The sequence below is a fragment of the Thunnus maccoyii genome, chromosome 11 (genome assembly GCF_910596095.1).
Source record: "Thunnus maccoyii chromosome 11, fThuMac1.1, whole genome shotgun sequence".
Lineage (NCBI taxonomy): Eukaryota > Metazoa > Chordata > Actinopteri > Scombriformes > Scombridae > Thunnus > Thunnus maccoyii.
The window spans coordinates 33619835-33761101 of NC_056543.1; the positions used below are offsets into that span (position 1 = coordinate 33619835).

Here is a 141267-nt window from a genome sequence, read left to right on the forward strand (position 1 = left end):
TGCTAAATACTGAAACTCATTCACTCACTCACTGAAATTCATCAAATGATGAAAACTTAAAAGTTTCAGTATTTAGCATTATCAAGGTGCTGTTTGATGCTGTTTCCATGGGGCATGCTGACTGATTGCGCCACAAAGACCTGTACACTTAAACCACTCTTGTTGTGATCATCAAAAAAACATTGTGAAATGTTTTAGTGAAAATCTTTATAAAATCAGTGTTTTTGTATGATTTTGGGCTAGATGTGATTAAAGACGACTAATTTCTGCACCATGACAGTGGAAGCCCTTTTTCTGGTGGGATGATTCCAAAACACTCTTTTTAAGGGACAAGAAGTGGGAAACAGGCAGAAGTGAAAGAAAAAGGTAATTTTCTGTATATCTTGGAACTCTTCATGGACTCAGTGTTTTTCTGTGATTCTGGGCTAGGTCTGAGAAACCACTAATTTTATCACCATGAAAGTGGGAAGCTGTTTTACTAAGGAGTACCTCTCAGAACAGTGTTTTTATAAAAGAAACAGAAATGACGTCAAAATGTTTTTGTCTGAAACTGTTCACAGAACCGTTGTTTCTGTATACCTCTGGGCTAGATCTGATCAGAAAACACTAATTTTTCCACCATGGAAAGGTGTTTTGCTAAGGAGAACCTCTCAGAAACTGTTTTTATAAAAGAAACAGTGGGAAAAGGACAGAAGTGAGGACAAAATGTTTTTATCTATTTATACTGATTCTTTTTATAAAGTCTGTGCTTTTCTATGATTCTGGGCTAGATCTGATGAGAAACCACTAATCTTTCCACCATGAAAGTGGAAAGGTGTTTTGTGAAGGCAATGCCCCTAAAACACTGCTTTTCCGGAAGAAACAGTGGAAAAAAGGACAGAAGTAAAGCCAAAAGGTTTTTGTCTGTCCATACTGAAACTCTATAGAATCAGTGTTTCTCTATGATTCTGGGATAGATCTGATGACAAACCACTAATTTAATCATCATGAAAGTGGAAATGAGTTTTGCTGAGGCCATGATCCTAAAACACTGCTTTTACAGAAGAAACAGTGGGAAAAGGACAGAAGTGAAGACAAATTGTTTTTTACCTGTCTTTACTGAAACTCTTCATATAATCATTATTTCTCTGTAATTATGGGCTAGGTCTGATCAGAAAACACACATTTTTCCACCATGAAAGTGGAAATGTGTGTCCTCTGACTTTTCCTCCAGAACACCAGAAGGTCAAAGTTTTCTCTTGTTCAGTGAATAATCTCAAAATCTACTCTATAAATTTACTAAATGTCAACTGTAATTTGTGTTTAGTGCTAATTAGCATATGTTAGCATGCTAACATCAAAATAAGATGATGGACGTGTTAAATATTACACTTGCCAAACATTAGCATGGTGCTACCATGCACCAACTACTCCTCCTTTGTCAAGTCTTGATTTAATTTGCTCTATTAATTGCAGGGTAGCAGTTTCAGTGGAATGATTTGTTCTAAGGCCAAATATCATACAATGTAGACCAAAATTGCTTGTATTAAGAAATGTTGTCAGTTGTTTAATGACAACTTTCTCAGCAACCTCTGAGAGTAGCATGCTGGCGTTAGCGTTTTGTTTAGCCTCCGGAGCCTCCTTCTTCCTGTTTAAGTGAACTATCAAGTAAAAAACACAATACCCAAGAAAATGTGAACAAATCAATTTATTTCAGTTCAAAGGTGAAATCATCTCCTGATGAAAAAGTTATTTTTTATTTTCTAGGTGAAAGAATACATACATCAAATGAAGTCAGACAGAAAGACAGACAGTGGTATTAAATATAAAACAAAGTTAAACCCTCCCAAACACAACAAACTGACAGTAGCAGGGCTGGCTCCAAATCACTCTATTCAATCAGGTCAAAATAAGCTACAGACATTTCTAGATCTTTTGTATAATCACTCAGGAGAAATAGTTCAAATGTGGTCCTGTAAATGTAAATGTATAACTGTCATCCTGAGAATACAGTCATATCCAAGCAATTAAGAAGTGACCACAAATACTCAAATGAAATGCAATTTTTGTGAACAATTGAACTAACTGAGGTGAGAGTGAGCTGCCATCAGCCTTGCTGAACCCTGGCAGCAAGAGAAACCATGATACTAGTCTAGTTTAAACACCAATGTCCTTGGAAAAATCTTTATAAAATATTTTAACAGTGCAGTAAGCCACTCTGTCATGACTATATCTACCTCATCAGATTTGAGACAACAGGTACTACTGACTACCATCAGTGCTCATACTGACACAATCTCACATTTGTCACCTTCACTAAATGGAGCAGACCTAAAGGAACAGTTTGACATTTTAGGAAATACCCCTATCTTCCTTCTTTGGTGTGTTAGATGAAAGAACTGATACCACTATCATGCCTGTATGGTAAATATGAAGCTACAGCTAGCAGTTGGTTAACTTGGCTTAGTATAAATACTGGGAATCGGATGCCTAACTGACTGCCTGGTAACCTCACAATGATGACAAAACTCCAGGAAATCACAGTGCCTGAACAAGTAATTCAGCACAAATCTCCCCATAAACCCATGTGCTTTTCAGTTCATGTATGGATTAAACAATAAGATATACTGTAATGTGAGAATTAGTGAGTTGCAGGTGCTGGAGTTGGATTTTCTTACATTTGAACAGAGCTAGGTTATCTGTTTTCCCTGTTTCTAGTCTGTATGCTAAGCTACGTGAGAGTGGTATAAATGTTCTCATCTAACTCTCAGCAAGAAAGTGAATTACCATATTTCCCAAAATGTCAAACTATTTATTTAACATGTTCACATTGGAAGCAACAGAAAGAGCTGTATATGTGATACATCTGATACTGTTAATAACCTTTCAGCCAAATGACTTCAAGTGTGAACATCCTATTGTTTGGGGGTCCAAAAAAGAAAACTTAAGTTAATTTTCCTCCATTAGAGACACAACAACTAAGTGTAAAAAAAAGATAGAAAATGAACTTAGTTTTCTGACCTTGTGCATGTGAACACTGGGTTCATATCTGCTGTAATTATTGTATGTGATACCAATGTACCACCAGTAGCACTAGTGCATTCCCAACTTCTGCTGCTGAAATCAAGAGCTTGCTATCAAAATAATGATGGTAGTAGTGACATCTAGTGGCAGCAGAGGATATTTGGAGAGATGGCAAACATGAAAGCAGTGGATAAGAAACCAGTGAAAGAGAACAATGTACAGTATAATGTGCTAACCAAAGTGTTCCTGTGGAGTTATTTCATAGTGATTGTTAATTGGATTAATATATTTCCAATGCAAGCCCAATATGGGTAAATTCAAAGCAAAGTTTTTTTTTTCTTTTGTAAAAATATTCTCACACACGCACAGACTTACTAACTCACTGACTCAAAAATAAAACAGCAACTTGCTCTACTTTGCAATTTTATTTTCAGCAAAGCTGCCAGTCACAACTGAAGTCTGAGGAAAAATACTATTTAAAAAATCATGGCAAGTGGAAGGTCATGTTTGACTTTTTGCTTAGTGCTGCTCCCCCTCAGTTACTAAGCCTGTGAAGCTTTCCTTTCCAACAAGACACAGACTGTATGCTGTTTACAGAGGTGGAAGATTTAGCATCAACATTCTTACTCATTTTTAATCAATGGGTTGATTAATTGATTTGATTTCAGACAGATGTACACAAAAGCAGTTTATCATTTCCAGCCAGGAATTGATTTTGCTGAAAGGACAACTGTCGGTAGCGGTTTTTAATCATCAAAATGATTAAAATGATGTTTGTTGTATAAATTGGTTGGGGGAAAAAAAACCTATCTGGTTAACTTGCTTTAAACTGATAGTGGTATCCTTTTAAATCTTGTAAAAGGGGAGCATTTGATGGCTTCATGCATGATATCCAGCTAACAGATTGAGGCTAAAATTAACAGGTCCCAGACTAAAAATCAGCATCCTCAGATCAGACTGGTATTTTGTTCAAACTTAACCCTGTTTGGCTGCTACGCTTTGCATCTTTAAAGGTATACTGTGTAGGATTTGTTGGTTGCCATTTGTAAACACAACATTAAAAGTTCGACCCTCCTCCCCGTCTCAACGACACTAGCAGAGCACTCTCTCTCTGCACCCTCTCTGCTTTGCGTGTGTGTGTGTGTTTGTGTGTGTAGCTCAGCCCCACCCCTGGTCAAACAGACACAGACAGAGAGCAGAGTAGAGAGACAGAGAAGCAAAACATCCCAATCTTCACTCCATTAGCCCCCGTCAAAGTGGACAAAGTGCATGTGGTTTGCATTCATTGTGATTATTATGTAGGCTACAATGTGAAATTTCTGCAGTGGTGTTCATGATGTAGCAGTGCTGCTGCACCGCTGTTGAAAGCATTTAGGGGAAACAATGAAGCACATACAAAAACACAGTGATGTAACCCGGTCCACGTCCCGACCTCACCCTGTGAGCTGTTATTGGCTGAGGGCCAGACACCCACTGCCCAAAGATTGATGCCCAAAAATGTCCCGAACACAGCAAAATAACAAGAAAATATAGGCAGAGTCCCTGCAGATTAATGCACCACCACACTTCTACTGGGTCATAAGTGACGATTGAGAGGGATTACTTCTGTATGAGTCCATACATTGTTTTTTTAGGAAAATCCTACACAGTATGCTGTTAACATTAAAGGAGAAAAAGCTTTTAGGATGAGGACTAACTGATGTGCTTTAAAAATGTAACTGCATCTCAGGTAACATTGGCTGGGGCTGCTTGAGTGTAAACTTCCCCAAATTCGATTAAGTGTAGGACAGAGCTGCTAACATTAGCCTAAACTCTGATAGCATCCAGAACCGGCTTCCACACAGTGAGCAAATACTATACAGTAGATGTGTTAGCTGTGAATGGCTTTTTTAACCTGTAACCCCACAAACTAATGTAGTTTGCTAATGAAATGGTCTTGGCTGTGGAAATAAGATTCAGTTTCTGCTATTTAGCTGAACATGCTAAAGATTGCAACTTATCCTGAGAACAGACCAACACACTGTTTAATCCATTCCTTATTATACTCTTGTATTTGTAATTTTGGAAGGCTAATAAAGGGGAAAAAACTAAACTCTTTCTTCTCTTACTACAGGCCAGCTGTGCCTAGTTATGGTTACTAACTAAGCTATGATTGGACAATCACTGTTTGGGGGAGGGGTTTCGCGAACGGTTGATTCTGCAAGGTAAATTATAATCTCATCACTTGCATTGATTTTCAAACCAAACATTATCTGAATAAAAACCAAACACTGCAAAACCCTACCTTGATTGTGTTGAAATGAGCTGGGCACACACTTAAAGAAAACACTAAAAAAAGAAACCAGCATCCCAAAGTAGCGCAGTAATGACTCTTAAGTGATGATTTTCTATTAAACTAAATCATCTGAGAAGTTCAAACCTTCCACCCCCACACACAGCAGGAAGGGAAAATATATAAGGGTAAATATATTACTGTAACACTTCTTATACCATAGCAAACTAAACCATCTTTATCAAAAAATAGAGACCCGAATGCAGCTGATCAGCCATTTCCCATTCCACTTATTACTGACTGTTCAATGTTCAAATTTCATATTGCTGCATCATTGCTGTCTGTCTCGTAGATGATCACATATGATCAAATATGGAAATCGACAACACAATTCATCTCATCACTCCAACATGGCCATCCTTTCACCAGGATGAAGACTTGAAGGCCATCATGTACCCACAATTCTCTGGTTCATTATCTCATTTGTATTTATGACTATTTTATCCACCTTGCCACTCAACTTAGCCAGGATGGTAGTTTGTTTTTTGTTTTCATGGTATATTTTTTATTATTTAAACTTTCATTTGCAAAATCATTTCATCCATGTTCTGCTTTTTCTTGTTTTGTTAATACTGTGTGAGTCCAGATCAATGTCCTTTCTAAACCCAAGGGGGCCCACTTAAGGAGTTTCACAATTCACTGTTCTTTATAAATTCTTTTAGAAGACAGTGTTGCTGATTCAGGGCAGACTAGTAATGACAGAAGTTGAAAAATGACTTGAATGTATCAGCAGTTCTGGACGTACAAGGCAACAAGCACCCACAGCTCATTAATCATTTTAAGTTTAAACAAAAAAAAGTGCAAATTTAATATCAGGCCAAGCTCTACCAGCACTCATGCAGACAAAAGCCTCTTATGTCATACACTATTAACAAAAAGATTTTCAATGTTTTGACCCATGAAGTATTGACGGTCACTGTGGTAGAGGAACAGTTTGACATTTTGGGACCTATTCTTGCTGAGAATTAGATGACAAGATTGATACCACTCTCATGTATGAATGCTAAATATGAAATTACATGCTAATGCATGAGCTTTAAAAGTTCCGGTAGGTGGAATCTGTTACTTTTGGGTAGAGCCAGGTTAGCTATTTCCAGTCTTTATGCTAATCTAAGCTAACAGGCTGCTGGCTGTAGATTAATATTTAACACATAGTAATGCAAGTGGTATCAATCCTCTCATCTAACTCTTAGCAAGAAAGCAAAAAATGCATTTCCCAAAATGTGGAACTATTGCCTAAACTTAAGACTTGAGTAAGCATTAAAAAGAATACTTGAGCTATGATGATTTGTTCTGACCAGTGAGCTTCTCTTTTGGCACAAACACAACTTGGCAGGTAAAAACAAAATCATTATTAAAAATTTTACCAGTACCATTATCTGCCATTCAACAGTGAATACAGTGAAATTCTCTCAAATCCATCCTCAACGGCCATTTTACCCTGAATTTTCCTTTCTATTCTCTACAACAGACCAGATCAGTTCCTCAGAGTTTGACCTCTAGGCATCAGTGTTGCCGTTCTCCTCTGGCTGAAGCTGCTCCTTCTCAGTGCAGTCTTCTTGTGGGGGGCGGACCCGTTTAAAGAAACCCAACTGAAAGAGAAGAGAAGAAGAAGGGAGGGAATGATAATTACTATTACATTTAGTGCTGGAGCTGATGCAGTTAGCCTGACCAACCTGTAAACATTTTAAAGGATACTCCAGCAATTTCATGTTTCACATCCATAAAGTTTGGGGAATGGTGAGAGGCAGATTTTAAAAAAGATCAAGATATCTTGACCTTTATTGGCGGGGGGGACATGCATGCGCTAAGGAAAACTCGGTAGAGAGTCAGCAGCCATACCTTTCTCCGTTCTCTGTTTAGCGTTGTTAGGGTAGGCTCCCATGGTTGCTAACTTTGGGGCTAACCCCCTTCACTTTTCAGGCAGTTGGGGAAACAGACAAGACTTTTCTTGGTCTTGAAAGGCTGCAGCGTTTATTAACTGATACACTGTAGCCTGTACTGTACATTTACTGCCAGATTGACAACTTAATGGTAACATTTTCCTCTGTTCTGCTCACATTCACTGTCACTTTTCCGCTGCTCATTTTCTCCACTCGCTCAACCACACACTTGCTACACACGCACTGCCCTATTCATTAAAAGAGCTACACTACAAGAGTTTCCCAGACAACAACAAAGAGGTTGACTCATGTTTCCGAACAGCACTGCACAGAGGCCTGGGATGCATGGGAAATAAAGGTCCAGATAGGGAACACTGGTGTTCTATTTGATGTGTGATTGTTATTCTACGATTGTTAAATCCTGTTTATAGAAGGAAACTTCTTTACTTAAGTGAAATGTTGAAAAGTGGATTATTACAGGTGAAATGTGTATATTTCCACAGAGCTTAATTTCAGTTTTATTTTGCTCAACGGCATTTCTCTTTTTCATTAATTCCTTCCATCCAAATCAAACACCAGTCATCAACAGTAAATACTTAGAACAACAGGATGACTGTTTTAAATGTAGACTTTGTTTTTTAATTCGTCGGCTCTAATTTTCCTAATCTTCATGGTCTTGAGTTGTGGTTAAAAGATGGAGTTTAAAGGACTGGTGCGTAGGATTTAATGGCACCTAGCGGTGAGTTTGCAGATTGCAACCAACTAATTACCCTTCGCTCTCCACCTCCCCTCCAAGTGTGTAGGAGAACCTACGGTGGCCACGAAACTAAAAACGAAAAACACAAAAGGCCCTCCTCTAGAGCCAGTGTTTGGTTTGTCTGTTCTGGGCTACTGTCAAAACATGGCGGTGCAACATGGCGTCCTCCGTGGAAGAGGACCTGCTCCCTTTGTAGATATAAAGAGCTCATTCTAAGGTAACAAAAATGGAACAATTCTTATTTTCACACTAATTATACACTAATTAAGACATATTCATGAATATTATATAACGTTTCTGTCAGGTCCGTTCTGCTAGATGCCACTAAATTCTATACACTGTAACTTTAAAAGAAAGAAATGAAAAACAACCTTAAAAACTTCAGTTTAACAAACAGTAACACCAAGATGGAAACTGTAAATCTGTGTAAATCTCATTCTTCTCAGGTGTCAGTGTTTGTTCCTCACCTTATACATGATGAAGATGAGCAGTGCCAGCAGCAGCAGTCCTGCCAGTACAGCCAGAGCCACCACCCAGCCTGGTACTGGCTGGGGAATCTCTACCACCCACATCACTGATACACTCACCTGCAACACAAAAACACTTTTTACCCAGAGTGACTTGCAATAACAGAAGTTAATAAGTCCTTATATCATTTTCATGAAAAAACAACATGCTATACATTTATCATGCAACTTTTTATGAATGATCTTTAAATAACCAACTGGACTTCTGGCTAAACAAGCAGTTTCAAAGAAGAGCAGGATTAGAGCCAAAAATAATCAGTTATTAAAATGGGGGCAGAGTTAAGTATCACCAGGAAAAGACTAGCAACGAAGGCAGGCTTCATATTATGAAGCCTGTCACTGTTATGTAAGTCTTGCATGCTAGCTCTAGTCAGTCACAATGGTTATTTGAGGTTCTTTCCATTTTCTCTGTACTCGACTGTTATGGACAGAATTTCATTCAATAAAGAGCTACTGAAGAGGGAAAAGCTTGCCTAGCTAGTTAGCAGACTCCCTAGCTCTGTTGGAACAGTTACTGAAGAGGGGGGGAAAAAAGCTCTGCAAACTCAATAGTTTGGTTGCTCATGGCACAATAGGTTCAGACAATTTACTTAATAGACATAGTTGTACCAATAACTCCCAACTCTTAATGTTTGCAAACCATTCCTCTGTTGTGAAGCATGTAATACTCCCACAAAGGAAGGTAAATAATGTCACAACACAACAACGACAACAGATTCCACCATTTTGGATTATCCAGCTCTCCGTTCTCTCAAAGGTCGGTTCTGTCAGCACAGCTACACAGTATATATGTTATGTAATAACTTATATGCTGTGAAAAATGCGTGTAAAATCCATGGTTGACACTCAATATCTTGTAGTGGCAACATGTGGTTTGTCCAAGTGGTGTTGCTGTCTAGCTGTCCAAGATGGCCGATCAGCTTGCGCATGCACAACTCAAATCAATGGTTGATCCTGTAGTGAATCCTGTAGTGACACAGCTTGGGCACGGTGTGATGTTGTAGGTTAAAGTTCAAAATTGTAGGGCTGTAGTCAACCAAATAAATAAAGTCAACTGAAATTGTACGTAATTTTCAACTAATCGATTAGTCGTGGGGGCAGGGGGATTAAAAATTTTTGGATGGTACAGGACAGAGTGAACTCAGCAGCCACACATTTCTCCGCTCTCAATTTCTCTGTTTAGCATCTTCAGGTTAGGCTAACCTATTGTTGCTAAATTTGGAGCTAACCCCCTTCACTTTTCCAGCAGTTGGGGAAACAACAGACGTGACTTTTCTTGGTCTTGAGAAGCTGCAGCATTTATTAACTGTTACACTGTAGTCTGTACTGTACATTTACTGCCGGACTGACAACTTACTGCTAACCTTTTCCTCTGCTCCGCTCACATTCACCATCACTTTTCTGCCGCTTGCTCTTTCCCACCTGCTTTGCAGACATATTACGCAATGCCGTATTCCTTAACAGAGTTACACAACCAATAGTTTCCCAGGCAACAACACAGAGATTAACTCAGGTATCGGAACAGCGCTGTGCAGCGAATGGATATTTGGTGTTATTTTTGGCAACAAAAAAATTTTTTTGGCCTGGCGGGCGTTCTCGTTGTTATAATTATAGGAGAAACACTGATTCGGTAAACGTTCCGTACATTCAGTAAACGCTGAGTACAGTTAGACATAGCAGTCTCCATTAGGTGGGCAAGTTCAAAGTTGTGAAAACAACAGCGGTGTTTGAATACACAAACCACCCCCCCTCTGTTAGTCTGTCCCTCCCGCCGCAGGAAATAATGGATTAATCCTGGAAGGCTATTGATGTAGCACTTTTCTCCTTTTGTAAGTAACACTGCGATTATTCGACCAATGAGAATTTGGGAGCATATCGACCAACTAATCGACCAGGAGACTACAGCCTTACAAAATTGAACAGTGAAGTTGCATTGAGTTCAAAGCTGAAGTCAATGCAAGAATTTACTTCGCCCTTGTGAGCAAATCCACTGATTGCAGCAATTTCGCTGAAATTAATTGATGTTGGCATGAAATTTTGCAGTTTGAATGCTGGTGTGACCGGGCTTTTATCATTCTGTGGCACCGCCCACTAAGGTTTAATTTAACCAATGAAATCTCTCCTGGCTCCAGAGTAGTGTGGCTTCATAAAATGTTTCTATAAATTAAACTCCAAACACTAATGAGCTTCATTTCACACACCATCAATATTAGAACCAACTTATGTTAGGATGGCGAATCATAGCCACTCTGGCACAAAATCAAAAACGATTAAGAGACATATTGTAGACAGATATAATTTGGCTGTAGAAAGGCACATCGCACTCAGACAATACTGGAATTGTGCTTTTTCTACTGCATGCCGATGACTCATATTTGCATTTGTGTGCGTGTGTGTGTATGTGTGTCTTACAGTAGTGCTATTGGATGGCAGCTCCGACTTCAGGTTCTTGTACGGCATCTCTATGACGCTGAAGGAGGCCGTAGATCGAACGACATATGAACGATTCTGATTCTCAGCCTGAAAAGAAAAAAGCAGTCACTCATCTATCATTCAGCCACATTAGGCTCCATGATACAGATCCACCCAATGAGGGCAAATCATGTCCAAAAATATCCAAACAGGCCTAGAAACTAAAGAGCGTTCCATGAAAAGACAGTAGCCACTGTAAATGTAGCTTCTACCAAATATGTTAATGGGGATGATTTAACAAGACAGTGATGGTTAGCAGTTGCTGTGGTTAGCAGAGCGGACATGAATCAGAACATTAAAGTAACCAGATTGATTTGGACAGTTGATCGGAGCAGTTATGTTTATGGTGAGTATGTTGTTTGACAAAGGCTTTTATATACAGTAGATCTACTACATATGGGACGACAGAATAACATCTATAACCGATGTTGTACACATTCATGAAACTTATAGGAATGCTCACTGCTTGATTTTAGGTTGAATGTGCTGAAGAGTGATATCCGAAGAAGCTAAATCAATCACTTTATTTTCTTTCCAACAGTGATGTCGAGTGGGGTGGCTGTGGCTCAGGAGGTAGAGCAGGTCATCCACTAATCGGAGGATCGGCGGTTCGATTCCTGGCTCGTCCACTCCGCATGTCGATGTGTCCTTGGGCAAGATACTTAACCCCAAATTGCTCCTGATGGCTGTGCCATCAGTGTGTGAATGTGTGTGAATGATTAGATTTTCTCTGATAGGCAGATTGGGACCTTGCATGGTAGCCCCTGTACCCAATGTGTGAATGTGGTTTGTATTGTAAAAGCGCTGTGAGTGGTTGGAAGACCAGAAAGGCGCTATACAAGTACAGTCCATTTACCATGATGTCACAGGGTCCTGGAGTACAACTGTACATCACTGCAGCAAGGTGACAAGTTAAAGCACTGGATGTCAGCAAAAACACAATTTTCCTCTCTATTTTAGTCACTCTTTTAATTGATTTCCACAGCCCTGACTGCTGACTTAACATTAACCGTTGTTTCCATACTGAATGATTCCAAGTAGGCCTGATTCTTTTCACTACTGATTAATCTGCAGATTATTTCCTCGATTAGTTGATTAGTCATTTGGTGTGCTAAAAGTTTTTTTCAAACAGTTCAAACGCCAAAGATATTCAGTTTACAGTAATGTAAGACAAAGACTTAATTTTCTGTTGATTGTCTTATTGATGAATTGACTCATTGTGCGGCTCCAATTCCAAATATGAAACATTTCTTTGTGTTGTTTACAACATTTACTCTTTATGATGAATGTATTTTTAATATATAGCATTATTTTCAGAGTTAATACACCACAGTACTTTAAAATGTATTCAGCATCCTGTTAAAAACAATCTTAACTGGTAGGATCGATCATTATCAGGAAACAGGGAACAGATCCAAAGTCTGTTGTGCAAATGAACTATTTGAAGCAAATTTTAAAACCCAACAGCATGAGATAGTCAATGTGCGAAGTACATGTGTGAAGACTTCTTTACTTTGAACATCAATTTGATTGTTTTTTCATAATTTAGCTTCATCATGATACAGGTATATATTGACAGTTGAAGAATAAAGTTGTGATTCTGAATTCAAAAATAATGTATTTACCCTGAGGAAGTTGTTAACAGCCAATCTGGAGTAGATGAAGAGGATGGCATTCTTCCTTCTCTCCAGACGACCAACCTGACATTTCAGCCGCAGACACTCTGCCGTGGTGCAGTCCTACACACAGAGACACACACACCATTATTCATATAGAAAATAGTCAGTAGCATAGAGTTGCCTTACAGAGTGCGAATTTCCACTTAATTAACAATAGTCAGTTGTAATTAAATAACTGCAAATTTCATTTCCTGTCATCTCTCAACTGTTGCCTTTATTGGAAAAAGTACAGCAAAATTAGTAAGAAGCTCAGCCATTGTGATTGACTAGTATAAGTAGTGATTAACCATGATGATTAATTTGGCTGTCATTTTTTGGTGCGACCTGGCCTTTAGTCAGTCCCTTCTCATCAAAGTCAAAAAACTGACGATATGGTGAATTTTAGTACTTGCTGTTTTTATAACAGTACATATGCATACAGACCTGCTGCTTGAAAATATGTGAACCCTAAAGAGACAGTCAGTATTTTTATAAAAAATATGAAAAAAATGTAAATGTTACTCTATACCCCAATTCATAATACTGACATTCTAAATAACGGAAAACAGAAAAATGACATATTGTCATTGTTTATTTGACAAAAGTGGTTGCTCACAAAACCTCAGATTTCATGGGTGTAAAAATATGTGTATCCTTTCAGTTAATGTGGTATTGCCCCTCCTTTCACTGCAATAACCTCAACCAAAGGGTTTTTTTTAGGGACTAATCAGTCTCTCACATCCGCTTTAGGGGATTTTTGCCAACTCTTCCTTGCAGAACGCAGCCAGTCGAGTGAGGCTGAATGGACGTCTGGCATGAAATGCCTGCTTCAGGTCCCGCTACAGCATTTCAATTGGATTGAGGTCTGGACTTTGACAGGGCCACTCCTGACATACTAATCTTCTTCTTCAGCCATTCCTTGGTCGTTTTGCTGGAATGCTTTGGATCATTATCATGTTGCATGATCGATTTTTGACCAAGCTTTAACTTTAAAACAGACGACTTGAGGTTATGTTCCAGGATTTTACAATATTAATCAGAATTCATGATTCTCTGGACTATGTGGAGTTGTCCAGCTCCTGTGGACGAAAAGCAGGGCCAGATCTTAACGTTCCCATTGGCATGCTTCACTGTTGGGTTGTTTTGGTGGTATGCAGTTATGACTTTTCACCAAACATGGTGGTTTTGGTTGTGACCAAAGAGTTCAATTTTGGACTCATCTGACCACAGAATGGACATCCAGATAGCGTCAGGTTTCTCCAAGTGCTCTCTGGCAAAGTTGAGACGGGCAGCTTTGTTCGTTTTTTGAGAGCTGAGGCTTCTTCCAGGCAACCCTCCAATGCAAGTCATGTTGACTGAGTTTTCTTCTTATTGTGGAAGCATGCACATGGATCCTAGATACTGCAAAAGAGGTCTGGGTCAGCTTTTACCTGAATTATCATTTTTCTTGCGGCTCTTGCAGATATTTTAGGTCGTCCACTTCTAGGCAAAGTTGCAGTCATTTTCAGTGCTCTCCATTTGTAGACGGTCTGCGTCATGGCAGACTATGAGATGTAAATTCATCTCACGGTCTACTAGATGAATTTACAGCATTTCCTAGACAAATGTGATGTCACTACCCTCTTCCTGAGTTCCTCTGAGATTTCTTTTCATCTTGGCATGATTGACCTGTAAGGGTTCACTTTGGTAATACTAAACTGACCTGGTTTGATCTCTATTTCAGTATATGGGACCAATAAACATACACCTGTCATTTCATATAACAAATACTGGTTCTGATTAAATAAAGAAATAACGCTAAAACAATAGAAAACTCCATATTGCTCAAGAGGTTAACATACTTTGAAACAGCCTGTACACCTACAGTGTTGATACTTTTGAAAATAATATAATTCTAGATCAAGTTTCTAATAAATTAAACTGTCCTACAATAAATACACACAGCAGCTACTGAGAATGAAATGTCACATATGAATTAAACCTCCAGGTTTGTATGTGTGTGTGTGTGTGTGTGTGTGTGTGTGTGTGTGTGTGTGTGTGTGTGTGTGTGTATGTATACCAGAGTTTGCAGGTCGTTCTGTGTCTCTCTTGACTCCAGGTCTCTCTTGCGGACATGGTTTCGGTTTCTTCCCTCAGTCTCTCTCTCTCTGGGTGGCACACTGCTGGTGTTCTTTGCTGAGGACAGTGGATTCTGACACACACACACACACACACACACACACACACACACACACACACACACACACACAGTTTACTATGCAATTGGTGCTGAGAATGGGACTGTGTAAAATTATATAGGTTGAAGGATTTCCAGTCATATTAAAATTATTACTCTAAAAGGCACATTATGCAGGATTTGTTGTTTGGTGTTTGTAAACACACAGCATTCAAAGTTGGCCCCAGCTCACCGGCTCACCCAGCGAGCGAGCAAGCGACACAGAGAGAGATTAACGGTGGTTGAATGAGCTAGAGATTGAATGAAGAAAGCAAGTGGCGCTGGCAAGAACAAAGCTGTGAATCAGGTAAATAAAACGTTACTGCTGATTGTTTCACAGCAGTTATGTTTTAAAGCACAAATACACACGCCCACACCTCGGCACACCACGGCACAACCTTGTGGGAAGGTGCTGCATTACCAGATTTGGTGTGAATGCACAGCTTCATCCTGTCCACTGTGGCCGCTCTGCTCTGCATGTGTGTGTGTCAGTCAAACAGACACACTGACAGCAGAGGAGCAGCACACAGCAGCACTCTGCATACAGCAGAGGAGAGACGGAAGCACATAAAAACACAGTGATGTAACCTGGTCACTATGCTACGAGTTCCGACCACACACCCTGTGCACTCTTATTGGCTGGGGCCTACACACCCACTACCCAAGGAATGATGCCCAGAAATGTCCTGAACTAAAATAATAAGGTAGTTAGAAAGTACAGGCAGGGGGTAGGGTCCCTGCAGATAAATACACTGTCACATATTTCATAAGTCGTAAGTGATGATTGAGAGGGATTGTTTTTTAGGAAAATCCTACATAGTGTGCCTTTAAGTTTGATTTAAAGGGGACCTGTTATGCTTTTCCTTATTTGCAGTCATATATATATATATATATATATATATATATATATACATATACACATATATAATGTTACAATGATATTAAACGTGGCTTAAGTGTCAAATAATGAGGTATATGTGTATAGAAGTAATCCCTGTGAGCAAAAAGCACCGGCTTCAAACTGCTTCCACGTACAGCACGCATGTTGTTCACTGCTCCACTCCGCTAACATTATGGCATTTTTACATTGTTATGGGGTTAGTCACACTAAGCCATGACTGGCGCACTGTGACTGTTTTTCCATTACACAGCAGGGCAAAGTAACTGAGCAGTTTATCTGTTGTTATCAGTTTATCTGGTCATCTGCAGCGCAGCTCTTCATCAAACATCATCATCACTGTGACTGTATCTACTTGTTCTCTTCCTCTATTCCTGCATTATTTTTGACTGATCCGCTCAACAAATGGCTCCAAATATCTCTAAATCTTGTTGTATAGAACTGTTTTTATTAAAGAATAGCACCACTAACAAAGCTCTGCTAATTCAGTGGTGAACACATTTCATTTCCTATCGATTCTTCAAAATAAAAACCTCCTGTTATTTAGTCATTTAAGAGCTTTTAATATGAAGCAGTAAAGCATGAAATATTGTGTTTTCATTGGCAGTAACTTAAATGATACCAATAAGTGCCGCCCCTAGCTAGGCGTCCTGAAGCTGGATAATCAGAACTGAGTGGGCTCATCGGGAGGGGGGTCTTAAAGAGACAGGAGCTAAGACTCACTGTTAGAAACAGAGGCTGAACTAAGGGTCAGTAGGTAAAAGGATCAGTGTAAGATAAATAAGGAGTGTAAGATAAATGTGGAGTGTAAGATAAATAAGGAGTTTTTTGAACATGAAGCATGCAAAGCTACTCTAGTGGAGCCTCAGAATAATAATATAGAGCTGGAAATGAGCATAATAGGTCCTCTTTAAAACACAGAAATGTGGATAATCATAAAATTGCGTTTTTTCAAATTATTCTTCAGCGTATGTATTAGAACAGTAGAACAACGATTCCCCTTAAAATGACGCTATCTTTGAGGTGCCAGCCAAACAGAATCACCTGATTCGTCAGAGAGGTTACAGGGTGTGTATGGCCGTGTCTACAGGGCTAACCTGCTGTTATTACTGCCTGATAATTCCCCTGGACTGTCATCGTGTTTGACTCCATTATGTATAACAAGTACAAGCCTATAATTAATACTATTTGAATTACTGACAAATCCAGAGATATGGGCTGCACGCCGCTCTGCACTCTCATATAGTGATGGAGCCTCCATCCTACATGTCTTTTGCATTAAGATAGTTAAACTGCCAGCAGTTTTTGTTTACGTAGTTTGTGCTCCGCTTCATTCACAGTTATTCTAAAAATATTTTGCCACAAAGCTTACTGGCCAACTGCCATTTTAGCTTGACAAATAACTGTGAGAAACTGCAACAGCTTAAAAATTGATCCAGTCCTATTACCATAAAATCAGCTTGTTATGGTCAGAGTGTAAATATGACAATTGCCTGGCAGCATTACTGAGGTTTGGAGAATCATCTTCAGCATGTAAACACACAGACACACATGGATACACAAGCAAAGGTGATAAAAACTTCAAGTTCCCACAGATGTTTTCCCTGGACACAGAAGCAAATTCTGACAAAAATTCCCAGAAATTACCTGGACATGTATGTGCATTCTATTGTGTGTGCTTGCTTTTGTGTATTCTCACCGAGACGTTGAGCGGGTTGATCTCCATGTCGGTGGTGCAGTTGATGGGTCCCTCAGTCTCGTAGCTGGTGATGTAGAGCAGAGAGCCATTCTTGAACTGGTATGGCCATTCCACCTCCAGGGCTGCCTTACTGAAGGTACTGGGCCCACTGTTTAGGAGCTGAGAGGAGGCAAAAATGCCAGGATTTTAAATTATTGCTTCAAAGAACAATGTGCTCAGCCAATACTGCAGAGCTGAAACCATCAGTCCATGAATCGGATATTCGCTACACTGAAAATTAATGTGAAACTTTTTTCATAATTTATCGATTTGATGATATTGATCATTAGAGCAATTTTTTAAAAACAGAAATGGCAAATTAGCATCTTAAACATGAATATTCTATTTATCTTGGTCTTCTATGATAGTAAATTAAATAAACTTAGCACAAAAAGTAAGGAAATTTGTGTTTGGTAGATTATTTCTTTGTTGTAACAATGCTTCCTGGTAATCTTATGGTAAATCTTATGCTGTTAGAAAGCCTGTTTATTTCCCTTTTAAATGATGTCACATTTGTAAAGAACATGCATTTGAGTACGTGGGTTGCGCCCATGAAAAATTTGCCAAATCTTCTCTGCCAATGCCAAACAGCTTATTTTGCCTGTGAGCATGAGCCCTGCTACAGTGGTCAGTAGGTGTCTGCTTAGAGAATCGGCATGCCACGTTTGTACCATCTCCAAAGTGAAGGCCAAGTTCCATATAACGGGGGATGTCAGAGACAGGCTGCGAAGTGAGCGTCCCAAGAAGACAACACCCTAAGAACACCGTTTCCTCACCCTGTCAGGACTTAGGTACCGTAGGCTGTCTTCTACAGATTTGAAGTCAAGGTTTGCAGTACGATATGGCCGACGGCTCACTGCCCAGACAATCCGGAACAGACTGCACACAGCCAATCTCCAGTCTAGGGCTGCAAGGAGGCCTATCATGCCTGCCCTTCAGCATAAGGCCTGTTTGCACTGGTGTCAGAAACAAATGCAATGGAACCTGAACATGTGGAGGAACGTTATGTTCAGCGATGAGTCCAGATTCTGCCTACGGCAGTTGGATCATAGGGTCAAAGTGTGGAGAAGATGCGGAGAATGCTATGCTGATTGCTGCACCGACAGAGTAACATCTTTTGGTGGAGGCAGTGTGATGGTGTGGGGCAGCATCTCCCTCGCTGGAAAAACGAAACTTGTCATCATAGGAGGCGATCTCAATGCAGAGATATCGAGATGAGATTCTGCAACCAGTGGCAATCCCATATCTCCACAGTCTGGGACTGAACTCTATCCTCCAAGATGACAACGCTCGCCCCCAGAGCGGGGTTTATCAGAGACTACCTCCAGAATTTGGGAGTGGAGCGGATGGAATGGCCTGCCAGCAGTCCTGACCTCAACCCCATTGAACACTTGTGGGATCAGCTTTGGCGTGCTGTTCGTGCCAGAGTGACCAACACAACCACCTTGGCTGACTTGCGACAACTGCTGGATGCCATCCTACAGCAGTGTGTGACCAGGCTGGTGACCAGCATGAGGAGGAGGTGCCAGGCTGTTGTGGCTGTGTATGGTTCTTCCACACGCTACTGAGGCTCCTGTTTGTTAATGAATACATTTTTAAATGGCCAATATGTCTTGTTTCTTCAAACTTCATTCATCCAATCCACCAAACACCAAACACCAAACAAGAGTCAATGACAGAATAAGCTGTTTGGCATTGGCAGAGAAGATTTTCATGGACGCAACCCACATACTCAGCTCTGCTGCTCATCCCACAAATGCATGTTCCTTACAAATGTGGCACCATTTAAAAGGGAAATAAACAGGCTTTCCAACAGTATAAGATTTATTGCCAAGAAGCATTGTTACGACAAAGAAATAATCTACCAAACACAAATTTCCTTACTTTTTGTGCTAAGTGTATTTGTGAGTTTTGGATTGCTGGTTAGACAAAACAAGACATTTGAAGATGTTATCCTGGGCTCTGGAAACTTCTGATGAGCGTTTTTCATGCTTTGCTGACGTTTTACAGACTAAACAATTAGCAAATAATGATCAATCAAGAACATAATGTTTAATTGCAACCCTACAAATACTGCTTTCTCATTGGTCTATTAAGACCCTTTCAGATATTATGTACATGTGATTGCATGTCTGATTAATCATCTGCTTCACTTTCACATGAGTGTCAAGGTTGCAATCTAATGAAGCCTGACCTTGAACATTTCTAGAACACTTTAAACATGGAACAGGTCAAACTGAATGTTATGAGATTAATGTAAAGATCACAGCAGCACAAGCATATCAAATATGCATCTTGTTTTGGCTTCAGAGGTCACTGTAATAAATGAATCACTCATCTCTTGCACAAAGGAAATAAAATCTGTTTAATGAACCTCAAGACACTCTGAACAAGCATTTTTTGGCTCTTCAGTAGAAGCTTGTATGATGAAAAACATTAAAAACAGGCTAAAAAAATTCATCACTGATGCAGTCTGCTAAACATCTGAGAACACTCTACCTCCTTCATATGTTATTTTCCAACTCAGTTGTTCTCCCTCAGTGACACCTCTTCCTCTCACACACACCAGCTGGCAAATATCACCTAGCATTGTGGTTCCTTCCATAAATGTCTAAATAAAGCTGTAACCAACACTGATGTAAAAGACACCTACCTGAATGGCAAAAATCTGTCACTAACATAATTAATGTATTCCATGTGTGAAAAGGGCTTTATTTCTTCCTCTTTGCAAAACACTTAAGGTTTCACAGATTGGCTAAAAAAGGCTTGACAGCGGCTGTACTAAGGAGTGCCATCACTCATTTGGAGGGAAATAATTTGAAAGAGAACCAGATTGGAAGCCTTTGAAAGGATGCAACTCAAACACCTGGTACAACCTGGACTCATTCTTAAAGTACAACAACTTTAAGAATGAGTCATTATTCTAGAACATGCGCTTCAACAAGCAGCAACAAAGTCTGGTAGCTCTCAATTTTTACTAAATTTTACTTATTTTTGTTGTCAACTCTCTGCCCAACAAAAGTGATGAGCTGGAGATACTGGTGAAGAAACAAAGTATACCAGGAGTGCAGCCTCATGTGTTTTACTGAAACCTGGTTGAATCAAAACATCTCCTGACTCCTGTGTGGAACTACCTGGCTTCACTCTCATACAGAAGGACAGAGACACTAATAGTGGAAAGAAGAAAGGAGGAGGACTGGCTTTATTTGTGAATCAGAGATGGTGTAATCCTTTGCATATTACTGTCAAGGAGAAGATGTGCTGTCCAGATATTGAATTATTGGCAGTTGGTATGAGACCATACTATGTACCAAGAGAATTCAGTCATATCATAAAACTTGTGTACATTCCTCCCAAGGCAACTGCTGAAGTTCCATGTGAAGTTCTCCATGAAACTGTTGCCAGGATATAGACTAAACATCCTGAGGCACTTGTATTAATATCTGGAGATTTCAACCATGTGAAACTGTCTTCCCACCTGACTGGATTTACAGTTTGTTAATTGTCCTACATTGGACATTGAAGTGGTGCACACCTACAAATATCTAGGGGTCCTTGTGAATGACAAGCTGGACTGGTCCCCTAACACCGACACCCTCTACAGGAAGGGGGCAGAGCCACCTGTTCTTCCTGCGGACACTGAGGTCCTTTGATGACTGTGTGGAAATGATGACCATGTTCTACCACACGGTGGTGGCCAGTGCACTTTTTTTTGCTGCAGTGTGCTGGGGAGGCAGCCTTACAGACAAAAACACCAAGCGATTAGACAAGGTGGTCAAAAAAGTGGGCTCAGTGCTGGGCAGGAGATTGGACCCGCTAAGATCTGTGGTGGAGAGACACACACTGAACAAACTGAAAGCTATAATGGACAATAGAAGACACCCTCTCCACTGCCTCCTGGAGCAGCAGAGGAATAGCTGCAGCAGTTGGCTCCTCTCACTGTGCTGCAGAATGGAGCGATTCAGGAGATCCTTCGTCCCCACAGCAACAAGACTGTTCAATGCCTCCTGAATTGACTGGATAGTTTTGTTTTTTTTTGTTTTTATATTTTGATGAGCTCTTGACAATTTTAATTTCCGTCCTGGAATCAATAAAGTAATATCTATCTATCCATCTATCTATCTATCTATCTATCTATATTTTCTCCTCAGCGTGCTCTGCTTAAGGGGTTCTCAACCTTTTCTAACTTAAGGCCCAAGTTCTTTCTGAAGACATCCTTCCCAAATAAATGAAAAAAAACAAAACAAAACCAAAACATGACAAAAAAACTGGGCTGTAAATATGTGTTATGCCACTGTCGGCTGTAAAGACCAAAATAAATATTCTGCTTACCCTCAGTGAGACACTTGGGCTTGCCTCTGGGAAATAATGATATAAAGTTGTGGTGGGATGGGTGAGAGGGTGACATGCAGAGTAGCATTCCAAATTGCTTTCAGTTTGTTCCTTGACTTTGATTTTGTGACAGTCACAATGGAAAACCATGACTCACATAAATAGGTAGTGGTGAAAGGTAACAGAAATTTGATTGCCTGTTTTGACAGAGAGGAATACTGACTGGCAGCCAGTATCCAGAATGAAGCAAGGTCAACTTGTGTTAGCTGAGGCTTCAGACTGCTGTCTACTGATCATTTCATTTTCCAACACAGTGGACAGAGCCATGTCTTCTGAGAAAGCTAGCTAGTTAACAGTGGTAAAACATGTTTGTCTCTACCTAATGATGTGTTGTGATTGGTGTGATTGGATATTCAAACATAACTGGTCATTGAAATTATGCATTTTAGTTTGATGTTTTTCATGTGTGTGAATTCTTGAGCACATTTAGATATAAAAATAACTAGCTTTGTAAATTACCAAAAAAATGTTTTAACCATTTGGCAGTACCACTGCCTCCATGGCCTACTAGATGGTGCTTCTGAGGCCCACCTGTGGGCTGTGGCCCACTGGTTGAGAATGGCTGCTCTACATCACTGATATCTTATGTCTGTCTGGAGGTTTGTGACACATAAGGCCTAAACACGCTCGAAGCGTCTGATGCGCGTTTTGAATTACACCCATTGTTTTCAATGGCCGAACACGCACTAGAAGCGTTATGACGCGCGTCAAACTGCCTTGACTGCCTACTCCGACCTTTTTTCGATTTTTGGAGCGTCAAATGAGGACCCAGCGCCCAAAGCTGTTTTCTCTGCAGCCGAAAAAGAGAGAGATAGCGCAAGTCAGCTGAGCACTGGCGAGCAAGAGAGAGAGAGACAGCACGGCAGTGGTCGAGCAAGGAGAGCGAGTGGTAGTGAGAACAAAACCTCTGAATGAGAGAAATAAAACGCCATATTCTGATTATTTCATGGCAGTCATGTTTTAACGCACAAATAAATAACCATCAAACAGTCAACAAATGATTTACTGTGGACATTGTCGCTCTTAGTTTCAGTTTCATTGCCACTGCATTTCTCCTTTTCATTCATTCATTACATCCAACTAGCGGTTAATTCAAGGACAAAATGAAAAATTTGTGTTGGTTCTGTGGTGTTGGGATTTCAAATCTGACGCTTGCAGTGCGCCATAGGAGCATCAATTGACACGCGTCAATTATCGCTTCCAGTGCATTTAGGCCTATACTGTCATCATTAATTTGAACCAATGGCTGTCCTTATTCGATTTTGTGGCTGTGCAGTTCATTTGTTCACCATTCTGTGTGGCCTTAGAGTTACACAGAATGGTGTAACTCTAAGGCCACACCAGTTTTTAAAGTCCCTAAAACTGTGTTTTGCTTATTGTTGCTTCACTGTGATCTTTGTTCATCACTGTGCAGAATGACGTTTCTCTGTGCTCACCTTAAAATTCAGTTTAAGACGCATACATACGAGCAGAATCTGTGACATCACAACTAATTTGGAGCCAATCATGGTCCTGTATACATCTTACACAAGTGTGATGTGGAAACTTGAAGGCTCCAGTGCACATACACTGAGAACCCTAATACTGTATATATTAATTTATATAGTACATATGTGTGTGTGTGTGTGTGTGTGTGTGTGTGTGTGTGTGTACCTCATAGACATGCACTATTTGTGGTCCGATGTCGTCTCCCACCACAGGAGGTTCTTTAGGTTTCCAGTTGGCAATGGGCAGCAGCACCTGACCAGGAGATGACGTCCTGGGAAGAGTGCAAACACACACACCCACATTTTTAAGGTATAAGTTGCAGCCATAGAGATACAGATCGTATACAGTTGTGTTTTCCAAACAAAAAGATATAGAAGTACAGTATGGATTCATTTACAGGATCACAGTCACAGTTTGTATTCCCACAACTAGTCAGCAGATGAGAAAGTAGTCTCTGTTCTCAGTTAAGCGCCATTTCTTCATCACTACCTAAACCTACAATAACTGTTTTTTTGGCCACTTAGTTGGACTTCAAACGAATAGCAAGCTATACTGTATGTGTATGTATTTGTGTATGTGTAGAGCTGAAACAAGCCATTAATCGTTACTAATTGATTGATCAATTCATCAAAAATTAATCAGCAACTGCTTTAATAATTGTTTAATCATTTAATATTTTAAGCATTTAATTAGTTTTGGCTCCGACTGCTAAAATGTGGATATTTACTGATTTTCTGTGACAGTAAATTCAACGTCTTTGGTTTTGGACTGTTGGTCAACTTTGGGAAATTGTGATGGGGATTTCTCCCTATTTTCTTGCATTTTATAGACAAAACTAATAATCAATTAATCAGGAAACTAATGAGCAAAGTAATCAATTAGCAGCCCTGTTAATAGCAACCCTAGTGTGTGTGTATTTGTGTTTTACCCTCTGATGGAGACCTTAGCGAGGACAGCCAGCTTGGTGATGCTTGAGACTCGAGGACTGGTGTTGTTGAACTGGTTAGAGCTAAAACACAGAGAACACAAACAGTGAATGGATCCATCATCTCCATGTGATGAAAACTAAACACGAAATACTACAAATGTGCATAAAATATATATACAAACAGATGTAAAAATAGAGACTTTAAATAGATGGATGTATGTTTCTGTTGCAGGTGTGCTAGAAATACCCACAGGGTGGTGCTGCTGCCTTTGACCTGACAGAAGAGGAGGCTGTGTATGGAGTTTTCACACAAACTGATTAAGTTATATGTAGATATCTTCTTGGACCGCAAGAAATTGTAAGGGGTATTTTTAAAACTTTTTTTAAAGATGAACCATTAATGGATTAATCAAGACAATAGTAGTAGTCAAAACATGTAAGTGTATCCTCCCAAACAGCCTGCCTACACAGGCATCCTGACACATTTTAAAGACCAGTAAATCTGACACTCACTGTTGCTGAGTGGCAGATTTACTGGTTGTTGAAGAAGAGCTGAAGAAGATGGAGGTGTCAGACTGTAACCAAAGGCTACTGAAACCTCTCATTAACATACGTCTTCTTTCCACAAACACCAAGATTCACACAGAAGAATGTCTGTGTTGCTGAACTGGGCTGTGTGCTGCTTCCTTCAGAGTTTCAGGAGGGTTTTTTGTCATTCAAATGAGCACTGTGAGAGACACAGCTCTGCTCTAATGAATGCTGATGTAAGGACTGGGCCTGCTGAGGCTGTGTTCAGATAGACAACAGCACTGTGTGAAGAAATACAGCCTCTTGGTGTCCTGATAGCTGGATGTTTAAGACACATTCCAGATTACCGCAATGTCCCCTGTTCCCTCTCTTTTCCTATCTGCTTCTCTACTCTACACTATCAAAGAAAGGTAAAAATGCCAAAAAAAATTAAAATCATAGCCTCCACATTCATTTCAAGGGTGTTGTCACATACAGCTCCATCAAAAAATGCAGGGTCATCTGGCAAAAGAGTCACTGTGTTGGCCAATCGCATACGTGCAAGCAGACCTTCCAAGTAGTTTACTTTGTGATGTGAACAGTTTATTCTTGCTGTTTAGCTTGAAATCATGGAGACAGAATGAAAGGATTGTTGTTCTGATAACTTTCTACAGTTGTATGATCCTGTCTCAGAGAATTTAAACTACTACTACAAACTTGTGAATCTGTTTCTCCTATTGGGCTTCCTGAATTCTGACAGAATTATGACTTTAAAGTCAGAAAGAAAGTACATGTCTCAAAAGCAATCCTGTCGCATTGCTTTTGATGTTTCCTTTCTGGTGCAACTCCATGCAAGGTGGTGGTCTTCTTTGGGCCCATTGGGCATAAAGAAGACCAGCTGAGTGTGCTTGGTCTACCAAGCACGCTCAGCTGGTCTTCTTTCTCAGTTGATTTAGCTCCTAGCCACTATTTCTCGTAGCAAAAGTCTTTGTTACAAATGTCCAAAACAAACTGACAATCATAGACATATTTCCCTTGCACTCCACACAATGACACAGATGTGACGTAGACATGGACAAAGACACTGCACAGTCGGAACTAGGAGAGGCTGCTGCAAATGTTGTCGCGCCACCATCACACCAGTTCATGGAGAAAGAGAGAGAGAATACCACCAACAAGGGCCCCTTCATTTCTCTTTTTATTTTTACAAAATAACTCTTCTGTTAGCTTCCTCAGTGCAATTTCTCCATGAGTTGTAAAAAACAGTGATATGCACATGTTAATCTGTTGATTGATTTCTGCCTGTATGTTGAGAGGTTCCCAACACAAAGAAAATAGCTGTATATGAATAGATAGAGGAGAGTGTCAGTGTTCCAAGGATATATGATCCATGTTGATAGTATATTCTGAGCCTTAGTAATGTTCAAGTTAGTGATGAATTCAATCATATCAACAATCAAAGACTCAGTGGGGAATATCATCCAGGACCAACAAACCATAAATAATATTTTCAAAACATACTACTGTAAATTATATAAAAATGACAAAGAGAAAAATTCATCAGAAATTGATATTTTTGTGGATAAAATCACATTACCTACACTAAAACATCAGGCTGATGTCTTGGACAACCGACTGACATCAACAGAATATGAAAAAATGCACTCAAAAAAATGTCAAACAATGAAGCCCCTGATCTGGATGGTTTCCCTGCTGAATTCTATAAGTGCTTTTGATCAACACTTTCACCTTTATTCACCAGAGTAGCAGATGAGATAAAAAGATCAAAGTCCATCCCAAAACATATGCATATAGCACTCATCTCAGTACTACTTAAACCAAATAAAGACCCAATCCTCTGTACAAGCTATCACCCCCTATCGTTAATCAATACAGATATTAAAATCATTAGTAGAGTATTAGCAATTAAAATCGAATCAATCATTTCATCTCTCATCCACCCAGATCAAACAGGATGTATTAAAGACAGATATTCCTCAGAAAATACACGCCCCCTCTTCAATCTGATGAACACATCCCATCGACACAAAATCAATATCAATATCCTTCCTATTAGATGCAGAAAAGGCATTTGATAAGAGTAAACTGGACATTCCTCTTCAAAACTCTAGAAAAGTCTGGCTTTGAAAAATCATTAATTCAATGGATCAAATTCTCTACAGCACACCCAGGGCAACAGTCACTATAAATGGATTAACTTTACAAAACTTCACACTCTGCAGAGGGACCAAACAAGGATGTTCTCTCTCACCATTACTATTTGCCTTATTCATCGAACCATTAGCTGCAATAGTACGTCAAAATAACAGTATCACCGGCATCACATCAAACAACATAACACACAAAATCAGTCTTTATGCAGATGACATTATTTCTACAAATCCAAATAAATCACTCAGTGAAGTTATCAAAATCATCAACCTTTCTGACTATTTAATAAATTGGAACAAATCAACTATTTTACCATTGTGTCAGCATAAATGGAATACTACACCTCAGAACAGAAATATTACACAACACAAGATGCACACAGTGGGACTTACCGGATCAGACATATGTATTCACTGTACCCTAAACATGACTGACCACTACTTCCATGCACTCTGGGACTTCCCACCAGTACAACATTTCTGGAAAGAAATAACTACTAAATTATCACTGTTCTTTGGGTGCACCATACTTGGACATACTTGACACATCACAAAAACAAATCACAACACCTTTACTGGGGTCCCTTTCACAAAGCAGGTTCAAGAAACTCTGAGTCTAATCCTGAACTCTGAGTTGATCAACTCTGAGATAGGAAACTCTGAGTTTCCGGTTCCAGAACAGCTGATTTGAGTCAGTTTATTCAACTCGGAGTAGTTTCACCTGGAGTTAAGTGCGTGCACCACAACTATAAAAGCCAGCATCAATGGAGCCCCGATTCAACGAGTCACCATGGCAACGGGGAAGAGGAGGGCGGCGTTTTTCACCCCACTAGAACTAGAAATCTTAATGCGATAATACGGCGAGTTTGAACATGTTTTCAAAAAGAAGTGCAACACCGCTGCAGCTGCAAAAGAGAGGGAGACGGCGTGGGAGAAAATCGCTGCTCGGGTCAATGCCTAAGTTTAAATGTAGTCCTTTGCAATCACAATAATATTACAGAGGAATACTGCTTGATTGGTCGCCTATTAATTTATTTCATTTAGGTCCAATCCCGCGAGGGAGAAGCGCACTTGGCAGCAGTTTAGGATGAAATATAAAAACATTGTTCAAACAGGTGAGACCTCGGCATAATCTCATGGGGGTACCTCATTTTGATCATGTTTTACATTGTAAAGTAAATATTAAGTGGCTGTTTGACTGAGCAGCTGTTTTATCCCCAACATAATGCTGGTTTCACACACATAAATGTCTTCTCATTTACATCATGTTCTTTTAAATAATTAAGCCTATTTAAACTAACACAGACTTCTACTCAGCCAACAGAAAGAAGGCAGATGCCCGTAAAACGGGTGGTGGCCCAGCACCGCCACTTCTAACGGAGGCAGGGGAGCTGGCCCTAAGCCAGAATTTAGGAAGGCCAGTGGCTGGCTCCGACATTGTACAAAAAACTTCCGTTTGCAAAGAAACGCAGCGCAACACACAATATCTGCTGGGATGTGAGAGCATGACTACGATTGGTAATGTTGCAAATGTAAGGACGGATTAGGTTGTGTATGTAGATGATGGACTGTGACGTGAAACGGTTCCGCTCAAAAAGATCTGGAAATGCAAGAACATCTATGCGCGGTCTGATAACCATCTCTCGACGAATATTTAATGCTCTGCGCAGTAATGCTGCACCTTCATCCACGGGATCGTTATCAAAAGGACATGCCATGTTAGTGAAAAATGTTACTGTGCCTAATGGACTTCTAATATACTGACTCTGATTTTTTTAAATGACAGACGGCAGAACTAGGCAACGCCAAAACTCGCCTGCTGACTGAATGAATGAGGAAATCAAATGGAGTGTGTGGCTCTGAAAGAGGGCGGAGACTGAGAGAAACTCGAGGTTCATTGAGAAAAACCTGGTCCCGACCAGGTTAGGTTCATAGAGTCTGTTGCTACGGTAACTGACCGAGAGCTTAAGTTACCCCTCTCTCTGAAACAGGCTAGAGTTATCCCTCTTTCTCTGGTTTGAGTTACCTCCCTTTTTGAAACGGAAAACTCAGAGTTTCCCTCATTTCAGGGTTAACAGACCCTGAGTTTTCACTAAACCTGCTTTGTGAAACGGACCCCTGGTAGCCCTAACTATCGCCAAAAAAGTATTTTACTAAATTGGAAAAACAGAGAACAACTCACCATCTCAGAGTGGTTAAATTTTTTAACAAGACAGGAACAAGACAACTCTGGAACAAAACTCAGCCCTACAAAAAAAACATTCTGACCAATTCAATGAAAAGTATTCAAAACTTCTTAAATCTCGAGTTGCCGGTGAGGTAGTGCCACAACAAAGTCAAACAAACAACATCCATGAACATTCACATACATACACGAACACAAATAGGATCATACACACACACTCTTGCAAACACATTCTCTTTAGAGGCAGACGTACAAGTGTAAACATGCTCACACAGACACAAACATACAACATTGAAACTGCTAAGGAAAAAAAAAACAGAAACACCTTTTTTCTTTTCGTCATCATTGTCGCATAATGTTTTATTGAAATTTCCTCCTCATTTGTTTCTATTTAATTTATTTACTCATTCATCGACTCTTTTCCACTACCGACTGTCCCTTTGTTTGTTTCTACTATCAGTGCTACCACAAATATCATTAATGATTCAAATACTTTTATGCCCAAACTCACTCTACTCACACTCGTAGTGATAAGAACTATCATAGAGAATGAATTGAAAAAAGTTTAGAGAGTTATGCTTTATTCCTGTTCTTCATGCACGGGAACTTTGTATATATGTTCAAGACATAGTGTAGGATGTCTCAGGCACTATTGAACGGGCACTACAGTTCATCCGATCAACTTCAGCTCAACTCAAAATTGTGGTCTTCAGACATGTGAGGCGTTTAGGGAACATGGGTAAATTATACTGTCTATGATAGCCTGTGTGTGAGGCATTTAGGGAACATCGGTAAATTGTAGTGTCTGCTGATAGCTTGCATCTCAGGCGTTTAGGGAGCATCAGTAAATTGCAGCATCTATCGATAGTCTACACGAGAGTTATTTAAAGGATGGGCACTGTTCTCTCTAGGTACTGAGAAATCGTCCCGTTCCGAACAGACATGTTTTGAAAGGGCTGGATTGTACCTGACCATCTGCAGGTCAAACTTCACAGAAGTGTCCTCCTCCGACAGCTGGTGCACACTGAAGCGCAACTCGGCCAGCACCTGACCAATCACAGCACAGGAAGCAACAGCAAAGGACCAGGAGTGGAAAAACAGGAGGGCACAGGAGAGAACACACAACACCATGTTAGGATCCATCATGTAGAGGAACTGCCTGCCATCATTATTTTACTGTCTTAAAGGATAAGGCTGTTGATTTTCTATAATTTTCTTATTGTCAACAAATCTCATAGGAATAAGAATAATAAGATTACTTATATATACACATCAGGCTTTGCTTTCTTCATCTGTTTTTTCTGATATTTTACTTATCCTTCACTGTACATGATCAGCGAAACCTCTGTAGTGAAATCTGTAGGATCTGTACAGCAAGAGATACTATACTATTACAGGTACAGTAATGTGGCTGACAGCAGTTATCACTGACCTTGGTTCCTCCCTTCATGGGGTTTCCCAGGTCACACACCACCATCTTGGTGTGGTTCTCTTTCTTGTAAGCACAGGACAGCCTGGTGAGGGTCTGTTAAAAACAAATTTATTAGAGATGTGATGGTATCAAATTTTCATGCTACGATATTGTGGCCCAAAATATTCCAGTAAATGGTATTATCCCAATAAATACCAAACTTTTCTGAAATACTACTATTAGTTTTAAAATATAGCCAAATTTCTTCACATCATGGTCGCCCTGGATTAAATCAAATTGAACAGACTGAGCTGTATATTGCTGCTGCTGCAAATGAACTGACAACACAAACAAAAGCAGGCTGGTTGTTTAGAGTTCGAAAAGGTTGAATGGAAATTTGGTGTTCATAACTGTGTGAAAGAATCCAAAACTCCTGCACTCTTCAATCATTTGTACTGACTTTATTTCTAATGTATCAATCCTCAGACTTTAATCAGGTATAATTCATGAATGGAAATTTAGAGTGTAGAATGTGTGGAGTTCATTAACTGACCCATCTGTTTAGGATAAGACTTTCTCAAGGACAAGAACTGTAAGTTGCTGCTGGGTGTTAATAATTGTATTTGTGTCAATAATTGGACCACAGCACAGTTTGGACTCTTATACACCACTCGCACCACCTGCCTGTCTGCACAGCATTGTCCACATCATTAAAACTTGATGATAACTTACAAACATGAGCACAAGTCTTGTCCCGCAGCTTGTTGAACGAGCCACCAAACAAACATTCACCGGGGAAAAGTGCACAGCTAACGTCAGTTAGCAGCTAGATAGCTAATTAGCTGCTCAGCTGCAGCACATTAAACAGCATGTAAACATACCTGCAGATGTCACTTGAGACCTGTTAAATGCTGGTTTGGTCATTGCTCTTCAAAATCCCTGTTAGCGACGCGCTGTCTTTCCATGACTTGTACTTACAGCAGTTTGTTTACTTTGTCTTAAATGAGACATTAAATTTTGAAATTAATCCGCGGTTCACATGCGTGCCGAACCGTGGGGGGCGATCGGTACGGATCACGGATAAACTACGATCCATTAAAATCTAAATTGGGCTGTATGGTTGAATATCAGGAATTGAGATCCCAGTATTTCCAGGGAAGACCTGAGACTTGATAAACAATATAGCTATAAAGCTGCTTATATTTAATTTGAAATTATTTTATTTAAACTACGATTCTAAGACACCAATTGTATTTTGGAATTTCCAATGATAAACAGGCCTCAGTGTAAGTGACATTACCTGACTGCGGACTACCCCGGTGAAGTCAGCCTGTTGTGGAGGGTAGACGTGGAGTTCGGCCTCATAGGCTCCTTCTCCCTGGTTTTCAGCACTGATCTCCAGTGTCAGAGCGTTATCATCACCAATGTAGATCTGCTCGCGGTCACTGTCGTACAACAAAGAACAACAATAGTAACACAATACAGAATTGCTAAATGTTTTTTATTTCAGCCTAATATTCCTTGTTTTGAAGGGCAACAATACTGTCATTTGATATGAGAAAGAATGAACAAGAAAATGATGCAATTTGTTGACATTTACTAAAAATGAGGTAAACATCACTGAGACTTTTAATCACTATATCACCCTATTTATAGCTTATTATTTAGATGAAACCCTGACATGACTATAATCAGTCCAGCACGCAGACTGTAGTAATGACAAGAGAGCAGAAAGATGAACAATTTCCCACCTCTTCACAGACAACCTCAGGTCGGGCTTACAGATGTTGTCATCTCCACAGTCCAACAGGATGTGAGCCTGAGGGAAGAAACAAAGTAAAGAAAAGGGAGGACAGGAGGAAGGAAAAAGAAAACAAGAAAAGAAAGCAAATAGAGAAAACAAAGAATCAAGTCTAAGAAAGTAAAAAATAGATAAATAAAACAATAAAATGGACAAAAGAGGATCAGTCATACAAAAGTGAAACTGAATCGTCAACCCATCCTAATATAATCATCAGGAAAACGTGAACACTGCTCACAAAACAAAGACACACAAGCCGTTTTCACATATAAACTCTGGACAATGGGCCTCGTTCACAAACAGTTCATTTCATACACACAAATTTGTGCTTAAACCATGCATGCAACGTTTTAAGCACAAATCTGGGATTCATCAATATGTTCTTATCTGAATTTGTTCTTACTCTGTGAACAAATTTAGAACTGCCTTAGACCATGCATATGCACAAATCATAAATGTCTTAAAAAATGATACAGTTGATATTTATTCAATGTAAACAGTATATTAGAACTACAGTTATTTAAAAAAAATATTGGGCCTAAATATACAACATTTAAGTGTGAAATTGCTGATAATACACAACTTATTTACCAACTATAAAATTATTAGTTAAAACATTGTAATCCATAAATCATCATCATAAATGTAATGAAATTATCAATATATTAAAATTGTCCTGTTCCTACTTTTAGATGACAATAGCTTATATTTCAGAGTTTCCATATTGGAATGTGAAAGCGATTAATTTCCCATCAGATTTGGCTGCGATATATGCAGCTGGTTAACCAGCAGCCTGTTCAGTGTTCCTCACAGCCTGACATTTCAGCAGTGGTACAGGGAGGGGTGCTCTGCTTTCAGTACATCACGGCCTGTTGTGGACAGATACAAAACACGATGCGCACCAGGTGCAGCAGTAGAGATTTATTTAGATCAATTCCACAGATCTACACATTTAAACAACTATTTTATTTTGTTATGGACGTAGTGGTGCAACAGGCATGCAGACTGTATTTACAATCCAAATGGTTGTGCCAATGAAATGTTTACCAGCCAAATCTACCTTTTCTGGCTTCTACTTCTGAGCAGTAAAGTTTTTCTGCATTTTTACAATCACTCTTTGCAATGAGTGACAGGTCTCTGCACTGCTGCACCGCTCCAACAGAGCTTTCCTTATATAGAGAAATGAGGGTGTGGTTGTATGCTAATTACCGATAGCGTGCACATACCTGTCAATTTAGAATGATTCTGATTCACTAACATACACACTGTGGTAAGAGAAAATTGGCCAGTGCGCATGTGTCATGAATGTGACGGTAATTTTGCGTGTGCACTTAGTTTGTGCGCCAAGTAACATTTCTACGCACACATTAGTGAATGAGGTCAAATGTCCAGAGAATCAGCTCCGGACATTTTCCAGAGTTCACACATGTAGCACACAGCAACAAACTGTCTGTGTCAGACGCGATGTCATAATACTCCGTTTGTTTTAGGCGAGGGGTGCAGGAGACAGGACATGACACAAAAAATATGCTGCGATTGTAATTTAAGCTTTTATTTATTATTTGTTTTATGAGAATCACAGGAAGTCATCTCATTAGCACTACCTTCACAGTGTAGGATTCAGGCCCAGTCAAAACAATGCCACTTAGCTGGCCTGCTGCATTTATCCAACACCAGCAGCATGTGTAAAATAGTGGCTGTAGATGAGAGGGTAGTTGACTGCAAAGATGTCGTATTTAAGTTTATGTTCTGCTTGTTCAACAGTTGTATGATAAATTGCTTGTACCATCTCCTTACTGGCTGATTTTGTTGGACTTACGGCAGCGAGCAGTTGTAGCCCACTTGCTTGCTGTGAATTCTCCGGAGAATTCACTGCTGTATTCACACATGGGCTCAATCGGACATTACACGGACTTTGTACTATGGAGTTGGCAGGGTAAAGTCCGTTTAATGTCCGGTCTGACTGATTCAGACATCTGCGTTCATACATACAGCTCCTCCACATAATGTCCCGAAAATTTCAGGGTTGCAGTGCATGTGTGAAAGGGGCTACAGAGTGGTGTTACCTGCTTGGTGACATTGGACGGGGCTGACATGTCCAGGATGGGCAGGAGCCCGGTTTGGTCTGCAGCTCGCTGGTAGTCCAGACTATACTCCATCACCACAGAGATAGGAGTGATCTTATCCCGAAACTCACGATCATCCTGAGAGAGACAGTGAGAGAGAGACAGAGCCCAAGACAGGGAGAGAGAGACAGAGATCGAGGGAGCAACAGAGAGAGCGGGACAGAGAGCAAGAAAGAGACAGAGATCAAAAGAGCAACAGAGATCAAGAGGGCGAGAGAGAGACAGATCAAGAGTGCGAGAGAGAGAGAGATCGAGAGATCGCAAGAGTGACAGAGAGCGAAAGATTGAGAGAGTGAGACAGAGTGAGAGAGAGAGCGAGAGAGAAAGAGAGAGAGAGGGAGAGAACGAGAGCAAGAGAGAGAGAGATGAATACAGATTTCACTTCTTCCTTTTGAAGAAGAATGAAACTTTTCATTCATATTTAGATCCAGACCTTAAATGACAGAGCGAGGCCACTCTTAATGAATCAGTATTGGCTAATAAAGCATAAAGATATATCTGTACCAGCATCAGTGCTTGAAGCTATGCAAAAAGAACTTGCCATTGTATTTTTATGTCTATTTGCCGCTTATTTTTCTTCTGTCTTAGGCATAAGCGGCAGGTTATGCAAGAAAACAACTAGTTCATACGACAAAACTGACAACTGGCCTGACAAGAGGTGTAGGTGCTGCTACTCTCAAGTCAAAAGCTGACAAATTCGGTTTATGTTTTGAAACCAACGCCAAACAAAGGCAGATGATCGCTGATCTGGCACAGAAAGCCATCGTAATTAGTTACACCGTTACCCTCCTAATTCTATCACTGTGATGCTGTTGGGCAACTAACACACAGCAGCAGCAGCAAAACAAACATGTTACTACCTTTAACTCAGGGAGCCAGTTCACCTCCTTCTCCGTGATATTGAACGCCAGAAAAGTGACTCCTCCGACAAAGCAACTGCAATCCACGGAGAGAGGAAAACCTTTTCAACAGCTTGAAAGAATAATCAGCTTATCTAGCCACTTATCTAGTCCACCAAAACCCAGGACCTAATTCCAACTGTATTGACTCCCAACATGACTCCCAGTCCCCTAACACTTTCATCAGACAAGGTAATGTCCATTCCATGACTGAGATACACCAACGATGTGACAGTAATCCACTGTCTTCTGTGTATGACTGTTTTACCAGTAAATGCGACTCAAGCGCCTCCAGCTATCCCCAAAACGAGTGCTCACAATGTGGCTGTTTATAAACAATGCAGCAAAGTTTTGTGGGACCCATGTGCAAAACCTAAAGGATTACTTGGGGTACATTTAAACATCAGAAGCGTTGTTTCAAAAACTGAGCAACTTGAAAAATTACTCATGGACTCAAACCTTGATTTCCTGTGTTTGTCTTAAACGTGGCTAACTGACTCATCACCCAACACTGCATATCAAATACCGGGATATAATGTCTTTAGAAAAGACCGAAAACTGGGCAGGGGCGGTGGACTGCTTATGTATGTGAAATACGGCATTAACTGCATAGAAATTAAATCCAGCAGCTCTATGGATATTGAATGCATTGCTGTAACAATTATTTTATCCCCATGCATGTCCTTCACTGTTGTTGGTATATACAGACCTCCCTCATAAGATAGCATGTTTTATGAAAATCTAAAAAAACACCCTGAAAGAACTTGACAGAAATAAAGAGTTAATTCTTGTTGGGGATCTAAATATTAAGGGTTGAGAAGTCAAACAGGAAAAGACATAAGGACATAAAAAGTCATTTTGACCTCAGCCATGTAATCCAAAGCTACACTAGAATCACCCCATCATCTCAAACCCGGATTGACTTAATATTCAGCAATATTAAGTCAATCATTCCAAATGATGTTTGACACTTATTGAATTTGAAAAGAAGTTTAAACAAGTAACCTGGGGTGAGATTTTGTCCTCAGACGATCTAGAGTGCTTAATGACCACAATTAATAAGGTTTAAAGGTGAATTTAGTAAAACATCAAACATTCTCGAAAGAAACAGAACTTTCCCTGGTTAAATGAACAACTGTGGAATCTAATGAAATGGCAGGACCACGCTTTGAAAATCGCACTTAACTCAAGACAAAGACCAAATTTCTTCTGTATTTAAAAATTATTTTATAGATTCAGTTAAAGAGCTAGCTCAAGATTTTGGCTTAAGAAGGTCATTGTACCACCAAATTATAAGCTCTCTGTTTTTAATATTTCTGAAGTGTCAGAGTCTTGTATAACCAAAATCCTAAGCCAGTTTAAAAAGCTCCAAGGCTAAAGATGTTTTTAACTGTGATTCTGAATTTGTAAAGAAGTATAAAAGTAACCTCTGTACTCCTATCACTCATCTTGTAAACTTGTCAATAAAACAACGCTATTTTCCCAATACCTGGAAATCAATAGTAATAACCCTTTTTACAAGACTGGTGATCCAACCAATGTGATTAGCTACAGATCTATCAGTATTCTCTGAGTTATTTCTAAAGTAACTGAAAGAGTGATTTGTGACCAGTTAATAGCCCATCTAAAAAATGAACATTTCCCACTGCATCCTATGCAGTTAAGATTCAAGAAACATCATTCCACAGAGACAGCACATTGCCCCTTTATTGAACAAATTAAATCCAGTCTTGACAGGAGAGGTGTTGTTGGTGCCGTTTTCCTTGATTTTAAAAAGGCCTTTGATACAGTCAATCACAATATTCTTTTATCCAAACTGTCAAAGTTCAATTCCTCTACTAATGCATTACCATGTATGGAGTCATTCCTAAACTCAAGAAAACAATGCACAAGAATTAATGACACATGCTCATCTTTTGCTAACTGTACCATTGGAGTTCCCAAGCAATCAATCCTTCCACATCCAGATGTATGCAGATGATGCAGTTATTTACACTCATCCTATACCAAGAGTACAAGCTGTTTCCAAACTCACTGCAGTACTGAACAAAGTATCAGACTGGTTAACTCACTGTTTTCTTACTTTTAATGTGAGCAAAACTGTAGGCATGCATTTTTCTGTCAAGAGAAATAACACACATCAACTTGACATTCTAGTTAAAGGAGAGGTAATAAATATTGTTGAGCATTTCAAGTATCTGGGCATGATAATTGATTCTCACTTAAATTTTAGCAAACATATAAAAAAGGTCTCCTGAAGTGTCAGAGCTAACCTAATGAATTTTAGACATATTAGGTATCAACTGCCTCTGGCCGCTGCTACGCTTTTTATGCACTCAATGATTTTCTCTCCTATTGTACTACAAGCCGGTCCCAGGCAGGAGCAACTATGCTAAAACCACTATACACTCTTTACAAACAATCTGTGAAAATTCTTGATAAAAAACAAGCTACCACCACTGTATCATTATTCAAAAGTATAATTTATTGACCTTTGACAGTTTTCTTTGTTTTGTGGATATGTGTTTGATGTAAAAATTAATTCATGATCTTGTGCCACCAAAAAATATGTGTCATTCTGTAGGAATGCTGCTAAGGAGACCAGGGCATCAGCAAGAGGTGACTGCTCATCTAAATTTAGGAAAACTGCTTTTGGAGAATCAGCATTTTCAGTGAGAGCAGCAGATAAGTGGAACTCAGTTCCCTCCATATCAGGGAATGCACAAGCTTCAGTATTTTTAAAACACTTAAAACAAGGCTCAAGATGAACGAATCATGTGATCATTGATCTAAACCATTGTATGAAACCAACTGTTTTCCAACATGGAGAGTGTGCAATGTATTTTTTGTATTATGTTTTACATGTGATGTACTGTTTGCAAATTTGGTTTGGTTTCATTTGTATTGTACTGTATTGTTTTTTTTTTATATTTTCATGCCCAGGGACCACAGATGTAAATTAGCTATATAGCTAACTCTGGCCCAACAGTTGTGTTATGCATGGCCCCTGTTAAATAAACTAAACATGTGTTGTTCAACCATGTTGGAACTCAATGGTGTTTCTTGTTGTTCAGAACAGCTCCACTCAAAGGTGGAGGGACAAGCCTGCCGTCAAAGAGAGCAAGGAGGTGATAATCTTAATTCAAAACTGCATTGCTTACATGGGGTAGCAGTCAGCTTCCTTTCTGTCAATCAATGAAATACTGAGAAATCATTATCAGGAATGTGTGTGACATCACCTGCATTTTCATGTGCAAGTGTTAGAGCTGATGGAGTATAAATTGCAAACTTAACAAGGATCTGCTCATCAAAACATTGCTCAATAGCACCACCTGAGGTCAAAAACTCCACAGGGTACATTTAAAGGGAAATTTTGCCACACTTTATGTGTATGTCCAATCATGCATGCTATATTGACCGAGAAAGCTGTTTTCCTGCTTGTGGAGCCATGCCAGCAGTGCCCACATATACCAGGATGTACTGTACATGAGCTTCTGAGGCCCAAAGACTCTGGCTTAAATACATATGGTTGAATATCCAAGTCAGCCAAAACACTGTAAAATGTATCCTTGTCCATGACATCTTGTGCACTCATATTTTGGGATACCATTTTCGCTTTTAGAAACATTGTTAAGTTTGCAATACAAGCAAAGAGAGCAAGGAAGTTTTGTGTTTGAGCAGCATCTAGAGCACACCCCCTGACTACCTAGAGGTGGCTGAAATAGCTTGTTCCTTGCCCCCTAGTACGACACTGTAGTGACACAGTGTGGCACAGAGAACACCAGCAACAACTGCAGGCATTTTTTTCACACTATATCCCTAATTCGGATAGCCAGAGATAAGGTTGAAAATCTACGAAATGATCCTTAAATATATTTTTCTTTGCGTTTGTATTTATAGTTATGTAGATATTATCTTTAATAATATTTTGGAATCCTATGCAAAAATGTTTGTTTATATTATTAAACACAAATATCAGCTGTAGTATTATCAGATTTATTGTATCGACCCAAAGAAAAGCAGTATCAGTGTCGGTATCATTCATATGTTTTCATTACCATGTGAAGTTTTAGGTAGATGCAGGAGCCTCCTTGAACACAAAACATGGTCCAATTCACAACTGCATTAACATGAGATGCAACACAAAGACATGAGCTGTTAACTGTGAAGGATTAAGCATCACAAGTAACTTTCAACTTTCTGTAGGTTGATCTGCATCTCATACTGAAATCAGTCTGTTATTAGTGGGCTGCAACATCCAAATTGCCTGCACAGTAAATACGATTTTAAAGAAAATTCTGTGTAACTCAGTTTTCTCACTTGACGGTGTGTTGAGTTTCTTTCATCCTAAAATGTTTGTGTTTCCTTACTCTCAGGAAGACGTGCTGCTCCTCACAGGCTGGGACTTTGCCGTTCGACACTGTCATGTTCTTGGAGTACTGAAAGGTGCGACTGAACAGGAAAAGTACGCGTTTAGTTGCCTCCTTTTGCTTTAGACGGTCCAATATGAGGTCTACACGAAAATCTGGAGAGGACATAGATGGTTATGACAGAGAGGAGGAGTTAATGCAGTGGTCTTACAGCTTCATATATAAGTAAGTGTGTGTGTGTGTTAGTGTGTGTAATTCTAAAGTAAAGCATTTCTTGTTATGATGAAGACAGAAGCTGGCAGGTAGCAGGTGGTGTCTGACTCACTGAGAGAGGCTGGAGCTCCCTGGCCACTAGCCTTCAGACAGTACTTCACCTTAAAACTAGAAAACACACACAGTTAGTTACAACACTAATCTGTGAAAAGGAGAGAAGTCAGCTTTATATGATATGACCGATTTCATCAATGCATAGTATAAATTTTGTACAAAACAGTAATTGTTTAAAGGATACATTTACCATATTAAAGTCCATCTTAAAACAAAAGCCAGGTGCCCCTATGGCATGGAAACAAGTTTTGCTTTTTGTATGGACTTTGGATCACCAAAGTTATTACATTTCATCCTGAGGGGAACATGGATATCTGATCCACATTTTATAGCAATCCATCCCATAGTTGAGATATTTCACTCAAAACCTCATGGTGGCACTAGAGGAAATGTCTTCATCCTCTGGGGTCCATGAATGTCTGTACAAAGGTTCATGACAATCCATCCAATAGTCATTGACATATTTCAGCCTGGACTTAATTGGTGGACTGAAAAACAAACTGACACTGCCTTCTCTAGAGCCATACAGGAAACAAGGCTTAAAACATTTTAACCAGGTGGCAGTATCTATGGTCACAGTCACCATGGGCTTTGGACAAGGATTCATTAATATGATTACAGTAATCCTACTGCTTCAGTCCTGACTGGCAGCCTTGTCTTCTTCAGTTTGACTGTGGAAGAGGTTAAAGACATGATCGCCTTTTAAGCCCATTCCTGTTTGCTACTGCTCTAGAACCCTAAAATTAAAATGTCTGCTAATCTTCAGACCATGAACCAACAACCATGTGTAAGTGCCCACATCATGTTTCTCTTTTTGCAGATGATATCTTTATCTTTTTGTAAATTGCCTAATGCTTCAGTACACTCCTCCCGTCTGTTCCTATCAACATAAGCAAACATGGTGACATACAAACACCTGATTCACTGTGGAAGCCAATATCACGATAAGTGAATTAACTGATCAGCACCAAATGGAATTTGACTATTCTTTAATGGTAAACCGAAAGACTGATGTTGAGAATTATGGGATGCAGTTATGGATAGAATAGACCAAATGTGGGCGTCTAATGTGAAATATGTGAGAACTCACCACGATACAGGTGTGCTGGTACCAGGAAGTGTGCAGGTCTTTTCCTCTGGGTTGATGATCTGAGGTGTTATGTCTAACGTGGCATTCACACTGATCACTGGACGGGCTCTGACACACACACACACACACACACACACACACACACACACACACACACACACACACACACACACACACACACACACACACACACACACACACAGGTCAGTGAGAGGATGCTATGAGTGCTTGTAAGTTTGTGTGTGTCAGTCAGATGTACGAGTGTTCACAACAGTGTTATTTATGTGTGAGCACAAGATGAGTCACTATAAATCATTCTGCACCATGCAGCCCGTTCACAACACAGACAATTAAATTCAGCTCATCAAGTTTTACTCAGAATAAACTTGAAGAAGTCAGTTTTTAACCCTCCTTCATTTTTAGCACTGACAGTGCAGTGAGAGGACAGGCTCTGTAGAGACAGCCTCTCCTTATAGCATCAATGTTGAAATCTTTCATTCAGCTGTGGAAAGTGATTTATTTTGACTTATAAAAAGGAATACTTTGTTAGTTTCAATTTTAGTCGGACTTTGAACAAGATTATTTTGTGTATAAGGATATATGTCTATGTGTAATCATTTCTACTTTTATCCAGCCACTCTGCTGTCACAGCGACACTTTCCCTGTCTGGAGTCTTTATCCTGCACACACTCACATGTGTACAGCCGATTAGAAACCTGATTACATGTATACATGGACAATAAATCATGTTTCTCAAACCTAATTACAGTAAATATATACAACAGAAATGCTGCACAATGTAAGTGTATCAATTCATATCAAACAAAAGCTTAAATACTAATCCCCACAAAACACATGTTGACATTGTTGGACATAGAGATCCACATAATTTGAAAAATGATTATGTGACACAAAAATTATGTTACATAATAATATCACCAACATCTAACATCACCTTTGTTTCATTTTTTTACCGTTCAGCTTTGTGAGTAAAATAATCCTTTAAATATGTTAAAAGAAATGTTGATGATGAGTTGTTGATTTTATTATTTTTAATTATAACACAATAGTTGTAACTTAACCACATATTAATGTAGATCTCCACCAAACATTTATTAGGATATAATTAACTGCAGTGGTAAAGCTGCATTAGGAAATGCAGGGGAACACAATTCTGTATTCAAAGGGTTAAATTTGTGCTAAAAGCATCCATAAAGTCAGTAGGAGAAAACTGAATGAAAACAGCAGCTCTTTGATATCAGAGGTGGCCTTCCTCATTAAACTCCTCAGCTTCCATGAGCAGCATCAGAGACACGCACACAGCCACAGCGGGGGAGGCAGCGTGCGCGCGCGCGCACACACACACACACACACACACACACACACACACACACACACACACACACACACACACAGTATGATTTAGAATTTTATTACCTGTATAAAACCGCTTTGTCTGCTCCGAACACTCCCACTATTAAATCTGTAAGACAGAGACACAGATCAGCTGTTTTCACAGCAGCAGTACAGACATTCTTTTGATCCCTGCTGTGCTTTTGCATATGTATGTATGTGTGTGTGTGAGTGTGTGCGTGTACCTGGATATCCATTCTGGTCTATGTCAGTATTTCCAGTCATGGAGTATCCAAAGCTAGCAGGCATGTAGCTGGACGCCCACTTCCCCTGCAAGACCTGAATCAACACACAACATGCTAACAATAAATTTGAGTAATGTTTTGGGTCTTGTTTTTTGTAGTTTTGAAATTCTTTCCTATTGGATATAATAATAATTTATTCTCTAATGTCATTGGGAAGATGTGGGGAAATCCTTATGTGCAGCATTATGAGTGACATTCACAGAGTTTAACTCTGTTATCGAAATCCAGTTACGTGAATGTGAAGACAAAACATGAACACAGCCATGTTAGCATGCTGATGTTATCATTTAGCCAGAGCAAAGCTGCTAGCCTGTAGGCTCCTAGTCTTGTTTAAAGATGCATAATGATGACAGCCTTGCAAGGTTTAAAAGGAGGTCTAATAATATGATGTTTCAGTCTTTTTTTTTGTCTTTCTACATTTTGCAGGAAAATAAATAGATTAAAACCCTGAATCATCCCTAAACTTGAAAACTAAGATTTTATGTTTTGGCCATATCACTCAGGCCTAGTTGACATTAAAATGTGATACCACACATGAAAATGTTCCAGAGTTACAGAGTGAGATACATTTAGCACCTGAATTTACTGAGATGTCTGAATGCAAACAAAGGCTCTATTTACACCTGGCATTAAAATGCCTCTTGGGTGAGACGCATTGAGAACTGATCACTCAGACCAAATTTGGAGGTGGTTTGGGCTGCATTTGGCAACATTCTTCTAGCAGTGTGTACGCAATGTGTCGTGGGCCACATTGAGGGACCACCTACTCAAATGACGTCCTCTACTTTCCAGCAGACTAGGCATGGGAATTGCATTGCTGCCTCCCGGTCCATGAACCCTCCATCCAAAGCTGTGTTCAACTTCTTTAATAACAGGATATACAAAGGCATGTGAAATAAAAAAACAAAATCCACTTCCTGTTTTCTCCCGTTCCCCTAACCCATTTTCCTCTACAAATCGGCAACTGGAATAGAAATTAAACCAAAACCAGAAAATAACTTGTTTTCCGTTTGTCTGTCTAAAAAAATATTTTAGAAGCTAAACATTTAACTGTTTCCCCTGGATAGTTTCCTCTGTCAAGTTGATAACTACAGTTTTTTGTATTGCTGCACTGCTCGAAATAATGGAGCTCAGGATTTATCAGGAGGACGGCTGCTTTACTCCAAACAATTTCACTGTATGAATCTGGACTGTGTGTGTGTAACAGCTAACCTTTTGGATGTGAAGAACAACAAAGAACATTAATTAACATTAGATCCTGACATATCCTGTTGGCGTGTCGGGAAATTTAAATAATCAATAAAGTTACGCTGCTGTGTCTCATGCATAAATGCGCACAGCGTTTCTCAATGGGAAGATGCAGCTGCGGGTGGATTGCTGCACATAACTGTTTGTCATATATATATATACATATATATATATATTCATTCAATAGAATTAAATGGGACGGGCATAGGATGGGCATTAGATTTTCATGAGGGGGCACACATATTTGTTTATCCTGTTATCAAAGAAGTTGAACACAGCTTTGGGCGGAGGGTACATGGACCCCCGGTCCTCCCACTGGTTAAAAACAACTACAAATTCTTTGTAAGTTTTTAAGTCTTTGCAAAGGGAAAGATGTATGTGTTTATTTCCATATTTAACGGGTAAGTAAGATCTGATCACAAGTGGTCACTTGAGACACATGTGGAGACACATGTGTCACATTAATGCCAGGTGTAAACAGGGCCAAAATGATTATTTGAAGATATTGGATTTGGTTTGATGCGATGTAACGAATGCCTTGCTGTATTTACCTGGGAAGGTGACGGGTCAGGCCCTTGAGGGTGGCCGTTATGAATGTAGACCAAACCGTTGTGATTGGGGCCTCCATAAGGAGCAGAGATGGCCACATCTGGAGACGTGACAGAGAGAAACAGCAATAAAAAACAAGATGTGAGGCAGGGCAGGAATTTTCGAGGTTAGGGTCTGGACCTGGTCAGGATGCAGCTCCTTGCTCAGCAGGAAGCTCTGTGTGTGTGTGTGTGTGTGTGTGTGTGTGTGTGTGTGTGTGTGTGCGCACATGCATGGATAGGTTTAGATGTGGTGTCCTCTCATACCGTTGTAGCCATCCATATCCAGGTCTCCCAGCACCGCAATGGCAGAGCCGTATCTGGCGTAGACCTCCGACCCTGTGAGCATCTGGGGTGGATGGAAGGAAAATCCACCTCGACCAAGGTACACAGACACCTGGAGACAGACACACACACACACACACACACACACACAGTAGCCACTCTGAAATAACTGTTTTGTTCTGTTTGGTTGTTTTCAGAGGTTTCAGATGTTACAAAGGTATTATAGCAGAGAATTAGGCCGTATTCAGACCAAATCAGGCGGTGTGGCGAAAATGCCAGTCCTCCCATTCGTTTAAATGGGGGAAGTGAGAGAGAGAGAGAGAGAGAGAGAGAGAGAGAGAGAGAGAGAGAGAGAGAGAGAGAGAAGCAGTGGTCAAGCGAGCTAGAGAGTGAATGAAGAGAGGGAGCGCTGGTAACGAGAAAGCCAGTGATCAGATCAATAAAATGTTATTTTCTGATTGTTTCATAGCGGTTACTTTCTAGAGCACAAATAAACACACCCACACCCCCACACACCTCTGCTCAACCCTGCCACTGAATGCCACACCACCTGATTTGGTCTGAATACGGCCTTAGACAGTGAAGGACAGACTGGCGGGCAGTTATTCAGTTTGGGCTTTCATTCAAGTTGAAGCTTTTGGTAACACCCTCACCAGTAACAGAAACAAGCACTTTTTTCAGATTAGTTTTTACTCTCTTGTTGTAATTTTACAGATATGATGAAATGTCTCTTGAACAGAACATTACTGTGGGCAGCATCTTCTGATGTGTAGGAGGTTGTATGGTCTTAAGATTGTTAGTTTAGAGGGACCTCAATATCACACATCTGACTATGAAAGCTTTGGACTGTATCTGTGTCTCTGCTTCCTGTGAATGGAATGAATGTGTGTGATGGTGTGAGTTTATATGCAACTCATGAGCAAATGATGTATGTTTGTCTCAATACTTATTCATAGAGTTAGGAATCATTATCACAATAAGTTTATACATGCATTTAAAAGGCTCATAAATATTTTCAAGTTACATCAGGACTCCGTTATGATAAGGGATCTGGAATATAAAATCTGCCTAAATATACCACATTATATAGAATTAGTGCTTGTTAGCTTGTCATGAACGGGTGGTGGCATGTGCAGTGAAACCCTTCAATAGCACTGAGCAGTGTAATTTTCCCCCACACCAACCTTACTATTATATAGGGAATCAGAGTATTGCATTGTGGCTATGATGTCATGCTGTTGGGAGTAAAAACTCTGTTGAACTTCCAGCTTATCTGAGTGCCCTTCTGTGTATGTCACCATTGAGTAAGAGACGAAACGTCTGGTTTTAATACCATTTATGGTTGGTATTTTTCAGCAAAAGCCATTGAAAGTATTTATGTTCAGTAATCACCTCTCTACGTCATGTGTTATTTTCAAAGTTAGAGTTCAAATTGCAATTGTTTACTGTTCACTTTCCTACATATAAAATAAAGGTCCCCAGCTGGACATGAACCATGGTTCATGGTCTTAGCATTTCCCAAGCCCAACATGTTAGTATGTTATCTTTTAGTGTGTTAGCATATTAACATTTATGCCTGCAACAACACAGTAACAGCTGTGCTGTGTCACGCTGCTGTGGTATTGCCAAACTGTCAAGCCTTATTTTACCGTTTACTGATGGCAGATCAGAGCTACATTAAGAGTACTCCCCTAAATTTAGCACTGCACTGCCATAACATTGTTGAACTCACAATGGACAGCTTTTTAAATAAGGATCAATATAGAAGAACCGGAGATATTATATTTTTTATTCCCTGCACTCCTCTTTTTCAAAACTGGGTGGCTACATTTACCTAAATTAGGGGATGCACGATATTGGATTCTTTGCCGATATCCGATATTTCCAACTCATTGTGGCCAACTGCTGATGCCGATATATGCACTTTTTTTTCCAGCTGGCTGAGGAGACCATTATGTATGCAAGCATAGATTGTACTAAGTATGATCAAGAAAGACAATATATGAAGGAAGAATTTAGGAAGACTGGAGTTCAGGAGCTCAGCGTTAAAACTTTAATGAACATGCCAAGTGGGTGGAGCAGTAGAGTTTTCTTTGAGTTTATTAGACAGACAGGATTAATGTGTAGGATCGGAGCACCGAGCCCCGATTAAGGTTAAAGTGGGAAGAAGCAGCTGGTCTGACGGGCAGTTGAGTGAAGTGGAGCCTGCGGAGGAAGCACCTGGACTGTCAGGGTGACACAGTCTGTCGGGGGAAGCACACTCAGGCAGCGTTAGAGAAGGCGACATATCAGCCTCTCATAATTGGCAGAATTCGCCGATGCCAATATTTCATTTTAGAGCTTTTATCGGCCGATATCCATGACGTGCTGATAATATCACACATCCCTACCCACAATGAAACTCGACTACTGACATAACAGCCAGAGATTTGGGTGTGTTATGCTGGTGGTGGCTAATGCAGCATGGAGCTGCTAGCATCCAGCAGAGATGAGGAGCTACAGCCCTGCTAACCTCGCTTCTTTCTCACTCAGCACCCCCACATTTTTTCATTTTTTTTTTCATATTTGTTCAACCCCAAACAACACTGACTCAAGTGACATCACTTGAGGCAAGTTATCAGATTTCACACAGCTCCCTCTAGAGACACAAAAGACACTACTTTTTTCATACATGCAGTAGTACTCCCCAACACATGGAAACAGTGCTGTAGTAAAACAAAGTGTGTGTGTGTGTGTGTGTATGTGTGTGTGTGTGTGTGTGTGTTTCCTACCTGTCCCACCTCCCTCAGTTTGCCATCTGACCCTCTGTCCATGAAGAGAGGAGCTCCAACCAACAGATCAACCAAACTGGCAGACAGATAGATGAAATATGAATAAAGGAATAACACTGTGTGTGTTGTGATCAAATTTAAGATAGATGATTCATCTTTTAATATGCTTTTATAACTAATCTCTGTGATGTTAAAAGCATTCTGTTAGTTTGACAAAAAATATTGGAGCTTTCAACCATATCTCATGGTCTTGCTGTAATGGCCCTTGAGTTAAGACATTTTGTCAAACTACTGTTTGACAGGTCAAGAATGAACTCACACACCATGACATTTCTCACTAATCTGGGTTTGTGTATCCTTTAGGTCTAACACACAACTAGAATTATTTTCTGCCTAACTAAACTCTTGCAAAGTATTTTTTGAATAGTTTGAAACCTGCATTGTTTACATCAGCTTGTTCATTTTTTTTTTTAACACATTACCAACACTGGCTCTCAGATGCATCAGTCATGATGTCAATGCATGTCCTTGAATATGCAATGGTAGAACATGAGAGACAAGCAGCCTTCTAGTATTCAGCATGGTGTGACATTGTCTCATGCCGTTTCGTATTTCTTTTGGTGCTCTGTTCTGATTGGCTCAGTAACTCATCTACAGTGACAAAATGTGACTTTAAATCTTGTTTCACTAGGAGGACACCAAAATTCAAGGGGGCAGAAGGGTGTGTGAGGTGTTACCTAGGAGGTTATAAAACTCCTAATTTCCCTTCAAACTGAGTGCTTGGGAGCTCTTGAAATAAAAAAGACAGGACTCAATTCATCAATTCATTAGACTAGATTCTTATTTAGAAAGGGACTGCTCAGATGGTAACTACAGAGTCAGACAGGGAAAAAGTACAGAAACAGACAAACAGCCTTACCCATCCTTATTAACATCAGTAGCAGCTACCGAGTGTCCAAAGTAGGCAGCCATCTATAAGACACAGAAGAGAAAAATATAAAATACAATAGCTAAAACCATGAGCTTCAAAAGGTCAGATCACTGTTGCAGTCTCAAACATTAAGTTTATCAAATTAAAATCACACATCAAAAAATCTTGTACTGTAAATCGAGTGGAAAGATCTATTTTTCTTTCTATAAAGAACTTAATCGAACGCCGCCCCCTCGAAGTTCTTGATATCATATATTCAGTGACTCAAAATGTTATGTAGAGCTAATGTCTTACGTGTCATGTGTCTCATATCCAATTAAAATCCAGTTGTGATATTACACCTCTGTTTACACTTAGCCACATGTGTGCCTCTCCACGGGCCAGATCTTAAATCTGATTGCAAGCTGTCTCGGTTTTCCTGTGCTACACACAAATCAGGATGGGCACTTTAGCAGTTTAGTTACAACAATATTAAGTGATAATAGCTAGCTAGAGGTCGGGGTTCAGCTGGTAGAGCAGGTCGTACAGTTCCTGGCTCCTCCTGTCCACACGTTGAAGTATCTTTGAAGACATTGAACCCCCAAAATGATCAGGCCAGCTCCTTGCATTGGTGTGTGTGTGTGTGTGTGTGTGTGTATATGAGTGAATGAATGTAAAGCGCTTTGAATATATACTGTAAATGTAGTCCGTTTAGCTGGCTAAGGAAAGGAAAGTTTATTTTTATATCACATTTTATACATACAAGGGTAATTCAAGGTTCTTGACATAATACTTTAAAACAGAAAAACAGCATGAAACATTAAAATGCATATTTAAAAGGAAATCTTTAAAAAAAAAAATCAGATTTGAAATCTGGCTGGTTTGAACAAGAGGATTTCAGCACTTCTTGGATACAATAGCTTTTTTGATATCCAATAGCTATCAGATCCATGTATGCATTGACACTGAATGCTTTGAAAGTATTTTAACTATAATAGAATGACAGGAGTTAGTAATTTCCAAGACACAAAAGAGGCTGATTCAAAAGCACAACCCAATGACTCACATGAGACGGGCATGATGATGTTAAGGAAAAAGATTGAGATAGCCTGAAGGGAAGCTGAGAAGGAGACAAACAGGGTTTTTAAAGAGTGAGAGAAGAGGATGGAAACCTTGAGACATACAGAGAAATATTGAGAGATGGCTGCAACGTGAGAGAGCGCAAGCAGAAAAGAGATTTTGAAAAAGGCTTGAGACAGAGCTTGAAAGAGAAAGGAGAAACAGGAAACAGATAAAAGAGAGGCTGGTGGGTTCAGAGGGCGAGTTATGGAGGACAGACAGGAAAGTGAAAAGGAACTCTTTCATTAACTCTGCTGATAATAACCTTTATTCCTCCCCAACCTGTTTCCATAGCCTTCTTCCTTCTTCTCACAACCCCCACCCACCTCCATCTCACTCACTCTTCTTCTCATCCTTCTGTAATTCTCCTCTATGTCAGTGTTTGGGAAAAGTTGTTTTGAAAAGCTAGAACAGCTAGCAATTTGCAATATCAAGAGAATTCTATGTTTTGACTTCAGTTTACACACTCTTCTAAACCTTGAGAGGTTTCAATTACTAGTGTTCTGACATCATTTGAAAAAAATTACAATTAAAAAAGCATAAGATTAAGGCTGCTTTAATGACTGAAAAGCTGACATGTCATAGATTATTTGAAATGTGTGCTTTAGGGAGAACAGGCGCTTACACATATTGTGTTCTATTTGGAAAATAAAAGCAGAGCAGCCAAGTCAAACTTTAAGTTAGAAGTGCTCTTTTTGTTTCACTTATTTCTTTGGTTTCCATCTCTACAATCACAAAGTAAACAATAGAATTACACTGTTCATGTTGGAAAGTAATCTACCAGGAATGTAAACTTTCCTGGCTAACATAGTTAGTTGCCAGAGTACGTTGCTTAAACTTATTTGCTGGATGACCCTACGTTTGTTTGTTTTTTTAGGGGTGGGACTCATTGGGAATCTAAGTTTGTTCGATTCACATTTTTGGTGTCATAATTAGATTCAGAATTGATTCTCAATTCAATATTCAATTGCAATATAGACAATAAGTATTAAGTGGACTTTTTTTATGTGAAAAAGTTATAATACCAATAATAAATATTTTTGAAATATGTCCAGTCTTGTGCTTGTATGAGAATAATCAAATGAAAGTGAAATTTACTGACCACCACCACTGGTTAAATGTCTTTTGTAAGTGACAGTTAGACTATGCTCTGTGTAAGGGGGCTGGTATAGTCTGTCAGGCATGCTTGTTGGATAGACGAATAGTTTAGGAAACCTCCTTCCCCCATACTTTTCCCACAAGGCACTTTTCATTTTTGACATAACTATTTCTGTCACTTTCTCAGTGTCACAACTGACTGCTACACCATGAATACCTTCTAGGAGAGACGGTCTTAAAATATGCATGCATATCATGTCCCTTCTTCCTCTCTATGCCTTTGAGTGTCACCGTTTGAAACATGTCATGTGAATTTTTAAATTAAAAATGCATACAAACGCTTGTCTTAACTGGATAAGATTACTCTAATGTGTGTGCACTTTACACCCCTGCACTGTGCCCTAGTGTCTCTGTTTCGCTTTTTTTCATTCCATCAACATAACGTATAATCATTTATTTTTCTGGAATCTGACTGTCTGGAATCTGTGATTGAAAGATAAGAATCACAACTTGTGTGAAACATTTTTCCGCACCACTAGTTTGCATTTTTCTTTTGTTTTTGAAATTAATATGTGGGCTGTGTTTTTTTCCCCCACACAGTGCTGATATCAGTAAGAATACAGCCTCATGCAGATATGGCTAGCTGTGGCCTATTGTCCTCCAGCTCACCTGAGTTCCTGTGAAGTTGACCATAGACTCCATGTTGAGGCCATTGAAGATGTTCACCTAAAACATCAAATACAACAAGTGAGCTTTACACAAACCACTTCAAGGATTCAGCATTAGCAGTTGCATTACAGTTTTAAAACTGTCGGACCCTGGACTCACAGTACTCTTAGAGTCACTGTCACAAGAGTAAAGTGTTTTCTGCACTGGTCAAACAGTCACCATCCACAATCACTGTTTGACCAGCTACATAGATGACTAGGAGGAGACAGGATATCACCCTGATGTGGTCACATGTGTGCGAGTACAGTATGTGGTGTATACAGGGTACACTTAACACTTACGTAGCCCAGTGCCTTGTCTCCCCTGGGTACTCCAGTCACGTAATCTATGAAGGTGAGAAAATACAGACTTAATTCGGACAAGTTTGGTTAGTATCTAACGCATCTCTATCTGCATTTACATGAAGCATTTAATTAAATAATCACTGAAACAGCCTATTCAGGATAGCATGCAGAGAAGTGCAGTGAGTGTACTGTTGTGCAGTGTAATGCAATGCAATGTAGTTTAGTGCAGTGCAGTCTAGTGCAGTGCAGTGTAGTTTAGTGCAGTGCATTTTAGCGCAGTGTAGTTTGGTACAGTGCAGTGTAGTGTAGTTTTGTGCAATGTAGTGTAGATAGATAGTTTATTTGTCCTCAAGGAGGAAATTCTTTTCCACAGCAATGTGCATTCTTTGGATTAAACCAGCTCCCGTAGCCAGCTGCGCTGTGCATCATGCTCCCTTATACCAGGGTCTGGGTGAATACTCTTTTCCGATTGGCCAGCAGGTGTGTGTTAAAACCATTTATTGTAAATGTTGTTTGGCTCAAGTTTAATCCCCGTTCTAAATTCATCCACTCTCCGACCTGTAATCATAGCAACAATACAGAGTACAGCTGTCAAAGCTTACTCGTTATGAAGTTTTGAAGAATGGGATGCAGCAGAGGAAAAAGAAATGGAGAAAAGAAAGAAACCAAGCAAAAAACGGCACAATGAACTGACACTTTAAGAGCTGGCGGCGGCGAGTAGTGTGGCAAGTTGTTATGACAACGGTAAGCTCTTGCTTCATAACCATTAGATTTTGTTGGGCCTCCACCATGTGGTCAGACAAAGGCAGGCCTAGCTGTAAACTCTGAAGCCTGACCCGGGGCCGCCTTTGTCCTTTAATCCCTGAAACAAAGGCCAAAAGGCTGCTCACACAGACTACAACTCCCAGCCTGCCCTGCAGTTCACACCTTGAGATCTGGGAGAGCCCCAAACTCTCGATTTTCATTGGCAGAGACACCAACACCCCAGGGAGTTACCTCAGCTGTAAGTACCAGCTGTACAGATATACCCATTGCCTTTCCATTGTTCCTGCAGTGTAGCAGGAAGCTTAGCTTTCCCGGTGAGCCAGTTTACTAAAGGAGGTAACCAATCTCCTGTGCAAGTGTATTTCCCCCTTCCAAGTTTGAAGATCCTCCCCTTGCTAGACAAGCTGAGACTTCTCCCTGTGTTCAACCGAGCACAATTATCGGATCCAAAGAAGAGACTGCTGTTGCAACCCAGTGCTCTCCTGTTTTGCCTTCAGAAGTAGGAAAAAGTCCCACTTGGGACTGCTGTGTATTGTGCCACCGCGAGCAAGAAAGCAGGTTGGGTTATCGGTCAACAGTCCAGACAACATGCCTTACAGACTACCGTCTATACGTGCGCTTTTCTTTGTGACAAAGCAATTACTGCTCTCTCTCCACAGTCGCGGGACTGCACCGCTAGCCAGTGTTTTTTTCTATTTTCTCTTTCCTGTTACTAACCCTGTTTACACACACATTACACATAAACACTTGCACCCCTTTGTACATCTGGTGGGTAGATACCATGAGACACTACGCAAAGAAGGCATCCTGCTGTCCCCCCAACGGGACTCCCACACCCCTTTGAAAGAAACAAAGTGTTTATTTACGTAATTTACCTAATTTATGTGCATTCGTTTCATTTGAGCTCAGTGTGAAAGTCTCTACCATGTTTTACTGTAATTTACAGTCACGCTAGTTTCTCTCCTCTGCGTTTTACCAAAGGCGGGGCTTAGCCCCTCCACACACACACACACACACACACACACACACACACACACACACACACACACACACACACACACACACACACACACACACACACACACACACACACACACACAGAGGAGCAGAGCTTGTTCACTGTCTAGTGAACAAGCTGAAGTAGATAACGTTACTCGAGTTGAGGACAACTACACTCATTACATTACATTACACTGCTGCCGATGGTCCATTTGGGACCATTTTGTCCATATGATCCTGAAGCCATCAAGGCTAACCTCAGTGCCCGGGTCAGACTCATCAAGCCAAGACTCAGTCAAAGCAAAGATATATGCCTCCCTGAACAATGCCTCCATAAGACATTTAGCATGTAGCATGTCCATTTTATTTTTCAATAAATGGACATTTAAAGAATGATTGCGGGTAGTGGAGGTTTAAAATGGCGCTGTCTGAGTTTGCAACACACCCTTTCTTACTGACCTCTTCGGACTAGATTTTCTATCGGGTGGGATAGTTTAGTGCAGCGCATTGTAGTGCAGTGCACTGTCATATAGTTTTGTGTGTTGCAGTGCAGTGTAGTGCAGTACAGTGCATTTTAGTGCAGTGCAGTGGAGTATAGTTCAGTGCAGTGCAGTGTAGTGTAGTGTGGGGTAGTGCAGGGCCTGTAGTGTGGTGTAGTGCATTTTAGTGCAATGCATTGTAGTATAGTGTTGTGCACTGCAGTGTAATGCAGTACAGGGCAATGCAGTGTAGTTTAGTGCATTGTAGTGCATTGTAGTGCACTGCAGTGTAGTTTAGTGCAGTGTAGTGCAGTGCAGTGCATTGTAGTGTAGTGTAGTTCAGTGTAGAGTAGTACAGTGCAGTGTAGTTTAGTGCACTGTAGTGCAGTGCAGTGCAGTTCAGTGTGGTGTTGTACAGTATAGTGCAGTGTAGTGCAGTGTAGTACAGTGTAGTGCAGTGTGGTCTAGTGTAGTGTATTTCAGTGTCATGAAGTATGGTGCAGTGTAGTGTAGGAGTAGTAAAAGCATGATCACTAACAACAGCCATCTCTATCCTTACCTTCCTTCCCATCATCGTTGAAGTCTCCAATTGTCACAGAGTATCCTGGTCAACACAGAGATGTGGATTCACTCAGTAAAACTACTTACAACATGTTCCTCAAATAACTCTTATGTTATTTGAATGTTCTTGGAGGGTATAGTCTTAAATAGAACCGACTATATATTGTTCATTTCAAAGAACAATAACAACTGTAGTTTAAATGTTATATACATACATACATACATACATACATACATAAATGTAGATCATGTGTGTTTAAAATGATATAACAGCCAGTCTGTTCTGACAATATTTTGTTCAGTATAAAAGGTAAAGTTTTGCTCAAACATGCATGAAAGTACCAAACTATTGCTGTACTTATATTATAAACATAAAAATAAGATATTTACACTTTAAATAACTTGGTGTGACACTGGATCCAAATTTGAACTTTAAGAAACATGTTTAAAAAATGGTTAAAATCATGAAGTACAACTTAGCAAATTTTAGACATATTAGAAACTGTCTCTCTTTGGACGCAGCCAAGATATTTATGCATGCTATGATTCTTTCCCATATGTCTTATTGCATCACATGTTGGTGGGGGCAGGCTGGACAAACAGCCATAAGACCTCTTGAGTCCTTATACAAACAAACTCTAAAAACTCTGGACAAAAAGCCAATGCATTTCCATCACTGTAGGGTACTGGAGAAATACAATTTACTGAGCTTTGAGAATTTTAGATTATTCTCAAATTTATGCCTGGTTTATAACATTTTTCAATGGTTTGGCCCCTCCTTCACTACGTGACTTTGTGTATACTCGCTCAGTAAATTCTATTAGATCCTCCAGAGTATCCTCTATACAAGATTATACTATGCCATTTCGTCGCACTGCATTTTGGGCAATGAGCTTTCTCTGTGAAAGCCACAACTCAGTGGAATGCCCTACCTGATGATATGAACAGCTGCAGTTCCATCAGTATGCTCAAAACCAAATTAAAAAATCTGCTTAAAACTACTCAGCTCTGTAACCTCTCACTCTAAATTTCATCTCATGGTCTTCTCATGAATGCAAATGATCTTGCTTTTAATTCAACAAGCGTACATTATTAATTTCTAGTTGACATTGTGAATGTATGTGATGTGCTATTGTGTGTACCTTTGTATTTTGTGTTATGTGTCCTGTGTGTTTTTTGCTTTGTACTGTTATGTTTTAATTGTGACCTGCCTAAGGGACTGCAGATGAAAATTAGCTATAAGTTAACTCTGATGCGGCACATCAAATGGTAACATTTATGTTTAAACACTGTGCACGGTCCCAGTAACTGCAATACAACAACAAATTTACTTCAGTATTCAAAAATCACACAGCAAAAATGGAATCCCATCTTTTGTTCCACTGAGTCATACATTTTACCTAGGGCTAAATGATTTGAGGACAGTATCTAAATGCAGTTGTTCTGACCATTATTGCATTATTTTCTGTATTCTGTGTATTGGAGACATCTTCCATGTCTTACAGTTTGTTAGGCTCTGTTAATTATGCAAATTATCATTATAAGGGCAATTCTTAAGATTTAAAAAAAATGCACTCTTTCAAATTGCTATTTCAATATTAATACCAGACCAAAATTCTGTGATAAATAAAAAAGTTCTCAACTATTATTCAACTTTTTCATTTAGAGAACTATGAAGTAACTTGAATCTTTTTCAAAATATGATATTAAAGAGATTAAAATGAACAACTTAAACATTGTATGGCTGGATGATTTTCTTTTTCCATCATCTCTGCTTTTTACATCCATGTGGATATTCCCTCACATCAGTCTATAGTCTGAGTCAGTCAAATCAAGTAAGTATCTGACAGTCTTTCTATGCTGACCTGCAGTGGAGGGACAAAGAGGGGATTTTGGAAGATACTAATTTGATTTGATCAAATCAGACTGCTGAAGCATCATACTAGCTTCAGATTAATTTTGGAATGTATTTCAAATCCTGCACAGAATAAGGACTGGGGATTTTTTCCCCCTTAACTTCTATTGAAAGCACATTAGGAATACATCTAATGGCCAGTATGAATAAGGAGGAATGATTACAGTGAGCAAACCCAGTTTCAATGTTCATATGAGCACATGACTATTACTGTAAGACAGACTATCTCTACCCTGTCCTCATTAATGCAGCTGTGAGTGGAAATCAAAAAAGGTGAAAGAAAAAGAAAGAAAAGGTGTGTGCAACTATGTGGTTACCTAGGTAACTGTCATCGTACTGGGCGCCGGCTGACTTGGTGGCCAGGGTGTTTCCATAAGGGGTGATGTAATTTTCGTTGAATCTGGTAAAAATCTCAGAGACATCATCGGAAATCAGCTGGCCTGAAGAGAAAGGAGGAGAACATTAGAGAACAGAGCAGAACAAAAAAGAGAACAACTAGAGAAGAACCCAAGGAGAAAACAGAGGTCAACAAAAGAAGGGTGAGAAACAAGGTGACAACTGAAGAAGAAAACCAAGAGAGGACATGATAGAACAAAAGAGAACAAGGAGGAGAAAAATTAAGAGAACAAGGAGAAAAACAAGGATAAAAAAAGAGAGGAAAGCAGAAGCGGAGGGAGTACAAAACAAGGAAGAAGAGTAGAACAGTTGAGAACAGAAGAGTGTAAAGAGCAGATAAAGAACATGCGATTTTATGCGAGTATGTTAACCAGTCAATACACTTTTGGTTTAGAAAAACACACACAACTTGTAATTAGATGAGCCACACAGCTTCCACAGGGACAGTGTTAACAACTGACTAATCAGAAACAGAGCTGTGTGTGAGAGTACGTGAGTGTGTGGTTTGTTGCGAGTGTTGACTCAACAGGAAACAATAATTAGGCTAACACACCCCAGGAAGAACCTTGCCATACCGGCAGAGAGAGATGGAGGAAGGAAATGAGTGAGACTGACTCAGTGTTCAGGCTATACAGCCATATTCTGTGTCACACCCTTTAATGTCAGACAGCTAGACAAACATGGATTACAACACACTGCTGATACACACACCCTGTCTAAAGCCTAACCAGCCTGGACATTACCTGCTTATTAAAATCTTAAGGTGGTGATGACGCATGCTTCAGTCCAGTGTGTCCAGTGTCACAACAGCAGAAATAGGATTTTAGATTCTTTTTCTGTACACATCTCCCTAATCCCCACAGGAGGCTGAACCCACAATAACACAACACACCCTGCTCATGCTGATCCAGCAGCATCTAAAACGACCAACACACACCAGCCCCACCAAACAATACTGCCACGTCAGTGATCTGAAGAAAAATACTTCCAACTGCTCTTTGGGACATTTTATATTAGAATCTTTGAGGTTCAACTTTGAGGTCTATATATATAGACGAATCTGGGTTGCAGACTAAATATAATGCAAGTAAAAAATAATGTAAAAGGATCTCACTTTTTGAGGTGCTTTTTGCCAGGAAATCTGTTGCCCTGACAACTGTCATTTACATTTTCAATTTCTTCTTTAAAAAGATAGCCTACATGGTATCAAGTGTGATATGTACTTTTTGGAATTTATCACACTAAGGCCATATGGTCAAATTTAAATTATTTCAAGGAGACCTATTATGTTTTTCCTTGTTTACATATTTTTATACATAAAATGTTACAATGGTAAATGGACTGTACTTGTATAGTGCCTTTCTAGTCTTCCGACCACTCAAAGCGCTTTTTACACTGCGAATCATTCACTCATTCACACACATTCATACGCTGAATGGATACAGGGCCCACCATGCAAGCTCCCAACCTGCCCATCAGAGGAAATCTTATCATTCACACACATTCACACACCGATGGCACAGCAGTGAACTCCTGTGTTGTGCCTGTAGCAGATGACCACAGCTGCAGCCACAGCCGCCCCTACAATGTCAGATGTTCATACTAAAAGTGGCCGACGTGTCAAATAATGAGGGTAACATATGTAGAAATAATCCTGGGGGGAAAAAGCACCGGCTTCAGACTGCTCTGAACGCTTGGTTTCCAACATTTTTTTCTACTTTCAGCCTGAGCTGACGTCAGTTGGTGATGGATTTCTTTATACGGTCATCTGCTACATGCACAGCACAGGAGTTCACTGCACCACTAAACTAACATTATGGCATTTTGTCATTGTATTGTTGGTAGTCAGGCTGAGTCATTACTCCAATACATAGCCGAGCAAAGTAAAATATGTTGTTTACCTGTTGGAGGTGTGCTGGTCGTCTGCAGCTATTCATCAAACATCACCACCACTGTGGCTGCTTCCACTTGTACTGTTCCTCCCTGCATTATTTCTAACTGATCCGCTCAACAAACAGCTCCAAATATATATCCATATATTGTTATTTCGGCCGGTTTTCAGTGCCACAAACGAAGTTCTGCCAATTAAATTTTTAAAATTAAATTAACATTTTTCACTTCCTGTAAATTCTTCACGATAAAAATCCTTATTCAGTCATTTAAATGCTTTTAATTTGATGCAGAAAAACAGGACATGTTGGGTTTTCATCAGCGGTAACTTTACATGACTGATATGGCTGCCACTCAGCATCTTCCGGAAAGCTGGCCAATCAGAACAGACTGAACTGAAGGGCTGCATAAAGAGTCAGATAAATAAGGAGTTTTTTGAACTGTGAATCATGCAAAGCTACTCTAGTGGAGTCCAAAAATAAATGTGTAGAGCTGGAAATTAGCTTAATAGGTCATCTTTAAACACAAAAACAAAAAGAAGAGCCACTAGATGGCAGAAGGGTACTTTACAACAACAGCTTGAGTTAATCCTGTTGGCTTTTTTTGCACTTTGTAAACAGTCCCCCTGTACATTCGTCTCACAGCCAGCTGTACACAGAGACCAGTTATTTAGAGACATGTTATTTGTCCAGCTTGGAGGATGACTTGTTTTGATGAAAATTAGGTTTTAGCTTGCTGTCTACCTTACTATGGTAGGAAAGAGGCGTTTATGTTTTAAAAACGTTTCGCTCATGAGTTATTGATCCAGGAAGTTCTAATCTGTCAATATATTTCTAACTTTCCCAAATTGTGTAGTGTAGCCTACAAACTGTACTTTTTTCTGTCAATGATGCATTCATTGTTTACGCAACTCACATGAAGGTAAAATGTTGCCACAACGGTGACTTCAGGGAAGCGGGAGGATTTTCCAGTTCTGTTCTGTTTCTGCGTCATCTCCAACTCCAGAAATGGCCATGGTGTCTCAAAAAGTAACTGCAACTGCAGGCTACCGGTAACCTATGTTGTATTGTCTTTGACATGTTTTGACTTTTTTTTTTTTTTTTTTTCTTTCCTTCGGACACCCACCAGGCACGGGTGTGGGGAAAAAAAAAATACTGGGAGAATTGCAGATCCTGCTTTTGATTTCGAAGGTCACAATTGAACGCTCATTTCGATCGATTTTTGACTTAAAATTGAAATTATGACACCCCTAGTCAAAACCAATGTCACACTAGTGTTTCAAGAGTGATGAACTTCCACATTCACACAGACTACCTTCATCTGTCAACTATAATTAATCCACTGCTATCAGTGTCAGTGTAAATGTATTGGATTGGATGGATTCATCTATAGTTCTGCAGAAGAAATCTTATGGTAGGGGGGAAGAGATGCATTTTAAGTTTCTGGTGGGTTTGGAGTAAAGAACGTAGTGAGTCTGAGCAGGGACAGTCATTGAAGGAACAGTTTGACATATTGGGATAAACAGCTAGCCTGGCTATGTCCAAAAGGTAGCAAAACCACCTACCAGCACCTTTAAAGCTCACTAATTAACAAATTATATCTTGTCTGTTTAATTTGTACAAAAAACAAAGTTTTGGCCATCATTTCAATAAGTTATGGTAACATTGAACGAAAGCATGTTAATTCCTGATAAATGGCACTCAACATGGCATCATTGCTAGACCACTACCAGCACAAGAAATACAAGCAGTGAGATGATCAGACAGGTTGTAAACAAACCAACAGTTAAGCATAGCACTACTAGTGGTAACAAACTGCACAGGGTACCTTTAATGTTATATGTATAATGTTATTATAATTGTTAGAAACAATGGCTAAAAACATGCAAATAAGATCAAAGTTGTAATGCAACAGAGTCTCCTTTCACCTTTCACCGAGACAAAGTGAGTGTAGAGAGAGATAGACTGTGAATGGAACTGGCTGACCTGGATCTGCCCTTTCCTTCTTACATGCTCTTAATTTTCAGATACCAAACTTGCTTTAAGACTGCAACAACACACACACACACACACACACAGACACACACACACACACACACACACACACACAGTGTAACACTCACCCTGCCAGTAGAAGCTGCCAGGTCCACCCACCACCACTCTGTTGTTCTTCTGCACCACAATAAGAAACAGGGAAAAAGGGAGAATTTTATTACTTTTACTTCTTATTTGGCCCCCTGAGTCAGTACAGAACTAAGTCTTGTACCCAGAGGTGTTAGGGATTCACGGCTGACACCTCCACCTCTAAAACCACACACACAACCAAACACATGCACTGCTGACCAAGGATCACAAATCAAAGATGGATGGTTGGTCCACTGCCTTGGTCCATACTGAAATATCTCAAAGAGTGAATCCAAAAGATTGTTGTATTCCCCTGAATTTTCATCTATGCCACCATAATTAGCAAATGTTAACATGCTAACACACTAAACTACGATGGTGAATGTGGTAAACAATATACCTGCTAAACATCAGCATATTAGCATTTAGCTCAAAGCACATAGAGCTGCTAGCATGGCTGTAGACTAAGTTTTATTACATTTCTGTTTGTGTACAGATTAAACAAACAAGATAAAACATTACTGAGCTTCAAATGTGTTTATGTGTGTCTATATGAGCTTTATCACTGTAGTGGCTTGTGAGATACTAATGCAATCTAATCTAAATGCAAGTCAAGCAATGATCCCAGACTTAACAATAAACTCCAGGCCACTGTAGGTTCTACTCATAGTGGTGCAGCATAAAGTCCAAAATAATAGCAGATGTGAACAATGAGTTTCTGTGGGTTAGGATTGGTTACCTACCTTAAGGAAGTCGACACTGAAGCCAGCCTGGCAGAAGCCCTGCCCTTCTGGCGAATTGGCATCTGGACAAAGAAATAAAGCAGTGACATTACATCATATATATCAGGAAGAGAGGTAGACATGCCATGTGATAAATGAAAATCAAACTGTAATAGATGTAACTTCTCATTTTATATTTATTTATATTTATAAGCATTACATGATTATTATTTACCCTAAACTTGAAATGTTTATAAGTCAAAAGTGACTTTTTGAACACCACTACAATTTGTCCTTATTGGAAAAACCAAGTTTAGAAAACAAAACAAATCCTGTTTCCCGCCAAATCAGGATCCTGCTTTGGCTAGTTACTAGGTAAAAAAACGTCAGGGTGCATGTGATTGCTGGTAACTATAATTTTCCAATCACATTTCACCTTGAAGTGGAAGGGTTCTTTTATTGATAAAATAGTGACGACTTCTGCCAGATGTAAGTCCTGAAAAAGCTAACAGGAACAGCACTGGAAAGAAGGAATATTGTTGCTAGTGAAGAAAGCTGCAGGTGAAGAATGGAAGAGAATGGAGAGAGCTGTCTGGTGAGATTATAGATTTTAGCTGCAAGTTTTTGTGAGCTTGTGTGTTCCTCTCATATCAGTTTTTATTTAACAAGTAGCTATTCTTTTATTGGTTATTGGTCACTTCAATTTTTCCTCCTGCCCACACTGGCTGTGAAAAGATCACTTCCTACAATGATTCCAATGCAAGTAATGAGGGATCAAATCCACAGTCCTGTGCAAAAATACATCCCAAAGTTCAGACAGACTTGTAAAACTGCAAACCTATCCTTGACAGGCTGCTTAATATATCAGGTCAATTAAAGAGTAACTTGGAACCACCTGAAAATTGTGTTTTTGCTGACCTCCAGTACTTTAACTTGTTACCTTACTGCACTGATGTATAGGTTTACTCCAGTACAGCGTGACATCACTGTTGGGTATGGTCACAGTTGCCATTTGAATCAAGTCCATAGAAGCCTTAATGACAGGTCCAACAGAGCACACTTCTGACCACACCCAACCCCACCTATCAGTGATGATCAGAGTGGTCAGAGTGAAACACTGTTTTTCAGCCTGATGTTAAGTTAGTCCTTATACACAAGACACAACACGTTAAACCTAGAGAAGACAGACAGAGAGGACAGAGAGAAGAAAAGAACAGACTTGATCTGCAGGGTGAGTACTCCACCACTTTGTCTTCTTTCTTCAGGTAACATGTTCCCACCGGCTCTCGCTCAGAGACACCAAAGGTGGACCACTGGTACAGAGGAGCACAGGCCTGGAAAACACACACACTCAATAAACACCAGAGACCAGAGGAACAATCCTTTTGTCATAGAAGTACTAACATGAGGTAATTTTGAAAATCGTTTTGTTTAACTAGTCATTAATCATGACTAGTTAAACTACTGTCTGACAGCAAAGAATATAAGTCATAATTGTTGACTAGTCAATGAAATGTTTATGTCGACTGACCATTCCCCTCTTTGGATGTAAATCTAATTTACTGCTGTTTGTGGAATTTAGAAAGATTTCCTGGGACATCTGGTCACCTGATCAGGTGTTTTCAGCAGCCGAACTAGATAAGAAAGACCAAACAGTGCTCGAGTCACTCCCATCGTGTAGCCACGGTATACTTATTATCTAAACATAGCACAAAAAGTAAGGAAATTTGTGTTTTGTAGATTATTTCTTTGTTGCAACAATGCTTTTGGCAATAAATCTTATACCATTGGAAAGTCTGTTTATTTCCCTTTTAAAAGGTGCCACTTTTGTAAGGAACATGCATTTGTGGGATGAGCAGCAGAGCTGAGTATGTGGCTTGCGCCAATGAAAAATTTGCCAAATCTTCTCTGCCAATGCCAAACAGCTTATTCTGCCATTAACATTGTTTGGTGGTGGATTGGATGATTGAAGTTTGAAGAAACAAGACATATTGGCAATTTAACAATTTATTCATTTAACAAACAGGAGCCTCAGTAGCATGGGGAAGAACCATACACAGCCACAACAGCCTGGCACCTCCTCCTCATGCTGGTCACCAGCCTGGTCACACATTGCTGTGGGATGGAATCCCATTCTTCACCCAGCATTTGTCGCAAGTCAGCCAACATGGTTGTGTTGGTCACTCTGGCATGAACAGCATGCCCAAGCTGATCCCACAAATGTTCAATGGGGTTGAGGTCAGGACTGCTGGCAGGCCATTCCATCCTCTCCACTCCCAAATTCTGGAGGTAGTCTCTGATAAATCCCCCTCTGTGGGGGCGAGCGTTGTCATCTTGGAAGATAGGGTTCAGTCCCAGACTGTGGAGATATGAGATTGCCACTGGTTGCAGAATCTCATCTCGATATCTCTCTGTATTGAGATTGCCTCCAATGATGACAAGCCTCGTTTTTCCAGTGAGGGAGATGCCGCCCCACACCATCACACTGCCTCCACCAAAAGATGTGACTCTATCTGTGCAGCAATCAGCATAGCGTTCTCCGCGTCTTCTCCACACTTTGACCCTATGATCCAACTGCCGTAGGCAGAATCTGGACTCATCACTGAACATAACGTTCCTCCACATGTTCAGCTTCCAGTGCACATGTTGCCAACACCAGCGAAAACGAGCCTGACGGTGAAGGGCAGTCATGGCAGGCCTCCTGGCAGCCCTATGCTGCCAATCAGGCGCCTGATTGGCAGCATAGGGCACTTGGGGGCTTCTGGCACCTGGGGGTACCAGAAGCTTAAAACAAGAGTCAATAGCAACAGCAAAATAAGCTGTTTGGCATTGGCAGAGAAGATTTGGCAAATTTTTCATCAGCGCAAGCCACATACTCAGCTCTGCTGCTCATCCCACAAATGCATGTTCCTTACAAATGTGGCACCGTTTAAAGGGGAAATAAACAGTCTTTCCAACGGTATAAGATTTATTGCCAAGACGCATTGTTACAACAAAGAAATAATCTACCAAACACACATTTCCTTACTTTTTGTGCTATGTTTAAATTAAAACCAGAGGACTGACTGTTGTCAAGAATCACTGTAAATATGTTTTGTTTACTTTGTAATAGCTATTTAAAGCTAGAGCATTTTTGTTGAAACAAGAAAAATGGGTTTGACTTTGTTTTAAGTGACAGATGTGCCACCATGTTTAAACCCATTTAACTGTCCTCCAGTGAAGCTAAATATAATATTTTGAACTTGTCTGACCATTTGTTGAATAGCAACAAAACAGAGTCAAAGAAACACAATTTGAAGTGAATGCCTTATTTTGGTATTAAAATTTCAATAATGTTAATTTTATTTACTGCTCAAATATCTAATTTGCTGGGAATTTGCTGTAATAATGGACACCAGTAGTTTAAAAAATACTGTGATTTTGGACAAACATGCACTTTGGGTCCATTTCATTTTTTACTGATTAAATGAATATTGTCTCTGATAATCAATTTAAAAGAAAATTCCTTGAAATTTGCATCTATAATGTATGTGTGTGTGTGTGTGTGTGTGTGTGTGTGTGTGTGTGTGTGTGTGTGTGTTGTAGCGTTTCTTACCAGAATGTGTTCTCCATCAGATCGTACCGAGGCACCAAACCACTGCTTGGATTTAAACTCCATCTGAGCCCCCCCTGTATTCTTCCTGTCATCTGCAAGAAGGGAAAGCTTTTATCAAAGCATGCAAAGTCTTTCAGAATAAAATATAGTTCTAGTCTCTGTTCATCTCTTGTTTCAGGAACGCTTTCCTTTGTTTGCATATTGTCCTTTTTTTATTAGAACAATATTACAACACATGGTCACACATGTAAATCTAATTTAATTGTTTTTTGCTTGTTTTTTTTAAAAAAAAAAAAAATATGCAGAGAAGGGTGATTAGTTTTTGTCACCCTGAGTAGTGTTATTGCCATCAGGATTTGGCAGCTGAACATCAGAGGAAATCATGAGCAGACATTTTAGTTGATAAAAACTGTAACTATAAAGGAAGCAGCAGGGCGGGGTGAGGTGGGGTTTTACTTTTACTATATGACTTATCAAGTGTCATTTTGATCTTACACTTGGCCAGGGCAATTTTGCAATTCCACACTGACAAAGAGGAATGAGACAAAAATCTCCGACAGTATTGTCACACTTTATTAATGCTCAGAGCATGGTACACAGCATAGCATTAAGGTACTGTGGCGATCTTGCTACCTTCTGATGCACCATTTTAGCCTTGGCCTTTCTAAACACCTAACAGTTAGCAAAGTCTGTGCCAACACTCCAAAAGACTTTGTCTTTGATCATACACATTCCATGAATCCTCCTGGTGGATTGATAGTACCTTGGTATGTAATCAGGCTAAAGTTCTCTCAGTTAAAGATGACATGGTAAGATTCAGAATGATCAAACAGTGGAAATTAAACATGATTACATGTGCAGTGACTGTATTTAAACGTGCAATAAACATATTCACACTTGATTATATGGGTAATGTGTGTAATTTTCCTCACAACTTGAATAAGTGTAATATAGGTGCAAACTGTGAAATATTAGGTGTTTTATCTTTGACATCTCGAAAACGTACATCATGGAAAACAATTTAATCAGAAATTAATTAAGTAACTTAAGGGCACGAATAACTTATTTAAGGAATCAATTACTAACTAAATTAAGTAATTTCAGGAAACTAGTAGTTTCCCAAGAAAAAAGTTAGTTCTGTAACAGCTGAAGGAATTCAAGATTAAAGAGACAGACAAACACCGTTTTACAGAGGAAAAAGAAAACACAAACCCTGTAAACAATAATGAAGCCAAAAACGCAGTAATGCACCATGTATACAATGTACACGCAGTACCAGTCAAAAGTTTGGACACACTTTCTCATTCATGTGAATGGGAAGATGTGTCCAAAGATGATGGTAGTGTATACTGTCTTATGTATACATGTGTGTATGTATTTATTTATACTAATAAAGTGGTGTTAATGTGAGAAAGAGAGCCAGTAGCCGGCCCTGCTCTGCTCTGCTCTCAATCTGGAGCCAGCTGGCTGATGTTATGCAGAGTTCAATGCAGAAAACAGCTCAGTCATTGCTGAAATAAAAGGAGGAGCCCCACACAAATCTGACAAAAATGTTGATAAGAAGCAGATTAATATCTCGTTGGTGGATAATATTCACAGGCAGTGAGGAAATGTAGAGGGTGCTGTTTTCAAGTCTTTTGATTCTCACAGCTATTTTTGCTTGATATAATGGTATCAGTAGTATTTTGGTGCCCATCATCAGACATTGTGGATAAAGTATAAATGGGTAGTTTCCCCAATTCTGGCAATAAATTGGACATTTTTTCCCTAATCTCGAATAGTGGTGGCGAACCAGTTAGCCATGATGCCAAGTGTTTTGTGCCAGCTAGTTACCATCTTAACAGCACTATAACCGTGACAACACACTCTGTCTCTTTGTTGTTTGTCAATGGAGGACTTCACTCCTTAACCAGGGAATTGAGTTTATGTCCAAAGCAACATGATGACAAGCTAGACTGACAGTCTACAGTCACAATAGCAGTTCAGTGAGGCTGTAAACAAAAGAAATTGTTAGATAAAAGTTCAGGAATGTGTTTGGGGGATAATCATGCTCTAAGTTTTGGAAATACAGTTTCCGTTATACTTTGGGGGATGAAAACGGGAAGTAACTATTGTAACATTGCTATGGTTTTGGCAAGTTAGCTGAGACAGAAAACATTCATCAGGACAGAGAAGTTTTAGTCACAGAGGACTGATCAAAATATAGTGTGTCTGATTCATATTTATTTATTACTCTTCTGCTCACTTCACACAGCTAAAATAGAACAGAATCACACCGAGTCAGACGTAATACACACACACACACACACACAAGTATTCCAGTTAATTCTGATCTCCTGGTCCAGTAAAGCTTTGGCCAGCAAATCAACAACAAAGACTTCTATTGTGGGAGGAAAACACACACACACACACACGTACAGGGAGACATAACTAGGCCACTCACTAACAGCATTACAGCCAGAGGGTACAACATCAGTGCGTAGTCTTTGGTTTCAGTTCCTACAGAGAGCCTTGTTTAAAGGCATGTCAGCAGGGCAGACGCTTGCTGATCCGGCCAGTCGTAATGTCAGGCTGCAAATCAAATGCTGGTGAAAAGTAAACATCCTGTACAAACAGTCTACTTAAGATTTTGAGGCTATGCAAGACAAATTCACCTTTTATGGACATAACAGGCCTGAACAGTAAACAGCATAAAGGAGAGTATTCACATGTTGTTACTGTGAGATAACCTATGCCCCTCTCACATTTAAAACACAAATTATTTAGAACTGCAGTGCAGTTACACATACATCAAAGAGTGACCATCAGAGCAAGCAATGGAAAGATCTGACACAGTAAACAGAGCTCAAAGAAGACATGTGAATCTGAACCGATCAACAAAACAAAAATCAGACTGAACACTACTCAGCTAACAGCTGCAGTGTTTCCCCTATAATTATACAGGCCTGGCTTGCTGCCAGGCCATCAACGACCCCCACCAGGCCAAAAAAAATCTTTTTTTAATGCCAAAAATAACGCCAAATATCCATTCATTTGGAAATCAACAGCTTTTGGGAGTCTGTGCAGCGCTGTACAGAAACGTGAGTTAACCTCTGTGTCGTTGCCTGGGAATCCATTGGTACTGTAACTCCAGTGCATAATCAACTGCTGCCAGCTTGTAATGAGAAGCTGCTTTTGTCTACTTCTATCAGAAATCAAGGACCCTATGTTTCAAAAATGAGTAAAGGCAGGCAGAGCAACGGTGACGAGGGGGGGGACGTTTAGCAATCAGTCAATTACTAAAGGCCAATTCATGCTTTCTGTGTGGCTGCATGTTGGTCCACATAATGTAAATTTCATCATCCATCCATGTCTGTGAGGATTTGTACTGACATCTGCAGAGGGGTCACAATTTGTGACCACGCAGACTGTACACATAGCAAGCACACCAACTGCACAAAAGCAAACAGGAATGCCTGTCTCATCTACTGTATGTATGTGCCATATTCCTATTCTCATTAAGCTGTTGCTTTTCTTTTTTTGACCTTTTCTTGTTATTCTGCAACATACAGGAACTACTCAGCTGCATTCAGACTGACAACAGCCCTGTGTGAAACAATACAGGGGGCTGTGTTGGTGTGGGCATGTTGCTTAAAGTGCCAGTGAGATAACGAAATATGATCCAGCAAGTTAGAGTATAGATTATTGCGTTTAAAGACTGATCAGAAAAACATTGCACAGCAGTTTGTAATATTCATAAAATATTCATGTGGATTTTACAACTCTGGAAAACATGTGGAATGCATCTGTGTCCGTGGACCCCCAATGTTACAGCAGTATGTATGGTACCATGTGTGCGTCTGTGGTCTGCATGCAAGTCCATAGCTGTCCTCAGACACAGAAAACAGAGGTATGAATTGGCCTTAAAGGCCAATATGGTGCAATACGTAAGATTTGGCCACCCACATCAAACCATAATTATCACTCACTGAATATAGCCTAAAGCTTACTGTTTACAGTGAATCTGTGCTATAGTGTCATCAAGATATCAAAATGCAATGGAGACATTAGAGCCAGCAGTAAATTACCAAAGAGCTTCACAGATCAGTTCACCACATCATGTAGCTGAGATGACCAGCTATCTCAACCAGTCAGCAGCTACAACAGTGGCATCTCCTGACAACATTGCAGCAAATTTCCAAATAGGCATTATTTAGATAAACTGACCACATGGCGGGAATCTAAATGGTTACTTTCTCACCTGAAAAAATATTAAAACTTAATTAAGTGACAAACAGTCCTACAGCAAAACTTGCAACAGTTTTCAGCTGCTATTGCTGGCCGGTGGCTTGGTTGGGGCAGCACCACGGATGATGTATTTGGGCAGTGCTACTTCTTCCTCTCATGCTGGACTGAGAGCAGACTGGACGCCACAGTGACTCACTATCACCCTTGAGGTACAAAGTGGTATTACAAGATACCACGGGGCTACTGGTTATCATGCTAAATTCAATAGATATCGCTGCAACACAATATATATACGTCTTTAACATTTTTCAGTTATTTCTTCACATTCTGTTGATAATTTGTTGAATTTTGAATGTTTTAAAGTCCATGTAAAGGAAAATCAGAGAATTTAATTTAACATTATACATGTTAGAAAATAATTGCTGAAAACGTGAAAAGACTGAACTATGCAGTACTGAATTGTGGAGTTAGACTTAAACTGTTTTTCACCATTTCTGTGTTCAGGAATTTTTGGGCAGGCCTGAAATGGTGGCTCGATGACATAGAGGGGTTATTAGCATGACCCCTCTAGCAGCGACTGCCCGCGACTTCAGCTTCAGCACTGGTTATGCGGTTGGGACATCCATGGCCAGAGGGAGAGCGTTTTTTACGGGCAGCACTTCACCCAAAAGTGAGAGGCAATTGCTCCAAGAATGACAGCCACAATGAAGCTGCTTTTCAGCAGAGAAGTAAGTAACATTAAGTGCACTGAGCTCAACTGAAAAAAACAATTTAACATCGCGATGATCGGTGATGGATTACTTGTTAAGTCATCTTGTCGTCTTGTAAGTTACATTTTTATTGAAACAAGCCCACATTTACTTACAAAATATGTGCCAAATTAAACAGTGAGTCCTAATGTTACTTTATTTTTAAAAATCATCCATGTTGCTTGTCTTACACCTACAAACAAGGCCTATTTTGAATTGTGGATTTTTATAAAGGAGTTTGGTATGAGAGTTGTTAACTCGGAGGCTGTTCAGACACACCCCCAGTGTTTCAGAGCAGAAAATACTACTTATTTTTTCACAATTTTGAAACCTAATTTTATATACTTGAGGATTTTTTTTAAATCGTTCAAATTTGGCTAGGTGGTTAATTACACATTTTTCTGTGACATGACAAACTCTGCTTTACACACACTTTGAAGTTCTTGCCAAATCTTACATATTGCACCTTTAAAAGACAACAAGGGCATACAGCATCAGTATTATTGCTATGGTTACCTGCAGTTTAATACCAACAGAGATGTGAAATGGGAGGAGCCATTTCGGGTGCCCCTGGTTCTGAAAGTAAAAATTCTATTAATTTTTCCCATAAACTATTTTGGTGACTCAAGTTTGAGCTCTCCTATGGCTTGGATCAACGACTGAGTTAGAAAATATCTGGTTCTTTAGTAAAAAGTCAAAAGGTACAAGATTGTGTATATGAAAATTTCAGGGCAGAAGCTAAAGATTACAGTTTTGAGAAAACTGATTTTACAATCTACACTGTCAATTAGTTTACTTTTTCTTTCTGGGTCACTTTTGAGTGAATTCAGCAACTGTGGCTATTGTTAAAAAGTTTGCAATGAAGCATTTTGAATTCATTACACTCTGATTCGTGCCATCGGAATCTTCGGCAGCCAGTAAAAATGTTGAAATAATTGAAACGTTGCATTATCTGGGAGAGTCCTGAGTTTCTATATTCAGTAATATTGAGGAGGTCATTTAAAAAAATTTTGAAATAGGAACATTGAATAGAGAAAAGAACTTCCAGAACCAGCCGCCCCTCCCAACTCTATTGTACACTGATTGAGAATAGTGATTAAACTGTTCACTGAAAGTATATTTTAAGTATCCTGATATATCATTTTAAAGGACAATCCCAGTCAATTATATTCTGTGCAGATAGTAAAATGTTCAGATGCTGAAATCCAGAATCGACAACTGCAACAAAAGGTCTACATTTGTTCCAAAACTCACCTGCTAGAGTCCCTACAAGATAAGTTTGATCATATTACACCTGTGTACAAAGTCCTGTTGTCTTTGCGCTGGCTACCAACACAGAAATCCTCCTTCGTGACCTACAAGACCTTAAACGGATTGGCTCCCTTTTACATCTCCAGTCTTATTACTCTGAATACTCAATCATGCTCTTTACATTCCCTTGATGCTGATTTAACTGTTCCTTGATTTATTAAAAAAAACCTTTTGGCACTAAATCGCCACTAGAATTTAAAATAAAGTTCTGTGGGTTTGAAGTTACTTTCTTTTTTTTTCTTTTTTTAAATATATTTTGGGCATTTTGCTTTTGATAGTGGCAGTGAAGATGTCCCTTAAGTTTTATTTTTAGGGCCTTACTTTGAGATAGCCCAACACATCTAACCTAAATTTTCCATGATCATGTGATTTGTTGAAAGTGTTGGGGTACTGAACAAACTGCCTGAAAGGTTCAGTTCAAGGCTACAAAGTCTATTCTGCTGCATCTCTGAAAATGTTACAGAAGTACAAATGTGTGTGAGTTTACATGTGATAATGTCTGTTACATTTACACACAATTAAGTTAATGTTTAACATATCAGTATATGTCACCAGCCGCTAGTGCATGGTTATTCTCTGTATCTTGCTTGATTTTTTCACCCTTCTGTTTAGCTTTACTAAGAAACCAACAGTCTGACAGACTGTTGTGACTTGTCAGACAGGAAACAGAAACAGGAGACACATATCAGGAAATCACATACTATTTTCCAGGCAAAAATAAAACATGCCCTTCATTCCAGAAGATAATAGTTCTCATCTCCCAATACTCAAGTATTTCTCTGTAACCTTAAACATAACTAAATATGCAATAACAATCAAAATCACAGTTTAATAAATAATACCTGAGGTATTCTTCTTGTTCCTTTATTGTAATTTTGAGCTTCACTGTACAGAATGGACTTTACAGTGAAGTGGGAGATATTTTGTGTCCAGCAGTTCAACTTTTGAAAAGAACCATATTTGCATACTCAGAGATTCTGGATTTTTAATGAGGGAGAAGGAGAGTCAATTTTAATAATTTTTAATTGGGCAATTGAACTTTTTTGTGGAAAAAACAGACACAAATTGTTATTCAAAGCAGAGTATCTTTATAAGTCTTAAAACATGTTTGGAGAGGATCTTTCAGAGTTTAACACTTGGTTTAATCAGATGTGTTTGACAGTGGCCTGGCGATATACAATGAAAGCAAACCAAAGATTCTGATTGGCCCTATGTATGTTACATGTTACATCAACTCTTTCCAACTAAGTTTCGCCCAAAGAGCACTAACAGAAGTCTCTCATTTGAAATAACCAAAGCTGTTCTAATTTTGTCAGAAAATAGTGTGTTCATGTCAAAACAACTCATAGTAAGAAGCTGAATGAGACCTTTAAAATCATAACATTACTCTTAAAATGTAAACTATCTACACAAAGCAAGTCCAATATTTACTCTCTTTTAGTTCTGATTTTGCTCTCTACCAACTCCTGAGGGAAATATCTGGCTCTCTAGCTGCTAAGTGCTTGCTGTTTGGTGCTGAGCAGGTAGTGTACAATTTTAGAGCTTTTTTGCTGAAAACCGCTGCCTGCTGCTGCTGAAACGATGCTGATGAGAGCAGTGAGACTTAACCAAGACAGTAATGTTGCGGGCCGGAAAACCAAAAGAATGAGCTCAAACATGCTTAAACGCTCTGTAGCTACCAGCTACTGTAAAATGTGGTGCCAAAGCATTAGAAATAACATTTGTCTATATATTATTGCCCAAAGGCAGTCTAAACACAGCAACACCATCAATCCTGGAAAGTGCGTATGCTGCTGGTTTAAGAGGAGTGAAAACAATTCAAAGAAGCCAGTAGAAAGACACCTTTTCTGACAAATTTATTTGCATGGGAAAACACAATACTAACAAATAATAAATATCACTGTATATATATCTACAGTGATAGAGCGAAGACAAAGCAACCCACAGCTCCTGTGTCTCTTCATTGTTGTTCTTCCAACTAGAAACTATTACTATCACTGCCGGAAAGAGCTGTTTGCAGTATAGGCAAACACAGGGCAAGACACAGCTGTGCAACTACACAATCAGTCCACGGATGAGTCCACACACCTCCTGCTTCACTACACATTCCTGGATGTGCTCTGACATGAGAAAACAGCGGCAAGCTGAGCTTAATAATACACTGTTACTGCAAACTGTGAAAGCAAAACTTGCACGCTCTACTCAGAAATAAAATCAAGTAGCTTTCAGTGACCTCTGTGGTTAAATCAGTGTTCTTGCTTCTTAGTCACTCCTGCAAGCAATTTTTCTGTCTTTACGAGTTTTTGCAAAGCACTTTTTAAAATAATTAAAACTGAAAATCAAGTGATTACAACATAGATGATGTGAATAGTTACACTTCCTGTGTAACTGCCACAGTTATGAGTCTGAGACTGTAACTCCAGATGACTAGTTGCTCTCACCATCTCACAGTGAATTAATGGTCTCATCTAAGAGAGGAATAAACTGAAAAGAGACTGCACACTAGCCTGTGCTCTTAGTTTGTGTTTGTTGGCGAGGTGTTATCTCTTGCTACGAGAGGTGTAGCACTGGGAGGTGACAGGACAGAATGCAGATTCTTTTTTTTTGGCATTTATGCCTTTATTAGATAGTGGGCAGTGAAGAGGCAGACAGGAAACAAGGGGAGAGAGAGATGCAACAAAGGTCCCTGGCTGGAATCAAACCAGGAACTCTGCAGTTATGTAGCATGCGCAGCAACCATTAGGCAATCGGGGCACTCCCAGTATGCAGATTCTACTTTGTTCAGTCTGCTGCAAGCTAACATTGCAGCAGTGTGCAGACAGAGAACACAAACAGCAGGATCAGATGCATTAATGTGCACATTTTCTGCTGTCTGTGCTGAAACTTATTATTAAACTGGATTACTATCCTGTAGTTGGAGCATCTGGTGCTAACAGTCCATAGTGGGATAACCTGCTTTTTTTTTTTCTTTTTTTTTTTTTTTTACAGCCTTGCAGGGTGCAGGTCTTTTATTCTTGCTCAACTGCACATAAACTCTTTCTTGTGTTTCTTGTGATGTGTCATGTTGATTCGTTTCAGTTATTAACAAAGTTTACTCACACTGGGATAGACTATTAAGGTGAGGCTTGTTGGAGTTTTTTTGTTAAGTGTAGTGTGAACAAAAAATGGGCAATGTCTCTGCTTTCACCAGACCTAGCAGTTACATTGAAACCTACCACAAACTACAACTTTCTCCTTGTGAGAGTTTCACAGGACAAATGTGTAGCCTGGTTGGTGGAGATTTAGATTGTTTCAAACAACAGAGAGCTGCTGTGTCTGTAGAACCATTCAGTAACATTCTCAGTCAAAGTAAACTGTCTGATGAAATCTCTTTCCAAATGAAGGTTACTGTGACCCAGTAAACTGTCTTGTCTTTAGCTCCTCTCCCTACTTCAAAACACTTCACATGTTGTAGTTATGTCATTCATGGAGCATATCAGCTGTGGCATGGTTAAATTAAGGTATTATGGGGCCACAAGGCAAAAATTTGCTGTTGGGCCCCTACTGACCCACCCCTTCACTCCCACCCCCACCTTGTGCATTGTGTATGCACCCTGTCACCTTAGCACAGTATGCAGGGATGGAAACTTATCAGGGGTGAAAAAGGTGACCAAGATGTGAACCCCCTAGGGCAGTCTGGGGGCATTTCCCCCGGGAAGAAAGTTTTTTAGTATCAGCTTCAAAGTGTGAATTTACAGTGGATTTTAGCATGAGGATAAAGGGAGGAACTAGAATAATGTTATCTTACTGCTACAAAAGTAATGTAAGGGGGACATCAGTTCAGGGCACAGTCAAGAGAGTGCAGAGCATTGCCTTGAAAGAACATTGCACATACAATAAAAGTTCATCAAAGAAAACAAAAATCACAACACAACAACTGACAAATCAAATAGAAAACACAGCTTATGTCGTATTTTGGTAGAGAGAGAGCAAGAGAGAGAGACAGACAGAGACAGAGAGAGAGGGATTTAAGCAACAAAAAAAAAATCTTTTGACTGAATTCTTTTTCAAGCTGCAGCCAAGTCATACTCCCCATTTGCAATTTGTAAAGCTTGTTAAGAGCTTAAATTAGTCATATGTACTGTAGCTGTGTATCACCAAATCTGATTGTGTGAAAACATTTTGTATGAAAACCTTCAAATGTGTGAATGTGTACAAACATTTTGATCAAATTTATTCAAATGTTTGAATGTATAAAAAGATATCTGAACAAATAGATTTAATTTTTGAATCCATAAGGATTAATATTGAAACTCTAAATTGAACTTCTCATCTAGAGCACTGGCATGGATGTTTTCATATTTATCCAATACAATACAATGTGTTAAAGTTGGTGACACATTGTCCAGTAACATGAAGTGCACAATGGGTGTTCCACAAGGGTCAGTGTAAAGTCCCCTATTATTTAGCCTATATATTAATAATCTCCCTCAACAGTGTCAGGATGGAGAACTACAAATGTATGCAGATGATACCATTGTGCACACACATGCAAAAACAGCTGAGTTAGCTGTTGCTAAGCTAACAATTGCATTGGAAAGGATCACACATTGGCTTGATCAATCATGTCTGAGTCTAAATGTAAACAAGACAAAAGGTATGTTTTTCTCTAAAACTATGGTACAACCTCCTAACGCTGATATTTTCATGAAAAGTGAAAAAAAAAATTGATATAGTTACTGATTTTAAATATCTTGGTGTGACTCTGGATCCAAATTTGAACTTTAAGAAACATGTTCAAAAAACGCTTAAAACCATAAATTACAACTTAGCAAATTTTAGATATATTAGAAACTGTCTCTCTTTGGATGCAGCCAAAATATTTACGCATGCTATGATTCTTTCCCATATGTCTTATTGTATCACATGTTGGGGGCAGGCTGAAGAAACAGCCATAAAACCTCTTGAGTCCTTATACAAACAAACTCTAAAAACTCTACACAAAAAGCCAATGCATTTCCATCACTGTAAGGTACTGGAGAAATACAATTTACTGAGCTTTGACAATTTTAGATAATTCTCAAATTTGTGCCTAGTTTATAAAATTTGAAATGGTTTGACCCCTCCTCCACTATGTGACTGTGTACACTTGCTCAGTAAATTCTATTAGATCCTCAAGAATATCCTCTATACAAGATTGTACCATACCATTTCGTCACACTGCATTTGGGCAGTCAGCTTTCTCTGTGAAAGCCACAACTCAGTGGAATGCCCTACCTGATGATATGAAGAACTGTAGTTCCATCAATGCATTCAAGGCCAAAATAAAACATGTACTTAAGACCAATCAGCTATGTGACCACTGAGTCTATAGTCTAGTAGGAAGGTGGGGTCCCCATGCACCCGACTGATATATTTTTCTAACTTAGTTTTTTGTAATCCTCAAGGTGTCTAGTAAACAAATTTTCATGTTCCCAACGCGAAATATTGTCCCATGGGTCCGTTTTGCGGCCATCTTGGCGGCCATCTTGGCGGCCACATAGGAGTTCCGACAAAAATTGAAAATCGACATAACTTTTGAACCAGTCATCATGCAGAGACAAATGACCCCATTTTTCTATATAATTTTGGCATGAGGAATTGATTGAGATGGTTATTGTAATGATTTTAATAAGTTTGGTACATTAAAAATCAAAAAATAAGAAAAAATTTACACTCAAAATCTTGCAAAATAACTGTCTACATATGGGTGTTTCTGCAACACAGTGGTGAAATTTTGGATTTATGTTAAAATTTGTCAGATGGCACTTGATAAATATATACACAGTGTTATCACACATCTTGACATAAAAGATAATTACTAAATAATGTGATTTAATAAAATGTATGAAGAATTTTATGGGTCCAAACATCACTTTTGTTCATGTCCCACAACTGTGGTCTCAACGTTGAGATATGTTAAATGAGCTAACAATATGACATTATTTAAAATGAAATACTTTCATATAATATCACTTTAAACCTTATTAAAATTCTTTTTTTTTTGTTTAATAATTATTCGCATGATTTTTTTTCATCTAAATGCACCTGTCCCACACTTCTGAGTCCTTACCGCGACACTGAACAAATGCCATAGTAAAAGTTTTTTTCAAAACCAAATAAATCTAATTTCTATGGAAACTTCTGTTTCCATAGAAACAGAAGTTTCCATAGATACATAGATATAGACCAGAAGCAAGTGAGCACTCGGATGACAGTTTGGGCTAGATCAGAGGATCAAGAAAAACAAGGTAAAGATCATCTTTTCTTCTTAAGTATTTATTGTGTGTCCTTACCATACAGCTTAGTAATTGTATATTTTGAACTACATTTTAAAAATAAATTAATATTACTGTTGAATCACTGTTCATGTATATTAGATGCTAGGAGTCAAAGCTAACATAGCTGACCTTGCTACCTACCATTTATCTGCAATATTAGCAGTTATAGCAGTCAGGTACATATACAGGTTTCCCCATACATTTCTTTGTGGTGACCTGCTGTTATATCAACATTGACTGCCACATATTGATTTTATGTATATCCATATATCTATACATATCTACATCTATCTATCTATATCTATATATATCTATATATATATATTTACTATTTAAAATGGATAAATCTTATTTAATAGTAGAGCTGCATATGTGTGTGTGCACAGTGGAGTCAGCTAGTGCATATAATATGAATATAATGAATATAATTCTGTGGGAAACATTGATATATATATATACAAAACAATACGATCCATGCAAACTCTCAGTGATCTCTGTTTTCTTTTCTTTTTGTAGAATTCAGTGGAACTGGTAGTAGTTGATCATGCCCAAGTCAAAGAAACGCAAGAGAGATATTGGTGGTGTGTCAAAAGAACTGCCGCAGCCTCAACCTATAACTTGTATTTTACACGTAACTGGCATCGAACATCTCGAATTCACACCATTTAGTCAAGTTAAGGGGTCTGCCACTGACAAGCTGGCTCAGCTTCATAGCATTCGTGACAGACGTCTCATTGAACCTCTTGATTCACCTTATCGCATGGAGGATGTCTGTAATCACATTCCAGGGAGTCTTATTGTTGCAGATTTAGAAACAATTGGCTATCATCGAGGCTGCTATCAAAACTTTACAAAAAACCAAAAACGCTTGAAATGTAGTGTGACATCTAATGAAGCCTCAACATCACGCTCCCCTCGTAAATCACTATCATCCTCTGCCATGCAGCTGTTCCCTCCTGACTGCATCTTTTGTGGAAGGCTTGAAGTGAAAGTTTCAGGAAAGACTGAGCGATGCATCAAGTTCCCAGTATTTAAGGACAAGAATGGAGCATTGAAGGAGCCTACCTGGAGACAGATTGAGCCTCGAGCCCTAGCACTTGGGCTACACCGCTTACATCGCACAGTGCAAGGTGAGGACCTGTTTGCAAGAGAGGCCAATTTCCATCAGTCCTGCCGCAAGTCATTCAACCTCAAGTATGCCAATCATCTGCGAGATACAGCCCAAGCTACCAACCGTGTCACTGACACAGAGCAGAATCATAAGGCTGCTGCACATCTGAAGGCATTCACTGCTGTGCTTGATTTCATTCAAGAACTAGTCATTCGGCAGAACAAGGTTGTGCAGCTTGCATCATTGCGTCTTCTCTACACCCAAGAGCTGGAGAGAAATGGCTTCCCCAATCCCAAGTACAGAGGTGAGAAGCTGAAGGCCAAACTTGAGAACCACGATATTAATGAGCAGATCACCTTTGCCAGGGTCACTCCAGGTGACAAGGGTTTTATCACCTATAACCTGGTATACAGTGCCAGCATATCTGTAACAGATGCAGTGACCCATGCATATAAGCTGGGGTCCAAATACACGTTTGAGGATGTGGCCCTTCTCCTTCGTGGTATAATCCAGGAGACATTCAATAAGTCAGAGTCACTTCCCTGGCCTCCTACAGCTGATGATCTTGAGGTCAAGTCATCAGATGAACTACTCCCACTCGATCTCATGAAGTTCCTGAACCTCATCATCTCTGGTGATGCAGACTTGGAGAAGTGTGAGAAGACGAGACGCACTGTGCTCTCTATAGGCCAGGTATGACATAACTCTCCACCTTGATATGTACTTTGCTTTTTGAGTAATAGCCCTGTCAAATTGTGCGATTATTGTTTTGTATTAGGCTAGTTGCACTGACACTATAATACTAATTGCTCTTTCTACTGTTCAAGGACATCTGTCGTGCTGTGACGAAGGGAGAGTGGAAGTTGCCTAAACATATCCTCCTCTGCACCACCATACGTCACCTTTACCGCAGTAGACAACTCACCACTATTCTCAGTAGGCTAGGTCACTGTGAGACCTATGACTTTGGCTTGGAACTTGAGACAGCACTGGCCAAGGCTCTCGATGAGGTTTCCACCTCCCTCACTCCCCAAATTATTACCGGTGAAGGCAACGATGTGTTTCATTTTGAGTGGGATAATATGAACAAAATAACAACGAACATCCATGGCTCAAATGTGGTGAACAGCACTGGTGGGATCATGATACAGGAGGTGAAACCTGGATTTGATGCCACCAATAAAGATCAACGGATGCTCCCTCTCTACAAGCGGAGCAAGACACGCTGTCTGAAGGTGGATATACCTGAGATCCTTGACCCTGTCCACATCCATAGCCGAGTTGGGCCCAAATTTCCTGAGGGAGCAGTTTTCACTCCACCTACTGAAAACAGTGAAGTTTACTCAAAGTACATCCAAGAATATCGTGTCTGGTTACTTGCACGGGTGGTGGGGAGCAGCGGAGAGAAGCAACTTGTCCCAGGATTTGGTGGCTTCATCTCAGCTACTGGTGACAAGCCCTCTCGAAAATCAACAATTGACTATTTCACTCCAATCAACCAGCCTTTCACTGAGTACTCGGTTATCAAGGAGCTGCTGAAACGGTCTCAGGATGCCACCATGGAGGTGGGTCAGGAGTATGTCCTCAACACCTTCGACCTTGGTGGCTGCATGAAGGCCCTCCCTCTCATTTGGAAATTCCCAGATGAGTACAAGAAGCATGTGGTCACCTTGGGACCATTCCACACCGGGATGAACTACATGGGCATGGTGACTGGTCACAAATGCAGGGGCTCGGGCTACTCTGAAATCCTCATTGAGGCTGGACTCATCACTAGTGGCTGCTTGGTTAGTGTGCTGAAGGGGAAGGCATATGCTAAAGCTCTGTTCTGTCTCAAAACAGTCAGTGAAGCCATGGAACGATTGTTAATTGAGAGATTCATTGAGGAGGAGAAAGTTGAGGTCACAAACCCCAAGGCCCTGTTCAGTCTTGTCCAGACCTGTAGTCGTGAGACCCTTGACCTTGCATTGAAGGACCCCTCCACTCTAGCTATCCTCAAGAAGTATGCAGCATATGAAAACAAGGTGCGGGCTGGCCACCTTGGCAAGACTGCCACATTCTGGCTCAGCGTGATAGAGCATACCCGTCTGATCCTAATGTTGCAGTATTCTGTGAAGACTAACAACTTGACCCTTTTCCACAAGTGCAATGGGGATATGGCAGATCTATTCTTTGCATACGATGGGCCAAACTACTCAAGGTCATTCACATTTCAGACTAAAATTACTTGAGAAGAATTATGAGTAGACTAGTAGAATTTATTTCATCGTATAGTGGTGTAATGGTGATGAAATTGCTATTGAATCATATTCTATTCCTCCCCAGGTACTTGGTGTGGCTGGAGGTATTCCTGACAAATATTGATCGGTCTCATCCTGGCGCAAAGGACCTGATGAAGAAGGGTAGCATTGCAGTGGCACGGTCTCTCATCCCTGGTGCTCTCAGTGCAGTGGACAAGACAATGGAGGAGACATTCATGAAGTTCGCCAAGTCAGCAGGTTACTACTTAACTATTACTACTGTGCATTAAATTAAAGTTAGCATTACTGAAAAACTATTAGCATTACTAAAAATATTTTCTATAATTCCAATATTTATCTCTTCAGGTGGCTTTGTAGGGCTCTTCTCCATGTATGGTGCCTACCAGCGATGGTGCCGTACAACATCAACCCGGGCTCAGTACTTCCAGAAGATGTTGGAGATGTGTGGCCTCATTGATGACCCTGACTGCCCGAAGGCCGGGAAACACCGTGAGCTAGAGAGAGCTGAAATCAAGAAGTCTGAGGAGGCAGTTCAGCGTACCATCTCTGCTATTTGCAACTTCACCAATCCTTTCTCCTTGGTTGACAAAGAACACCTCTACAACCTCGCATCTGGTGCCCCTGCTTCCCCGGAGGTGGAGTTTGATGTCCTACGTGCTGAGGCAGCTGGCAAGGAGTCCAAGGAAGCATTCATCCAAGATCGTTTTGTGAGTGGCCCTTCTGAGGAGCTGTTCTTCTATCCAATCAAGAAGCTGAAGCTGAAGACAATGGAGGCCTCAAACAAGACAGTAAAGCTCACTGCCTCACAGGGAAAGGTATGTGATACCACACTCCTTATATAAATATAAAATATTTTTGCTGCAGTATTATGATATACAAGCTTGACTTAGGTGTAAGACATTGCTCCCATATTCATCTTTGCAGGTAATCCAGTACCGTGAACAAAGTGACCTTGCCTTCATGCTGCTCATCAAGTCACAGAACCTGGATGAGCCCCTTAACCTTGACGAGCTGATGCGGTATTCACTCACCCCTGTCCCTCACAGCCTAGGCACGGCTGATGGGTTCTTCAATAAGACCAACAAGGCTGCAATGCTTCATTGTTTGATGGAAGATGCTCCTGAAGATGTGCTTTATCCAAAGGACGCTCTCTACATCCAGGATGGCAATGCACTTTTCCATGCCTTGATGAACCTCCCCCCAACATTTGAGGGAATTTGCCTCCAGGTTCTAGATCAAATGGTGACTAAGAAGAATTTTGTTTTTTCAACTGATTCGTACCATGCTGACTCCATCAAGGCTCAGGAGAGATTGCGCCGTGGCTTCTCCCAGCGGTATATCATAAGTGGACCTGCAACAAGGAAACCGAGTGACTTCAAACTATTCCTGGCAAATGAGGAGAATAAGACACAACTCTGTCAACTACTATTACAGGTGTGGAGCAGCAAGGCATCTGCATCTCGGCTCGAGAAATGTGGGACAGCGGTGGCAGTGGTGGAGGGCAAAGCGTATCAGCTGGACTCATCTGATGGCAATGTGAGTTTAGTGAAATATGTGAGTCTTTCTCACCATATGCTTTTTAATTTTAAAATTTTTAGGGTAGGGGAAAATCTTGTTTGGTTGGTCAAACATTAGAAACTGATAATAAAAAATGGTGGCCTAATTTATAATCACAACTCAAACAGTGTGTGTTTCAGGTTACCACATGTGAGATCAATGAGCTGGTGTCAAGCCAGGAAGAGACAGACACCCGGGTTGTTCTTTACCTCAAGTATGCTGTTAAGCTGGGGTACAAGTCAGCTGTGGTGAGGACACCAGACACTGATATTTTCTTCATCCTCCTGCACCATGCCCAATCCATTCCACTTTCCATCTATCTTGATATCGGGACTGGAAAGCATCGCCAGATTGTGAATGTCAGTGAACTGGCAGATTCAAAGGGAGCTGACTACTGTACCACAATACTTGGCCTGTATGTGTTCACTGGGGAAGATGTAACAAGTGCCTTCAAGGGCAAAGGCAAGGTTGGACCCCTGAAGAAGCTACAGAGCCATCCCAAGTACCATGCAGCCTTCAGGTGAGAGTGTTTTCTTTATGACATTTTCAGTAGCATTTCATGCCAGTCAAGTATTTGAAATATACCAATGTCCTTTTTTTCCAGAAAACTTGGTGATGAGTGGTCAGTAGAGCCAGAGGTGATTAATGATATTGAGGCATTCACGTGTCTCATGTATGGTCATGCCCGAGAGAAGTCAGTTAATGCTGTACGTAGCATCATGCTGAGGAAGATGGTGGGGGAGGATGAGCAACTTACAACGAAATCTAAGGTGGATCTCTCCCGGCTCCCACCTTGCAGAGATAACCTTGTCCCGCACATTGGCCGTGTGAACCACCGCCTTGCCATCTACAAGCGAGCCGACAAATCAATCTTCTGGTGCCCCAACCCTCATGATCCTGGACAAGGCTGGGAGAAGACTGAAGAGGGTAGTTTGGAACCAGTGTGGTCTTGTGGCCCTATCCTCCCCCCTTCCCTCATTGACTTACTAGAGAAAACTGCTGAGGAGGTGGAGGAGAGTGAAGAAGAGGAAGAGGAGCAAGAGATTGACTATGAAGAGCTTCTTAATGATGACGACTAAATATAGCACAGCACGATGAAAAAGTAGCATTGCTTAGCACCTCTGTCGCTTGTTCTGTCATGAAAGATTATACTAGGAGTGGAACACCTTCCTTTTATTTACTTGACTTATTTAACTCTATTTTTGTTATTTTTCCCTACTCACTGTCAATTTTAGCTGACTCCAGAGTTTGTGTGGACCGTATAGTTTGGTATACATGTAGACATTGTATTTTGCAAGATTTTGAGTGTAAATTAAACAGAATTTTTTCTTATTTTTTGATTTTTAATGTACTAAACTTATTAAAATCATTACAATAACCATCTCAATCAATTCCTCATGCCAAAATTATATAGAAAAATGGGGTCATTTGTCTCTGCATGATGACTGGTTCAAAAGTTATGTCGATTTTCAATTTTTGTCGGAACTCCTATGTGGCCGCCAAGATGGCCGCCAAGATGGCCGCAAAACGGACCCATGGGACAATATTTCGCGTTGGGAACATGAAAATTTGTTTACTAGACACCTTGAGGATTACAAAAAACTAAGTTAGAAAAATATATCAGTCGGGTGCATGGGGACCCCACCTTCCTACTAGACTACTAGTTTACATTATTAATTTCTAATTAACATTGTGGGTGTATGTGATGTGCTGTTGTGTGTAGCTTTGTATTTTGTATGGTGTGTTCTGTGTGTTTTTTTTGTTTGTTTTGGTTTGTTCTTTTGTTTTGATTTTTTTTTGCTTTGTACTGTTTGTTGTTGTGCTGTTGTATGTTTTGATTGTGGGGGATTATGGATGCAAATTAGCTTCAAGGTTACTCCGATGCAATGCATCTTTAATGTTTAAAACTGCACACTATCCCAATCAATAAATCAAATCAAATTTCAATCTGTAGCTGTGCATGGCATTGTGTTAACAAATGAAAAAGATTTGCACATATCATTTCCAATGTGTGAGTGCATAAAGAAGATTTGCACAAAAGCACTTTTGTCCCACATTTTACGCTTCCTCCTGAATAGCCAATAACTAGGAGCTAACAGCTAACAACTCTAGAAAAGTTTCCCCTAAACCTATATTGTATGTTATCATATTTTGTGAAGCACCCTGTAACTGTGGTTTGAAAGGTGACCTATTAGTACAGAAAAAATAGATATAAAGTAGGGATGTGAATGATTTATCTATTATCGGTTCATTGCCATTCATAATTCAACCGATTAAAAATATATTAACCGATAATGCAGGAGACGAGGGACGTGCACTGTAACTGTCAGAAAATGTTGTGTAGACTTACTGTAGCAGGCAGTTGCACCACCAAGTGAGGCCTCTTACTTTTTTAATGAGACTGAGTTACAGGTGTGTTTTGTTACCGCCCATAAGGGCTGCACAAACTGTGAAACAAAAGCACCTCCCTACCTTTGGAGGAAGAAAAAATTTGCAGTGTGCCACGATCTGCTCACTGTGGAGTTGTTGTTTGGCAGCTGTCTGGTGTAGCTATCTGAAGCTAAACTAGCATCTTGAACAGAAGCAGCTGCTCTGTTAATGCAGACTGAGAGCTGAGTGTCAGACAGCAGGACGCTAACTAAACATGCTTCCAACAAAATCAACTGTATAAGCAACATTCCCCTGCTCTGAATATAAATGCAAATTAGCGATGGCAGTAAATGGACAGATAAAATCAAAGGCCAGTATTGTTCAACCTGGGACATCTGCATGTTATTTTCATTTAATAATAACATGTTATTTACTTTCAATTGGTAGGCTAAATGTGAACTTGCCAAGCTGGCCAGCTAACACCTGTGGCAAACCATTATCTGTCTGTCCATCATTTATGTAAATTGGTTTTCACTGATTGAACATTCAACAACAATGATACGACTTTCATCGTTGTTATTCCGTCATTTGGAATTCTGATGTTTGATCTGTCACTCAAAACTGAGCTGAAGTTGAGCGATGCTCAGAGTTTAGATGTTCTGCGCTTGTCTGTGTCACACGTAAAAAATCCCATTGGCTCATGAGTGTGACAATCCGCAAAGATTTCTGGTTGGATTCTTAAGTCTACAAACATGGAAAGCTTCTCTCTCAACCCCCCCCCACACCCTCAATTTCAAAAGCTCATCGGATATACAGGAATCATGTAGGTGATCTATTTTGGATTCAAAATGGCAATTTTCACTGAAAGGTGACAAGCCTGGTATAAACTAAAACAAATAAGATTCTGACACAAGGACCTTCTACAAAACATACAAGATATGGTTATGATATAAAGACCCATCTTAATTGATATTCGTACTATAGTTGTGCTTTAGGTTGCCCACAACTCAGTAAAGCCATAAGTGGTGGTTGGCATACAACAGATTCCAATACTGATCAGTTTACTTAGTAGCCTGTTAATCAGAAAGGAATTGCCATTTCATTTCACTCATCATTCAGTCTGACACTGTATTATTATTTGGTCCCAACCAATCAGTAAAGACTGTCATATAATGTGCCTGTGTCGTATGCTTCTCTGAATGTTTGTGCAGAGTTTTGTTTCAACATTCATCTGCTGACAGAGGAAAGTTTCTCTTTGCTCACCTTAAGTCTGAGTGCAAGGGATGTAAATACAAACATGATTTGTGATATCACAACTAGGGATGCAGCAATTAACCGCACTTTAAAACATCATGGTTTTGTAACCAGAAAGGCTCAGTGTGTGTTTCTGTTCTCACTCTCAGAAAAAGGGACATTATAGTTTTTTTGTTTGTTTTTTTTTAAATTAATAATGGTTGTACCGTGAGGAAAATTAAACTAAATAATTGTGTTTAAAAAAAAAGGCAACAGGCGCAACTGGCAGACTGCTGACGGAACCTAGTGCACCGGCTTAAAATGCATGCTGCAGCAAGTTCAGATACACAAAGTTGCACATGCTGTCATGAGAGCAACTCCCCTTATGTTTGTTTGGGGCAACATTGGCTAAAGCAGATGAGAAGGATTCTGGCAATGGCTGAGGGACCCAATATTGAGGTGTTATATCCACCAATTAAAAAAATGCCTTAAATGATCAGTGTGGGAGTATTTTGGATACATGAGGAATGGACAGGGGGTTGTTCGAGAGGACGGATCTCCATTTTGTAAAACTTGCCAAAGAAAAGATGCTGTTTAAGGATCCAATACCTCAAACTTAATGCAACATCCTTGAGATCAACATCCAGCTATACATGCTCAAGTGCTCTTAGTAATAACTAAGTAAGTATATAAAAGTTAAATATAAAAGTGTCACTTACAATCAAACAAAGTGAGTTAAGAGTTGGGCTTTCAGTTAAGAGTTGGAGCATCGCACCATTTATAAACTAATGCTCACCAAAACAGCATGTAATCCTCTCAAGGGCTTCAGTGTGACCATTTACATCCTGTTGCTTCCTCCCATCTGTGTTAACACAAGTTATGGTAGGTAAATAGGCCAGGTGTAAAAGACTAACTTTACATTAGGATTGTAGACTTCCAGCACTATACCGTGGGATCTAATTAATTGCATTTCAGTGATTAATAACACCTGCATAAGAGATATTTTCAATTTCTTGCTGCAAACTGCAAAAAAACCAAAACAATAATAGACAGGATTTTCTTGGGCCAAATGTAAAATTATATTATTAAAAATGACACTTCAGCCTTTTACCTCCATTAGTAATATTTTCACCTTGGGGATCAATAAAGTTCATATTAATCTTATATTAATAATAAGCAAATGTTAAAAACAAAAACCAACAAAGAAATGATTTGGGGAAAAAAAATAAAACTTCTTAATAAAAATGCTCATTTGATTTTATTAATCCATATAGTTGTGAAAAAAATGTATGGATAATAATCATGAAACTGTGATTTTTCCTCAGACTACAATCATACCATTAAAATCTATAATCATTGTGCTGTGTAACAGCACAGAGTGCACAGTGAACTCAGCAGCCAGACATTTCTCCATTCTCTACTTCGTGTCTTCAGGTTAGGCTAACTCATTGTTGCTATCTTTGGAGCTAACCCTAATTGACACACTGCAGTCTGTACTGTACATTTACTGCCGGACTGACAACTTACTGCTAACCTTTTCCTCTGCTCCGCTCACATCCACCGTCACTTTCCTGCCGCTCGCCCTTTCCCACTTGCTATGCAAACATACCACGCAATGCCCTATTCCTTAACAGAGTTACGCTACCAAAAGTTTCCCAGGCAACACAGAGACTCCCAAACACTACTGATTTCTGAATGAATGGATATTTGGTGTTATTTTTGGCATTGAAATTTTTTTTGGCCTGGCAGGGGTTCTTATTGTTATCATTATAGGTGAAACACTGATTCAGTATACATTCAGTAAACGTTGAATACAGTTAGACCTAGCAGTCTCTTTTAGATTAGGCGAGTTCAAAGTTCTGAAAACAACAGGGGTGTTTTGAATACACTCCCGTTTTCACAGGTAATTTGTTAGTCTGTCTCTCCCACTGCAGGAAATAATGGATTAATCCTGGAAGGCTATTGATGTAGCACTTTTTTCCTTATGAAAGTAACACAGCAATTATTTGTCCAATGAGAATTTGGTCGGAAGAGAGAATATCGAACAACTAATTGACCAGCAGACTACAGCCCTTGTAATTTTAAGGATTTTAATGAGGTAAATTGAACATTTTTTGCTGAAAAAAAATAGAGAGATATAGATAGACACAATCAACAAAGTTTTCAAAGCAGAGTATTTCTGTATTTTATACCATGTCCAGAGGGGATCTTTAACGTCTTTCAAGTTGATCAAAGAAATATGTTAACTCAATGTATTTCTGTAAGTTGTCTGACAACAAGCTGTGCAGCTGCAGTGATTTTCATGTCACAATTTTTCTGGCTCTTTCATAGGGCGATGAAGTTCACCTTAATAATCCTGCCAACACAGCTCTGGTTGGGTCAGTTGTTTTTCCAACTGAGAAAAATCAGTGAGCACCACACCAGACCTCTTTGAACTGCTGAGTAAATCAGAAATGTGAGCAGAATTACAGATGGCTCGAAGCAGGCTATTCTGAAACCAACTAACCCTAACATAAGTTAGTTCCTCTCTGTGTGGCCACAGTGAAGAACATGATAAAGTTTCCCAAATCCCTCAGAAAAAGACTGAACCATGACTGATAAATTCTGCTGCGATGGACAAGGTACACATTAAGATTACATGTAAGAATTATGTTAACATACATTGTTACACAAAATTATGATTAGGATTATGATGATTTCTTTACATTACAAAAAAAAGCAGCAGAAAGGGGGAAAAGAGGGTGGTTGCTGTCGAGGGTTAATGAGTTTACTGAAGGCAACAGGGCCTCAGGGTATCTAAGTTAATGGTTAATAGCTTAACTTGAATAAGACAGCTGTGTAGCTAAAGCTGGGTTATTCTGGGAATGTCATCATAGCTGCCTTGAAATGTGAAACATAAGAGTTTTTGTTACCTGAGTTATCAAACTGCAGCTGCTGGCAGGCTGAGGAGCTCTTCCAAGGGCAGCTGTACACAGCTCCTCTCTCCACAACACTGCTGGGGGATGAAGTGTTGGCCCGAGGAGCTCCAATCAGAATGTCTGACCTGAGGAGAGGAGAGGAGAGGAGAGGAGCTCAAAACAAGCTTTTTCTAAGAAAAAGTTAGTGCTGAAACAATTTGTCGACAGTGGATTCATCGAGTGACAGAAAGTATTTACTAATCATTTCAGCATGAGATACAATATACAGAGGGGTGGCAAATAAAAACCCCAAAAGATCAGTACGTGGAAACCAATGCAGATGCAGGGTACCAGGACTCAGTGAATGGTTTGATGAGTATGAAAATGATGTGACTCACATGATATAGTCACACCAATGGGAGATTCAGGAATGAAGTTGTTAGACAGAGCTCTCCTTTACACTACTTAGACACTTTATGCTGGTGTTTTTTTAAGTTAACCCCTCTGTACGAATATCACAAGTGCTGCTCTGTGACATGAAGCTCAATTTGCAGTGCCGTACGAATGCTTTCACCAGTGTCCAGAGTGAAACAGGATTTATCTTCCTAGCTTGGCTGTAAAGCAAAAGTGCTGTTCAGAGGATTATAATTCATGAGAAAAAAATGTTAACTGTTTACACTTCACAGGGCTTTGGCTCTGTTAGACTCTGCGCTGTTTATAGGACAGTGGTTCATTTAGACTGAGTCAGTTTTATTGATTTATTATGGCTGCTTTTTAGATTGTTAGGAAGCAGAGTCAGCGGAATGAGATTAAAACAACAGTAAAATAACAACTCTAGTAATCCATCAATAAGGTTAGTGTTGCATCTTAGTTGACAATCTAACAATTACTTTAAAATGGAGCCACAAAATATGTTGTTTTATAAGGTGAAAGCAGAAATTGACTTTTTAAACATGGACAGTGCAAAAAGACTGAGTTGGCTGACCCCATACAAAACATTTAAGTTAGCCAATGAGAAAGCTTGAGAGAGAAAGAAAAAAAGCACATTATCAAAATAAACTTAAGAATAGTTTCCTCTGGTATTCAGGCCACAGTTTGTTTGAAATTATGCACACAAACATATGTTGAATGAAATTCTGGAGATATATTACAATGTTATGACTATTTTTATTTCTTTTCGCTTTTAAAGTAAGGTGCAAACTTGCTGTTTAGCACCAGGGACGCACTTAGCCTCTGCAGAACTCCTGCAGTCAGTTTGTGTAGTGGGCATAAATTAGGGACGAAATAAACTAAATGTATAATAAACTTGTTTTTTTACATTGCTGTTAAGAGCCACTTTGTTGCCTCTATCATTATCTTTTCAAACAGATACTGAATGAATACAGCAGGAAACAGGAACAGGAAATCTATAGACATATAGTTAAGAGTGTTTTATACCATTGACAGTTAACATCATCATGTTAAAAACATAAAAAACGAAAAGTGTAGTTTCGATTTAACCGGACGTTATGAATTCTGAATACTTGAATTAAAGACGTTGCTTTAATGGACAAGACGTCTTGTTGCCCGACGTGTTTAAACGCTGTAGCCTACATGTTGATTATTATCATCATCTAACATCACTCTGCTGGAAATCTTACTTTTGGTTGCTTGAGGGCTTGAAGAAGTCCACCGAGAAGCCGAAGTAGCTTCCCTCTGGTCCGGTATACACAGAGGGTTTGTCCACATCCAGGTTGAAGGAACCGCAGCGGTGGAAATGCAAACACGCCAGGGCGAGTAGTCCGAGAGCAATCCGTCCTCCTGCCATGGCTGCTGCTGGGAGACCTCTGTGAGTTAACTGATGAAAACACGGATCAAGATGACGCCAATCACTTAACAAGCCTCCTGTGCTCCGTGTCCACCGACGGAGTAACTTTAAACTGGTTTAAATTCTCAGTCTTCCTAACAGGAGCTCCCCTCCATAGCCGAACAGAAGTCGTCATTAACTGAACCACATTTCCGACTTGTAACTGTTACCGAAGCCTGGCGGCCGTTAGAAACAAAGCGCAGTTACAAGAGAGACTGAATTTAGTTTCGGTCTTAACGGCGTTTCGTTTGCCTGTTTTAGCCGATAAATCAGGAGATACACGGGAACAAGTAGGGAGAGGCCGCGATTATGTGAGTGTGTGTGTGTATGTGTAGAAATGTGTCATCGCGGGCGAGGCTTGTCCCAGCCAGCTGAACACAAGTCGACATCAATTACGTCACAGCCTACCCGACGTCCAGTTAATCCCTTTCAAAACAAAAGCATCACTGCCTGGTAGGGTGGAGTTGAGGTGAACACAACTGTTTTTTATTTAATCGCAGCCTTTGATAAATTGTGTTTAAGGACAAAAGGGACAGAACATGTAGCCAAATTTAAAGGACGGGTTCACAATTTTTCAAGTCAGTCTTAAAACAACAGTCAAGAGCCCAAATGAAAATTGAAACATGTTTTTCTTGCTGTAATCATTCCTCCTGTTCATATTGACCTTAAGAAGATCCCTTCATAATGCACTTACAATTTAAGTGATGGAGGACAAAATCCACAGTCTTTCTGTGCAAAAATGTATTTAAAAGTTTATCTGAAGCAAATATGAAGCTTCAGCCGTCCAAATGAGTCAAATCAAGTAGATATCTTTCAACATTGCAGTCATTTTAGTGCCAAAGTCCCTCTTTTTGTTACTATATTTCCACTGCAGCTCAACAGGGAAACACTGTCCAAGGAAACACAAAGAGGGAATTTGATGCTAAAAAGATTAGTGTGGCACATATCCACTTGATATGACTGACTCAGACAGGTGAAGCCTCATATAAGCTTCAGATTGACTTTTAAATGCATTTTTGCACTAAATGACTGTGTGGACACACTGGATTTTGGCCTCCATCACTTACATTGAAAGCACATTTGAAGGGGATTTTTTAATAGCCAGTACGAACAGGAGGAATGATTACAGCAGAAAAAGCTCAGTGTAATCTGTAATCTCCCCTTTATTGACTAGCACAGGAACAACAAACAGATGTGCATCTAAAGGCAACTAAAATAAACAAATGATCCAACAAGTCTAACCTGAAAACCAGACCTTAAATACAAACTAAACTAATCAGACAACAAGGAACGGGTGGCACAACACAAGGGCAGGCTGGGAGCTGATAGGCTGGGAAGCCACTGGGAGCAGGGCAGGGCTGACGAGACCGATATAGGGCAGGTGTGAGGGTGACAGTAGACTCTGGAAGAACACTAAGACAAGGGCAGAGTTAATGAGGGTAATGCAGGACAGGTGAGAGGAAGAGCACATGAACACAGGAGGAGTGAAGGAACACACAAGGGAAACACAGAGCAAATCAAAACCCATGAATGCCTTCAGACCAGCAGTTAAGTGTTATTTAATGACATTTTGGGTTTTTAAAATATATCACTGGGTAATTACTTTCCAGAAAACCTATTGATTAGCTCTGTGACTAGCTCTGTGTGAATGGAATGGTAGTACAGTACTTGAAAGACACAAACTGAGGCAAGGTTGTTGCAACCACTGAGGTCATGTAGTCTATATCTCTTATTTGAATTTGTTGATTTTAGCAAATTTACAGGCTGATTATGTTTAGACTCAATATACTTACTACTGGGCTACTTCTATCCAACAGAAAAATACATTCATAAGGAACGAGTTGAGTAAATAACCATGTTTAGGCCACTTCCTCATTTACTGTTCAATGCATCAATGTTAAATAAAAAGCTTTGCCTAAATAAAATATAGTTAAACATTTAAAACATTTTGTGATTTAAGTCAGGAAATATCTGATCAAAAATATCAGTAAACAAGAATCTGACCAAGCATTTGATACCAACTTTCAGTACTTGAAACTTTTCAATACCTGCCAGTATGGACACATAATGGTTGGAATTCAGAGTGAATGAATATATATAATAAATATATATAAATATAATAAATTAAATATAAAAATGTTTTAACACATTTATTACAGAACACATTGCTGAACACAATTTTCCAAAGCACATCTTGTTTTTTAGATTGCTGAAACTTTTATTTTACTGTGAATGTTAACATGTGATATAAGTCAATTTTCTTATATCTGGACACCTACATGACCAATAAATAATAATGCAGATCAGGTAGCACAGTGCAATTTTGTCAGTTTTAACATCAAATTCCATTTGGTTTCCATCTGCACCTTTTATTGTAAAAGAGCAATTTTTGCATCTTTAGTTGACAGTAGAGTCACATATTTTTCAAACTTTCAAATTATACAAACTTTAATGTAAGATAATTTTGACCTCTTTCACTCTGACTTATTTTTTCATTTAGGACACACTTAAATGCACATCAAAATAAAATTTTAATGGGATTTAAAAAGGCAGTTTCTGTTAAAATAATGGTTTTAATGGATTTACATGTTATATGAATAACAGGATGTATTGTGGGATGTATAAGGTCCTTCCTTTGCTGTAGAGTTACTACCTATCTGGATCACAAAAATGCCTGTAAATGTGACTCAAATCAATCAATTGTTGTATAGTACCAGTCAAAAGTTTGGATGCACCTTCCCATTCCCTTGAATGAGAGAGTGTCCAAACTTTTGGCTGGTACTGTGTATAAGCACAATTCATGCTTTCATTCCGAAGGCAAAGCTGTGTTTCCTGTGTTTTCCTGTCTGTCTTCATGCAACTTGACACATTTGAGCCTTGATGCACAACAGGAAGTCCATTCCACTGCATCAAACAGAGGGAAAACACACTTCTACAAGGGGGGGGTTATCTGCCATGTCTCCTTACTTTACTGGATTAATACTGTCATGGGTTCATTCTGGGTCATTCTGGGTAACTTGTGATGATCAGCTGTTTTCTATATTTCCACAGAGTGTAAATGTGTGTGAAAGAGTATAATATATATAATCACTACTACTGCTAATAATAATATTGATAAAAATAGTGATAATTACTATATGACAGTTGCAGTTTTAGCAATAATATTCTAGCTTGTTAAATAAATATAAGATTAGAAGAACCAAGAAAGAATTAAATGGGACATTAAATTAATAAAAGGACAAAATGAGCTTTACTGCTTCAACTACTACTAACGCTCTAACCTTTGCCACTACTATATATACTACTACCACTACTGCCACTATTGCTGATATAAAAGGGAACTTATCAACAGCAATACTTACTGAGTTACCAATGACATTACAATTGTGTGTTTCTATGTCTGCAGGGATTGTTGACTGATCCCACAGTTATGCGTTTTGTCAGAGCTGAATCAACAAACACAGGCTGCTCAATTCATATGGGCTGTGTTCATTTACCTATGTGCACGCACACACACACCACTCGTTTTAAATCTTTACAACCACATCTAAAAATGTCTGTCTGAAGACTGTACACATGTTTTGCCCATATTTAGTCAGTCAGTGATGGCAAGTGTTTTGCTTTGTACCTTTAAGAATAGGTTCACACTTTTTCAAGTCTGTCATATGATACTCACGTGTTCATACGTAAACATAGCACAAAAAGTAAGGAAATTTGTGTTTGGTAGATTATTTCTTTGTTGTAACAATGCTTCTTGGCAATAAATCTTATACCGTTGGAAAGCCTGTTTATTTTCCTTTTAAATGATGCCACATTTGTAAGGAACATGCATTTGTGGGATGAGCAGCAGAGCTGAGTATGTGGGTTGCGCCCATGATAATATGCCAGATCTTCTCTGCCAATGCAGCTTATTTTGCTGTTGCTATTGACTCTTGTTTTGAGCTTCTTTTACCCCCAGGTGAGCATCGGCCCTGTAATGGGAAATTGCTGATCACTTAATAAACACACAAAGAGAGCATTGTTGTTGTTGTTGTTGTTGTTGTTGGTTATGAAATAATGTATTCAAATAGTACAATCAGAAGTATAATGCATCATAGTTCTGGAGACAAAGCTACATACCACCTAGCTATCTTTTCTTTGTCTGAAAAGTTGGCACTTAGCCAGTCCCTTAAATACTAATTTAAAACATCTGTTTACTAACCTTATAGGTCAGCAAACAACCCTCAGATAGAAACAAAAGTCAAAAGTTCAACTAACCCAGGAACAGTCTTTTTTCACGACCATAAAAGACAGCACTCAAGCATGCACCAAGTAACATCACAAAATAACATTAGTACCATATTAAATTAAGAACAAACCACACTATCCTCTAAAAGCTTATCAGATTAACACATAAACATCTACATAACTATAGTTTATCTTATCACTGACTCAGATAAAAGTACAACAGGATAAACTAACTGTTGAATACACAACTGTTACACTAACATACAAACTAACACTAAACTGAACTTAAACACTATCCGAAACATGTATGATATATACAAGAAATACATCAAATGATAACCTACTATTCAGTTTTCTTTCACAGCCCTGCTACAGTGGTCAGTAGGTGTCTGCTCCAAGAATCTGCATGCCACATTTGACTGATCTGGATAGCATTATTTGGAGTGAGCTCTAGTACCATCTCCAAAGTGAAGGCCAAGTTCCATATAACGGGGAATGTCAGAGACAGGCCGTGAAGTGAGTGTCCCAAAAAGACGACACCCCAAAAAGACCGTTTCCTCACTCTGTCAGCACTTAGGTACCATAGGCTGTTTTCTACAGATTTGCAGTCAAGGTTTGCAGGATGATATGGCCGACGGCTCTCCGCCCAGACAATCCGGAACAGACTGCACGCAGCCAATCTCCGGTCTCATAGGGCTGCCAGGAGGCCTGCCATGACTGCCCTTCACCGTCAGGCCCGTTTGCACTGGTGTCGGCAACACATGCACTGCAACCTGAACATGTGGAAGAACGTTATGTTCAGCGATGAGTCCAGATTATGCCTGTGGCAGTTGGATCGTAGGGTCAAAGCGTGGAGAAGACGCGGAGAACGCTATGCTGATTGCTGCACTGATCTTTTGGTGGAGGCAGTGTGATGGTGTGGGGTGGCATCTCCCTCACTAGAAAAACGAGGCTTGTCATTGGAGGCAATCTCAATGCAGAGAGATATCGAGATGAGATTCTGCAACCAGTGGCAATCTCATATCTCCAAGGTCTGGGACCGAACTCTATCCTCCAAGATGACAACGCTCACCCCCACAGAGCGGGGTTTATCAGAAACTACCTCCAGAATTTGGAAGTGGAGAGGATGGAATGGCCTGCCAGCAGTCCTGACCTCAACCCCATTGAACACTTGTGGGATCAGCTTGGGCGTGTTGTTCGTGCCAGAGTGACCAAAACAACCACGTTGGCTGACTTGCGACAAATGCTGGGTGAAGAATGGGATTCCATCCCACAGCAATGTGTGACCAGGCTGGTGACCAGCATGAGGAGGAGGTGCCAGGCTGTTGTGGCTGTGTATGGTTCTTCCACACGCTACTGAGGCTCCTGTTTATTAAATGAATAAATTGTTAAATTGCCAATATGTCTTGTTTCTTCAAACTTCAATCATCCAATCCACCAAACACCAAACAAGAGTCAATGGCAGAATAAGCTGTTTGGCATTGGCAAAGAAGATTTGGCATATTTTTCATAGGCGCAACCTACATACTCAGCTCTGCTGCTCATCCCACAAATGCATGTTCCTTACAAATGTGGCACCATTTAAAAGGGAAATAAACAGGCTTTCCAACAGTATAAGATTTATTGCCAAGAAGCATTGTTACAACAAAGAAATAATCTACCAAACACTAATTTCCTTACTTTTTGTGCTAAGTTTATATTGAAAGAGTTATTGGTCACTGTAATTGTTCCTCCTGTCCATACCATGAAGACATCTCTTCTTTTGTTAAAAGATTTCTTTCAGGCTTTTTGTCCTTATTTGACAGACATTGTAGAGACAAGAAGCTAGGGCGAGAGAGAGGGGTATGACATGCAACACAAGTCCCCTCATTGTAGTTATATGGTATGTGTCTTAACCATTAGGGCAAAGGGTGACCCATGAAGACATCTCTTATTAATTGCAATTACAATGTAAGTGACAAAGGACAAAATCTGCAGTTCTTGTGTGAATTTTAAAGTCCAGCCAAAGCAAATATTAGACTTCAGAAGACTGACCTAGTCAAATCAAATGGATATCTTCCAAAGACACTGTATAACAATATTCTCTATCAGTTTTTTTTTACTATCCCTCCAACCAAGCTCGACAGGAAAACACTGTCTTGAGAAAGGAAGATACCCACATATTTTTAGTCAGACTGATGAAATCTCATATACAGACGTGGCTGAAAATATTGGTACACTTCCACATTTTTAAAAAAAAACTTATTTGTGAAACTAAACTAATTTCTATATTAAGTTGAAACTGACAGAAGTATATGGTATCCATTATTCTTTATTTCACAATGAATATAACTGAAACTTTGCTTTTGATTTACAGTTTAACATATTATTTAATACAGTATTACAGAGGGAAGGTTACCTCTTGGATATTAATTTGGCTGACTGAGTAACACTTCAGATATGACTCCTTTTAGAGAGTATAGTGGAGACCTAAGCAACCTATAAGGGGTGTGAATAACTCAGAGCAAGGCATCTGATGCAGTTAACATCCTTTACTCATGGTGGAATGGGCAGTGCTACCAGTGGTCTGCAATGAACAGAAATTATAGACATAACACAAAATACAGGAATTAGTACAATAATGTCATTACCATAATCTACATAGGGATAATATCAAATAATACTGATTTAAAAGTTCTTATATCTTGCCATGACAAAGGTTGTATGGACATGCCCTTATTCGTCAATAATCCGCAAGTATGCAACTGCCCCATAAGCTCTCTGCCATGCGTCACAGAATACATGGAGGTCCCTCGTCACTGTTGCAGAGTCGGCCCATGGTGGGTTGTAGCACCAAGGAATCTCCACTTTGTTCAGGTCACATAGCTCGACTTCCCATGCTTGCCATCTTTTCAGTAGGTCTTGCTGCTGAATAGAGTCATCCCAACCTTGCTCAGTCTTCCAGAGATCTTGTACTAAAACCTTGGCACAGGTAGTGTACGGAAGTAAGTAACCCAACGGATCACACCAGGGATGCAAGCACCTTGTGTATGTGTCTCAAAGTGGGCAAGGAAGATTCTAGTGTTTGACTCTTGTACCGTAGGGTGTCTCGTAAGCAGTCCCAGCGCAGGCCTAATGTGGGTTCCTGGAGGTCAGGGCTTTCCTTAGAAAGCCACAGCTCGCAACTTTGAGATCTAGCTTCACTGGTTCACAGGTGCTCTATGACAATAATGTCATCACTTGCCCACTGTCTAATCTCAAAGCCACTTGCAGAAAGCAGTTCCCTCATCTTGTTCACCAGGTTCCGGGCTTCATTCACTGTCCCAAGACTCTGTAGGCAATTGTTCACGTACAACGCCTGTTTGATGGACTCCAAGATGTCTTCATTGCCTATCTTGTTGTCTTGCACATGTTGTTGTAGTGCGTAGGTAGCACAGCAGGGACAGAAAGTCATGCCAAAGGGCAACACCTGCCACTCATACACTGTTGGTTCTTCAGTCCTCACCAAATCCCTCCAAATGAAGCAAAGCAGTGGCCTGTCAGTGGGAAAAAGCCTTACCTGATGGAACATGGCTTTAATATCCCAACTGACAGCCACCGGTCGCTGATGGAATCTAAGAAGCACTCCAAGGAGGGAAGGACTGAGAGTGGGCCCTGGGAGCAACTAACTATTCAATGACTATCCCTTGTAGTGAACGAACAGTTAAAGACAATCCTGTCTTTACTGTTGTGTGAGACTGCATGATGAGGCAAATACCAGGACTCCTTTGACCTTTCGACATCCTCAGGTGGTACTTTGGCCACATATCCATTCTGTTCAAATTTCCACATCCCTGTGCAGTAGACTTCTGCCAGATATGGGTCCTTGAGGAGTGTTCTTTCACAATTTCAGAGAATTGGGCAGAACTGCCTCCTTAGGGGCTCGCAGATCCTGGAGATTAGGTTGGCAAAGGAGGGGGGTAGCATAACAACTTACTCCATTCACTTTTATTTTGGTAGTGGCTGATGCTAGGAGCTCTAGGGCTTGCTGATCTTGTTTAGATCTGGTCACTAGCTTCTGGTTGAGGTAAGAAAATACATCAATCTGCCACAACTTCTCAACATGGTGGTGAAGCTCAGCTTCTGGGTTGACTACCTTGGTCAAGAGACATTGCTTTTTGTGCCCTGGGCTCTCCATGTGGCTTGCGGGACCCTGCAATGCCCAACCAAGTCTGGTCCGGACTGCAATGGGGCCCCCTTGTGGACTACTACTCACTGGATATAAGGGCACCAGTAGGTGGGCCATGTCAGATCCAATGAGGATTTGAGGCTGGGCTTTATGCGCTGGCAGAGGAGGTAGGTCACAGAGATGTCTGTACCTCCTTTGAAGTGACTCAACAGGATACGAGTGCTCAGATAGCCCTAGGTGATCAGCGGTGAAAGCATGGTGTATCCAGTATCTTTGTGAGGGTTTGGAGATTGGGGAGATCTCTAAAGACACACTAGCTCCTTGGATCTGAAGGATGTCTTGGCGGACAGTTCGCAAGAGTAGAGTTTCTGGAACAGACTTCAGTTTTAAGCTCTGTACGGCTGGCTGCAAGACAATACTGCGCTCCGAACCATCATCCTCGACGGCGTATGTCTCCATAGATTGTTTCCCATTATTGAGAATGACCTTTATGATCTTATAGCATCACCTTATTTGGATGACTAGGACGATCCATATAAAGCTTCTCAGGCGGAACTTGGACCATAAGAACGCTCTGATTGCACTGCTGTGCAACATTGTGTAGGACAGTCAGATGCTGTTCCTTGCAGGTATTGTAAGGGTTCCTCAGGGTACAAGAATCCGGTACATGAGCAAGTGCACACCGCCAGCACTGTTTGTGTTCCTGGATCCATTTAACCTTCAGTGGGGAAGGCTTTGAATTGGGTGCAGGCGCTGAGGAAGTTATCCTTTGTGTCACAATATGGGCAATAAGGCCTGACCTTATTGTCCTTCTTAGGATGCTGATGAGATGGACCTTCTCTTCTCTCTTGGTTGGTGTTGAGATAGATTGTTGTGGTCTTCTCTTTGAAGTGGGTGGTTGTGCGCTGCTTTGTACTAGCTGGTGCGGCTGGCAAAGCTTGGAGTGCTCTAGTGTAAGGCTCTGGCTCATGCATGTATGCCTTGGCAAGTTTCAATGCACTCGGGAGCTTGAAGTGGCCCAATAACACCTGGTATTTTTACGGCTCATTCAGGTGCTTGTGGTTGCTCATGAGGTTGTCAAGAACCCTCTTGAGGAGTGCAAAGTCGCTCTCTTTGCTGCTCTCAAAGGTAGGCAATGTAGGCTTCAGAACACCATATGATGAAGCAATCAGCAGGTCAAGGTAAGGTACAGGAGTGGAACCAGCTGGTGGATACATCACAGCAGATACTGCATGGTAGGGCGGAGCAGGCTGGTGCCTGCTATGAAAGGGACCTGTTAGCTGGATATTCTGCGGGCTACATTAGGAGAGAATGGCATTGGCCTACCTATGGCATCATGAAGAGACTGCAAACTCCATGCCGCAATGTTGGCTGGCTCAATATGTTGTTAAGAGAGAGGAGGAATTAATGGGATTGAGCAGGGTTATACTGGATCTGGGGATGCGAAGATGCTCTGAACACAGGAGATGGCGCCCTATCGTCCTCTGTAACAGTACAAGTAGCAGGGTGTGCTGAATCCGAAGACTGAATATTAGACACTGCTGCATACTCAATTTGGGGGTCATGTTGGCTATCAAATGGTAAATGGACTGCACTTGTATAGCGCCTTTCTAGTCTTCCAACCACTCAAAGTGCTTTTACACTACGAATCATATTCACCCATTCACACATATTCATACACTGAATGGGTACAGGGGCTACCATGCAAAGTCCCAACCTGCCCATCAGAAGAAATCTAATCATTCACACACATTCACACACTGATGGCACAACCATCAGGAGCAATTTTGGGGTTAAGTATCTTACTCAAGGACACATCGACATGAAGACTGGAGGAGCCAGGAATCGAACCACCGATCTTCCGGTTAGTGGACGACCCGCTCTACCTCCTGAGCCACAGCTGCCCCCAAGCCAAGTTATCAAGAGGTGTGGAGTGAAGGGGGTAGGTGGAATAAGGGTGGTCCTTATGCTCTCTGGAGTCTCCATCGACCACCTGGAGGTTGCAGCCCTAAACACTTGTTGGTAGTTGAGGCTGAAACTCTGGAACAGCAGCATGATGGTCTGTCATTGGCGGTTTGAGAGGTACTTTCCCAATATTCTCAGACTATGTTGGGACAGTGGGAGGAGTCTGCTTCACGAGTAACTCTGGGCAATGTGGTTGTGTCCACTTATCAGTACCTACAGCGGCATCTGGGACTAAGGCAAATGCACCTACATCTCCCTCCTGTGGTAATGAAGATAAAAGTCGTGCTCTCTCGAACTCAATCTCTTTCATCTTGAGGCGACGATGCTGCTCCATCCTTCTTGTAATAACTTCCCGTTTCTTATGGGCTATCTCTTGGTGGAGCATTGCCTCTCTAGCTTGAGCATCTAAATGCTGGCATTCCTGTTCAGCATGGTCTTCCTCCTCAATCTGTCGATGTAGCTCCTTCAGTTCAAGACGTTTAACCTTTTCATTCAACACTGCAACCTGCCAGGCTGTGAGACCACTCTCACCTATCCTACTGGATGAGGAAGAGCCGCTGTGTGCATGTGGCACATTAGACTTGGGCTTTGAAGATAGATGACTATGGAACAAACTGGGCTGTGTCTCCCTATCTTCTTGGGGCAGGTTTGTTGGAGGCAGCTCAGCCATGGGGAGGTAGCCAACAGCTTAATCCGAAAGGTGTGGTGGAGGTCTAATCTCCCTGGCAGGTCTCTGGTGTACCATTTGTGGATGGGCACCAACATAGGTATCCTCAGGCTCCATTATCGTCAGCAATTACTCAATCTGGCTCGAAGGACCACTTATTACAAAGAGAAGGTTACCTCTTGGATATTAATTTAGCTGACTGAGTAACACTTCAGATATTACTCCAGTTAGAGAGTATAGTGGAGACCTAAGCAACCTATGGGGAGTGTGAATAACTCAGATCAAGGCATCTGATGCAGTTAACATCCTTTACTTATGGTGTAATGGGCAGTGCTACCAGTCGTCTGCAATGAACAGAAATTACAGACATAACACAAAATACAGGAATTAGGAATTGATTACAATTGAAATAAACAGGAAATACATATTTCGTATATATAATTCACCAACCAGGTAGACATTCACACACTGCGACACATTGTTTAACATCCACCATCCACCAAGGAAAAGAAGGAAAATAAACAAAGCTAACAACATGTGCCTCTCAGCAAGTAGGTGGGGTTTTCCAGTCTGGTCTGTAAGGGTCTGTATCCTAGCAACTACTTAACAACAGTGGCAGCCTCTTTTTCATCCATGGGACGTTTGCACATACAGTAAAACATATTTTGTAGCACAGCCTTTGGAGGCAATAACTGTAGTCAAGCACTTTCTGTAACTCTGAATAAGGTTTCTACACTTCTCCACTGGTAGTTCAGCCCACTCTTCTTGAACAAACTGCTCCAGTTCCAGTGCCGCCTCCCAACTGCAAGTTTCAGCTCTTCCCACAGATGTTCATCGGGATTCAGATCAGGACTCATAGCAGGCCACTTCAGAACAATCCAACATTTTCTTCTCATCCACTCCTGGGTGCTTTTTGATGTATGTTTGGGGTAATTATCCTGCTGGAAGACCCATGACCAGCAACCAAGACACAGCTTTCTGACACTGGGCGGTATGTTTCACTCCAACATGCCTTGATAGTCTTCTGATTTCATTGTGCCCTGATAAGATTCAAGGCACCCAGTGCCTGGGGCAGCAAAGCAACCCTAAACCATCAGTGAGCCTCCTCCATGTTTCACAGTAGGCATGGTATTCTTTTCTTTGAAGACTTCATTTTTTCTTCTGTAAACATAGGGTTGGTGTGATTTACCAAAAAGCACAAATTTTGTCTCATCTGTCCAAAGCACATTCTCTCAGAAGGACTGTGGCTTGTCAACATGTTTTTGGCTAAGTCCAGTCTGGCTTTTTTGTGTCTCCCTCTTAGAAATGGGGTCTTCCTGGGTCTTCTACCATGGAGCCCATTTTCATTCAGACAGCGACGAATGGTGCGACTTGAAAGTTTTCCTTGTTTCTTTCTCAACCATTCAAGCAATTCTTCTGTTCAATTTCGGGCCAATTTTCCTCTTGCAACCACGTCCAGAGATGCTGGCTACAGTTTCATGGGCCTTAAACTTCTTAATAATATTGGCAGCAGTGGTCACAGGAACATCAAAATCTTTGGAGATGGTCTTGTAACCTTTACATTGACAACGCTTGGCTATTACCTTTTTTCTAATGTCTTCAGACCACTCTCTAGTTTTCCTTCTGTTTTCCATGTTCACTGAGATGCACACAGTGGCACAAAATAGCACAGTGAGTAATTTTCTGAGTGATTATAAGATTGAAAACACCTGTGATACTTATCAAAATGCTATAGTCTGCTTAAAGTATCACTACAAATCAATTATTTCTTACAACTTCTAAAGGTTACTGATAATTTTGTCCAGGCTATTTTAGAATGTTTTTGTAGAATAAGCATGAATTCAGTTTTTTGTTTTGTTCTACTGCAAACCAAACATCAACATGGATTGATATTAAATATCTTTTAATTTCAACACTGTTCAGGATGAATGGTACATTATTTAAATAGAATGCAAGGGTACCAATAATTTCAGACATGTCTGTAGCTTTGGCTGAATTTTAGAATGTATATTTACACAGAACAAAAACTGTGTATCTCTTACTTTCAAATTGTTTTAGGAAGAGATTTCTTCAAAGACAGTATAGACAGGAGGAACAATTACAGCTGCTAGTAACTTTCAATTTACATATGGGATGTGAGCATTGTTTCAAGACAGACTCAAAAAAATGTGAACCTATTCTTTTAAAGGTTCTATATGTAGGAATCAGAAATTCCTTTTCATTAGTGACACCTAAGGCCATTGAGTAAGCTGTAAAGAACATCCTGGTGCTCGCGCTCGCATGCTCCTGTAGTTGTGGCACAAGACCATTGCTGGTGATGTCTTTTTTCTCGCTTACACTTCTCATAATTACATAAAAGATCTCTCTCGTTGTGTTCTACACCATGTTTCAGCAAAGCGTCTCTCCCTCACAGTCAGTCAGCCAGCCCTGTGCATTTTGCTAACACACAAACACACACACACAGACTCCTACTGCACTGTGGCCGCTGGCCGGTGAGAGCCAATCCGCACCGCCCAACTTGCACAAATATGTGTTAATCAACCACCCGAACTAGACCAGACACGCAAACCACCAACTTTTTTTTTTACCAACCGTGTTTACTAAACACCAATAGGCTCAGCGAGCTGTGGCTGGGGAGCAACATGCTGTTTGTTGCGAAATGTGTGCTTATTACGACCTTTGGACTACCAACAGGAAAAACAAAAGGGGTAAGCTATGTTCTGCTATCGCTCTGGAGCTTGTTTTCTGCTCCTTTGTTGAGGAAATAAACTTGTCACTGCAGCTGTGCTTTGTTGCGCAATGTGTAGTGGTTGACGGAAGCAGCTAGCTGTCTCATTAGCTGGAGAGCTAATATCTGCAGGATGTTTCTAGTCGGATAGTACCGTTTTTGTTGTTTCGTTATGCCAGTTGTTTGTTGATGTCAGCAGGAGAGAGGCAGGGTACTTGGGAGCACGCAAAAACATCACTTCCATTGGATTTTCATGGAAAATCCAACCTGGGGCCATCATATACAAATCAGTCCACAGGCTCTTACAGACAACCGAGAAAGTTGTTGTATTGTATTTATTGGGACCACGTACAGTGTTAAACATAAATGTTAACATTTGATGTGCTGCACCAGAGTCAGCTTTAGCAAATTTTCATCTGCACTCCCTTACAATTAAAACATATAACCCCACAATAACAAACAGTACAAAGCAAAAAACACACAGGACACATTATACAAAATACAAAGCTACACACAATAGCACATCAAATACACCCACAATGTCAACTAGAAATTAATAATGTAAGCTTAAAAGTAAGATTATTTGCGTTCATGAGAAGACTATGAGATCAAATTTAGATTCAGTGGTTACAGAGCTGAGTAGTTTTTAGCAAAATTTTTAATTTGGTTTAGCACAGCTCTCCATATCATCAGGTAGGACATTCCACTGAGTTGTGGCTTTCACAGAGAAAGCTGACTGCCCAAATGCAGTGCAATGAAATGTTATGGTACAATCTTGTATAGAGAATATTCTGGAGGATCTAGTAGAACTAACTGAGCAAGTGTACACAAAGTCACATAGTGGAGGAGGGGCAAAACCATATAAAATTTTATAAACTAAACTCAAATTTGAGAATAATTTAAAATTCTCAAAGCTCAGTAAATTGTATTTCTCCAGTACCTTACAGCAATGGAAATACATTGGTGTTTTGTCCAGAGTTTTTAGAGTTTGTTTGTATAAGGACTCAAAAGGTTTTATAGCCTTTTCTCCAGCCTGCCCCCAACATGTAATGCAATAAGACATATGGGAAAGAATCATAGCATGCGTAAATATCTTGGCTGCATCCAAAGAGAGACAGTTTCTAATATGTCTAAAATTTGCTAAGTTGTATTTTATGGTTTTAGCCATTTTTTTAAACATGTTTAAGTTTAAACAAGTTTAAATTTGGATCCAGTGTCACACCAAAATATTTAAAATCAGTGACTATGTCAGTCCTTTCACCTTTGATGAGAATATCAGTGTTAGGAGGTTGTACCATGGTTTTAGAGAAAAACATACCCTTTGTCTTGTTTACATTTAGACTCAGACATGATTGATCAAGCAAAAGTGTGATACTTTCCAATGCAATTGTTAGCTTATCAGAGGACAGTACATCATCCCAGTTCAAGCTGTTAATTTCACTGAAAATTCTTCTTGCTTAGCGCTGAGTATACATTGAAGGATCATTATCTTAGATGCCATGATCCTAAATTTATTTTAGTCAGTTTTCTTACATCTGATAAACCAGTGATTAAATTATAACTTTTAGTTATTCTTTCTGGTTTGTATTGTTTCTGGTAAATTTCAGATCAATTAGTGTACTGGAGCATTTTGCAATCCTAGTTGGGCCTTTTACTAGTTGTTGTAGTTGGAATTTCTCTGTGATCATTTTTAGTTTTTTCCTCTTAGATTTATCCTCCCAGTTCACATTAAAATCACCCATAAGTAATAATTCTTTGTTGAGATTGCGCTCTTTCAAGACTTCTGTGAGTTCTGTGAGACACCTATGATGTCAAAAGACATTTGTCGGGTTAACATTATTTTTATCCCAACATATTCTAATGTGTTACCCACATTGTAAACCACACATTCACATTTGATGTTGTCTTTCACATAAAAAAACACCCCTCTCCCTCTTCCATCAGGTCTGTCTCTTCTGAAACATTGGTATTCAGGCACCATGGACACACTCACAGGAGTTGTTTGTTTCAACCATGTTTCAGTCAGACAGAGAAAGTCCAGATTTGAGTCAGACAGAAGATGAGTTAGCTGATTGCTCTTTGCAGTAATGCCTCTGATATTAAAATGTCCACCAATACCCCTCTCGGTTTAAGCTTCAGGTCCCATAAGATTTTTGCATGATTGACAGTTTGGAAGGTTTTGATTAACTTCTGCCTCCTCACTGCGGGGTTTCGAGACACAGTGGTGTCAGCAGCAGGTTTTGTGAGAGAGACACTGGACCTATCAAGGTCTCCACAGCCCAGTAGCGAAAAGTTTAGTCTGTTAAGGGAGACCCCCCGGCTCAGAAAATTCATGCTCACTCATCACCGGCACCAGGTCACTGGTCCAGGATTTACCTGAACATCTACGGAGAGCAGGAGTAGCATGAAGAGGAGACCTGCTGTTCTCCGAAACGAGGTGGCAAATGACTGGTCCACTGGATTGGAGATTCGCTCTAGTACCTGGGCTCATCCGTGCCGCAGAAATAAATTGCAAAATATCCCAGTAAGTTATGATAAAAACTCACTGTAGGAGCATCAACTGACCATGAGCCAGTTCCAAGCCCAATCACTTGGTGTCCCAGCTATTTTCCATCAACATTGATTGCTCTGACCAGACACACACAGGCAATACAGCAGTGAGTACCAACAGTAGTCCAGAAAGCACTCCATGAAACACAGCCGAGGTCTTTTTGCTGATGAAACACTGCTTTGAATTTGACACACTTTTTGACAGGTATGCTCTGTGGTATGATGAACGGCCTATGCAGTGCTATGCAGCAATCCCATCCAGGTTCCCAGAGGCCCGAGGGTAGAAGCTCCTCTTAAGCCCCTCAGCACCAGCCCGGTGCACCCGAAACCTCCTCTCAACCTCAGTGGAGAGAAAAGGCCACAATCTGGGTGGTCAGAATCCCCAGTAGATCCATGTGGCCAGGATCGTTTCCTTCGATGTTGAGATGGATGTACAGATGGTCTTGCTTGTCCATGTGGTCAGGATCCCAGCTGGTGTTTATCCGCTCCACTTTTCCTCAATGTTTAATCTGATGTTTACATTTGAAAACCTGGACCGGCCTGGTAGTTTTCATATTGTTGTTTTCATAAAAAAAACTCCTCTTCTTCTGTTAGCTTCTTTAGTGCTGTATCTCCTTTTGAACATTGGTAACAGCAGGTAGCAGTTAGCAGTTGACAGCTAGTTGTTTTGATCTGAAAAATATATCCAAAGATGATATTTTCTCTTGTGTTCTTGCTGATCAATGCTATTACTTCTTCTTTAGAGTCCTTTCTGAAGATTATTGAAGGTTATTTTGCGAAATGTTTCACTTTTTTAGTTCCAAGTTTGAGATGTAATCAGGCACTCACTCCCAGTGCAGCCACTACTCCGGAATCTTCAAGTTGGGGAAGGTCTCATTTTTTACATTACATTCACTTATCGGCAATAGAAAAAAACAATTAAAACATATAAATTGCTTCACAATTCTACATATAGAATCTTTAATCGTATTGAACACCCTGCATTTTACATCTGATGTAAGAACAAGGTATACATAGGTATAGTCAGCAAAGTATTGCTTAAGTATCAAAAGTGAAAGTGCCCCATTGTGCAGCAGAATGGCCCCTGTCATTGTTATTTTCTTATGTATTATATTACTGGATTATTAATAATAATTGCAGAAACATTTAAGCAGCATTTCAATGTTATATATGGTTGAGATTAAGCTAATTATAACTACTTTATATACTCTTGGTTATCTATTACAATGCATCATATTTTTTAAACTGAGCTTTTTTTTTTTTTTTTTTTTTAACATATTTTCTTCTAAATAGACGACCAAAGTCATGACATCACATCTAGGCTAGCAACTTTTCCACTAACTTTTTCAATTCAATGCAATTTCTCATTCAGCATGTCTGCCATCTGTCTTTCTGAACAAAAAAGCATGTTCCTGGAGTTTACTGTCCATATTCTAGGACAAGTTGGCTACAAAAAACTATAGCCCCCATAAAAATTTACCAGCATAGCATCTAAGTCAAGACAGGCCAGTCCAAGTTAAGTCCAGGTCCAACAAGTCCCACATCAAGTCCCAAGTCAAGATTGAAAAGTCTCTAGTCAAGTCCCAAGTTAAGACAGGTAAGTCCCAATTCAAGTGCAGTTCAGAACACTCACAAACCAAATCCTGAATCCAGATGCCACATGTCCCAGTTCAAGTCCTTAGTCAAGATAGTGAAGTGTCAAATAAAGACAGGTCAGTCCAAGTTAAGACTAGGTCAAGTCAAGTCCCAAATTAAGACAAGTGACTCCCACAAGTCCCAAGTCAAGTCCCCAGTCAGAAAAAGAAGACATAAGTCAGGATTGGCAAATCACCAATCAAGTCCACAGTCAAGTCCGGAGTCATGTCTGATTCAAGTCTAAAGCCCAACAATGTTAAAACAAAGAATTACCAAGTCAAGACAGGTAAGTCCCAAGTCAGTTTCAGTTCAAGTCCAACTTCAAGTCCAAAGTCAAGAAAGGCAAGAATCAAGTAAAGGTCAAGTCCCAAGTTAAGACAGGAAAGTCCCACACGCCCTCCCTTACAAGCATGTAGGAGAGCCTACAGTGGCCACAAAACTCTCTAGAGCCAGTATTTAGTTTGTCCATTCTGGGCTACTGTAGAAACATGGTATCACAACACAGTGGGCTCTGTGGAAGAGGATCTGCTCCCTATGTAGATATAAAGGGCTCATTCTAAGGTAACAAAAACACAACAATTCTTATTTTCATGGGATTATGCACTAATGGAAACATACTTATGAAGATTGTATTCCATTTCTGCCAAGTCCATTCTGCTAGATGCCACAAAATTCTACACACTGCAGCTTTAAGCCACATGGAAGTTCAAGTCAAGACAAACAAGTCCTAAGCCATGTCCAAAGTCAAGAAAGGTAAGAACAAAGTCAAGTCAAGTTCAAGTCCTAAGTGAAGACAGGCAAGTCTAAGATTGTTTTTTTATGATTTCCCTTTTAACACATGTAGAAAAAAAAGTTTGACAGTACATAACGACACTGCCATAGAAAGTCATGGCTTAGAAACTTCGGCAACGTATCAAGCTCCATAGAGATACAACCCAATGGTTTTTTGTTGTCTATAAATCCATAGTCTTCAGTCATCGTCACAGTCCACAGTCATCTCTATGCACAGCAACAGCTCAGATGCAGATCCAGTGAGTGAGCTGAGAGTTTTTCGTCTTATTTGGCCATGAGCTGCTCTGAATCACTGCTACAATGAAGTGTGCACTCAAGAATGTGTGGCAGAACTCCCATGGGATTCACAGGAGGGGGGAGGTTACGTGTTTGTATGTGTATGTGTGTAGAAGAGAAAGAGGGGTGGTGTGATGTATAAAGTGTGAGGCACACATACAGTATGAAGATGCTGAAAGGTATCAAGATAAACACGTGAACCTGATTTACATCCCATGATTAAGATATTTGTGTGTGTGTGTGTGTGTGTTGCAGGGAAAGGACAACAGGAGAGAGAGCATGCTTATGTATTTGTGTAAGAGAGAGAGATGGTGTAATGGACATTGTGTAAGGCATTACGTACCATGTAGAGCACAGATGCATGTAAGGCTGGTTTCCATGTTATGTAATGCTTATCGCTCACTGTGTGTGGGTTTGTGGGGGGGATGAGAGATAGGAAGGTAAGTGGGAAGGTAAGTGTTTTATTGGTAGATCTTAGAGTTAAGAAGGGGCCAAAATGACTTATTGGGACTGTAGAAGAGATGACAGAGGTGGGGATTTTAACTTTAATGTTACAGATATGCATCTTAAACATGCTAAGTTCAGTGGCCTACCTAGTCAGGAAAGCTAATGTAGGTTGTTGTTCAGTGGCTCTGGTGTTGTGTAGCAGGATGCTATCAGGCTTAGTGTGACTGTCTGCTCTGCCTATGATACGACTCATTGTCACTTTATCAGGGCCTGAGCAGGCGTGTCGCAGCCATGGGTGTTACAGGTGTTGTGACACCTGCACTTTCACAGAAACATAATTCCACCCCCCCACTTTTTCCTGAGGTAGTCATTGATAAAACAAAACTGAGTTTCACATACATGAAAAACCTATTGGTCAAGTTAGATTAATTGAACAGCCATCCAGCCAATCAGAGCCATTTGACCAACCCAGCAGGCCAGGGAAGACTAAACAGTTTAAGTATAGTAAAGTTATATTTGTGCATTCAGGAACAGTGCTTCTGTTACTCTCCACTGACTGTGATAACAGATTATACAATACGTAGTTCCGACCAAGCAATCTGATTGGTCAACTAGACATTTTGAATGTGCTCAAATCAGCATGACAGCACACCTAGCCTTGCTCAAATGAAAAAAGCTTCATCAATAAAATATTACTCCGCCATCCATTAGAACTACAGACCGTGACATTGCGCTGACAACAGTCATTTCTGGGTAGATGACTGGTGGTTGATTTGAATAGCAGAGATATGTGAACTTGGCAAACTTGTTTTTTTCTGTTGTCATTTTCAGCCGTAACTGCAATGTTTGAAGACATGGGGCCCTATCTTACGCCTGGCGCAGAGCGGCGCTTAGCGCAGCGCAAGTCTCTTTGCTATTTTAAGACCGACGCAGTTGTCATGTTCCCGTCCAGTTCCCATGTTAAAATAGCAATGGCACTTGTGCCCATCAGTGCGCCCATGGGCGTGTTGGTCTAAAAGTAAGGTGTGATCAGGCGCATTTTCGGCGCATTGCTATCTTGAGGCAGCAGAGAACGATTGCGCTATTGCCCAACAAAAACCTGGTCTAAAGTCAATGGCGCAGTGTTTCACTGTCATTTTAAGGGTGCATTATCAAGACAGTAATATGCGCCTACAGACGCGGGTGCACAACATACACTCTGCTTGTTACACACACAGGATGCGCAGCAGTGCACAAACATGCAAAAGGTAACAAATAAAAGGATTACAATGTGAAAGATTATTATTGTGTCTATTAATATATTTTAAAAAATATGTCATAATGCTTAGTGATAATATTTATCAGAATTAACTGATCGCAGTAATGATGGATTAAATTGTTTAATTATTTGACCAAATCGTGGCAATACATGTAGGTATTTAAATAGGCGGACAACAACGGATCAGACACAGATCGACTTTCCTGCTGCATCAATACATAAGAACATGAGGAACACATGAGGAAATAAATTAGGTGAAAACAATGGTTAAACTAACGAAGGAAATATATCTGCACAGCTTCTAGTTGCTGCCAGCAGCAGGATCAGAACCTTGGAGAGCTGATCAAGTCCTGATAACTGTGTTGATGATTCTTTACATGATTAAAATTAATTATTTAATTTTTGAACAATATTTAACAAATATTCTTTAAACCGCCACTGATTTTACCTGTCACTCCATGACTGAACAGAACGATTTTAAAGAAACCAAAGCTGTAATTAAAAAAATAAACCTTTTCAAAAACCAAACGAGGATAAATTTGCAACAAATTAATGAACAGGACCTTAAACTTGTGGTCTGAGGCTGACCACAGGAGGGTCCAGGAGCAGCAGTGTGCTTGTTATGGATCGTGCGCTTTCCCAGCAGATCCATTGCGTCTGCAGAGAAAAGCGCTCCTTCTCACTACTTGGCAAATGCATGCATGTCATAATAGCAATCCGCCAAGGTGCAAGCACACCTGACTCTTAAAGGGAATAGGAGATGACACTGTGATTGGTTTATTGCATGTTACACACAAAACACACCTATGATTAATTAGGAGACTATGGACAACCCCTTTGAATCATGCGCCTGGTGCATCGACTTTTCCGCCGTTAAAATAGCAAAAGTGGATTTGGACACATCCTCAATGCAGTTGGGCCATGCGCTTCAGACCGTGCGCTTTAGATTGTTAAAAATAGGACCCATATAGTTTCACATGGTGGTCCAACCTATCTGATGTTTCTGCTGGGTTTATTTTGTGTATTGTGTTGCTTTGCTGTCTTTTGTTTGTTTGCTTTTGGGGGGGGTGTCTGCGGTGAAAACCCGGAGCAGAGTTTTGAGTTGTCTTTCTTTTATGTTTGTGAAACTGGATTGAACTGAACTGGTTAGTGGTTGTGGGGTAAACAAAACAGACCCTTGCCGAGTGGATTGAACTCTGAGACTGTGGGACAAGTTACACATGCACACAGTCACACACACACAAAACCCAAACCCTTCTTCACTCTTCATCGTTACCTGGCACCCCCATACACAGCAAAACGTAGCCATTTTCCCTTCAGTTGAGAGTATATCTCAGCTTCCACTCTGGCATCCTCCATCAGCTGTGCTGGTGCTACGGCATTACTAGCTTAAAACTGTATTTGAAGTTTGCGGACATAGTAGCTAAATCTGTCCCTGGAAAAAAAAAATTTTCAGCAGATATCTTAAGTTACAACAAGATTGAGCTAGCAAAGCAGTTTTGTATTTAATTTGTGAGGTATTTATTCAGTTTGGGAAATGCCGCAATCTCCAGAAAGCATTAGCAGCTGGAGTTGACTGGCTGAGTCAGCAGGGACTAGGAATCATCTCTGTTGCTAAGGGTCAACCTACTTGCAGGAGTAGTTAACTAGGTTTTATTACATAGGATTCTACTGACGTGAGTGATTGTTTTCCAGGTATTAGTCATACCCCATGTATTTCCATGGAAACAGAGATAACACAAGCAAAAAGTTTTTTTATTTTTATCAATCAATCAATCAATCAATTTTTATTTATATAGCGCCATATCACAACAGAAGTCATCCCAAGGCACTTTTCACATAGAGCAGGTCAAGACCGTACTCTTTAATTTACAGAGACCCAACAATTCCCCCATGAGCAAGCACTTGGCGACAGCGGTAAGGAAAAACTCCCCTTTAACGGGTAGAAACCTCAAGCAGACCCCGGCTCTTGGTGGGCGGCCATCTGCTTTGACCGGTTCGGTTGAGAGAGAGAAAGAGAGAGGGAAAGGGGGAGGGGGGACAGGAGAGCAACAATCACAACAACAACAAGTTTTAGAGCGAACTGTCTCACAATATGAATACATTTCGTTTATATCTTTTATTTTGTTGGTAAATATTGTATAATCGCAATATTACATTACAATAATATTGCTTAATTAGAGAATAACAGATCAGAGGTATGAAGCAGCTATTTAACTAGTTAGTAATGTAGAATATTCTTTTGTAACTTTGTCTTGTTATGTGATGTATCAGGTCAGCTAACATCATTGAACATGAATGAAATAGGCTATCCTAAATGTAAGCCAGGCAAAAGATGTGTAACATCTGTGTGTCTTAAGGCAATGTGTTGCCTGCCTTATGGTAAAGTCTTAATAACAAAATTAATGTTTATTAGCATGCTAATCGCTAATTGTGAGTTAAGCTAATCGCTAATTAGCCACCATGCTGGGCGGACTTTGGCAAGAATATGTACAAGTTACCTCTGTGTCCAGAATGTAAACTCACATAGCTCATGCTATTTTAAGCTAAATCTCAAAGGAATATGTTGCTTTACATGTCATAGTTTTACTCCTTATGTCACGGAGTAATGTGTGTTTCGCATTTAATATAAGTTAGAATGAGCTTTAGCTTGTATTGTGTATTAAAGCTAGACCACAGTAATATTACTATTTATTATTGAGCTTAAAAAGGGTATAGATAGTTGTAGGTGTGGCAGTCAGCCTGTGAGCTAGTCAGGGCTGGCTCAAGACGTAGGCCATTTAGGCGGTCGCCTAGGGCGCCACCTTGTCTGATGGGCGCTGGTCACCCTCAAAGGAAAAAATAAATTAAATATATAAAAAATAGATAAATAAAAATTCACCAGTGGGCGCACCCCCCTATTTTCTGCCTTGGGATAAAATATGAACAAAAATACAAAGAAAGATAGAAATACACTTTGCACCCTTTCCACACAATTTTCCATCTGCTCTGCACCTGTGCTGTGCGCACTGAAACAGAGGGATGATGCATCACATACAGACAGAGTCTGTGACGAGATGTCAAGAGGCCGATATTCACATTTTATTTCATTATGAAAAGGTCCAAACCTTCAGGTACACAAGGAAGAAAACAGACAAAAGAAGAGGAGGAAAAGTAAGCTGCTGGACTCAGATAACGTTGCAGATTGAAGGATATGAATCTGAATGGCAGTCAGTAGCAGCTATCTGAATAACTGCTTCTTCCTACGACGTAAGGCATTGTGCTGAAATTTCACTGACCAACATCAGTGATAATGGCTAACGCTATATCCATGAACACAGATTTCTGCACTGAGTTGCACCAGCTTTGTGTAAGTTGGCATTGTAGCACGTCGACATTAAAATGTCATATCAATAAATTAGGTCTCTACTGGATTACTGTGTTGTGAAATGGGAGCAATTAATGAGAAAATGATGATGTGTGGAAGAAAAACTGCAGTTTAACCATCAGTGAGTTATGTGACATGTTATGATTTACATTTATTAATGCATAAATTACAACTTAGTAATAATTTACGTTATAACTAAGTTTGAATTTACACACAGTTGGTGCAACAGGCTGCAGCAGTTGTTTGTCCTACTCTGCAGCTACATGTGTTTGCTTGTAACAAGCTAATATCTACTCTATAACTGTCCAGATGCTTTCAGGAATATCTGCAAAAGCCTCCAGCTGCTGGAGAAGTTACATCTGATCTCCCATCTACACCACACTCTGAAGCAGGTCAGTTGAGCCAGTTATATGTGGTCTGTGTAATTGATCATACACTGCTATGTTGTCATTATTATAACTATTGTTGTTGTTGAATGTTACAATTACACATTGTTACTAATTAAATGTAGGTCTTAGTCAAATTAAATAAAGTTTATTTGTACAGTGCTACTTTATATGCAGTAGAATGACACAATGAACTTAATGCAATGGTGTAACAGTCTGGATGTTCTGTATGTTTGAATACAGCTGCAGGTGAAGCAACATCTAACATCATATCAAACATTCCAGCTACCTGCAGTGAAACACAGCCTGCAGCAGGTGAGTTCTGTTCATTGTATGTTACAGCTGCAGTTATGTAACTAATGTCAATATGGACAAATTCCAAACACATTTTACTCGAATTCTATCAAATATTCACAATCAGTTATGAACATATGTAACTCATCCTGTACATCTGGAATGTTTTGTCCACAAACGAATGCTAGTGAATCTACTTTTATTATATCAATACTGTGACCAAACCTTTAACCATTTTCTAACCCTTCACAGTGATAGAAAGCCATGGGAACTGCAGCTTACACACACATTTAATTTCTTTTATTTTCATTCATTCATATATTTTTTTCATTTTTATTATCTATTATTAAATGGTTTCTTACATACTTGCATTATCATGGTAACACTAGCACAATAAAATATATTGAATCATTAATATCATTTCTGTAGTAGGAAAAGGAACACAGCTAACTTAAATAATAATCAATATTAGACTGCAACCATCTATATTTATTTAGGTTGTCTACAGGACACAGTAAAACTAGAATAACTTATTCCCATCAAAATTAATTTAAACCTGGACTCTTGACCTTTTTTCACTCATGTAATTGAACGGTACTGGTCAACTGTTATCAATAATTTATGCTTCAGATGTGTTTATTGCCTGATGGGTTGTAATTTATGAGTCATTGTGTGTTCTTACTAAAGGATTAATAACTATGAATGCATGTATGTTTAGATTTGCCTGCAGGTGAGGGAACAACAGACACAACATCCACTGCTACTACTCTACAGCCTGCAGACACCATCAACTGGAACATATCCTGAAGTATGTGAGTCCATCAAGGCAGCAGCTGTAGATTCTGTCTGATATGATGAGGACAGAGATAGTCAGCAGAGGCCATATCAGGTAAAATAAGACTCTACATTTCAAAAAGGAGAGGATGGGAGAAGCTCCCATCACCACCACCTTACAGAAAATTAGTGAATGGAGGGAAAATCAAGAGAAGCTGAGTGGTATATTCCGAGCTGTTGTCACAAAAAAACCACAAACTAATCAGTAATGGACTCAATGACTGGAAAAATTGCAGTGAAATACTCAAAAGCCATGAGAAGAGTCCAGAACATTTTAGGCACATGACATCGTGGAGGGAGTCATCTATCGAGTGTAATTTATGAATAATGAAGTGCCAGTGTCTGTATGTTACTAACAGGTAGTTTGTAATATTGAACCATTTATTCACTCTTCTTGATACGTGATTTGTTTGTTTGAGAAGTAATTATAATTTATAAAAAATATATATATATATTTTTGTCTTGAAACAATTGTGGTGTGTTGTCCATATTTTTACTGTAGAATGAGTGGGTGGTGATGAGGCAGTACTGGGGTAATTTGGGTGGAATGTGGTTGGGGCGGGGGCACCAAATCTTTATCTTGCCCAGGGCAACAAAATGGGTAAAGCCGGCCCTGGAGCTAGTTGTTCACTCTCTGCACTCACTAGCCTCAAATCACCTGCTTATGTGATATTCTCCTGTTAACTTTGAGGTGGACTTCGGATGAAGAGGGACCGCTTGTTCCCTGTGGCTATTGGAGAGGAACTGACCCCTGCTGATACAAAACCTCCTGGACAACTTTAGGAATTTAATTTACCAATTAAAGACAATTAAAGGTCCCCTTTGGATTCCTAATAAAAGAGACACATTTTTTCAAAAAAACAGACAGTTTAGGTTTTACTAGTCCATGGACTCAGAAATGACTCTTTACATTTTAAGGGCAACATAATACATTTTCAGGTTGAACCTGTAATTGTTAATGTTATTAAGCCAATTTTCGAAGATACTGATTTGTTACCAGAGTTCAATTTGCTATGCATCTATAACTATCCATTTAATTTTAATGGAAGTATAAGTTTCCTTTAATTTCATATCTATAAGGTATGTAAGGGAGTAGGATAAAGATACTCTGTGATTATCTTAAGTATAATAAGGATAGCTATGCTCCAGTACAGCAATTAACAAAAATAACTGGATGTAAGCAGTAAACTGCTACCAGACGCTAAATAAATTCTGCTGAGTTGTTACACTCATATGGTCTCAGTAATTATTTTATGGTAAGTTGAAGCAGTGGTTACAACTACAGTAGTAGAAAAAAATGTTTAAATGCATGGCATCCCCTGGGCCTGAGCACAAAATGGCCCCTGGCACCAAAAGTGCCAGTAACCCATTGTTTTTGTAGAGATTACAACTGCTAACTGCTACCTGCTGTTCCCAATATTCCAAAGGAGATACAACACTAAAGAAGCTAACAGAAGAGTTATTTTTTGAAATGAAATAGAAAACTTAAAGGATCCTTGCTGGTAATGTAATGCATGCATGCTGGAGCCTCTCTATTCACCCTGGACTCAAGAAGTGATGGCATATGACTGGGGGTCACTCATCGGGATGGGGAGAGGGTCAGCTCACCCCCCTGCCGACTTTGCTACCAGGCCAGTCCAGGTTACCAAATGTAAACATCAGATTAAACATGGTAAGACCATCTGTATATCCATCTCAACATCGAAGAAACAGTCCTGGTCACATGGATCCACTGGGGTTCCTAACCGCCCGGGTGGCAGCTTTTTCTCCCTGCTGAGGTTGAGAGGAGGTTCTGGGTGCACTGGGCCGGTGCAGAGGGGCTTAAGAGGAGCTTCTACCATCTGGCCACCAGGATCCTGGATGGGATCGCTACATAGGACTGTCATCCGAGGCTGTTTATTGTACCACAGAGCCTGCCTGTCAAAAACTGCATCAAATTCAAAGCAGTGTTTCATCAGCAAAAACACCTGGGTTGTGTTTCATGGAGTGCTTTTTGGACTACTGTTGGTACTCACTCCTGTATTCCCTGTGCGTGTCTGTCTGGCCAGAGCAATCAACATTGATGGAGAACAGCTGGGAGACCGAGTGATTGAGCTTGGGGCAAATGCTGGCTCATGGCCAGTTGACGCTCCTACAGTGAGTTTTCATCATAACTCCTCTTCATGCTGATCCTTCTCTCTGGAGATGTTCAGCTAAATCCTTGACCAGTGACCCCTACAGTGCTGCAGAACTTCAATGCTGATTTGTGCCCGAGTGTGTCTGGGACTCCTCTGGTGCCAGTGACGAATGAGCAGCAACTTTCTGAGCTGGGCCTCTCCCTTAAATCCACTTTGTTAACACCAGGCATGATGTCTCAATGAATAACTTTTCACTACGGGGCTGTGGAAACCTTGATAGGTTCAGTGTCTCTCTCACAAAATCTGCTGCTGACACCACTGTGTGTCCAAACTCTGCAGTGAGGAGGCAGAGGTTATTTAAAACCTTCCAAACTGTCAATCATGCAAAAGTTTTATGGGACCCGAAGCTGAAACTGAGGGGGCCATTCAGTATGCATTTTAACATCAGAGGCATTAGTGCAAAAAGCAATCAGCTAACCAATCTTCTGTCTGACTCAAATCTGGACTTTCTCTGTCTGACTCAAACATAATTGAAACAAACACCTCCTGCGAATGTGTTCATGGTGCCCGGATACCAATGTTTCAGAAGAGACAGACCTTATGGAAGGAGGAGAGGTGCTTTCTTATGTGAGAGACGATTTCAAATGTGAACGTGTGGTTTACAATGCGGGTAACACAAGAAACAAATGTCTTTTAACATCATAGGTGTCTATAGGCCCCCTTCTGCAGATGGCACTTTCTATGATCAACTCACAGAAGTCTTGAAAGAGTGCAATCTCAACAAAAAATTATTACTTATGGGTGATTTTAATGTGAACTGGGAGGATAAATCTTAGCAGAAAAAACTAAAAATGATCACAGAGAAACTAGAACAACTAGAACAACAAGTAATAGTAAAAGTTATAAAGGTAAAAATATATAATAAAAAATATTGATATTCTCACAAGGAGGGACCCAAAATTTTCAGGAGATTTTAAAATCAAGGTACAGGGAAAGTTAATTGAAGATCATCTCATTGTTGCTTCTGTCTTTAATCCTTTTTTTTGAGTCTGTATATAAGTTAGGAAAAAAATTTACGAAAAGGAAACTGGATATTTTTTCTATAGATGCTACAGGCCAGGTTTTCGAGCTGGTAGAGACTAATGAGTTACAAGTAAACAAAATCATCAGCTCCTTAAAAAGCTCCAAAAGTAGAGATGCTTTCTAATTTGACACCATGTTTGTCAAATCACACAAAGATATTTTAACTCCCCCTATTGCTCATTTAATTAACTTGTTTTTTAAACACAGCTCCTTTCCTGATGACTGGAAATGTGCCATTGTCACGCAGCCTTGAAGCCAGTAACTACAGACCAATAAGTATACTGCCAGTGCTCTCAAAGGTTGCTGAGAAAGTTGTCATTAACAACAACTGACAACATTTCGTAATACAAGCAATTTTGGTGTATTCAATTTGACTTTAGAGCAAATCATTCCACTGAAACTGCTACTTTGCACTTAGTAGAGCAAATTAAATCAAGACTTGACAAAGGAGTAGTAGTTGGTGCTGTATTTTTAGATCTGCATAAAGCATTCGACACAGTCAATCATGATGTTTTAATATCAAAAATCTCTAAATTTAACTTCTCATCTAGAGCACTGGCATGAATGTCTTCATATTTATCTAATAGGATACAATGTGTTAAAGTTGGTGACACACCGTCCAGTAACATGAAGTGCGCAATGGGTGTTTCAGTGTCAGTGTTAGGTCCCCTATTATTTAGCCTATATATTAATGATCTCCCTCAACAGTGTCATGATGTAGAACTACAAATGTATGCAGATGACACCACTGTGTACACACATGCAAAAAGAGCTTAGTTAGCTGCTGCTAGGCTAACAATTGCATTGGAAAGGATCACACATTGGCTTGATCAATCATGTCTGAGTCTAAATGTAAACAAGACAAAAGGTATTTTTTTCTCTAAAACCATGGTACAACCTCCTAACACTGATATTTTAATCAAAGGTGAAAAGATTGACATAGTTACCGATTTTAAATATCTTGGTGTGACATTGGATCCAAATTTGAACTTTAAGAAACATGTTAAAAAAATGATTAAAACCATAAAGTACAACTTAGCAAATATAAGACATATTAGAAACTGTCTCTCTTTGGATGCAGCCAAGATATTTCTGCATACTATGATTCTTTCCCATATGTCTTATTGCATCACGTGTAGGGGGCGGGCTGGAGAAGCAGCCATAAAACCTCTTGAGTCCTTATACAAACAAACTCTAAAAACTCTACACAAAAAGCCAATGCATTTCCATTACTGTAGGCTACTGGAGAAATACAATTTACTGAGCTTTGACAATTTTAGACTATTCTCAAATTTGTGCCTAGTTTATAAAATTTGAAATGGTTTGGCCCCTCCTCCACTATGTGACTTTGTGTACACTTGCTCAGTTAGTTCTACTAGATCCTCCAGAATATCCTCTATACAAGATTGTACCATACCATTTCGTCGCACTGCATTTTGGGCAGTCAGCGTTGTTGAGCTGTTGTATGTTTTGATTGTGGGGGACTGCAGATGTAAATTAGCTTTGAGCTAACTCCAGTGCACGGCATCTTTTATGTTAAAAACTGTATACTGTCCCAATAAAAAAATAAATACAGAATATTATTATTATTATTATTATTATAACATGTCATTGCATTTTTGAGGGGCTTAGGATGCTTGAAAACTAATGAAAATTGGCACACATCTCAGAAGTGGAGTAATGTAATCTGTAATGATTGGACTTGGGCGTGGCCAGCGGGCTCCATAGCGCCCCCAAACACAGGGCCATCAACAAAGTTTCTTTGATGGTCATTAAATTTGTTGGGTTCATTGCTCTCATTATTCTTGAGATAATTGTTGTTGTTTTTTTGCTCAACAGGAAGTCAGCCATTTTGAATTTTGTGTGTCAATTTTAATTTTATGAACACATGTTTGAGGCCTTTAGGATGAGCAAAAACTCATAAAACTTTGGACATGAATCAGAAGTCAAGTAACTTAATGTCTGATATAGGTCTTGGGCATGAGTGGAGCAAAATGGCTCAAGGAAGCCCCCTGGAAAATTTCAAAGTCAAAGTCCCCACCATTAAATTTGACATAGATTTACGAAATTTGGTATGCAGATGTACCATTTCCAGACTTAAAAAAAGCCTCTTGGAGCCATACCCTAAGTCCAACAGGAAGTCAGCCATTTTTAATCTACTTTGCATTTTTGTTGTACTTAAACAAAATCCCCCTAGAGATGTAACCCGAGTGACTTCAAATTTGGTAGGTTACATCTAAACACTTTTGTGATGCTAAATTGCAAAGCTTTTTATATTTCATGGAACGGCCTTGGTGTGGTGTGCTGGTGAATGTTGCCCAAGACATGTTTGGATTATTAAAGTTGTTAATAAGTTGTTATAACTCTACTTTACATTGTCCAATCTGCCCCAAATTTCTCATGCTTGATAAGAGTCCAGGCCTGAACATATCTACATATCAATATTGATTCATAATCCAACCCAGTCTCACGGCAATCTATGAAATAGTCATGAAATTTAATCTATAGATTCATGTATGATTCAGTTGGAAGTAGGTTTCGTGCCTGCAGCACGTTTTTGTTAGGAGTGGATTGAGTCCCCCATATTCCCTGTGTTCTCCTCTGTTTTTCCCCTCCCTTGTGTGTGGGTGTGTGTGGTTTTGTACCCAGTGTCTCTCTCTGTGTTTGTGTGTATGCTGGACGTGGTGTCCTGGTTTTTCCCTCTCCCCACTTTTCAACCAGTGCACCTGCAGCTATCAACTACAACATCTATCAACTTAACAAGCCTTTGCAGTATAAAACTTGGGCTAATCCTTCAAGACTCTACCAGATCATTCAGTCTACCCCACGGTATCAACATCAGGCCAAGATGTTGTTTATTGAGCTTCATATTAGTTTGCATTTGCTTATTCTGAGTGCACCGGGTTACCACTCCGGTTTACCACCACTGCCAACCACGAACAGCTTCATCTTTGTTATCTACCCCTGGTTTTGGATCTTCCACTCATCACCTACCCAGCCTGCTGACTACACAAAACCCCTCACCTGCTCCATCTCCACCTGCTCCATCTGCCACTCTCTGCCCTGCTCATACACTGGACTCTTGTGATATCAATCCAACTGCTCGCAATAAACCCTTTCCTAAACCACTCTTGTCTGAGTCTGTGTCCTGCATTTCGGGTCCTAAACCAAGTAATTATAACAGAACAATCTGGCCAACATGGACCTGGCAGGCACAGCTCCTGATACCACCTCTTTACAACAAGCAGTTTGTTGTGGTCAAGGTGTTTTACTCAGACAGCATGAACAATCGTTACAGAGTCTTTTTGAGAGCAATCAAGACATGGTAAACCAGATCACCAACTCACTCAGCAAGTTTCTCCGTTAACTTCCTCATTATCTCCTCCAGCCTATACTGTTCAGCCCCCACAGCTCACTCCTTCAGCTCCTGCACTGGCACCTCCGCCACTTAGAGTCCCACACCACAGACCCACAGCCCTTTGTTGGAGAATTGGACCAGTGCAGAGGTTTCCTTCTCCAGTGTGAAAAGGTGTTCCACAACAATCCCTGACCTTTTTATCAGACCAATCTATGGTGAATTACATTATGGGATTATTGAAAGGGAGAGCTTTGGATTGGGCTGAGGCAGTATTCACTAATGATCCTACTATTGCTTTTTCCTATGTTGAGTGTCAGGCAGGGTAATCGGACTGTTGCTGATAACTCTATTTTTGGACCTGTTCTGCCGATACCCAGTGGAATGAGGAGGCGTTATGGGGAGTATTCATTAAGGGTTTGAACAAACAGATGAAGGTTGAGCTGACTTCACGGGATGAACTGTCTAACCCGAATACTCTTGTCTCCCTTGCTATCAGGCTGGATAATTGTTTGCGAGAGCGACGTCTAGACAGATCAAGATGCCCACAAGAACCAGGAGCAAGTACCATGACTTGGGTGAGTTATTTGGAAAAGACTGCGCTTTGTCTCTGCCACCTCATAGGCCTTATGATTGTGCCATTGCCCTTCTTCCTGGAGCTCCCTTACCTTTTAGCTGTCTTTATAATCTGTCTTGCCAGGAGAGAGAGGCTATAAAGAAATATATATATATATATTAGGACTCCTTAGCAGCTGGCATCATTCGGCCCTCCTCGTCCCCTCTGGGGGCGGGATTCCTCTTTGTGGCTAAGAAGGATTAGACTCTAAGACCTTGAATTGACTTTCGCGACCTGAACAATATTACTGTCAAAAACAAATACCCGTTGCCTTTGATCTGCTCTGCTTTTGAACCTCTCCAGGGAGCCACGGTGTTCATGAAATTGGATCTGCAAAACGCTTACCATCTAGTCCAGATCAAGGCAGGAGATGGGTTGAAGACTGCCTTTAATACCCCACTTGGCCATTTTGAGTACTTGGTGATGCCATTCAGGTTGACCAACACTCCAGCAGTCTTCCAGGCACTGGTGAACGATATGTTAAGGGACTTCCTCCATCACTTTGTCTCCAATTATCTTGACGACATCCTCATCTTCTCTCAGAACATGTCTGAACATGTCTCCCACATCCATCTGGTACTCCAGAGACTTCTTGAAAACAAGCTGTTTGTAAAAGCAGAAAAGTGTGAATTCCATGCCAAAACTATTTTGGGATACAACTTTGAGAGCGGGCAGGTGAAGATGTGTCATAATGGCCACAACTCATCACCAGAAAACAGCTGCAAAGATTCCTTGGTTTTGCAACTTCTACAGGAGATTCATTAGGGACTTAAGCAGAGTGGCGGCACCTCTTACCAGACTTACCACCTCCTCCATTCCATTTTCCTGGTCCTCTGAAGCTGTTGCTGCATTCCATAGACTCAAGTGTCTCTTCACCTCCGCTCCTGTTTTGGTCCAGCCAGACCCTTCATGTCAGTTCATAGTTGAAGTAGATGCTTCAGAAATTGGAGTAGTCAGACCAGAAACTACATCCTTGCGCCTTCTTCTCCCGTCACCTGTCTCCCACTGAAAGGAATTATAATGTTGGAAACAAGGAGTTGCTGGCGGTTGAGTTGGCTCTGGAGGAATGGAGGCATTGGTTGGAGGGGACAGAGCAACCGTTTGTGGTTTGGACCAACCAACTTGGCATACATCCAGTCAGCTAAACATCTGAACTCCAGACAAGCTCACTGGGCTCTGTTTTTCAGCTGGTTCAACTTCATGCTCACTTATCGTCCAGGGTCCCAGAAAGTGAAACCAGATGCTCTCTCATGTCAGCATGTAATTGAGGAGGAAAACTCCAGTCTGGATACCATACTTCTTCCTTCCTTTGCTGTGGCAACAGTGACCTGGGAAATTGAGTCTGCGGTGACAGAAGCACAGCAACAGCAACCAGATCCAGGTAACGGTCATGCTAATTGCCTGTTTGTCCCAGATTCTGTCCGCTCCCAAGTCCTGCAGTGGGTCCACACATCCCGTTTCTCCTGCCACCCAGGGATGAATTGAACCTTGACGCTACTGAAAAGACATTTCTGGTATCCCACCATGGAGGCAGACACTTCTGTTCGTCTGTGCTCGAGGGAAATCCTCTTATCGTCTGCCTGCAGGTCTGCTCTGCCCTTTACCTGTCCCAGGTCGTCCATGGTCCCATATCGCCTTAGACTTTGTCACTGGTTTACCTCCATCACAAGGTAACACAACCATACTCACTATTGTAGATCTGTTTTTCCCCCATAGCTGTCCATTTCATTGCCCTTCCTAAACTTCCATCTGCCCATAAAACAGCTGATCTGTTGGTTAACCCTGTGTTTCGCCTTCATGGAATTCCTCTTGACAGTTTCTGATCAACAGCCTCAGTTCATCTCTCAGGTCTGGAAGGCCCAGAGAGGGCCAACCAAGATCTGGAGGCTGCCTTACGTTGTGTCACCACTTCCAATCCATCCACTTGGAGTACTACTATTGAGTATGCCCACAATTCCCTAACCTTTGCTGCTACAGGTACATCCCCCTTTGAGGCCTCTCTGGGTTTTCAACCTCCTTTCTTTCCAGCCCAGGAGCGTGAGCTTGCTGTACCATCCATACAACATCATATTCGTCGCTGTTGGAAAGTGTGGAAGGACACACGGGCAGCCCTCCTTTGCTTTGCAGAGAGCAGCAAGCAATTGGCGGATCGGCGGATCGGTGTTCCAGCTCCAAACTACAAGATAGGTCAGACAGTTTGGTTATCGTCAAAGAAAATTCCATTAAAGACTGATTCCAGAAAGCTATCACCTCGCTATTTGGGCCCCTTTGTCATTGAAAGAATCGTCATTCCTACACAGTTGAAACCTGTGTCCTCCAGTCCTCTGTGCCCTCCGTCTGAGCCCCCTCCACCTGTCCCGATCATTGATGGCCATCCCGCCTTCTCTGTCTGCCGGCTTCTGGATGTGTGTCGCTGTGGCAGGGGATTTCAGTACCTGGTGGACTGGGAGAGGTATGGTCCAGAAGAGAGGTCCTGGGTAGTCCTTCATTCTGGACTCCAGGATGGTCAGGGAGTTTCATAGGGCCCGTCCTGACAGGCCTGGTGGGTCACCTTGGGGCTCCCATTGAAGAGGGGGGTACTGTTAGGAGTGGATTGGGTCCCCATATTCCCTGTGTTCTCTGTTTTTCCCCTCCCTTGTGTGTGGGTGTGTGTGGTTTATCATTACCATTATCCAACCTGTTGAATACACAGAACTCACCCTCACCTGCTCTGTCTGCCACTCTCTGCCCCACTCCTACACTGGACTCTGGTGATATCGATCCAACTGCTTGCAATAAACCCTTTCCTAAACCACTCCTGAGTCTTTGTCCTGCATTTCAGGTCCTAAACTGAGTCAGGATTTGGCAGGCACAGAGGCTGTATTGTTTTTTTTCTCATTTGTTATTCATTTTAAACTATGACCGCTACATCACTCAACATTTAATCATGAGATTTTATCCTTGTTTTTATTTCTTTATTAATTTTACCAGTCCAGTGGGCGGACCAGAAACTTTCCTCGCTGTTGATTTTAATATCTTTAACATTTTGCAACACAAAACACAAGGGTGTCCTTGATAAGTCAACAATATGAAAGGTTATGGCCATCTGTCTTAATTTTTTCACGTTTGATTCTGAGAAATCAAGATTTTTTTGGATGAGGGTTAGGGCGTTAAGGTTGGGAAAATTGAAAAATCCAGCAACCTGACATCGTCAGGTTCCACGTAGTGCACGGGCCATCCTGGGTAGGGCGTTCAGTGCTCCTCACTGTTCATTCAAGCCCCAGGGATATCTTGTTCCAAGTGTATTAATCCATAGTTTTTCTTGTATCTTCCGTACCGAGGCTGTCCATATAGGGTTAGTTTGTAGTCCCATGACTCTGAGTGACTCCACTTTGTGCTGGATGAAATAGAAATTGAAATGAAATATAAAGTGTGTATCTGTCTTTTTTAGTTGTCTGATGTTGTACTTATGTTGAATTAATCTGGTTTGGATCAAATTTTTGGTTTCTCCAACATATTTCATAGTACACTTGGAACAATAAATCAAATAAACTTTCACAAATGTGGTACACATTGTGAAAGTCTGTGTGGCTTTACACAACCATCTCACCCACCCTGATGCAGCAAATCCAGGGAACACCAGATACATCCCATCCAGCCTCACAGACAGCACCACCGCAAACAAAGACATCCAGCCACCTAGAGGCAGCATGTGGCGGGTTACAACAACCTCTTTGAGTCAAGGCAGCTGTCTACTAGAAGAGCAGCATGGGTAGCGCTCAACACAAGGCACAACTTAATGGTGCCTTCTGTTGGGGTCTCAAGAACATTTGACATAAACATTCCCTTTCAGCTACTTTCAGCTCGCAATGGTGGAATGTAACTATGTACATTTACTTAAGTACTGTAAATAGGTTCAGTTGAAATTCAGTTGTTCACTTGAATATTTTCATCTTATGCTACTTTCTACTTCTACTCCACTACATTTATCTGGCAGCTTTTGTTAGTAGTTACTTTACATATTAAGATTTACGTTAAGATGTTATAAAACAGTAACTTTTATTTTACAAAACAACAACACTACAAAACAGCAACATTAAGAACAAATAACTCTCCGATCACTGGCTTTCCAGTACTTCCTTCTGCTTCTGATAAAGCAGCTGGTGGATCTCAAATTGAGCCTCCATGCACTCACAGGTTGGAAGTTTTGCCAACATGTCCGCCACCATCATGCCAAAGTGGTGTTCCTCCCTCTGATTGTCTCTGGCACGGCAAACTTCCTGGTGACAGTGAAGGATAGCATCCTTAACAGGTGTGCATGGCATTTTTCTTTTCCAGGATATGGTGGGGGAAAAGAGGACACTCGTGGCAGCTGAGGAGGATGAGCTGAGTGATGAAGGCAATGATGGTGGTGGTGTTGGGAGTCACTGGTGGCAGAGTCACTGTTGGTGGTGATGAAGTGGAGCTCCTTGGGGAAGTGGATGAAGAATCTTGTGCATCACCACCAGCATCAATCGATTCCAGGAGCAGCACCACAGTGTCGCTGCCTGCCTGCAATACATTGATAACAGTTTGTCAGTTATGTTATGTTCTTCCAGATACTATTGCAAATGTCCATTTTTTTCTGGCTGAAGTAATTTAGGACAGTAACATGTATATTACAGTTTGTATCTGTAAGCTTAACTTGTAGGTCACACTGGCAACTCCATTTTGCTAGTCTGTGCATTCAGACACAGGCTTGCAAGCTCACTTTCACAAGTTGTGAGGCAAAAATATGTACTAAATGCACAAGTTAACAAAACAGGGTTACAAATACAAACGTAGATGTAACGTTACAGGTTTACAAAACTACAGTTACATATACAAGCATAAATGTACATGGTTGCAAAACAGGTTACAGACCCTGTTTTCAAGCACACATTTTTGGACCAACCAAACAACCAGAAAAGGCATAACTTCAAATTTGAATCACATCGCCTGCTGCACTGCTTCATCCCTTCAGCTTCTTCTTTGCCTTCACAAATCGGTCCCTTAAATATTTCCCCCTCTGCCGACACATGGTTTCTTATTTTCCCAAACTCTGGGCAATTTCCCTCCACAAATTGTTGCACATTTGGGTGTCTTTGTACTGTTTTAAAGACGAATTGTAAAGGTGTGGGTAGCGACATACTTCCTCACACAGCCTCTCTTCTAATTCAGCCTCCATGTTTGTTTACTTGCACATGCACAGTTGGTTCCCTTGTAGAGGATGGGTCTGCGTGGACACAACAAATTGCAGGTACGCAGATGTCCGCACAGAGCCTACACGTACACTCTCTGATGACAAAATTTACATCACGCAGACCCTAGCGGACCCTCACGGACTCGTGGACGAGTAATATAGTTTCAGCTTTAATGGGCTTTCAAGTTTAACTTCTTGGTCCAGTGGTTCAGCATGGCCGTAGCTGATGCCACTGTCCAATGAATGTTGTCTTTTTCAGTATCAAAGTTAAGTCTATCAGTCTGATAGTGGTGGCAGGAATGGCATATTGGCCCTAATATGTTTGTTCATGATGGCCCCATTGTCTTGTATCTTCTTAGGTAGGTTTTTGGAGTAGTTTATAATGGGGATCCAAATCTCAGCAACTGGAAAAGCCAACTTGGCCATTCTTTAAGGGTTTTTGTATTTGCTTGATTGCTGTCTCTTTAGGTTTTGTCCTCTGTTATTCAACCCAGCTGCAAGGATCACTTTTTCCAACATTGTTGTGGGTATCTGGTGACTGGGGGGGTGAAGGGGGTGAATCCTCAAAGGTGGAAGTTGGTGAGGGGGGTGGAGACTCCTCCTTTCGACTCTGATGACGGTCATGTTTAAAGCTCTCTTCAGGTGGAGGCTGAGGTGGCTCTCTTTCAAGGTTTCTGCCGTGTTTTGTTATGTCTTCTTGTTTTGATTCCTCTTGTCCCTTGACCTTAGCAGAAGGAGCAAATTGGTGATGCAGGAGGTAAAATGAGTTAGAGATGAACAATTTTACTCCTGACTTGTTAAGGAAAAGTCTGTCTGCCTTAAAAAGATGTCTGCGGTCCCAGAAAAAGTTGAAATTGTCAATGAAGTTAAGTGAATGAACAGTACATGCAGTTGAAAGCCATGTGTTCAGTGCCAACAATCTGCTGAACCTCTCAACTCCTTTTCTGACTGGTGGTAGAGGGCCACTGATTAAACACCTCAGCATTCAGAGAGCTGACTGTGTTCAACAGATCACTAAAGTCTTGTTTCAGCACTTCAGACTGTTGTTTCACAACATCATTGGTCCCTATGTGCAGTATGATGTTTTTCACATTTGGATGTGCAGCCATGATATGCAGGATTCTCTCAGTCATGTCAGAGACTGAGTCCTTGGAAAAGCAGAATATTTTGGTGTTTTTACTGCACATGCTTCTTAAATCTTTTATAGCACAGTCACCCAAAACCAGAGTTTGAGGCCCAGTCGTTAGCTTTCCCTATGGCCTTTTATTTTCAGATTTACTCTCAGTTCTTACCCTGCTGTGTGAGGACAAGAGGTTATCCAGGTCATCAGATGGAGATCCAGGGTCCTGCAATAGTGGAGCAAATCTGTTCTCTAGTTGAACACTCTGTTGTTCGGGAGGTTTGTTGTTAGCTCTCCCTTTTGCAGCTGTCCACGGCTGTGTCCTACTAAGAGCAGGGGTTGAAGAGGCACTCTGCCTGGACGATAGTGCAGGCCAGACAGTCGCACCACAAATCTCAGGGCACTGGGCTCTGCCTGTTACTCATCCTCCCAATTTCCCAGGAAATGATTTACTCTTAGGCTTTGCTCCAAGAGAGTTCCTGGGAGGACTAGCACTTGTAGATTTATTATCTAGTTCACAGCCCTCCTGTTTCTTGGTAGTCTTGGTGGTGCTAATTAGCTGTGTGTTAGCATGCTTTTCTCCACTGTTTTGAGTCCATGGTAAGTTGGTGTCATTCCCACATAGTCTATTCACTTCCACGTCCACTTCTAACCAGTGAATTTTGGTTTCCAGCACTATAATCTTTTGTAGAAGTTTGTGGTAGTCGTCCGTGGAGAAGGGAGGCATCTTGCTGCAAATTAGCTTGAGCTAAGTGCCACGTTTCTAGTCACTGCAGTACAGGCTTATGCTGCTGGTAGGTCTCACTCACGGCGTACTGAGGTGGTCATAAAAATGTTGAAATATAGCTAATAGTCTGCTATATCTGCCAAAAAAATGAGTCCCCGTGATTTATGAGTATCCAGGAGCTGCTGCACATGTATCGCATAAGAAAAACAAGAATATCAGCAGAAAAATGTAAGCAGAGGCGAGAGCAAGCAGAAAAGCGTCTGCATTGTAAGAAAGCAGTAAAAGTAAAAATCATTATTACATGACAAACCAAGAGGAAAATGAATACCCACCTGCAAAGCTGTGTTTATGCCATGCACAACTGCAGGTAGGTGGAGGTCCCAATCGTCATGGGTCTTGTTGACATATTTCCTCAAAGCACGTTTATATTTTGATTTGTTCTTTCATCCTTAACATTCCAAAAGAGTTCATACAATATATTTAATAATCTTTTTTCTTTCAAAAGTCACAAGACAGGTATGAATTACTTAAAAAGAAGAAAAATTTCATTACCTGTCCGTTTGTCTGGGGGTGATATGCCCTGGAGACTGAATGTTTTATTCTTAGAATCTGTAAGATTCTCTCATTTAACTGTGGATGGTTCAGTAACAGGAATAGTTACAGTGGTTCTGACAATGATGAATGATTTTACGTGGGAAAAAAATAGCAAGAGGAAAGAAGGCTATCAATGTGTCAAAAAGATAATAATTCATAAACAAGGTAAGATAGATGCAACAAAATGATACCCATGTTAAAATTAACAAGGTATACCTTCATAAGGGTTAGTACTTTATATTGTAATAATTGTAGGTATTGTTTGTATTTTTATGCAGAGAGCATGTTTTTAATGGTACCTCATTGATGAACTCCTTGCCTTGGTCAGTGATGATTTTCCTGACCATGCCGAAAGAGTACATCTGCAGACACTTCACTTGCACTCTTACATGTGAGGGGCTCAGCGGCAACTCACTTGGTGTACAGGTCTGTCATGGTCATCACATATTTGTTCTCTCTAGCTGTTTCAGGTAGTGGGCCAATACAGTCCAAGCCTACTACCTCCCAAGCTTCTTTCACCTGAGGAAATATTTCCTATTAACTTATTTAACCACATTTTCTTTTGTTCAGCATAGGTTTGGCATGCACTACCTTGATAGACTGCAAAACTGGTGTCTGTGTCTTGATGGGGTCATTTAACTGGAAGAGATGACAACATCTCACCTGAGACAAGAGTTAATGACTTGTTAATTTTCTTTCATAATTACACTTTGAATTATTGTCTTGTAATTATTGAATATCTAAAATCTAAAGTCACGTATGGTGTCTTGCAAAATTCATGTATTATAAACTGACTATTCTGCATCCCAGCACAACTCAAATCAAAACTATTTCCCCAGGAAAAAAGCAGTATGTATATCACATGCTATAGGACAAAGTACAGTCATAACTTACCCAGTCAGTCATGTCTCTAAGGGTTGACCACAAGTATTCAACAATAACCCTGTTTCTGGTGCCTCTCAAACCATGATGGTTGACACCCAACTCGAAACCGGGACGTCTGGTCACCATCACTGGTGACTGGTCATCAGGGGCAGGTGTTCAACAAACAAATTATGTTATTGTCAATTTTCAAATTTGTCGAGAATACTGACGACATCTCTAACCAGGATATTGCTGCATGGTGTTAGCTAACAACGAATGTACATAGCGTTTATAACTTGCTATGAGACAGGATAGGTTGCTACTTTTTCAGCGTGATGCGATGTTAACACACACACACGCTTCTCTGAAAGCAGACACTTCTCAATTAAGACAGATCAGGAGAGTCTATGGCTGTTACATGACTGGCAGCTCTCATCCTAGTCTCTCCTTGAGAAGTTTCTCAGTGTGTTTAAGGTTTAATATGTAAAAAGTGTTATTTTTGTGGCTACTCCTATGATCTCAGACTCAAATGCTAATAGTTACACTCATGTTGAAACTTGTCCAGATTAATTTTGATCACCCTTACCCATTTATAGACTTCATCATTAAAATATAAAAATAACAATTAATGTAATCAATTGTTCACGTTTTTTCAGACAGCATTTCGTGGAAAAGTCAAACATTTAGTGTACAGTCTTAATGAACGCAGTACTGTTTTTCAGTACACTGACTACTAATTGTTGATTGTATACTGTTTTGTCTTCAGTGTGTGCTTCAGTGATGGGGTCAAGCGCCTCGTTCCTGACCGCATCACTGTCGTGAGTCAGCCAGCCAACTTGAGCTAATGCTTTCTAGAGATCGTGGCATTTCCCAAGCTGAATAAATACCATACATATAAACTGTGGCATTTTTATATGTAAAATATGTTGGTTGGGCACCAACTACTTCAATAGATAGGCTACATACCAGGAAAACTACAGTGCTTGCTCTTGCTACTGATGTGTTTTTTTTAATCTGCCGTGAAAACCCGGAGCGGAATTTTGAGTTGTCTTTCGTTTATGTTTGTGAAACTGGATTGAACTGAACTGATTAGGGGTTGTGTGGAAAACAAAATGAACCGTTTACTGAGTGGATTGAACTCTGAGACTGTGAGATGAGTTACACCTTCACACACACTGAAAAACATGATCTCGTAATTCAAATCAACACCAGTCATCTAAGTTACCCAGAAGTGACTGTTGTCAGCGCAACGTCACAGTCTGCAGTTCTAAAGAATGGCAGAGTACTGCAGAGTCTGCAGACTCTTATGTTAACTTTAGTCCCTCCCAAATTGATAATCTTGTTGATAGTGCTGCAGGCTCATTACAAATAACACTCGACTCCATCACCCCCTTAAAAAGGAAGATAATAAAACATAAGATGTTAGCTCTATGGTATAACTCCCAAACCCGCAAATTAAAGCAAATATCGCGAAAATGTTCCACCAAAGTGGAAGAATCTCACTTAGTCTGGCAAGATAGTCTTAAAACATATAGGAAGGACCTCTGTAATGCCAGAGCCGCCTATTACTCAGCATTAATAGAAGAGAATAAAAACAGCCCTAGGTTCCTTTTCAGCACTTTGGCCAGGCTGACAAAGAGTCAAAACTCTATTGATCCATGTATTTCTATAGCTCTCAGTGGTAATGACTTTATGAGCTTCTTTAATGATAAAATTCTAACTATTAGAGACAAAATTAACCACCTCCTGCACTCAACAGGCACCGTTTTCTCCCCCAAACACAGGCACCTTAGAAACAGCTGTAAATCCTGACATACATTTGGACTATTTTTCTCCAGTCGACTTTTCTGAACTAACTTCAATGATTTGTTCAGCTAAACCATCAACCTGTCTCTTAGACCCCATCCCAACTAGGTTGCTTAAGGAAGCCTTACCCCTAGTTAGCATTTCTTTACTATATATGATCAATCTCTCTTTAGTAACAGGCTATGTACCACAGTCCTTTAAAATAGCTGTAATTAAACCTCTTCTTAAGAAGTCTACTCCTGATTCAGGCATTTTAGCCAATTATAGACATAGGTCTATAATTGGCTATATATAGATCTAACCTTTCATTTCTCTCTAAGATTCTAGAGAAAGCAGTCTCTGATCAGTTATGCGACTTTCTACATAACAATAGTTTATTTGAGGATTTTTGGTCAAGATTTAGAGCGCATCATAACACCGTATGGTGAGTCTGGCTCGAATATGATGAAAAGTCAAGAGTTTGTGTCGACTAGCAGTGAAATTGATAGAAACACTTAAAAAAGCAATGCTGTGTGTGCCGTGACTCTGCTAGTACAATTAAGAATTAGGGATGAGTCTGGAAGCATTATGTGTGAGTCAGGATCAAATCTGATGAAAAGTGACTAGTTTGTGTTGAATAAAAATTGAAATTGATAGAAACACATGAAAAACCATATGTCGTGTTTGCCAAGTCTCTGCTTGTAGAATTAATCATTAGGTGTGAGTCTGGATCGAATATGATGAAGAGTGACTAGTTTGTGTGGAATAACAATTGAAATTGATAGAAACACATGAAAAACCATATGTCGTGTTTGCCAAGTCTCTGCTTGTAGAATTAAGCATTAGATGTGAGTCTGGATCAAATATGATGAAAAGTGACTAGTTTGTGTGGAATAACAATTGAAATTGATAGTAACACATGAAAAAGCATATGTTGTGTTTGCCAAGACTCTGCTAGTAGAATGAAGCGTTTGGGATAAGTCTGGATCGAATGTGATGAAAAGTGACTAGTTTGTTGTGAACAGCAGTGAAATTGACAGAAACACATAGAAAAGCACATGCTGTGTGCGCTGCGACTCTGCTAGTAGAATCAAGCATTAGGTGTGAGTCTGGATCAAATCTGATGAAAAGTGACTAGTTTGTGTGGAATAACAATTGAAATTGATAAAAACATTTAAAAAAGCATATGCTGTGTGTGCCGTGATTCTGCTAGCAGAATCAAGCAATGGGCGTGAGTCTTGATCGAATCTGATGAAAAGTGACTAGTTTGTATGGAATAGCAGTGAAATTGATAGAGCCACATAAAAAAGCATATTCTGCGTGTGCAGTGACTCTGCTAGCAGAATCAAGCATTAGGTCTGAGTCGGGATCAAATCTGATGAAAAGTGACTAGTATATGTTGAATAACAATTGAAACTGATAGAAACATAAAAAAGCATATGTTGTGTTTGCCAAGACTCTGTTAGTAGAATTAAGCGTTTGGGATAAGTCTGGATCGAATGTGATGAAAAGTGACTAGTTTGTTGTGAACAGCAGTGAAATGGCTAGAAACACATAGAAAAGCACATGCTGTGTGCGCCGCGACTCTGCTAGTAGAATCAAGCATTAGGTGTGAGTCTGGATCAAATCTGATGAAAAGTGACTAGTTTGTTGAGAACAGTTCTCTATAGGATGAATATGGTCATATAATTACTGATTTGCGATGATTCTGGCTCAAATCTGATTAAAAATTACTGGTTTGTGTGGAATAGCAGTGAAATGGCTAGAAACACATGAAAAAGCATATGCTGTGTGTGCAGTGACTCTGCTAGCAGAATCAAGCATTAGTTGTGAGTCTGGATCGAATATGATGAAAAGTGACTAGTTTATGTCGAATAACAATTGAAATTGATAGAAACACATAAAAGAGCATATGTTGTGTTTGCCATGACTCTGCTAGTAGGATTAAGCATTTTGGATGAGTCTGGATGATCGGTTGATGAAAAATGACTAGTTTCTGTGCAATAGCAGTGAAATTGATAGAAACACATAAAAAAGCATATGTTGTGCGTGCCATGATTCTACTAGCAAAATCAAACATTAGGTGTGAGTCTGGATCAAATCTGATGAAAAATGACTAGTTTGTTGTGAACAGTTCTCTGTAGGATGAATATGGTCACATAATTACTGATTTTGGATGATTCTGGCTCAAATCTGATTAAAAATTACTGGTTTGTGTCGAATAGCAGTGAAATTGATAGAAACACATGAAAAAGCATATGCTGTGTGTGCAGTGGACTCTGCTAGCAGAATCAAGCATTATGTGTGAGTCGGGATCAAATCTGATGAAAAGTGACTAGTTTGTGTGGAATAACAATTGAAATTGATAGAAACACATGAAAAACCATATGTCGTGTTTGCCAAGTCTCTACTAGTAGGATTAAGCGTTTGGGATGAGTCTGGATAAAATCTGATGAAAAGTGACTTGTTTGTTGAGAACAGTTCTTTGTAGGATGAATATGGTCATATAATTACTGATTTGGAATGATTCTGGCTCAAATCTGATTAAAAATTACTGGTTTGTTGTGAACAGCAGTGAAATGGCTAGAAACACATAGAAAAGCACATGCTGTGTGCGCCGCGACTCTGCTAGTAGAATCAAGCATTAGGTGTGAGTCTGGATCAAATCTGATGAAAAGTGACTAGTTTGTATGGAATAGTAGTGAAATTGCTAGACACACATAAAAAAGCATATGTTGTGCGTGCCGTGATTCTACTACCAAAATCAAACATTAGGTGTGAGTCTGGATCAAATCTGATGAAAAGTGAGTAGTTTGTTGTGAACAGTTCTCTGTAGGATGAATATGGTCATATAATTACTGATTTGGGATGATACTGGCTCAAATCTGATTTAAAATTACTGGTTTGTGTCGAATAGCAGTGAAATTGATAGAAACACATGAAAAAGCATATGCTGTGTGTGCAGTGGACTCTGCTAGCAGAATCAAGCATTATGTGTGAGTCGGGATCAAATCTGATGAAAAGTGACTAGTTTGTGTGGAATAACAATTGAAATTGATAGAAACACATGAAAAACCATATGTCGTGTTTGCCAAGTCTCTACTAGTAGGATTAAGCGTTTGGGATGAGTCTGGATAAAATCTGATGAAAAGTGACTTGTTTGTTGAGAACAGTTCTTTGTAGGATGAATGTGGTCATATAATTACTGATTTGGAATGATTCTGGCTCAAATCTGATTAAAAATTACTGGTTTGTTGTGAACAGCAGTGAAATGGCTAGAAACACATAGAAAAGCACATGCTGTGTGCGCCGCGACTCTGCTAGTAGAATCAAGCATTAGGTGTGAGTCTGGATCAAATCTGATGAAAAGTGACTAGTTTGTATGGAATAGTAGTGAAATTGCTAGACACACATAAAAAAGCATATGTTGTGCGTGCCGTGATTCTACTACCAAAATCAAACATTAGGTGTGAGTCTGGATCAAATCTGATGAAAAGTGAGTAGTTTGTTGTGAACAGTTCTCTGTAGGATGAATATGGTCATATAATTACTGATTTGGGATGATACTGGCTCAAATCTGATTTAAAATTACTAGTTTGTGTGGAATAGCAGTGAAATGGCTAGAAACACATGAAAAAGCATATGCTGTGTGTGCAGTGACTCTGCTAGCAGAATCAAGCATTATGTGTGAGTCGAGATCAAATCTGATGAAAAGTGACTAGTTTGTGTGGAATAACAATTGAAATTGATAGTAACACATGAAAAAGCATATGTTGTGTTTGCCAAGACTCTGCTAGTAGAATGAAGCGTTTGGGATAAGTCTGGATCGAATGTGATGAAAAGTGACTAGTTTGTTGTGAACAGCAGTGAAATTGACAGAAACACATAGAAAAGCACATGCTGTGTGCGCTGCGACTCTGCTAGTAGAATCAAGCATTAGGTGTGAGTCTGGATAAAATCTGATGAAAAGTGACTAGTTTGTGTGGAATAACAATTGAAATTGATAAAAACATTTAAAAAAGCATATGCTGTGTGTGCCGTGATTCTGCTAGCAGAATCAAGCAATGGGCGTGAGTCTTGATCGAATCTGATGAAAAGTGACTAGTTTGTATGGAATAGCAGTGAAATTGATAGAGCCACATAAAAAAGCATATTCTGCGTGTGCAGTGACTCTGCTAGCAGAATCAAGCATTAGGTGTGAGTCTTGATCGAATCTGATGAAAAGTGACCAGTATATGTTGAATAACAATTGAAATTGATAGAAACATAAAAAAGCATATGTTGTGTTTGCCAAGACTCTGTTAGTAGAATTAAGCGTTTGGGATAAGTCTGGATCGAATATGAGGAAAAGTGACTAGTTTGTGTGGGATAACAATTAATATTGATAGAAACACATAAAAATGCATATGTTGTGTTTGCCAAGACTCTGCTCGTAGGATTAAGCGTTTGGGATGAGTCTGGATCAAATCTGATGAAAAGTGACTAGTTTGTGTCGAATAGCAGTGAAATTGATAGAAACATTTAAAAGAGCATATTCTGTGTGTGCAGTGACTATGCTAGCAGAATCAAACATTAGGTGCGAGTCTGGATAAAATCTGATGAAAAGTGACTAGTTTGTTGAGAACAGTTCACTGTAGGATGAATATGGTCATATAATTACTGATTTGGGATGATTCTGGTTCAAATCTGATTAAAGATTACTAGTTTGTGTGGAATAGCAGTGAAATGGCTAGAAACACATGAAAAAGCATATGCTGTGTGTGCCATGACTCTGCTAGCAGAATCAAGCATTGTGCGTGAGTTTGGATCGAATCTGACGAAGAGTGACTAGTTTGTATGGAATAGCAGTGAAATTGCTAGAAACACATAAAAAAGCATATGTTGTGCGTGCCGTGATTCTACTAGCAGAATCAAACATTAGGTGTGAGTCTGGATCAAATCTGATGAAAAGTGACTAGTTTGTGTCGAATAGCAGTGAAATTGATAGAAACATTTAAAAGAGCATATTCTGTGTGTGCAGTGACTCTGCTAGCAGAATCAAACATTAGGTGTGAGTCTGGATCAAATCTGATGAAAAGTGACTAGTTTGTTGAGAACAGTTCTCTGTAGGATGAATGTGGTCATATAATTACTGATTTGCGATGATTCTGGCTCAAATCTGATTAAAAATTACTAGTTTGTGTCGAATAGCAGTGAAATTGATAGAAACACATGAAAAAGCATATGCTGTGTGTGCAGTGAGTCTGCTAGCAGAATCAAGCATTAGTTGTGAGTCTGGATCAAATCTGATGAAAAGTGACTAGTTTGTGTCGAATAGCAGTGAAATTGATAGAAACATTTAAAAGAGCATATTCTGTGTGTGCAGTGACTCTGCTAGCAGAATCAAACATTAGGTGTGAGTCTGGATCAAATCTGATGAAAAGTGACTAGTTTGTTGAGAACAGTTCTCTGTAGGATGAATATGGTCATATAATTACTGATTTGCGATGATTCTGGCTCAAATCTGATTAAAAATTACTAGTTTGTGTCGAATAGCAGTGAAATTGATAGAAACACATGAAAAAGCATATGCTGTGTGTGCAGTGAGTCTGCTAGCAGAATCAAGCATTAGTTGTGAGTCTGGATCGAATATGATGAAAAGTGACTCGTTTGTTGTGAACAGCAGTGAAATTGACAGAAACACTCTGCTAGTACAATCAAGCATTAGGTGTGAGTTTGGATCAAATCTCATGAAAAGTCACTAGTTTGTGACGAATAGCAGAAGAAGTTGATAAGGACACAATCTGATTAGAAATCGTTTATAGTTTATGTGGAATAATAATTGAAATTGATAGAAACACATGAAAAAGCATATGTTGTGTTTGCCAAGACTCTGCTAGTAGGATTAAGCGTTTGGGATGAGTCTGGATCAAATTTGATGAAAAATTACTAGTTTGTGTCGAATAGCAGTGAAATTGATAGAAACATAAAAAAGCATATGTTCTGTGTGTGCAGTGACTCTGCTAGCAGAATCAAGCATTAGGTGTGAGTCTTGATCGAATCTGATGAAAAGTGACCAGTATATGTTGAATAACAATTGAAATTGATAGAAACATAAAAAAGCATATGTTGTGTTTGCCAAGACTCTGTTAGTAGAATTAAGCGTTTGGGATAAGTCTGGATCGAATATGAGGAAAAGTGACTAGTTTGTGTGGGATAACAATTAATATTGATAGAAACACATAAAAATGCATATGTTGTGTTTGCCAAGACTCTGCTCGTAGGATTAAGCGTTTGGGATGAGTCTGGATCAAATCTGATGAAAAGTGACTAGTTTGTGTCGAATAGCAGTGAAATTGATAGAAACATTTAAAAGAGCATATTCTGTGTGTGCAGTGACTATGCTAGCAGAATCAAACATTAGGTGCGAGTCTGGATAAAATCTGATGAAAAGTGACTAGTTTGTTGAGAACAGTTCACTGTAGGATGAATATGGTCATATAATTACTGATTTGGGATGATTCTGGTTCAAATCTGATTAAAGATTACTAGTTTGTGTGGAATAGCAGTGAAATGGCTAGAAACACATGAAAAAGCATATGCTGTGTGTGCCATGACTCTGCTAGCAGAATCAAGCATTGTGCGTGAGTTTGGATCGAATCTGACGAAGAGTGACTAGTTTGTATGGAATAGCAGTGAAATTGCTAGAAACACATAAAAAAGCATATGTTGTGCGTGCCGTGATTCTACTAGCAGAATCAAACATTAGGTGTGAGTCTGGATCAAATCTGATGAAAAGTGACTAGTTTGTGTCGAATAGCAGTGAAATTGATAGAAACATTTAAAAGAGCATATTCTGTGTGTGCAGTGACTCTGCTAGCAGAATCAAACATTAGGTGTGAGTCTGGATCAAATCTGATGAAAAGTGACTAGTTTGTTGAGAACAGTTCTCTGTAGGATGAATATGGTCATATAATTACTGATTTGCGATGATTCTGGCTCAAATCTGATTAAAAATTACTAGTTTGTGTGGAATAGCAGTGAAATTGATAGAAACACATGAAAAAGCATATGCTGTGTG

General features: G+C 40.0%; 1 protein-coding gene across 1 annotated transcript; it reads right to left on the bottom strand.

Annotated features, from left to right (window-relative positions):
* Positions 1 to 1672: 1672 nt before the first annotated feature.
* itgav (integrin, alpha V) lies at positions 1673 to 91564 on the bottom strand. Its single transcript, XM_042425689.1, has 32 exons — positions 90968 to 91564; positions 89343 to 89473; positions 65313 to 65404; positions 62937 to 63051; positions 61739 to 61800; positions 60995 to 61043; positions 56904 to 57026; positions 54670 to 54714; positions 51865 to 51908; positions 51524 to 51580; positions 48647 to 48699; positions 47728 to 47803; positions 44939 to 45068; positions 44636 to 44733; positions 42777 to 42870; positions 42616 to 42661; positions 41179 to 41286; positions 40087 to 40142; positions 39762 to 39916; positions 34433 to 34570; positions 32317 to 32384; positions 31866 to 32010; positions 30587 to 30679; positions 30122 to 30201; positions 24292 to 24372; positions 23529 to 23634; positions 17445 to 17603; positions 14692 to 14823; positions 12600 to 12713; positions 10915 to 11022; positions 8443 to 8562; positions 1673 to 6927 (listed from the first exon to the last, which is right to left on the bottom strand). The coding sequence occupies exons 1-32, from the start codon at positions 91132 to 91134 to the stop codon at positions 6835 to 6837; spliced, it is 3138 nt and encodes a 1045-aa protein (XP_042281623.1). The 5' UTR covers positions 91135 to 91564; the 3' UTR covers positions 1673 to 6834.
* Positions 91565 to 141267: the final 49703 nt, after the last annotated feature.

Coding starts and splice junctions, on each gene's coding strand:
- itgav (XM_042425689.1), bottom strand. CDS start 91,134: ATGGCAGGAGGACGGATTGCTCTCGGACTACTCGCCCTGGCGTGTTTG. Junction 42,871..44,635: donor CTGACCCGTCACCTTCCCAG/GTAAATACAGCA, acceptor GTGTTGATTCAG/GTCTTGCAGGGGAAGTGGGC. Junction 32,385..34,432: donor CGTCCAATGTCACCAAGCAG/GTAACACCACTC, acceptor TTCTTCCCTCAG/GCTCACATCCTGTTGGACTG.